At 44.9% G+C, this 135302-nt stretch overlaps 1 protein-coding gene across 1 annotated transcript; it reads right to left on the bottom strand.

Moving 5' to 3' along the window:
* Positions 1-28578: 28578 nt before the first annotated feature.
* Mfhas1 (multifunctional ROCO family signaling regulator 1) lies at positions 28579-123633 on the bottom strand. Its single transcript, XM_051170063.1, is given in 4 exon segments — positions 28579-29224; positions 41363-41489; positions 120518-122105; positions 122107-123633. Coding segments are annotated over 4 exon segments (3147 nt in total). The 5' UTR covers positions 123505-123633; the 3' UTR covers positions 28579-29190.
* Between the last annotated feature and the right edge of the window lie 11669 nt (positions 123634-135302).

Here is a 135302-nt window from a genome sequence, read left to right as displayed (position 1 = left end):
GTCATTTTCCTTTTTATATTTTATTGCATTTATTTTGTTTTTATTAGAATAATATAGATTAATTGTATAAATTATTAGAGTGCTTGATAAAATCTAAGGGATAACAAATAAATGACTTCACCATTTGGAAAGAGCTATGGTTATTAATTTATATTTATTGTCTTCATTCCTATGCATTTGGAAGTTTTCTCACTGTGAATCATGGAGTCTTTGTTTTTAATTTAACACAACTACAGCTATAAAAACAGCGAGCTCTGTCATTAAGAATTCTTGGCAAGCATGGTGTTTTATTTATTCTTTCAGGTATAAGCAAAGGATATTGGTTCCTGGTTCATTTTCTACCGTACAATGCTGCAGTGCACATACTGTATACAAATGTCATGCTTACCTGGGATTGCCCCCTCAAGCAGGTCCAGGAGTACTGGATCAATGAGAACATTTGAGCCTTTTGTGATGTTTTCATGAACCACCTTTGGGTAATAGCCTTTGTTAGCGTCACAGCCTTTTGGCTGAGGTCAAGCGTAGAAATGCTCTCTGTGTCATTTTTAATCGTCTAGCCTCCCAATGACATTCATCAATTCTCTTTCCACAGATCTTGTTTCCCTATTCCTGCAGACCTCATTCAAGGAAGGTCAGTTCTCACATGGGCTGTCCCTAGACCCTACTCACCCCACAGATTCTATTCTGTCCTCGTCAAAGCTACCATCCCCCTTCCTTCCCCTATACTTCCTCCTTCCCCCCCCTCCTCCTCCCCCTCCTTTCCCTCCCCCTCCTTCCCCTCCTCCTCCTCCCCTTTTTTCTCATCCTCCTCATTTACCCGTTGCTCTTCCCTATTAGGTTGTGGGGCTGACCTTTTCTTCTAATGATTTTATTTCCTTATCTTGGGTTATATTTTTCTCCTTTTAATGAATGGCAGGCATCGATTTCATGACACAGAGCAACGCAGAGCTGACTTGTGCAATGGCATCTCTTGTTTAAAATGCCTGGGAACTCAACACTATTATGTTGGAAACCCAATATTTTGGCATCCATAAGAGAAAGCTGCCCAAGTTTGGCACAGATGCCTCACAAAGCTGGATGGACAACTTCACCCAGACCTGGTCCTCTGCCTCTGCATAAAGGACTGTTCTTTTTATTTCTAAATAGATGGAGTTGTACTTCCTGACATGGTAATGGCACCTAAGATCTGCCCCTATGCTGGTTTCTGGTGTCATTTCTCTTTACAGCTGCTTCAGGACAGTATACACACACACGCATGCACGCACGCACGCACGCTCCAGGTTCTGCAGCTCCTCTGTGATGTCATTCCTTTTCTCAGCTTAGGTCAGCTAATGCCCTTCATGAAGCCTCGCCAGTTCTTCTGCTTAGAACCAGTTGCTCTTATCATCAGCACCCACAAAATCCTGCTTCATCCGATGCTTCCAAATGTGTTCACTTCTGAGCAAGGATAGCTCACTTAATAAAGCATCAAAACGGGTCCCTACCCTCTGCAGGAACCACACCAAGCCTTTCGAGTCTTCACTCTGATTTCTGCCTGCGTCTTCTGTCTACACCACCTAGGCAGGAAACCTGCCGGCCACCGAGTTCAGCAGATGTCCGTGGTATGAATGGGTACTAAAGCAGCTGACCAAAACTGAAGAAGATAGACTGGTTGGGAGCCGCCCTCTAATACCGTTTCACTCTTAAAACCCATAAAAGAAGGGGGTCGGTGATATGGGCTAACACAAGCAACAGTGATGTCCTAGTCATAGTGTAAGCTGTCTTCTCATTGTCTTTAAAGTGCAGGATTGCCGGGTTGAAGCTGGGATTGTGGCTTCGCTCAGCCAGAGGAGCCAGGGGATCCGGAGATGGAATGTTCAAACAGGAGCAAGATGAGCTTTGCTAGAGCACGGAGACCGTGCTTGAACACTCCCAGAGCCAAGCCTGGAGATGGCTGTTTTTCCACGCCAGGAAGCTGAGGTGGGGGAAAAAAACCTGCTCGTGTGTCACTCAAGTGCCCTCTGCCCCACGTGTGGGTATTTCTTTTAAAGATCTTAGTATATAGGATGATACAATGAAAGAGTCCAATTATCCCCTGCAAGCCTAACTATAGATGCAAGGAAGCGACCTATGGTTCAACAAAGGCCCCAAGCTTGAGTAGGAGAGAGCAACATGGAGCGGGATCAGTTGCCAATGACAACCACCAGGTGGCAGAGCAGAGTGCAAACCTCTCTGTAAGTGGAGTTCAGACTTCCCTCCCCCTTAGCATTTTTGCCACCCTAGAAATTTGCTTATGGGAAGACTCAGGGTTAGATGCCATCAAGACTGTAATTTAAGGCACCCGTGACTCAATTTTACATTAAAAAAGAAAAAAAAACAACACCTTCCAGAAGAATGAGTTACCTGATAAGATGGGTTCTTGAGATTCAATTGTTGAGGTTCCAGAAATTTAACATTTTAATTAGAATTAAATGATAATGATCACATTTACATAACATGTAATTAATCAAGTTATATTTAAATTAAAAGGACTTGTCATTTCTTATCTCATACTTTGTTATTTCCCATGCTCTTGAGGCTGTGTTGTTTATTGGGCTTGTGTGGGTGCTAGCTCAGGTTTCTCAAGCTGGGAACTTGAATTTGGCCATGGGGAGAAATTTTACATTCTGCCACAAATCCACCCCTTTGTGGGTGGTTGATGAGTTTACTGACCATGTGTGCATGAGATAGGAGGGAGATCGCCCAATAAGTTACAGTTGGGTGGGCCTCAGATGAGTTGCTCTTAAGACTTATGTCCATAACAGCTCAGACAGAGCAAAAACATCACTGGAGAGCCGGACTGTGTGGTCAGCATTCAGGATTTGAATCTGCGTCCTGCCGTTCATCAGCACACACTTCAGGCCACCAGTTTTTCACACTCATCCCTTCATCTGCCAGAAAGCATGCACTAAAACCTCGCGTGTGTGCTTTCTTCGAGGAGACAGTGAATGAACGCATTGAAGTCACCTTAACTGGCTATATCTGCTAGCTACTTTTTTTGTTTGGTTTGCTTTGGGTTTTTTGTTTGTTTTGTTTCGTTTAAAAAAAAAAAAAAAGGATGGGGGGGTTCTCTGTGTGGTCCTGGCTATCTTGGACTCACTTTGTGGACTAGGTTGACCTTGACCTCAGAGAGCACCTTGCCTCTGCCTCCCAAATGCTGGGATTAGAGGCATGTGCCACCATGCACCAAAAGCCAGCTGTTCTTATTACTAAAAGACAGTGGATAACGCTGACGTCATAATGCTACATATGGCAGAGATGCATTTGAGTCCATCTGAAGACTATAAATCCATTTGCGATCTTGTTTGATTTTTACATTTAATTTTACACCATGGTGTACACTCATTTTGGGGGATAAAGACTAAACACAGTATCAATTTCATTATTTTGGGTTGAGAGAATAATGAATTTTTACTGTCACACATTACTTTTTCAGTATTTGGAGAGTAGATTTAGAATTCCCAAGGTTTAATTTCAAGGGCTTTTAGCTTACTGCCTAAACTGTTTTACATACATCAGAAAGTCTGTTGGGCTTTTTCCAAATGCATGCTATTTAGCTCATGTCTTAAAAGCACCTCAGTTACTGAGGTTGTTAAAAAAAAATTGAGTCACTGTAAGCTCAGAGTCTGACTTGCCTACTGAGGGATCAAGAATATGTCTCAGCATAGAATGGTGTCAGCCTTTGAGAACAAACACTAGAAACAATTCCTCTTAGTGGCAGGAAGAAAGCAAAAGGATTGGGGACGTTGCTGCCTCGTGGCACTCCGCTCTTCAAAACAACGTGAAACAGAAAACGCCTTTGAGACATAAAAAGCCTGACAAATCAGGTGTAGATGTTGATTGCTTCAAAATCCCAAATGCCTGTTGAAGTTTCAGAAAGAAAACAAAAAGCACCTTCTGGCTTTGGAGAAAGTTAGGCTAGGACTGTGGCTCAGTTGTTGGGGTAAAACACTTGCCTGGCAACATGAACCCTGAGTTTGAGACCCAGAGCCGCATAAAGTGGGCATGCTGGTACGACCTGTAGTCTCCGATCTCAGAAGGAAGAGTCAAGAGAATCAAGAACCCAAGAACATCCTTGGCGACTGGTGAGTTTGATGCCAACCTGGTCTAGGCTACATAAAAACCTGGAGGATGCCACAGCACAGAGGGCAGAGGACACACACATGCCAGCCTGCTGCCATCCCACAAAATGTTGGAGGGCAAAAATGTCCACATACGTTTGTTCCCACGACACCACACTGGCAGGCAGTAGACACCGAGAGGTCTGCTGGCTGCCACAGTACATGCACAGACAGAGGAGGTCACCCAGAGGCCCACCAGTCACTTGTCCTGCCTCCATCAGGAGCCACTACAAGTTACAAGCATGTGGTGGACAGATGGGGGAGAAAGAGGAGCAGGACAGTTTGAGCACTGTGAAGAGAGATGGAACCAGAGATGCAGTGAAGGAGAGGAGTAGCCAGCCCTGTATCCTGAGGCCATGGTGAGGTCCCAGCCCATGTGACCGCTGAGAACCGTGTCTGGGTAGGTGGCCATGCAGCGGCAGGGGTCAGTGTCAAGGCCATGGCTCATTTTACCGCTAGAGACCATGGTCTGGGCAGCCACCCGGGACCACATGGAAGTTCAGGGGCTGCACAGAACTGGTCCCATCCCTCACTGGCTGCAGTGCTCTGGAGAACTGGGACCACCTCTCACTGGTAGCACTACTTGGGAGAACAGGCCCTGTGCCTCCTAGAGGGAGCACGATGGAGCCAGGCCTGAGTGCATAAGTGTGAGGGAGAGTTGCTCCTACCACTCATCTGCTGTGCAGTGGTATAAAGATGCTTTTCCTCATTCCTTTGGCAGTAGGGGAAAGTGAGTGAGCAGGCCCTGAGGCCACGAATGCAGGAGAGCTGTCCCAGCCCCTCACAGGCTTGCAGCACTTGAAAGAGTGAGGCCCCAGGCCTTGACTGGCAGCCCCATGGAGCTGGCTCTGGAGGCCTCCATGTAGGTGAGCTGGCCCTGAGGGCATGAGAACAGGAGCACTGACCCTCCCTTCTGATGATGGTGCCATTGGTAGCCTAGCTGGAGCAGTGCTTGAGAATGAGGATCCAATATTGATGGGGGTCACAGAAGCCAGAGATCTCTAACCAGACCAATGACTCATTGCAATGAGCATTTGCAAGTGAAGATGTGTGGGCAAAGTGGGACATTATGACACATTACAGCTTCTAGTATGAGATATTTTCTATGTTTTGTTTTGGTGTGTGTGTGTGTGTGTGTGTGTGTGTGTGTGTGTGTGTGTGTGTGTGTTTTGGGGGGAGGTTGCAAGGACAGAGGGCCAATAGAAGGGGATGGGAAAATGAGTGGGACCAGGGTGCATGATGTGAAACTCACAAAGAATCAATAAAAAGTTTAAAAGAACCTGGTGTGTGTGAGGAGGTGTGGGTGAGAGAGAGAGGGGAGGGGAGGGAGGGGGGAAGGAGGGACGGAGGGAGGGAGGAGGGAGGGAGGGAGGGAGGGAGGGAGGGAGGGAGGGAGGGAGGGAGGGAGGGAGGGTGGATAGGAGAGATAATCCACCTTCTGGGATCCTGTCATAAGTATTATTCTGTCTGAGACCAAAAGAATATCAGCGACCCTCTTTGACATCATTTGCAAATGGCAGGTGTTAGAAAGCTGTGGACTAACTTTGTCAGAGACTGCCAGACCCATCTCATCACCACACCCTTCATGCTTAGCCTGCAGTAGTCTCACTTCAGCTGCCATGCACAGCCGACTCATTGGTCTCAATCACCCTATCAGAACAGTGCCATAATGGCTGGCTCTCGGGTATCTCTGGCCAACATTGCAGAAGTGCCCTCTGAAATTTTATTTTTAAAACTGAAGCCAAAGCTAGTGTGGTTGCACACACCTGCAAGATCAGTGTTCTGGAAGGCTGAGGCAGGGCCACAAGTTCAAAGCCATCTTTGATCTCATAGTCTGATTCTGTCTCACTCTCAAGAAAAAATAAAACAAGTAAAACACACACACACACACACACACACACACACACAGAGGCAAATTAAACTCAAGGGGAAGAGTGATCCCCACCAAGCACCTCTAACATGAAGAGGGGTGTTCCATCAATCCGTAAAAAATACCAAGTTTTAAAATCCAATGCCACCTTATTGCAGACACACACACACACACACACACACACACATACACAAGTTCACACTCCACCCTTGGAGCTCTCAGGGCTTCTATAGCAGATTGCATACACAGCCATTTTTAGAATTCCTTCTGTCACATGGTCCACTCAGCACCTGGGGACAAGCATGTGACATTCCAAGTCACTTGAGGATACAGCTGTCTTACAGTCACTATCTCACTGGGAACTATTTTGGCTCCCCGGCAGCTGCTGGTATAGTCCAACAGGGTGTGTCTGTTCATGGTAGTATGACAGAAGAGAGGCAGGGGCAGTGAGTGACACAGGCAGAGCAAGGGACCCTGGGAGAGCTTTGGAAATTTAAATAAATGGACATTATGAAGCTAAATCGGGTATGAAACATAAAAGCATGAGGAAGATTAAGTTTTTAAGCCACATGCAACCCGCAGTTCAGACGCACACTTGGACATCTTTGCTAACATGCACCCATGCTTTTTTTGTGACTCTTCCTTTCTTCTCACTATTTCCATTTATTTGGAAATGATCTCAAAGATACAGAAATGCTGCAAAGGTTGTTGTGGAAGTAAATTACAATGCTACTCACCCAGAGTTGCTAAATATCAACATTTACATTTTTATTTATATTGCCCTTGCCTCCCCCACCACCAACATCAGAAACTTAATGCTAATACTATGTAACATTTGACCTAATATAACCAACTGTCACACACATGTATCATACCTATCTCTACATATGCGCGCACGCGCACACACACACACACACACACACACACACACACACACACACACACACATCATTCTGGTCCTGCTTCATTCTGGGCTTGACGTTTTAAAGACTTCTGATCAAACACTTGGTATCAGAGTTGAGCATGTTGAGTTTTCCTCATAACTGGATTGTCCCGCTCCTGTGTGAGGAACATCACAGGAGTGATGTCAGGCTTTTTTTGAGGACCTCCTGCTGAACGACATGCGGTACATCTGGAGGTGTAAATTTAACCCTTTAAGGTAGTGTCTATCAGTCTGGTCTGTAAAAACTGCTCCTTCACCCTCCATAGTTAAACGCCACAGCAGGGACTAGGTCCAATGTCCTTTTGCTCTTCAAATGTTCACTTGCTATTGTTGCCAGCCCCAATCAATCCTGTTTGCCTGCTTTATAATGATGTTTACCCAGATGAGAATTTTAATCCCACCATCCTTTAGTTACTAGCTGGCAAACCACTCTTCTCTCCAACAATGTTTCCTCCTTTGTTTCTCTCAGTATTGTCACTCAAGAATTCTAGTTTCATTCTGTGAGTTACATCTGTGACTCTGTTTCAAAGCTCATGGTCCCAGGGTTGGTCAATGTTAGCATCTATAATCTGTCATCTTCCTTTGTCTCTCTCTCTCTCTCTCTCTCTCTCTCTCTCTGTGTGTGTGTGTGTGTGTGTGTGTGTGTGTTGTGTTGTGTACATGCATGTGTACAGAAGCCAAAGGTCAACTTCCATTACTCTCCATCTCCTCTCTTGAAGAGGAAGAATTCTCTTGCTAATCCTGGCACTTGCCTAGTTGTCTTTGTAGCTGGTTCTCAACAAGTGGGCCACAATGCCTTTGGCAAGTGTCTATCTCCAGGAATATTTACATTACAAGCCATACCAGTAGCAAAACTATAGTTATGAAGTAACCCTTAAAATGAGAAACTATATGAAAGGGTTGAAGCATTAGGAAGGTTGAGAACCACCGGGCTAGACTGTTTGGTCAGAGTTCTGTAGATTATCCTGTCTCCCCTTGCCTAGAACTGAACCTAAGTCCCTATGCTCATCATGCACAAGCACTGTATGAACTGAGCCATCTTCCCAGCTGCAGGCATTGTCTGTGCCTGCATCACTCCTGGGAAAGTGTTCCAACCCTGAAGCCAGCTCTCCCTGAGTTCCAGGAGCCTTCAACCGAGAGTGATGCATGCAAGGTGTACAGGATCTGGGGAGATGGCTCACATGCTCTACCCGAGGACTCATGTCAGATTCCCAGTACCCATGGTGGCCCACAATTCCAGTTCCAGGGGATCTGATGCCCTCTTCTGGCCTCTTTAGGTACCAGGCATACACATGGTGCGTGCACACACACACACACACACACACACACACACACGCAAAATTGTGCTTGCATCCACCGAGCCATCTCTCCAGCATCTTACATCTTTTTAAAAGTTAAATTTGTAAGTTTGTAGATGAGGGTTATTGGTAAAGTGTCCTAGTGACCAAAGATGAATTTCTAGCTCCTCAAATAAATAAATAAACAACAAAATAAATTAAAAATCAAGTTAGCAATATATATTAATATTTTCTTGTGTGATAAAAGTTTTTTGAAAATGTGGTTTTTAAATACTATATTTTTGTGTACAAGAACATAAGAACAGCTTCTACTTTTTGATAAGTAAATGGAACTTTAATAAAATACCCTTGTAGATCTTTCAACAAAAATCACTATTTTCACACATAGGTGCTCAGAAAAACAAATTCGGTAAGTTGAGGCCAATTAATGTGTGAATGGGTGGTACACAAATGAAAGGAAATATTATTCATAAATAAAAATAAGTTACTAAGCTATATACTTGGATAATTCAGTATTTTTGAAAATCATGATTACTATGTTTAAGTAAAATAAAATAAAATAAAAGAGATAATTAAAAAGAAAGAAATCATTTTACCCATATGAAATTAATCCAAGATTAAGTCTCTTTGCTCATTGTTTTTTTTTTATCAACTATATATGATATTTTATTACCATATTAATTAATCACACATTTGTTGAAGAGAAAATTATAAAACCCATGACACACAGACCTTCACCATCAAGGAATTATTAAGTACAATATAAAACTCCTAACAATAAGCACCACAAGCTCGGCAGCCTGTGCTGTAGCCCAGTGGTAGAACACCCAGTTACCACAGTTAAGGTCTTAGGTTTGACTCCCGAGCACCACCAAAACAAAATAAAACTACACTAATTTAAAACTTAAATTACACAGTGAAATGTATGCACTGCCACAAAATTATCTGTTCTGTGTATATTCAGGAATTATCTGTCCCTTTGTCACTGAAAGCAAAAAGAAAGTCCATGGATGCAGACCATGGCACTCATGCACTTTCTGTCTGGCTTCATCCAGCTGGGCTCTCCTCCCCCGCCCCACGGAATTCTGCCATCATTTTAGGGGCTCTCATATAAAAGCATCTCAGGACATAAGTAAACAAATAAACCAAAATGCAAATAAAAAATAAAAAGCTTCTCATGAATGCCTTCCTATTTTGAGAAAGAGGCCACTGTATAACTTATTATCCTTGGCCTTGGAGTGCGCCGCTGATAACGTAATGCACTTTAAAGAGTCACTGATGGGTCGCTGGATCTTGGCAAAGGTCAGCGGGTTTCAGTAGGTATGGGTTCTTTTCTGCCCTCCCTCCCGCCCCCCCCCCCCCCCCCCCACGCATGGAGCATTTGAAGTGTCTCCATAGGAACTAGCCGTGCTGATATTTTTAGTGAAGCCTCCTTTCTTAAAAGCCTTGAATTCCAGAGGTCTGACTCAACAGTAGTGAGATCACATTGTGTGAATCTAATGGTGTTGTAACTGCTTTGAGTTCTGCTAGCCTTTGGACTTGGAATGTCCCCCAAAGGTCCATGTGTTACTTCCCCAGAGTGATGCTGTTGGCGTTGGGGGACTAGAGCTTTTAAATTTTTTTTTTATTATTTATTTATTCACTTTACGTCCTGGTCATAGCTCCATCCCTCCTCACTTCCCAGTCTCACCCTCCCTCCCTCCCTCCCTCCCTCCCTCCCTCCCTCTCCCCGATTCCTACTCTCTTATTCCTCAGAAAAGGGGAGGGCCCCCCTTCCCATCAACCCCAGTTCATCAAGTCATATCAGGACTGAGCTTGTCGTTTTTCCCCTGTGGCCTGGCAAGACAGTCCTGCGAGGCAGAAGTGATCAAAAAGCTGGCAAGAGAGTCCATGTCAGAGAAAAGGGGCTGAAACTTTTAAGAGGTGGTGCCTACTGGGAGATCTAGTGACTGTAGATGGCTCTTGGAAGAGATGACAGGAGCTAGACCTCTTTGTTTTCACTTCTGGCCATGTGTGACATTATTCTACCATATGCTACTGCCATGGGATACACCTCACACCCAAAGCTGCAGAGCCTAACAGTCACAGACTGAAACATCCCAGCTATGATCCCAAACAAACTGATGCTCTTCTTGATACCTAGTGGACCCATTTTTGTTACAGAAAGCAGGGTGTTAGCTAACACAGGATCTCAAAGTGGGACCTAACTGTTTTTGGAAAGTGTAGCCACTCCCTGACTGCTTTGAAGCCTGGAGAATTGGGGAAAGAAAAAGAAGAGAACATAATGGGGAAAATTCTATTGTAGAAAACTTCACTGTTGCTGGATTAGGAAAGAGGTAGTGTGGTGGCCCTGAGCTACTAGAAACTAAAGCTTCAAAGACAGGTTTAAAGTTCTGCCTAAAGGCGCATCCACCTTTCTGACCTTCATCCCCACTTCCGTAGCATTCAACACTGACATGTTTTCTAATGTAACTGCATGGCTTTGTGTTCAAGATGTGCCTGCATACTTCTCTTTTGAACACTTACAGCAGAGCCCAGCAAGCTCTGGCTTAGGAAGCGCTGCAGGCAATTTCTGATGTGTGCTAAGTTTTAAGAATTACTGTAACTGTTGGTGCATTGGTCTATAGTCTCAGCAAGGAAGTTTGCTCAGGACAAAGACAGATGCATTTATCAATACGCTCACAGCTTATTACTCAATGCCTGTGAATTGAATGGCGAAGAGGTGTGAATAAAGGCACGCACACGTCTCAGGATTAAATAGAAGCTCTGTAAGTAATTGCGACAGCAACAGACTTGAAGTGTGAGGGTCCCTGATGAGCCACAGCCAAAGAAGTGCTTGACAACATTCCCCTCCTCTCCCAGAAATAACAGGATAGCCAGCAATGGCACGATGTCATTCTAGAATCTTTGCAGGATTCAAGTGTGCCTACAGACAAACATATGATTTTTCTGGTGGAAATCAGAATCAGTTTTACTGTGAATCAATTAGAAAATGCAAAAGCAATATAAAAAAATAAAAAATAAAATTAAAAAAAAAAGATGGGCTGGAGAGATGGCTCAGAGGTTAAGAGCACCATCTGCTCTTCCAGAGGTCCTGAGTTCAATTCCCAGCAACCACATGGTGGCTCCATCTATACTGAGATCTGGTGCCCTCTTCTGGCATGCAGGTGTACATGCAGGAGGAACACTGTATACATAAGAAACAAATTTTAAAAATCTTTAAAAAGATAATAAAACTCTAAATAGGCATATATCTTATCCAACCACCACCACCAGCGTCTCCTATACATGCAGCTTTGCATATACCGCCATTAATTATGATATGCAAAATAAAATTGATAGTTTCCTATAAAAGCAATGCAAACTCTTTTGAAAGTGTTGGAAAATACAAAAACACATTAGAAGGAAATAATACAACCAATAATTTCATTGTTCAGAAATGTAAATACCCGTGAGGAATCCCTTCTGGACTGTTCCCTCCCACTTTTTTATTTTCCCTTATTTCCACTCTCCTGGACAGTCTAGTTTCTTTGTATGTAATGTCTTTCTACTGTGAAACTTACAGTGTTTCCCTACAAACCAAATTTCCAGAAAATTTCACACACTGGCCACAACTCTAGACTTCAAGACTTGAGACCTGTTCTTCGACTTAACATAAATAAAAGATTTCGGAGGGGGCTATAATATTCTGAGAATTTGGAGGTCTCACAGCATAAAAAGTCTGTTCCAAGAAAAAGTGTGTGGCGTCATCTGGCCTTTCCCGACTTACACACAGTCACAGGCAGTCCATCTGCTTCTTTCAACCTTGAGCAATGCTTACGGCTGCACCAGACTCAAGCATAGCCATACATTTTACTGTGTCCTGCACTCCCTCCTTGGGACTATCCATTAAACCTGTCCACACAGGCTGCAGCACTCACCGTCAGCAGCAGCAGAGGAGAATCCTGGGGCTTTGGCTCCCTCCTTCTCACCAGGTCTGAAGGAGGAGGGATGGTGGAGACGAGCAGCAGACAGGCAACTCAAATAAGGCTGGTGGTGAGAGGGTCATCCAAGGGACAGGCATTGGTGGGGGTTTGCTTTGGTTTTGTTGTTGTTTTGTTGTTGTTCTGTTTTAAGAGAAACCTCTCAGTGAGTGACCTGGGAAGCCGAATGAAGCATAAAGAAATAGAAGAGAAAGTCCATGCTCCAGAATCTTCTTATCTCTGGTAAAAGTCTTCTAGCATCATCTTGTCTGTGGATTGGTTGAACATCTTCACATGTCCAAGAATATCACATAGAAACTCTCAGCCTCGATTCCGCTTACGATCACAAAAGAAAGGTTTGTGTGGTACCAGAAAGCATTCCTGAAAAGCATCTTTTTACTGATGTTTCCCATCACATACTCAATTGTTGGAACATTTCTCCATCACACTTTATGTGTTTGCTGGAACCATGTTTAGACATATGTCTGAGTATCTGCCTACAGTACTGGGATAGCTTCTGTTGGAGTGATTCGATAAGAATCTGAGTGGACAAACTTTGACAGCTCTTCCTTGCTCCCTGCAACCCAGAGTGCTACAACTTGTAGTATCCTGGCCTCAGCCTGAGAACGCAAACTGCAAAGGGACTGAGAGGACATGATTGCTTATGGTGTCCAGAACATGGTGAATTGCTGATTAGTCTCCACCTTCTCATTTTACAGTTCTCATAATAGAATACGACTCTGTTTGGGAATCCATTCGGGTAGGTTGGGTTCAGAACCTCCTCAAACAATAGCCTTGTCATTTTGGTTTTTTCCAACACAATGATTTTCAAGAACAGCACTGCATGGAGTCCCAGAACAGGAGCATTTTAGGGGTGAGATGGGACTTATGGTTTTCCTTTAGCTGTGTAGAAAGTCTTCATTTTCACAAAACACAATGTACACACACACACACACACACACACACACACACACACACACACAACCTATCTCCACTTAAGAACTTGAACATAAAACAAAACAGGCTGGGCAATGGTGGCACATGCCTTTAATCCCAGTACCTTGGGAGGCAGAGGTAGGTCGACCTCTGTGAGTTCGAGGCCAGCCTGGTCTATAAAAGTGAGCCAGGACAGCTAAGGCTACACAGAGAAACCCTGTCTCAAAACAAACAAACAAACAAACAAACAAAAAACCAACCAAACAAAAACAAAACAAAATGTAAAACTCTGATAAAAATCCTTGCAGATCACAGGAACTGGTTCATTAGCTGCTTGGTAGAGTATGGCATGAAGGAAGCTGCCATCTTAGAAGCCATGCCATTAATGGATGAGAGGAAACTGTCACCACCTCAGCCCAGTTCCATTACCCTAGGCCACCATGTGACAGATGCAGGGTGAGTCATGAAGAGAATCAGGCCAGCATATGGATGTGACTCAGCATAATTAGAAAGTGACTCTAATGCTGATGGGTCAGTTCCAGTAATTTCACAGATTTGGGACAACAGTCTAATGAACTGGCATGGATTCAACTCAAAATTATAAAAGGACAATTGCAGGCTATGGACAAGCAACCAAAGGCCGAGGAAGTCCCTAGATGTGCCCAGGAGCCCCGGCTCCTTAGAGGCTATCTGGGTCTTTAGCCAGGTCTTCTGATGACTAAGTTTAGCATTCTTTCTTGCTTCACATTATCTGTCTCCCTAGCCCATTTCCAAGGGGCTTTATACATTCCATGAGTCTTAGCAGGATGGGTTGAAAGAGGCCTTTAGAATGTATAAACCATCCCATCCTTATTCCTTATGCTGCTGCCACCAGCACAGAGTTAGTGGAATTTTCCAGTGCATTCTAAATGCCAAGTCTATTCCTTTTCATATTCACCTCTCAGGTTATAAACTTGCTGAAGATTCATTCAGTTCCTTTCCCTAGCTCCTTATGAATGAAGGGATGACTCCAAAGAAAGATTCTTTTCCAATGGGATTTAAAACAATCCTTAGTAAAATCTGTGGTTATAAAAACTGTCATTTCCTGACCCCAACATCCTCATCCTTGGCAACCTCATCACAATAGCTTGTGTCCACAGAATCATAACAAGAGTTTTGCAGCTGGAGGATTTGAATCCTGTTGAATACTGGCTGACCATGTGTCAAAGCCTCAAAATAACTAGTTTGCCCACGTGCTGGTGGTAATTTTGATAGTAAGGGGAAGCTGAGCTAGTCTGAATTACAAATTATCATCTCACTGAACTTTAGGCTATTTGGTATGTTAGTGTTCCATTTAGCCATGACAAAATACCTGATAAAAATCAACTTAAAAGAAGAAAGATCTATTTTAGTTCTTCATTCACTTGGCTTCATTGTTTCTGAGCCTGTGGTGAGGCAAGAGATCAAAGAGAGAGCGTGGCTGCTCTAGGCATGGCAGCCAGGGGGAGAGGAACAGGGAGAAGAGAAAGAGGGGGGCATTAAATATACATTAAAGACAAGTACCCCTCCCCCAGCTGCCTATTTCTTCCAAGTAGGCCCCATCTATTAGCATCCTACTCAGTCATGGCCTCATTAATGGCTTAGCCCATTAATGAACTTACTGCTGGAGTTACATAATCGCCTCTTAAGTACACACCTTCAAGAGTTACAGTATGGGAAATGAAGCTTTTAATACATGGTGTGCATGTGTGTGTGCTTGTGTGTGTGTGTGTGTGTGAGAGAGAGAGAGAGAGAGAGAGAGAGAGAGAGAGAGAGAGAGAGAGAGAGAGATATTTCATATCCAATTATAGCAAAGTTACAGAAAAAGACTCACAATAATACTCTTGAGTAAGACTAGTGGATGAAGATCAGTGTTCTCATTTTATTCCTTATAAGATTTGCATAGGATAAATTTAATGTTGGACAATATCTGTTCAGAGAATCCTAGGTAGAAGGTTTCATAATCGGCTCTTAAAGTGTCACGAAGGCTACAAGTGTGCTGAGCTGATCAGGAAATGTTGCCTCAGAGAGTCAAAGTCTATAAAGAAGTATCATTTGAGTGGGGCCTGTCAGAGGGCTAGTATGTCATCTACTGAAGAGAACTTACTATTAGGAGGGTAAGTCAAAAGCTCGTAACCAGAGTTTGCAATGTGCAGGGGCATGCGTGGGGCTCAGGTTGTGGCATCTGGAGTATGTCACATCGTTATCTCGGACCATAAGAAAGTCAGCTCTGCTCAGAGCTCTTGCATATTGCTAGATCTCCATGTCTTCTAGACAGCATCCAGCAAGCAATGGCTGCTTGTCATAGTTTATTTGGGCTGCTGCAACAAAATGCCTTAGGACAGGCCAATTAGAAGCCATAGGAATGCCGTTCTTATAGTTCTAAGGCTGGGAAGTCTAAGATCAAAGCACACCTGGTTTGATACGTGACGTGGTAGAAGAGGCAAACAAACTCCCTTGGGTGATAACAGTAGCAACACTCACTGATTTCAATGGAGAAATTATGGGGAAGAAATACCATCTTACTTGGCATGTCTAGTGTAAACAGAGAAATCAACACAATGTCTTCCAGCAAAGGGTAGGACTCTGGGGAGGTGGAGCTTTGGGAAGGCGGAGCTTTGGGCAGGCAGATTGTGTTAAGACTAGTGTGTCTTGGTTTTATTTCTGTCTTTGTGATAACCACTCTAATCATCCTGGTCACAGTCCATCATTAAGAGAAGCCAAGGCAGAAACTCAGGCAAGATCCTGGAGGCAGGAACTGAAGCCGAGGCCACGAAGGATTGCTGTTCACTGGCTGGCTCTCCAGGCTTATGTTCACCTATCATCCTTACACCTGCTACGACTATCTGCTCAGGGATGCACCACCACAGTGATTAGGGCCCTGCCACGTCAATCACTAATCAAGAAAATGCTTGCACAGACTTGCCTTCAGGCCATTCTGAAGGAGGCATTCTTCTCAGTTGAGGGTCTCTCTTCCCAGATGATGCTACTTTGTGTCAATTTGACAAAAATAAACAAAAAATCCCCAAACCCTAACAAGCATAGATAGGAATGGCTGAAACACCTCTAGGGACCCATGACTGTCACCAGTGCAGTTGCAGGTGGTGCAGGTCTGGCATGCTTTTCTGCCCTGCTTCATTCTGTCTTTCAGCGGGCAGTTCCTTCTTCTTCTAGCCTCTGCCTCACTGTGGTTTTAGGCAGGAAGTGGCCAGGGCATTGGCTCTGACCCTTCTATCTGTACTAAACCTTCTCCTCCTACCATTGGGTTGATCACTCCCATTTTTACTCCCACATACAGGATGCGCTTGCCTGGTCCATTTTTGCACACCAGACCTAATGCAGTCAACAATGCAGACAGCAGGTAGCAGGGGTCATGGAGACAGTTGTCTCCCTCAGAAGCAGATATGGTATGTTCGAATCACTTATAAAGAAAATTAGGGTTGATTTATGCCAATTGACCAAGGATTTCAGCTCTATGCAGTAGGCACGGTGTTGTGGAAGCCTTTTATGAGTATGTGTGATACTGGTTCCACTGTGGGTCATGCCACTGGCCAGCCTCCTTATAATTTGCTATCCTAGATGGGAAAGATGCATCACTCCATCCTAATTTGGCTCCACCACCTGTATTCTCTGGGGAACTCTCATGGAAACATAGGCCTCACCTTTTCTACAGGTATGGCCCCAGACACAGAAACTAGTTACTTTTCTCACTGTACAGAACTTAAAGAAGAAAACCTCACGGGTTCACTCCTTTCTTAAGGGGGACGGCGTGGCGGCGATCACGGTGGGCGAGTATGTGGCAGAGCCCCACACATTTTGTGAGATTAGGTAGAAGCAGAGCTGTCCCATAAGACCCTTAAAGGTCTTCTCTCAGTGGCCAGTGTCTACCAGCTAAGCACCATGGCCTCCGAAGCCCCACCACTTTCCCAAACAGAGCAACTAGACGGGAACCAAACACTCAAACCATGAGCCTGTGTGGAGCACAGTTCTGTGCTTCAGTCACTGCCTGTGTTCACTGAGGAGACTATCTGCACTAGCTGTTAATACTGTGCCCCCAACCTCCATAAAGACTGTGGCGAGGTCGCCCTCCCCAGACCTCCAGAATGTGGCTTTATGTGGAGATATCATCTTTTAAGGGGTTGTTACAGTTAAATAAGGTCATTGAGGTGGTCCTTTATCCAACTGTCAGTTTTACAGGAGAGAGAGAGAAGAAGGAGGAGGAGGAGGAGGGAGAGAAGGAGGAGGAAGGAAGGGAGGGAGAGAAGAAAAGAAGGAAGGAAGAAAAAAATAAGGAAGAAGGAAAAAGAAAAAAGGAAAGAAAAGAAAGGACAAACTTAGATGCACACACATCCTGGGGGCTGGAAATAGGAGAGGAAATCCCAAGGAGATCATTTGTTCCCCGCCCTCAGAAGAGACCTACCCCACCCACACTTCAAGGGCAAGCCCAGAGCCCCTAGCCCCAGAGGAAATGGATTTCTGTTGTTGAAGTCAAGCCATCTGCATCACTTGTCATAGCAACCTGAACAGAGTAATGCACCACACCTGTAGTCACTGGGAGGCGAAGGACCAGAGCAGAACACAGACATTAGCGTGTAAGCTATCCAGCACTCAGTCCTCTGCCCCACTCCTCTGCTCTGCGCTTCCAGTGTTCATGCCCTGGCACGTGTGGTCACCTGTGCTTCCAGTGTTCATACACTGGCATGTGTGGTCATTTGTACTTCCAGTGTTCATACATTGGCATGTGTGGTCATGTGTGCTTCCAATGTTCATACACTGGCATGTATGGTCACCTGTATACACCCATGGCCCATGCATCCACACATGTGATTACTTGCTTCAGCAGTTCCAAACTGTATTCCAACCTCCTCATTGCTCATAAGAAAGAAATGAAGAGCCATGTTTACCTATTTCCTTCCAGTAATGTGCACATGGGAAACAATTTCAGAACTAAGTTAAAAAAAAGGACGCTCTACAAAAATTAGAAACATGCTCTTAGAGTCAAGGCAATACTAATTAATTATCCAAAGCAGAATGCACTATGTCTTCCCATGACCATGCAGAACAGAAACTCTTAAGACAGTGTTTATAGCATAGTATGCTGCCACTAATGGATTAAAAGCTAAACAGTGTGCCTTTTTATACAGTGGTGCTTTACACTTTCGCACCGCTGTTAGAACATCTTTATGGCCTTTGCCACATATTTCATCAACTTAAAGTGCACAGAATCACCCAACCATTGCTACAATCAAGGTTGGAACTCTTGTTTTCTCTAAAGGAACCGTGAGCAGCTATTTTCAATCCTGCCTCACTTCATCCCCAGGCAACCAATATTTAAATATCTCTATTAGCCTGCTCTGGGTATTTGACATAAACAGTCCTGTAGCAGGTGATCTGTGATGCCTTTCCACTTGGCATGGTCTTTTGGCGGGTCATCTAGGTGACAGTATGCATCGATGCTGAGTGATACCTAATTACTTAGATCTGTCACACTGTATCCATTCATCTGTATATCTATACTTAGCTTGTTCTGACTTTGAGGATGGTATGAATGATGGTGCTATGAATGTTTGCGGGTGGGTGATGATGATGATGATGATGATGATGATGATGATGATGATGATGATGATGATGATGATGATTGGTTTTTCAAGACAGGGTTTCTTTGTATAGCTCTGGCTGTCCTGCATGTGCTTCGTAGACCAGGCTGGCCTCAAGCTCACTGAGATCCACCTGCCTCTGCCTTCCTGCTGGAATTAAAGGCATGCACACCACCATCTGTGGGTGGGTTTTAAGTGGGTAGATATATGTTTTCATTGGAGTAGAAGAATAGAGTTGCCTAGTCATGCGATGAACATTTGTTAGATTGTGACCCTTTCCCTAGTACTTGTGACAGTTCTGTGACACTAAGTATTACAATCTGTCTACTACTACAACAACAACAACAACAACAACAAATGTGAACATAAACACACACACACACACACAAATAATAAAATATTAAATAAAAATATTTTTAAAAGAAAAACAAGTTGGGTGTGTTTTTCTAAACATGGGAGGCATCAATAAATTAATTGATCTCAGGGTAATAGTGAGACTGGGTATAATGGATTCTCATCCCAATGAGTGTAAAGCCAAAATAAGTATGGCTAAAACATAAAAGGCGGAAAAAGCCCTTTCACGAAAGTCACTTCTAAAGAAACACCCTTCCATGAACTAAGGAAGCCTGAGACTATTAATCTGGTAACCTATACATATCCATACATAGGAGTATTTTACAAGTAGGTATCCCTCTGAGCATGCTCAGTTTAAAGCCTTGTGTAAGAAGGAAAAATAGACATACTTATGGGCAAACTTAGCTCACAGTCATAGAGTACATGTTTCTATTACCGTATGTGCCTCCAAAGAATATATACATATATAAAAGAAATTTCAACGGAGTTATCATGTAACAGGAGAGACAGTGTCTAGCTAGACATCACATGCTATCAAACAGAAACCACCAGAACCAGAAATGGGTTACACCTCTTGAATCATAGGCTAATGGGATGCCATGGAAATCCACAAACATCACAGGCTATTGCCAATGCTACTGGTTACCCTTCACAACCTGATGGCAAGTTCCCATTGCTGATGACTTACATCACCATGGAGGAATTGAGCTGATGCTCAACTAGAACCTTCACCCTTAAAGATTAGCATTCACAGTGCTGGAAAGTTCTATACATGCTACCAAAAGAATGAAGTAATTGTCCATTTTACCCAGCTACATACCACTCAAAATACAGAAGTGACCTACCTGCAAGATATACCCACTGGGGAAACAGTGGCACAAACATCTTGAGTAACCAATTATTTTTGATTGGATTTAAAGCTGGCTCCATGAGATGGAACCTCTATCTGACACTGCTAATGAGGCCAAGAACCGGAGACTAGATAGGTCATGAGCCTTGGGGGGAAAACCCATTATTCTGCTAAATGAACATAGCAATAAAAAGATCCTTAATGACATATTGCTATACCCATAGATCAGTGCATTGCAACTCTCATCAGAGAGGCTGCTTCTTGCAGTAGATGGTAATTACCACAGAGGCCGACAGCTGACAACTTTGAAGTACTCAGCTCTAAATAAGATGTCTATCACAACCCTCCTCAAAGCTCAAAGGATTAGGCAGAAGATGGGGTGGAAAGATTGTAAAGGTCAGAGGTGTTAGAAGACTCCAAAGAGACAGCACCTTCCAGTCACAACAGGAATGATGCACATATGAGCTCACAGAAGTTCTGAGAGCAGGTTTAAGACCTATACAAGTTCAAGCCAGACAAATATCCAGCCCAGGGAAGGGGAGGTGGTTACAGAGTCCCACCCCTTAATGACTGCCACTGAGAATGTGGACATCAGTTTTCTGCAGGCTCAATTTTCTTAACAGCTATATTTTATTACGAAGTTATTAACCGAGAGTACCTTAGTTATAACTCTGGAGCCCGGAGCCCTGAAGCCTTTCTTCGAGTGGTTCTCTCTAGGAGTGTCTCAAAGTGGAGCGATGAACAGCCAAAACTATCCCAAGTCTCCAAAGGCACTGCCTCTTGTTTTTGGCTCACATTTATACCTCCTCTCAGAATTTGTTCAAGGATGTTTTCAGCTGGTTAAAAACCAATCTCCCCTACACGGTGGTTCGACTTCTAAGGGGATAAATATCACCTGCTCTCTCACAAGTGTTTTTCTCATCCCCCACTTGTGATCTAAACGAAAGACATGTTTGTCTCTCCTTCATTTTTCTTCAGTGGAGTGATACTGGGTGTAACAACCACACTCTCAGGAAGAACTCGTGCTCAGGAGGAGTTAGTCAACACAAAGCAGACTCAGTGGTGTGTGTGTGTGTGTGTGTGTGTGAGATTTTGTTTTTTTCAGAGAAAGAGCATGGAGTAGAATGGATAGGGAATAGAGAAATGATCTGGGAGAAGAGAAAGAATATTATTAAAATATATTGTACAAAATATTTAAAGGTTAAAATAGTGGATAAGATCCACTGGGCATGCTCAGTTCATGTCATAAAATTTTAGCTGAAGACAAAGGAAACAACAATTTGACCATCCATTAACATAGCAGTTTGCCCTTGAAGGTGCGCATCTTGCTTAGCCGGTAACACTGGGAACCCTAACGTATTGCTTTTAGGCAGAAGCACGAGGAAAACTACCTGGGGCTTGCAATGGCACATGAGGTGGTATCAGTCTTGGAAACTGAGTCCTAATCTGTGGAGGTCTGATGCTGCCCAGGTAGAAAGTGGTGGAAGTGAGTTGAATGGGGCAGTGCCCAGTAGATACGCTGAATAAGTGGCTGCCTGCTTCTTAATGGAAAGAATAATTTTTATCCTTTGATGCCATGGAAATCTGTGTTGATCTTTGTGGAATGAGAACAAAGGGGAAATATGGTCTGGTTGTTGTTGTTGTTGTTGTTGTTGCTGTTGTTGTTTGTGTGTTTGTTTGCTTGTTTGTTTTTTCCAACATGGCAGTTTGAAAGAAATTGAGAGCTGTAATAGTTTGCTGAGATGAAACACCATGACTAAAGCAAATTGGGGAGGAAATGGTTTATTCCATTTATACTTCACACACAGCACTGTTCCTCATAGAAGGAACTCAAGGGCAGGAACCTGTAGGCAGGAGATGATGCAGAGGCCATGGAAGAGTGCTGCTTAGTGGCTTGCTCCTCATGGCTTGCTCAACCTGTTTTCTTATAGACTCCAGGACCATCAGCCCAGGGATGGCACCACCCACAGTGGGCTGGACCCTCCCCATTAATCACCAATTAAGAAAATGCCTTGCAACAAATCTAATGGAGGCATTTTCTCAACTGATTCTTCCTTCCTTCCAGATAACTCTAGCTGTGTCACGTTGGCATAAAGTAGCCATCATGTAGTTCTCTTAATGTTTTGTAGATATCATTACTGAAGTCACTTGTCCAGGTCTCTGTAAAACAACTAAAAATTATTAAATTAATCTATCTGTTACCAGTTCTCATCCCCAAACTGGATTCTCTTTTCCTCTTAGAGTGATGGAACTAATAAAATCAACACAAATGGAACACTTTAGAAGACTTTTATTCTTGATCCAAAGTAGGAGAAATGAGAGACAAAGTCATGAGTCAATTTCTCAACCTTCCAGAATCCAGTTATAAACAGGGTGTGTGTGTGTGTGTGTGTGTGTGTGTGTGTGTGTGTGTGTGTGTATGCTTAGGGAGCTTGGAGCTGGGGGACAAGTGAGGTAAAGGAGGGCACAGCGTTGTCACATGCCTGGGCATTCTTATCAACATTTATTACAACAACTCTTCAATATTCCGGAGGGGAGTTCCAGGGTTCTTCCTGCCTATGAAATCCATAAATGCTTAAGCATGCTAACTTGTGTGAGCCTTACATAAAACAGCTTCATACGTGCATACAACCTGCCTGCATCCTCCCACAGGCTTGAAGTCACCTCTGGATTTCTCACGCCTGATGCTATGCACCTGCCATATAAACAGCCGTTACACTGCATTGTGTAGAGAGTCATGATGGAAAGGAAGTTGATGCATGCTCACTCTACTTGATTTTTCTTACAGGCTTTGCTGTTGAATCCATGGATGCAAGCATGTGGCTAGGGAGGACCTAACCTTCATTTTCCTGAGCAAATGTTTTCCTCCATATGCCATATGTCCTTAGGGAAATTTCTGAAGATTCTAAGTGGTTGGTTTTGCTTTTTCTTTTAAAACAGGTTTTGCTTGTCACCCTCATACGATGGTGATACTTCCCTCTGCCGTCCGTGAAGTCCAGCACTGCTGATTCCCAGGGCATCACTCAGTCCCTAGATGTCCACAGGCGTGGGTACCTGCACTCGCGGATGCACAGAAGCCTGTGTGCAATTTAATTCCATCCTGCGATTCCTCAACCACTGAGCATAAAGCGAATCCAAGAATCTGTTCTTTTCCATCGCACCAAATCAACTGGTAAGATTTTGCTTTCATGTCTAATGAGTCTATTATGTGAGTTCACTTTTTCAGTTTCACTTCAGCAAAAACATCCAGAGGAATGGTATATGCTTGGCATGTCTTCCTTAAAAAGTGCTAGTTTTCACAAATCAAATGAATGCCTCCCATTTTCAGAATTACATTAAGTATCTTTGACTACGCTAAAACAGAACTTAGAGATGCTTAACACAACTTAAAATGTAAACTTAGGGAGTAATTCTACAATTTACGTCTAGAAAATTCTTTTAAGGACTTTTTTCTGGTAGAAAATTTAAGTGGGGAGAAATGTATCTAAAAGCTTCCAGAGTGGGCTCAGACATAAGGAGATAAAGTAGTTGGACTTTTTGTGAGCTAGTGAACACAGGACAAATTTCTTAGGCTGGTGGCCCCCTTACTCTGTTTTTATATAACCCACACAAGCACAAAGCAGTTTCACAACTTTGGGAAACATTCACATTTTCCCTATACCTGTGTATTACCTGCACTCACTCACATAAGCTGTTCTTTCTAATTTATACCGCAGTGTTTCTGGGGTCTGGCCTACTGGGAGAATACTTGATTAGCAGTTATGAGGCCCTAGGCTCCGTCCTTAGCACCAGCATAGATAGAGTATATTTTTTAATGCACTCCTTTTAAACAAAAACCATTTTATCATCAGTGCAAACAGCTAGTTAACCAATATAGTGGAAACAAAATTTTGCCAAAAATCCTTTATAGGTATTGTGACAAGTTCTAGCGAACTATTTCCTTTGCAGTAGCAGAGAGCTACGCACAGGTTCGAGTAAGTTACGTCCTTGATTTGCATTTGCTGTCGTAAGTGCTTTACATATGGCATCTCACTTAATCATCTTAATAACTATATGGCATAGACAGTTCCTTTCCTTTTTTATACAAGAAACCCGAGGCACATCATGATAGGTAGTAGAGGTAGGACTGAGAGGCAGCCTGGAGGCTGACCTCTTAACTGTCCTATTCCTTTCATATACACATACTCAAACCCACTTGAGTAGTTGCTGAGTCTGCCATACTTTGGAAGCATGGGTCTACTCTGGTTGGGTCTGTGAGGTCATTTTCAGGAGGGATTAACTCAGATGGGAAGCCAGCCCCTGCCACCCCCACCCCGGCAATAGACACCTTCCATCAGCAGCCCTGATATTAAGAGGGTCAGATAAAAACATACTTGCCTGCCTTGTTCTTCCCAGCGAGTGTGTTTATCCTTCACTGACCAAAGCACCTGGGTTCTTCCACCTTCTGATGTGAACTGGAGACCAGCAGTTCTCCAGGAGTTCCCCGCTCCCTCCAGGCCTTCAGCACCACAGTAGGACTGCGAACACATCCAACAATGTGGGCTAGCCAACTACCAGGTTTTCAGTCTGTCCAGTGTGCAGACAGACATTTGGACTACCTATTCCCTACAGTGTAAGCCAATCTAATAACCCCCACCTCTAACCCACACTCATTCTATTGGTTTCATTCCCCTAGAGATGGCTGACTGATATAGGCCATGTCTACGTACCACTTTAGAAGGCTTCCTTCCATACTCAAAAAAAGAAAAAAAATTATATATGCTATAAAGTTAGTGTCTAGAAGGTTCCCAGAGGCCTGCAGCAACCTCATTTCCTTTATTTAACACAACATTTCTTAAAAGCGTATGTTTCAAAAAAAAAAAAAAAAAGTGTCTGTTTCTTGGAGCCCATTGTGGGGTATGTGTTGGCAATGAGGAAGTCAGTCATTCCAAGGACCCACTTGGGAAACACCCATTTAGGTTCAGTATTTAGAATGATCTTCACAGCACTAAAAAATTATTACTTGCATATAAATATAAAAAGCACTTCTTTCCTGAGAGGAGTTACCAATATTTAAATGGGGTTCTATTACCAGGGGCACTTTCTCATGCTGTCTAACCTAAATAAGTTCATTTGCTTTCCAAACTACACCAGCTTCATCACACACACACACACACACACACACACACACACACACACACACACACACACACACACACACAGAGCCCCTTTCTACAATCCCTCATTGCCAACCACACTGGGTGACATCACAGGGTAACATAAGCAGTCACGGGCACTGGGAGGCAGCAGACCTTGCCTCTTTGCATGCGGTAGGTAGGATGGCTTCAAAGGTCTGTAAACTTGGGACCTACTTCAGAAAGCTCTCACTGAGGTTGTGGGAAACATTCCCTGGTAGGGTCTGATAACTCTAAGATTAATCCATCTCTGGTTGTCCCCACTGACACCTACTTTGCTGTATGACCTGCTGAGTAAGTTTAAAGAACTCAGAGTGTCTTGATAAAACCCAGGCGCCAATAGTTGACATGCATTCAAAGTCAGCTCTCCGAGCGGCAGCAGGCAGCAGCAGGGATGGATGTCAGAACTTGCCTAGACGCTGCTGGGAGGGCAAGTCCCTCACCAGAAACTTACCTCTTGTTTCACCTCAGATGGTTTCAGATACCAGGGTACCCACCCAATAGCCTTGCTTTCCTTTTCGGAACCTTTTAGAAGACAGTATTCATGTCTGATCTGTTCCTGTCCCTATGTCCCAGGTCCTCTGTGCAGGCCTTGGGTTTGTCTGGCTTGCACGCATTTTTCTTTCTGTGTCTTCTTATCTTCCTTTAAAACAGACAAGCAACAGAGCTTCTGAGCAGGCCCCCAGGGACCTGTAATTTCAGCCTACCAGAGTGTTCTTAGACAGTATTTACAGGCTGTAGCAGGACTCCTGTGATGAGCTGGCGTTAAAAAGGAAGAGACCGGGTAGTGGGAACCTCTAAGCGCACCAGACACCGGTAAGCTCCAATTTAGAAGCATATTGGTTCACAGCAAAAAGAATCTGACTTCAAGGACAGATGGCATTGGCCAGCCTGGGGTGAGGTTGAGTGGCAGAGCACTTGCCTGGTGTATGCAAGGTTCTGGGTTCAGCCCCTAGTTGCCAAAGACAGAGCCAATGTTTCCAAAGAGGTGTTTTAAGAGAGACTTGTGCAGGGAGATGGTTCAGTGGGTGAAGGCACCCAGCACCAAGCTTGCCTGCCTGAGTCTGATCCCTGGGACCCAGAGGGTAGATGGAGTCAACCATCTCTCCAAAGTTGCCCTTTGACTTCTACATGTGTGCGGTGGCATGCACATTCCCACACACATTCCCAAATAAAGTAAATGCAGTGAGAAATAATTAAAACAGTGGCTCTTTCATGCCCCGCACCCCCAACTTTGGGGATTCAATCCCCAAACAGATGAAAGCAAGCTGGCCTCTCTTTCCCTAGCTAACATATGAGCTAAAAATATAAAATCGTTACTCCTTTTTAACTGATAAAGTTGAAACAAAAACCAAACCGACCCATAAATAATTAAACTCTGGCACTACCATGGCTTAACCATTTATTTCATTGTGTTTTTATTGGTTTTTGTTGTTGTTGTTGTTTCTTTGTTTGTTTGTTTTTGTTTCAATTTCTGCCCCGTTAGGAAAACAAACTCAGCAACCACAATTACAATTCACAGACTGCAGCATGAAAAAACACACACTCCATTGAAATCGCATCCAGCTCTTCCTCTTTATTCATTCCAAAGAGTTCAGTGCACGTGTCAAATATGAGCACTGTCATTTTTCTTGTTTCCTCAGAAGGGGGAAAACATTTATTCTGGCAGCATTTTTACAGTCCCAGGAAGTGGGTTTGATACCACTGGCTGTAGGAATAGAAACCTTAACAAACTTGGAGAGCTTTTGAGAGGCCAGGGGCTCCGTGGGTAGAAGGAAACTCCTCTTGTGCTTAGTGGATGGCCTCTCAGCTGCTGGCCACTGAGGTGTCCCAGGTGTGAAACTAGGAAATAGACTTCCCCATACAGCCACTGACATTCCTCTTGAGCAGAGAAGCTTCTGGATCCCAACCCTCCCCCAACACGGACGCAAGTTCTCACGCTTTGCTGGAGCTTTTTTTAGGCATGTGACCCTCTGACCATGCTGGCCCTCGCCACAACACATATGGCAACCAAGGTTCCCTCATCTACACTGCTTCTCTAGGGTTCAGATGACAACGTAAGACATCACTTGTCAAAAATGTAGCAGATATTCAGAACACGGGTCTCTGTGTTTATGAAAATAGCAACCACTTGCAAGGCATGCTCACTGAAAGAGCCTTATTTTCATTTAAATTAGGCCCTCTGGGGAGTAAGCCCAAAGTCATATAGGACATAAGACTGGTCAAAGTTTGTTGACTTGACAGTTTAAGAACTGTCTGGTGCCAATTAAAAAACAAAAAACAAAAAACCAACCTACCCAATAGCTCAGTGGTCTGTAAAGCAACAACAACAACAAAAATGTTAACCCTTCAGTTTACACTTGCACACACAGACACATGAGAACTGTGACAAAAGAGATCAACATGATCCTGGTCCATCCCGTGACTGTGTTCTAAAAGGAAAAAGAAATCTCAAACTGGACTTGTTATAGTCAAGTATTCAAAACACAACATGAGACGGTCCCTGCTAGATTTCTGATTTCCAAGAAATCTCCTTCATGGAATGGGCTGTAGGGGCAGTCAAGTCAAACCGAACAGATTCAACACAAACTGATTGAGCCTTTCTCACAGGGCAGCCGCCTGCTTGGCGTTTCTCTTAAAGATTTGTGGTGACTGCGTGTGCTGTGGCATTTCAAGAGTCAATACTTTATAAACAAGTGGAAGAGTGAGAACAGCTGACACGCTTTTCTTGTGGGGAACAGTCAGTTGTACATGGTTTCCTGTCAACACACAGAGGAGGCCGATGTAAACAGAGGCCTTTACATTCTTCAGAGTGTGTTACCACTGCAGCCTATGCTATTTGGCCCCAGCTAGGAGGACACAGGAGAACAATTTGTAGGGTTTGTTTTTTAAGCGTTTACCTCCTGGAGATGTCAAAACAAGGGTTCCACTAGATCTTGGCAGCAGATATCCTCCAAGTGGCTCTAGATGAATAAACAGCCCATGAGGGATGGAGTTCCGTGAAAGGCTGCCCCTACCTGAAGGTCCACAGTCGGATGTGGAGGTGCACACGGGCCTCTGCTAAATCATGCACACTGTTCTGGGGCGGGGTGGGGACAGGGAGGGTGCAAAGCAGGAGACTCACTGCAAGATTTAGAACTGAACTCAGATTATCTCAAGCGGTTCCCAGATTTGGGTTTTCATGGACTCTTCACCCCATTTGGCCCCTAGGGATGCTTCTGTCTGCCCCAGCAGAGGTGATGTGTGGGTGAGGATATGAGTCATTCTGCCACCATGTCCAGTCACTAACGAGCAGGGTAGTGTGATGAAAAGTTGGGAGGGGACTGTCTCAACGGACTGAATGTTCCTGGTGATTATTAGAGTCCCAGAAACCAACACTGAATCTATCCATGGACTCGCAGGGAGAGGCTATCTTTCCCTTTCCTCTTTAGTTGAGAAGGTGGGCTAAAGGACAATGAAAAGGACAAAAAGTCTAACCCTAAAAGAAGACACCAGCCCCATCTTGGCACAGTTCTCATGCAGAATATTGCACCCAGTGTTAACTAATGCTAGAAGTGTCAAGACTGTATAAATTTAAATGTATTTGCATATTATAAAAATAAAGATTAACATATACATATTTTACACTAGTTACGGAACAGCAATGAACGTCAGTTGATCCCTCCTTCACATTGGACAGAACTGAAATCTGAGTGCTCTAAATACTGCCACCTGGACCCGAGCTATGGCTCATGTGTACACAGAAAACACAATCCCTGAGAAGCCGGTTAACGTTTGTTTTGTTTGTTTGTTTCTTTTTCTTCAAGTAGCTCTCTTCTTGGAGGATCACAGTTCTGAGGTTCAGGTTGTGAAACATTTGCTCCATATTTGTTGCCATCTTCACAGCCCCTTGTAACCCCTCCAAGCGTCCTCTACAAGCACCCGGTGCACTGTTTCCACTCTGGGCCCCGGAAGGTGCTTGGGAGCACGGCAAGCTCACTGGGTGCAGAAGATGTCCCAGTTGGTCCCCATGTTCTGCTTACTCCATGGAAATCCCACAGCCACAAATGTCACTGGTTTCTGTGCTTTTCACCAACGTTCTTCCTAGGTGGGACAAGAAGACAAAGTGACAAAAGAGGACAATCGTCTCCATGATAAGGAAAAAAAAGACTAAGGAAATGAATGAGTCATCAGCACAGGGTTCCATGCCTACTTCTAGAATTCTCTATGGACTCAGATGTGCCACGTTCCTGGTGATCCACCAAGCAAGCAGTTAGATTCCTCGAATGTTTGTTGTAATGCTAAGCCCCAGGCCAGCTATAAAGTGTGACCGACACTAATTGCTATGACCGCTTACCAAGCTGGAACTTTATAGATGAACTAGCTTCGTAATGAACAAGCACAGACTCTAACCACAGGCTTGCTTCGTTGGTGAACACACACACTGCCACATAAGTAAGTACTCCAGCCCCCGCCAGGCTCAGAAATACATGCCTCAGCTTGAGTTTATCTGTCTTCCACCACTAAGCATGCTTTTATTTGAGGTGTTACAAGCAAGGATGTCAGCCCAAATCCAGAGGTTTGAGCCAGGAATGAGTACTCTGGTGCCCTCATGGCGGCGTACTAAACAATGGCGTTTGATTGAAGCAAAGCACAGAGGGGAAGGTCAGACATCTCTGGCTTGCATTTTGGCTTTCTATGGTGCTATGCGATGGGCTTTTCTAAGTGTCTTAACAACATATAGAGACAAGGAAAGGAAAGAGGCCACGGTCTGTTCTCCGACACACACGCCATCCATCTCAATGCTGCTGTTTTGCACAGAGGCCTGTCACTCTCTATCCACCTGATATGCTTTTCCAGCTAATACAAGAATAAGCTTAACCAATCATCATATCAGTATCGCCAACACCAGGAGCTTTCCGTTCACTACTCACATACCAGGGATGGCACTTTTCCTTGGAGAACAGCATTGCTAATTATCTCGGTATTTTACCAGTCCCACCAGGTCCTGGGGGAAGATGGCCAAGGATGATGGCATAGCTGGGCCTTCTTACAGGGCATGCAAGACTCCAGAGTATTCTCTATGGGGCTCTAAGAGTTTCACGTTTCTTTAGCACTCGGCCATAAGAAAATGCACGAAAACCTAGTAATATAATAAACTCCTGGCAACAAAGGTTCTGAAACTGTCTCAAATTCCAGTAATAATACCATACCTTTAACTGTAAGAGGATGGCCACGCAAAAGTCCGTGCCTCACTTAGGCACTTAACAGTTAACTGTGTGGCCTGGCTGCCAGCTCAAGACTCATGGTAGTCCCTATTTTTCCTCGGTGAATACAACAAACTCCCAGAAATGCAGACAGTTGTGTCTGCTATCTGCTCCCCTGAGCCACATGGGAGACTGAGAAACACAAGATCACCTAACTAAGGTTGCTACAGGGTACATTCCAACTGTTAGCACTTGCAGCATTTTCGACATTGGGACAGGCTCTTGTTGACTAGAGTCTAGAAACACCAGCGAGAAGGGCTTGGAGGAGATCATCTTGATTACATTAACCATGGAGGGGAAGACCTGCCCACTGTGGGTGGGACCATTCCCTAGCTCAGATTCTGGTCAGTGTAAAGGTAGAGAACTGAGCGGAATGGAGCGGCAGACACTCTCTGCTTTCCATTTCTTGACTGTGGGTCCGATGGACCAGCAGCTTTAAGATCTTACTGCCTTCCCTTCCCCTTCTCAGCGAACTATATCCTGAGCTGTGAGCCACAATAAAGCCTTTCTCCTTTAAGCTGCTTTGGTCAGGATATTGTACCCCGGCAACAGGAAACGAAACTAGGACGCAGCAATCTGGCTTTCCACCTATCAAAGCTCCAACCTTCTTTACCTTACTGCTTTTCTATGGTAATGAGCCACCCTGACCGGTCAAGGTTCACCCCGAATGTCACCTCCTGGACTTTTACCTGATTTTTCCTACTACTGTTCTCGGTGCTAGTCATAATCTGTCATCAAGTTTCTATCCCAACCTGACATGCCTCTGGCTGGCTGCTTCTTTGTTTCCCACTCTGTAATTCTTACGATCAGGTTATTTCTGCATCCTCAGTGCCTACCACAATGTCCGCCACTGTGCAAACACTCAACGAAGCTACACAAGCAAGGGATAAGATGGGAAGAAAAGCCACAGATAGAAGGAGTTAAGCTGGAGAGATGGCTCAGCGGTTAAGAGCATTGAATTGCTCTTCTAGAGGACCAGGGTTCAATTCCCAGCACCCACGTGGCAGCTCACAACTGTTTGTAACTCCAAGAACTGACAACATCACATAGACATAAAGGCAGTCGAAACACCAGTGCTTATAAAATAAAAATAAAAAACAATTGAGGCTGGAGAGATGGCTCAGCAGTTAAGAACACTGTCTATTCTTCCAGAGGTCCTGAGTTCAATTCCTGGCAAACACATGGTGGCTCACAACCGTCTATGTGATCTGATGCCACCTTCTGGTATGCAGATGCACATGCAGATACAGCATTCATATACACGAAGATAAATACATCTTAAAAACAAAACACCAGTAGTTAAGCTGCTGTGAGCTCCTTCCTATAACAGTATAACATTAAACAGTAGAAAACCATCAAGGAAGTGTACAGGAGAAAATAATTGACTCAGGTTAGAAATGCTGGAGAAGACCTCCCTGAAAACAGGTTGCGCACCCTTGGCTTCAGGGGCAGTAGACTTTCAGCTGAGGACTGAGAGTTAGGCAGGGGCCACTGTGGTCAGCTGCCTCTCACGTGAGGGGCTAGCGCTTAGGTTAGCGGAGAGGCCTTCTGAGTCATATCTAGGAGTTTGAACTTGAGCCCACAATCACCAGAAAGTTAATCAAGGCTTTAAAAAAAAAAAGGGAGACTCACGACAGGCACTGATATTAAAAGATAAGTATTGGAGATAGGGCTGAAAAGAGATGCTTCCGTGGTTAAGAGCACTAGCTGCTCCTACAGAAGACCCTGGTCCAATTCCTATCCCCCATATGGCGGCTCGCAGCTGTCCATAGTAGCTTGAGTTCTAGGAAATCCAATACCCTCTTCTGGCCTCCATGGGTACCAGGCACCCATGTGGTACACCAGCAAACATGCAGGCAAAACACATGTATGCATAAAGGAAAAGAAATAAATCTTTCAAAATTATGTCACTTTGAATGGGTCTCAGTTTCAGGAATCTCAGTGGCTAGGGAGGCAGGAAAATCACGGAGCTAAAGAAAAGGCTCATTGGTGTCAAGGCACACTGATAAGATGGGCAGATGCTCTGGTGACAGACTGTAAAGGTGGACGCCACTGACGCTGACAAGATTCCTAGCTTGGACAGACATCCCCTGGGGCAGAAATGGAGCAATGGAGCATTCTGGGAAAAGAAGGGAGTGAGTTCAGTTCTCTGCTATGAAGCCCACAGGACATTCAAGGGCTGCCAGATGGGATGGACGCTGATACATGAGGCAAGGAGCTGGGAAGGCTCTATCCGAGGCTTAGACCTGGAATCCTCCCAGGCTAGAGCGCTTGCCCCAACTCTGCATGTGAAAAAGAACTGATGGCTCAAACTATTTGGTGGCCTGAGCTGAGAGGGAAGCCACAGTATGTGTATGAATTCTCTTCTTTTATTTTCTGGGTTTTGGGATGTGTGTAGAGTGTGGTGATCCTGGAGGGACTGGTCCCCCTGGAGGAAAGCAGTTCCTAGAGACCACAGCAAACCTGCCTGCCAGGGCTCTTCTCTCCCACACCAAACTACCCAGGTCACAACCTAGACCCTGCACCCGTCCTTTACTGGCTTCTACACAGGAGCTCACTGTTGTATCCTAATCCCTCCAGGGCCTGAAAATAGACAACTAGCAATGGCCTCTGCATCCACACGAGCCAGTCCTAAACTTGCATGCCTGCCTTGCCTATAAAGCACAATCAAGCTGTTGCCATCGTTCCTCCTGCCTTGTTCCAGGAGCAAGTCCATGTATGGCCTTGCTATACACACATACATGTATCCTCTTGCCTGGCTGGCCACCTTCCCTGTGGACAGTGTCAGTTGTCTGCGGGTCTTTTGGCCTTACTTTCTTTTAAAGTGGGAACATGCTGCGTTTTAAAATAGGCACAGAAACGAGAAGACCCGGGATGGAAGCCTTGGGCTGTGAGGCAAACAGCATACCCACAGACTTAGTAGCCGGGGTTGGAGGAAAACACGGCTATGTGGGATGCAGTGCTCTCTGCTTTACATGACGTGCAGGAGTGCTAAATGGATCAGTGTGTCAGAGGTTCTTACTCGGAATGGTTTTTGTCTAGGTGTTTTAGATGTCCGTGATTACAATATGAAAGATAGCAAAACACACTAACACGGCCTTTCTTTGAGAACAGGGGTAGGCACTGAGGACACCCTATAAACACATTTCTGTTTATTCTCCCTTGACGATTGGAGAAGGGAGATGGGACTTACTTATTCAGTATACACATTTACCTCAATTAATAAGTGCCTAGATAAGCAAGCAGGTAGGTTTTTGCCATAGCACCCACATAGCAGAGACAACTTGTCTTTTAGTTTTCACCCTCTAGGCTATCCAGTGTACATCACATGTATTTCTATTAGAAACAAAAATAGCTACGTTTAATGAACATTTATTTGCTCTATGTGAGTATATTAAATGCTGTGTTTGAAACTGCCTGCCAGCCTCATGAAATAGGTACCTCCACAAATCTACCTGTTAGAGAGGTCTAATGTCACAGCACTAACAATAGAAGACTCAGCAGCCAGGCAGGGTGGTCTGTGCTGGTGATCCAAGCACTCAGGAGGCAAAGGAAAGAAGATGGCACAGTAGAGGCTAGTCTGGACTACAAAACAGCAAGACCATCATCTAAAAATAACAGAGGGGAGGGGGCAGGGGAGAGAGAGAGAGAGAGAGAGAGAGAGAGAGAGAGAGAGAGAGAGAGAGAGAGAGAGAGAGAGAGAGAGAGATTTTGAAAGAGATTGAAATTCAAGATAGTACAGTGGAACCCCAGAGCTCAAACAACCTTAAGAAACCTAAACACTGTTTTCACAAAGTTACATGAGGTGTTAACCAATTTGCCCTCTTCCTGGTGTTATAGTCAGTACAATAAGGTGAATTAATAACACACACATGCACATGCATGCACGCGCACACACAGGCACACACACATGCATGTGTACACACACACACACACACACACACACACACACACACACACACGAGTTTTTCCCAATGTGGATTTAAGAATACTTGACTCATCATGCTATCCTAAGTGACGAATGGAGCACTTTGCTGTTTTTCTGACTCCAGACGAAAGAAACAGAGCACCTGGGACTTTCTGCCCTACAGACTCTCTTCACACACAACCCACCCCATTTCCTCCCTGAGGTCTCTAGGGCCTTAGAGGCATACCTATTCAAAAGACTCTGTGATTCCCAGAGACTTACCATTAACATTTGGTGCTCCTAAAGTCACAGATTGGGCACAAAAAAAAAAAAAAAAAAAAAAAAAAAAAAAAAAAAATGGTGGCAGAGGGAAAGAAGCGCTATCTTTTCCACTTAATTTTCCAAGAAAGTATGGAGATACCTAAGCAGAGAGGGCAAAATTCCAGTATCAATGTGGCTGATGGGAGACTGCACGATTCAAGAAACCCAACTCCTCCCAGCTGGGAAAGGCAGCCAAGCAGAATAGTCTCCCTTGCCAAGGACAAAATAAAATAGAAGGGAGCCACCAGGCAGGGAACCTCCACACTCAGCTGTAAATACCAGCCCCCACCCCACCCCAACACACTTCTGTTTTAAAATCTTGTGGCCAATGAATATGGTCCATTGTGATGAAGCCAAATTCCATTTCTCCTTTAAGTATATTTTCAAACCCATACCAGATAATTCAGGGGACTTTGAAAGTTTTGCCTAATTATTTGGTGAGGTAAAGGCCACAATCTTCACTCTACTTATATATATAAAAGGATATTTCAGTGGGTCTAAGGATCCTTATGTCAGGACAACATCCTGTGTGAAGCCATCACTGTGTTTTTTAGATTACTTACAATAGCAAGAAACTACTATCTAGTGCGGTTCTTGCTTGAATGTGAACTCTACTATACATAGGCAATCATCAAGGCTTAAAAAAAAAATGAGTTTTGAAACATGTATCCCAGCTTTGCCCCCTACTGTTGATACATTCTGGAAAGTTCAAATGCTTAGCTCAACATTTGCAAGGCAGAAAGAACACTTCTTGATTCTATTAACATACCACATGCCAAAATTAGAATTAACTTCTTTACTCTCTATGAACTCCCACCTCTTCCGAGGTGATGCGAGACCACAACAAGAGAAAGGTCAACCATTAGGAAATAAAAATCAGACAGTCATCTGTTCTGCAAATTCCAGGGTCAGCCCACTAAAGGAAGCACACAAAAGATTATGGGTGGCATGCTAGTTTCCTTGGAGGTAAAGTGATGGTGACTGTTGTTGTTGTTGTTGTTGTTGTTGTTGTTGTTGTTGTTGTTGTTGTTGTTTTGACTAACCTGTCGAATTCTTTCCGGCCTTTACAGGAGAATCAGTAGTCCATTGGGGATTAGCGGTCAGTTTATAACAGAGTACACACACAGTTTAGTTAGTGAAAGAGGATGTTGGTTAATTTCTTTGGAAAGAAAAAAAGAAATGATTTTCAGGTGCAGGCCACCTGAGAGTGAGGAGCAGTTGGCCATCTGCCATTTACCCAGAAGCTCACATACCCATGGGCCAGGACACTAAGCATCTCTACACAGAGCCAGGGATTCGCAAACAAACATGCAAGTGATTCTGGAATGTTGACCAGCTTGATATTGTGCAGGTAACAACAGCAGTTGTGAGTTTGTGTGTGGAGCAACCCTCTTGTCTGGAAGGTATTGGTTTGTTCTGTTTCTCCACAGTTCTTTGCTCCTATATTTATGGTTGTGAGCCTAGCCTTTAACAGCTGAGCCATCTCTCCAGCCCTCTTTGCTTTTATAATCACTCTGACCCTTTTCCACAATGGCTCCTAAGCATCGTGGGCAGGCGTGCCATATAGAAATCCCATTTGTAACAGAGCGCTCAACAGACATTGTTCTTTGCACTTTGGCCAGATGTGTGTTTCTGCATTAACTGTCATCTTCTGCATTGGCATACTTCTCTGATGGAGCCTGAGAGCTATACCAATCTACAGGTGTAGAAATACGAATTTAGAGTGCAGCTTGCTACTATGTCCATTTACAAAACAATAGTAGTAGCCTCAGCTGTAGGGTCTGTGAACTCCCCAGAAACGGGTTCTAGGCCAGATTTATAGTACCAGGCATGTGTTTCCTCCTGTGGAGTGGTCCTTAAATCTAATCAGAAAGGAGTTGGTTTCACCCATAACAGTTGTGCCACTATTGCATTCATGGACCTATTCTCCCATGCTAGTTACTCATTGCAGCTCACAGAGTTCATCAGTGGGTGAGACTGTTGGTGACTTTTCTTCTCCAGCAGCCTACATCGCACCTTCTGGTACTATAGAAAGTTGACCAGCAGCAAAAAGTTTCCTGCTTAATACCACCTTGATTTTTCTATATTCTGTGATCAAAGTATATGGGGTTTTCAGCAATGGGATCATAACATCAAGTTCAGGTAAATAAGCAAGAGCAAATGGCAATAGCCTGTATTGTTTTTGAGGGTATCATCAAGACACTTCAACCAACAACTCAAGGGGAGATATCTTTCATCTGACACTGTCCCCCCCCCCACCCACCTATGGCTTCTGGAAAGAACATTATCCCTCATGTAGGACAATTCCCACTAAATTCACAATCCCCTACCTCTATCTGAAGAGCATCTGACAGTTGATGGCTTTCAGGGGACAGTCAGTTTTTCTTAAGGGTGTAGTCCTAGCAGAGGGCCTCTACACTTATGGGAAGTCCAAACTGGACCTAGTGAATTATTTAAAACAAACACACCAACAAGAGTATCAGGATAGGCAAGCAACACAGGCCCATCTCATGCCATTTTATACAAGGACTTGATTGAGTATCTTTTGATTCTGTTGTCTGAGAGGGAGGGGCTCTGTTACGGTTCCTAAGTGGTTACCAATTCCTCACATCCATGGAGTAGTACGCTTGGATGCTGGGCTGTCCAAAGGCTACATCTAGGAAGTTCTGAAGGAAACTCCTCACCTCCCTCTGGGGTACTCTACTTTTCCTCCATCACCCCGGAAACAAGGGGTGGGGGCTGCAGCGACACATGGTGTAAGTCATTTCTTCACTTGTGGACTGAGCCATGTCAGTAACAGAGGATTTATGAGAACTTATTTCAAACTCAAGAATCTACTTAATACCAACATACCAGCCACCAAAGCCGTTCTGGAAAAAGACATTAAAAACACTGGGTATACAAACTAGGTGCCACATTAGATCAATAACAAATAATGGCAGTTAGTACCATTTTTTCTCTTAGAGTGCTGAGATGCTTTAAAATAAAACAGTGGCCAGGGGTGGAGAAGTCACGCCACTCAAAATACACCGAGAATCATCAAGTGCTGTGTAAATTAGACATCAACAGAGCTTTAGGACTGTGTGTGCAACATAGTCCATGTCAAGAAAGTTTATTTTGTTTTGTTTTGTTTTGTTTTGTTTTGTTTTGTTTTGTTTTGTTTTGTTGAGCACCTCTGCCATCAGATACATAGTCATCCCACAACACATGAACAGTCATCCCATGTCTAAAGCTGAGATCTTTCACAGTCATACTTCCAAAGTGCAGAAAACAACAACAACAACAAACCCCTCCCACATATTTGAATAGATTAGCAAAGTGTACAAGATGCCTCTAGGGACCTGGTCCTCCCCTGGTATGAGGAAGACAGGAGCAGAAACAGCATTCCATCCATTTCTGAACCCTCTTCTCAATGGAATTCCTGGAGAGAGCTCTCCCAGCTCTGGGTCACTTTGAGAAGGAGCCCTCAGCAAAGACCTACCACTTACTCCTTACTTTATAGGGAAGACTTGCCTGGGAAAGATGCTTGTTTAATTTTCAGTCACGTGCGTGTGTCTCTGCCTGTGTCTGGGGGTGTGGATGGACTTGCAGGAGCAAAGACTAGAGGAGTCCTTAGGGCTGGAGTTGCAGACTATTGTGAGGTGGGACAAAACCAGGATCCTCTCCAAGAGCACTCGGCACTCTTAACTGCAGACTCATCTCTGCCCACCCACCCCCTCCCCATCTTTGTTGTTGTATTTTTAAATATTATTCCTGGGAATTCTTTTCAAATGAGAAATAGAAAATCTTGGGATTATAGGGAAATACTGAATAACCACCATTGATTCTTCTTCTTTTGTTTATAAGCTCTATTCTATCACTCACATATGGCTAAATGTCAAGTCTTTGATACCCAAGGAGAGAGGAAACCAGGCAAATAATGGCTTGGAGAGACTTTTCTCAAAGCATTAAACTATAGAGGTTGACGACGTAGAGCAGGGTGTTTATTCTGGTAGCTAGGACTGTTCTGGTTAGCGCGCTGTTGTCCCAACATAGTGATGAACAGGATTTCTGGGACTCTTCATCCTTTCCTGATAGGAACAATGAACAGAATATCAGCCTAGCCCAAGAGTGGAGGGGACAGGAGTAGCTGACATCACTGCTGCATGCACCAGGTTCTGCATGGAGGTTGGCTTTATAAAGGCCCAAGAGAGAAAGGGAAAGAGTCCTGGCTGAAAGGCCATCCAGTCAGAGGCAGAGGAATTGAGGAGATAAAGCCTAGTGCACATACTTTATACCCAGCCCAGTGACTTCTGTGTCTCTTCAAAGATGCACACCTGGCTACCTGCTCCGGACATTCTGACATATGCGCCCAGTGAGGAAAGTCCAGTCTTGCCCATCTGTCTACATTTTATGAGCTGCTATAGAGGTAGAGATCAGTCTGTAGTGAGCTACTTAAGTTAGCTACCTGGCACTAAATTAAGGCAGTTTTTGATCTTGGATTAATGGCCCTGTCTGGACACCAAACCTCAGCCTTGGACCAAAACCATGTGACCCAACGGCTACCCCTTTGACAACTGCTGTCTGTGGCTTTGGACACACTGTCAGTGTCACGCTTTAGATATCCCAGTGGGCCTGGCTTAGCCTGTGTGTTTGCTTTTGTTTAGTGTTCATGGCTATGAGTTGTAGATGCGTCAGGGCACGGGCTTCTTTCTAATTGGATTACAGACACCGGCTTTTATCCAGATAGTCAGGAGAGAGATCATTTCTCCTTGTCTTCATACTAAAAAATAAGCCTTGCCGAAGATTCAGAACTTTCATATTTAGGAGACAGTCCTTCATCTAGAGCTGAGAATCATACTGTCAAGATGTTGCCGTTTGCTTCGTCAACAGGGGTTCAGTCCCCAGGGGTGTTTCCCTCTAACAACAAGAGAGGTCTAAGCTAATTCGGATTATGCCCAAATTTAGAGCTGATTGTTCATTTAGATTCAATAAGCTGTCAGGGAGAGGCTGATAGCATGGTTTATTTTTTCCAGGCTGGTAAACAGGGTCTTTCTGTGGTACAAGAAGCCGCCCTTGGGAATGGTTGATACTCTGGCTCTGGGCCACCAGGGCATCTGGCACAAGCAGATATTTAACTCCTGTCTTGTCTATTAAATGGTATGGATCCATGTGAAAACAATAGATTAGTGTTTCTAGTAGCTCAGGGACATTTACATCAACACAAAGTATACACTGTGTCCTGTACCCTGCTTCCAAAACAGCTCTTTATCCCTTTTCTGGTATATCTAAAAGGCAAGGAACAGAGGGCACAGACTCAAAGAAAGTGCAAGGCTGGACAATGCCTGGGTTTTGATACGTCCAGAGCAAGGGAGATGCTGGTTAACAAGAGCTTGTGTGATTCCATTGTGATACCTGAGAAGAACTCCATGACCTCAGTTCCTTAGGGGTCACCTCAGTGATGGATCATGCTGGGTGCATGCTAGATAAAAGAGTGTCTGGAATCTAGTGTTAGAGATACACTTCCCTCAGGGGGTTGGGGCTAGTTGGGGCTACTTCCAGCACAGGTATACTGAATAGCTTTTGCTTAATGAGCCGCCCAGTTTGGGGGGAAATGCCTTGGAGACCCAGCTGTACAGGAAGCACACCACAGGAGGAGAGATGCCCTTGCCTGGATGACACTCCTACCACAGAGCTCTGGCATGTGACCAAACAGCAAGTTCCTGGTGAAGAAATCCTGGTTTTGGTTCTCCTGCCTGGATAGATGACAGAGAGGTCACAGTTCCCAAATGTAGACTTTCTAAAGCCATATTAAAACTTGTCGTGTGTGTGTGTGTGTGTGTGTGTGTGTGTGTGTGTGTGTGTGTGTGTGTAGGGTAAAGACACTATATGACCAATAAACCAAGAAGAAAAACTAAAGCCTGCTGCTTAACTATGACCCCCCCCCACCCCACCCTGCTACCCTCCTCACTGCCGCAGATAATGGATTGGAGCTACCACCAAGACAATGAGATTCAATTACCTGTGGCTGCTGCTATGCCAGCTTATAGTCATTTCACCCCAATTTGAAAGCAGCCCCTTTGGCTTCTAGTATGACAAAACTTTATCAATAGAACCCTCAAGCCAACAGGATGCACTTTCTCTAGAGTTTGCAGCACACATTCTGTGTGGATATTTACTTGCACGCGTGCATTCCCAGTCAGTCCACTTGGGGGAAAAGGTTGTAACAATCTCACGGTCTTTGCTTTTCTGGAGCTGGGTAGAGAATCAGAGCCCCCTGCAAAATCAGATTGCTATGGATTTTCTGCAGGCTTTTCTGACGTAATGGCCTCTCATTGTCCTTTGAAGTAAAACCCACTTAATTCTGCGATGACAGTTAAGAACTCACTTGGGACAAGGATGGGGTTCAGTTGGACCCTAACAGTATTTCAACAAAGCTCAGCATTAATGCTTGGTAAGGGGAGGATCATATTTTTGGTTGTACATACCTGAAAATATACTACAAACCAAGGATCCATGTGTACATTTTAAATAAGTAAACTATGTGGTTTTTGAATTATACTTCTGAAAAGCTTTAACTTTTTAAACTTTATCAGCAAAATAAAACATCACACACAAAACAGAAAAAATAAGTTTCTACTCTGCTGCTTGAGATAACTGACTCTTCAAAGCATATGTGCACATGGTTGAACCTAGCTCTGGGTTAGCACACCAGAGAGCCAGACTCTGCAGCAAGAAGCAAGGGCCAGTGGGACTTGGGGAACTCACTTGGAACAAGGGCTGATCACAGTCGGTGTAGGTGGGTAAACCAAGGCCACGTTCACTCGCTCACTGCCATTCTTGGGGCAGATGATCTCTGCCACCCCTTCTGGCCTAGGCTGGCTCAGCAACTCCCCTGCAAAGAAGAAAGGAAACCCCATTAGGCCTCAAAGAGTGGAACTAATTCACACACAGAGAAATACAGCCCTGTCAAAGAGGGAAGGGAGGCAGCAAGGAAGGAAATGATCTACAGGTACAGAGACAGAGAACCAAATGTAGCCAGCATGGCTAGACTGCAGGGCTCTAGCTCCAGTTGCCTGGATGCTCAGTGCATTACCACAGAGAGGGTTCTTACGTGATGCCGGTGGTACTGGAAAGGCGGGCCCTTCAGGCAAAGGAAGCACCTGTCCCAATCCTGTTCACCTTTCCAGACTGACTTCAGTGATCTTCCTGCCATCCAGGCAGGGCTGCCAATGAGGGGCTCGTAAGTAAGATTTGGGCATGTGGGGTTCCAGCAGCACTAAAAGCCATGTGACAAAGCTCTGTGCAAATGATCTGGACATGTGGCAGGCTCAAGGTGTTACCATGGCAAATAACAGGACCACAGTCCAGCCTCCTGGAGCAAGAGAATCTCCCAAGTGCTGAGTTATCACATGAATCATGATGGGCCTAGTAGAAACAGGTGGTTAACTTAATGAAATAACTCAATACCTAAAAGAAGCCGGACACTGGGGCACCTGCACATCATCTCTCTGCAGTGAGATCATTAGCTTCTCAGGAGGAGCAGCAATGCCCACGCCTTAGCTTCTTCTTGATAGGTCTCTCATCTGGACACCTTCTCCTTCCTCATTCTGTACTAAGGCCCAGCCACACAGGCTTCTCTTCTTTGAGTACTCAGTGGTCAGGGTCTGAGTCCTGATAGTCCTCTTATTGGTCCAAAGGCCCTGCCTAGACCTAGAAGTAAATAACTCAAACCAAGGATACAAAAGACATGCCAACTAGGGGAAAGCCCCTACTGAAATTCATCAATGTTGATGATCATTTGACGTCCTAGAGACTCCAAAGTACACGCTGACACATAATGACAGAAAGTCCTTTTGCTTAAAATCCTGTAGTTTGGACCAGCAAGGTGGCTCTGTGTGTAATGTACTTTCAGCAAAAGCCTAATGACCTGAATCCAATCCCCAGAACCCACATAAAGGTGGAAGAAAGAATTAACTCCAGCTGGCACGATGGCACACGCCTGAATTTCCAGCACTTGGGAGGCAGAAGCAGGCAGATCTCTGGTGAATTCAAGGCCAGCCTGGTCTTCAAAGTGAGTCCAAGACAGCCAAGGCTACACAGAGAAACCTTGTATTAAAAAACAAAACAACAAACAAACAAACACCCCCTCTCAAAAAGAATTAACTCCACAAGCTTGTCCTCTGACTTCATATACTGACCACGGCACGTGTAGCCATACATATGTGTAACACACACACACACACACACACACACACACACACACACACACACACACACACAAACTTAAAATTCTGTATTTCTGAACACCTGCCCTTCAGCTGAGCCCCCAACGATGGGGGCATATGCTCACACTGAATCAGAACCCTGGAGTGCAAGTCACATCAGTGCTTCCCGTATCCCTCTGAACATGCATCCTCATTCTATAAATGAAGAGCCTGCTGCCTCACCTAGCGTTTCTATTGCTGTGATAAACACCAGGACCATAAACAAGTCCTGGGAGAAAAGGGCTTATTGCAGCTTACACCTCTCAGGTCCCATTGCTAAGGGACATCCGGCAGGAACTTAACCAGGGAAGAAACCTGGAGGCAGGAGCTGATGCAGAGACCATGGAGGAGTGCTGCTTACTGGCTTGCTCAGCCTGCTTTTTACAGCCCTTAGGACCATGAGGCCAGAGGTGGCACTGCCCATGGTGAGCTGGGTCCCCAACACCAACCATCCATCAAGAAAATGCACCATAGGCTTGCCTGGAGGCCCATCTGGTGGGGACATTTTTCTCAGTTGGGGTTCTTATGGCTTATGTCAAACTGACATAAAGCTAGCTGGCTCAGGGAAGTTTTGAGATCTACCCATAGAGGACAAGGGCTTGAAAACCTTTTGCTACCAGTCTCCAGTACTCCCCAAGTCAGGGACTGCTGCTCTAACTAGGATGTATCTTTCCTGGAGGGGCTGACTAACATCCACAACTTTAAAATAAATTGAGGCACTGATGTATTTATACCTTTAGAGAGGCACATTATTTTCCCTGAATGGACCATTTTTCTCCTGTGGCTTTGCATGATAAGGACAGGATCTAATTTTAGTCCGTTCGCTGAATTACTGCAAATATCAAACTATTGCAAACATTAATTTAGCACCATTAGCTGGCCTTGTGGACACCTACGTGTCAGAACTGTGTGTCCCACAACAGCAGCTAGGAAACAATCAGGAACAGAAAAACGCTAGCCAGAAATGGAAACATTAAATGGTGTCATGTCAAAACGACATAATAGACCCAAGTAAGAGCAAGTCGAAGCTGGCTGGCACCTGGAAGCCATCCAGTTTAGCATCACTTGGTTAAGCCAGATGTCTGTGTTTTAATAGAGTTGCTAAGAGCTGCAAGTCTGGGAAACCCAAGCAGCCTACCACAGTATCACCAGGGCCAGAGTGCTTTCATCTGGCCCAGGCCAGCCCTCTCCTGGCTCCTCTTTGGTGTTTTGCATTTAGAATCCTAAGATCACCTCCCTAAGCCTGAATACAGCTTCCCTGTTTTCCCCTGGAAAGTTCCTCCTGATTGATCGCCACGCCACACGAGGCCCAGCCCCATCTGCTCCGAGCTGCCTGAGGACCCAGATAACGACTGCAGGTGCCAAACCCTATCCCTAGCACGGGTTCCTGGCACCAGCCACACACAGCTGTTTTATTGTTGGTGATAGTAGCCTTCGGTGAGCACAAAGCCAGGCAGAACTGGAAATAATTTACAGATTTTTTTTTTTTTAAGCCTTGGTTACCAATTTCTATTAAACCAGCAGCTTTACTGCCTCGTTGACAGAGCCAGGTAAACGGTTTTGTTTAGGACTGGGTGTACTTCAGAGGTCAGAAGGTGGTCCCAAGGGTTCCCCCAAGGTGGCAGGTCTGGGAGGTAGCTGCTGCTGATCCTCAAAGCCAAGGCCTTGAGGCATGTCAGTGGGATTGTGGGTGCTGAGTCTTCTCTCTCCCTATTTCCTGGCGTGAGATGAGAGTGCTTGCTCTGCCGTGTGATCCTGCCATGATGCACTGTCCTTGTGCAAGGCATAAACTAACTGATTTAGTTTAAACTAAATTGCCTGGTCTTGGATTTGGCTCCACAATTATGATCCTAAATAAATCTCTCTTTACCCTCAAAGGTAGCCCATGGCTCTTTTCCATGATACGCGCCAGGCCAATGGTTCTCAACCTTCCTAATGCTGCCACCCTTTAATGCAGTTCATGCGGGCATAAGGCTGCTGTGTAATTCAAAGGCTCACTTTTGTACCCCACCCCATATCTGGTTGCAACCCTTGTTCTGAGAATCTCCTGTCTCAGTGTTGTTCCCCATTGGCCCCTGATATGCCAACAAAGCAGCTTAAAGCCAATCACTGAGCAGGGGAGAGAATAGGGGCTGGACTTCCTGCCAGCCAGGGGAGGAGGAGTTAGAGGAGGAACAAGGGGATTCAGCCACAGGAGGAATCCAAGAGATATCAGGAGAGGAGTTAGCAAGAAAAGCTAGAAAGGCAAGTATCTCTGAGATCTATTCTGGGAGTTAAGAGTAGAGTGAAAACTGCTCAGTTACTATGTTGTGAATTTTATTATTAAACAAATATAAAAGAGTCTCAATTATTTGTGTGGTAGCCTGGCTAAGAGAGAAACTGAGAAACAAATATAGTTTTATAAAAATAACGTTAACAAATCCCCCATGTTGTGAGGACCCCATGCGTAAGATTATTTTTGTTGCTATTTCACAGCCATCATTTTTGCAACTGTAATGAATTGTACTGTAATATCTGAGTTTTCAGATGGTCTCAGGCAACCCTTGTGAAAGGGTTGTTCAATTCCAAGGTGGTCCCGACCCACAGGTTGCGATCCACTGCCTTAGGCAGTCAGCTGCTTCAAGATGAAGCTGAACACCTCCTTCCTGGCAGATGGCTGTTAGAAACTCATTGAAACAGACTGTGAACACAAACTTCATACATTCTATAAGACGCTCATGGCTATAGACATAGCTGGTTATGTCTGGGTGAAGAGTGGAAGCATGGGAATCTGGTGGGAATGACAAGCAAGGTTTTCCTATAAAGTAGGGTGTCTACACCCATGACAAGGTGTGCCTGCTGCTGAGTGAGGGCATTCTTGTCATAGGCCAAGGAGAACTGGAGAGAGGAAGTGCAAGCCTGTTTGGGATGCACTGTGGACACCAACAGTGGTCTCACCTTGGTTATTGTAAAAGGAGAGAAGGATATTTTCCTGGACTGATAGGTACTCTTGCCCCTTGGTGGTTGGGGCCCAAAAGAGCTACCAGAATCCAAAAGCTTTTCAATCTCTCTAAAGAAGGTAATATTGGCCAATATTGTCAGAAAGACCTTAAACACACCCAGCACCTTGCCACTCCATATGTCCTACAACACAAACACCAACACATTGCTCTGAAGAAACAACGCACAAAGAAAAATGAGCACGCTGCAGAACATGCTGAACTTTTCTCCAAGAAAATGAGGAAGGGCAAAGAAAAAGCCTGGAATATACTGCCCAAGAGATGCAGTGCCTCCCCACTAACAGCTTCTACTTCTGTGTCTCAGGCAGTCAAAAGATATAAATTTTTACTAGTAACAAAGTGTCAGACCTCGAAAAAGGTAACCTGTGGTATATTTCATGGTGCTAAAGCAACATACCCAGTAATATTTATTATCGAACAGAGAACAGTGTGTGTGTGTGGTGTCTTACCACTGTGCTATAGTAAACACCGAGCTGAAAACAAACCTGAATTAACCCCGGGCGGGGGGGGGGGGGAATGGCCACTGGCTCAATGGACATTAAAGGAGTGTGTGCTATGTAGGAGATGGTGTATATATGCATTCTCTCAGTCCTTACAAACATATAAGATAGAGACAATTATTCTCAATATATAGAAGAGGAAACTAGTCTGGCCCAGTGGCTCAGAGTGTACTGATGCTTGCCAAGCCTGATGACCTGAGTTCAAAGCCCAGAATCCAGAGAAAAATGACTACCATATCTTTCTCTTACTTCTACACACATAGAGATACAGACTAAGGCATGAACATACACATACACATAGTGGGGTGGTACAGTCAGACAGACACAAAATGAAAATACAATACAAGGGGAGGCTTATAGGGTATATAAAGTTTGCCAGTGGTCACAAGAGGGATTAGTGGTGTCGGGATTTGAACCAAGAACCACCCAATTCAACTCTTAAACATCATATCAGAATGTCCTGCGATAGGGACACTGTGGTAATTAAATTAGATAACATGTGAAAAATACCTAACACACTATCTGGTGTCTGATAGGTTTGCAGCAATATTATTACAGGAATAAGAAGATTCTATGGATGCTCAACTTTCCAAACATATAAAGAATTGATACAGGCATGCGATGAGCACTAGCTCCCCTGCAGTAGGACCATTCAGGATTAGACTGCCAGCTACCACATGCAAAAGTCTGCCTCGCCAGAAACATTAAAAATTCAAATGACAAAGGTTGATTCTATCACACATCTGTCATCCATAGCATAGTAAGATAAAGTGATAGTTCCTGGAGTGGGTGGGCACCAGAAAGAGGTAAGTTTACGGAGGGCATTATAGCAACAGATAAAGGGGGAAAATTGCACTTAGCCTGGTATAGTTCCACTTTCTAAAGCTTGCTTATGGGGCTGGAGAGATGACTCAGCTGTTTGTTTTGAGTGCTTCCTGCTCTGTCGAATCCCAGAACCTGGGTCCCAGCATTCACACCAGGCAGCTCCACACACCTGTTACTCCAGTTCCAGGGGATCTGATACACCCCTTTTTATCTCGGTGGATCAACTCTCTCTCTCTCTCTCTCTCTCTCTCTCTCTCTCTCTCTCACACACACACACACACACACACACACACACACATACACACATACACACATACCACATACAGTAGACAAATCTGCTTAAAGGAAGTAGGCTTTTATTTCTGACAAAAATTATAGGATTGTTCTATTTATAATACAGAGATGTGTGGTAATATTCTCAAATGTCAAGCAATGGGGAAATGCTATGCCACTATCACACACTATAACAAGGTTACTTTATAGAGTGCGAAGGTTATGAGGCTGGCATTTCCATGTAAATCTTGAAGTTCTGGCCTCCTGAATGAAGGATGGTGTCTACTGAGGCTAGCATGCAGCCTCCTCTGTGCCTCAACTCTGTGAAGAATTGCCTCATTACTAGGCTCAAGATTTGTGCCAGGAGAGTGACAAGCAACTCTTAACAACTGCTTTTTCCTCAGCCAAAGAACAGAACACCAAGTCCTGTTACAACACTTAAAAAAAAAAAAAAATCATCAGCCAAGCATTGACATGAGCCTCTTTCTTTTTCTCCCTTTCTCAGCAGAGCTTTCCACTGTTGTGCATATTATGCAAAACACTAAAAGTGTATTATAACAACAATGCACGCCATTATGTTGAAAGTCAAAATATTTGTTCAGGACAAACAACAGGATCTAGGTTAAAGATCCCAGGTAATATCATACAAAACAAAAAAAGCTGTGAGACCTTAAATAAAATTTGCATAGATGATGTCTGGGGAGAAAACAGGTATCCAGACCATAAGAAAAGAGACTGAGTGAGTGAGTGAATGACTTGGTGTAGTCAGCAGACAGACTGCAGAGCCCCAATTAGTAGAAATTAACATTATTGACATACAGGATTTAACAGCCAAGGGGAATTACAAGAGAATATTAAAGGCTGAAGAGAAATATTCAGGGGGAGAAATATGGCAATGAGGGTGGTGCTGCATGAGGCTTGGGATCCTGGCCTCATTGGACAGTGTATGTTAAAGGGCCCTGGACTGTGAACTTTGGCTCCTGTGTTTACCGGTTCGGAATGGTCCATGGTCAGCCAACCAACTAGTAGGCTGGAACTGTCCTCTGGTGCCAATAAAATCTCAGGTTAGTTGACAAGTTTACCTTTTAGAGGTAAAATACTCCCCCACAGGCTGGTATGTTTGAACATGTGGTCTCTAACAGGTGGCACTGTTTTCGCAGGCTGTGTGAGCCATTATGGGCAAGGCTCTGGGGCTTTCAGTCTAGCCCTGCTCTCTCTTTCTACTTCCTGTCTACTGCAGCGGTCTAGCCATCATGCCATCTCTGCCTTGATGGGCTGTAACTTACCTAAACCGTAAGACAAGACCTTCCTCCTTTAAGTTGCTTCCAGCAAGTCTTAAATCACAGGGGTTAAAAAGTAAGTAATACAAAGAGTGGCCATGCTACAGGGAATCTCGGTAGGGCACTAAATAGAGTCCTTGGAAGGCTACTCCTCCATTAAGACTCTGCAGAGAGCTGTGGCTAGGCTCACTGGGAAACTGACCAGGACACATATAGGAATCAGCAGAGATCTGCTGACCCTAAGTCATCTAGGCCATTTGTTCTTTTAAGGAGTTCTGGGACTCGGAGAGCAGTCCCTAAACCTGCAAGGGTGCGCTGTTCCTGGTCACAGGGTTTTTGGCTCAGGGGGCTGCTTTTGAAATTACTCAAATAAGTCGGGGCCACTCAATGGCTGGACACACAACTGCAATGTGGATTTGAAAGGCAACTGTGAAAATTCACAGCATTAAAAGTGGCTAGTTTCTAGCTGGGCACAGGAGCACTTCTCTGTGGTCTTAGCATTCAGAAGAAGGGGGCAGAGGAATTCTGAGTTTGAGGCTAGCCTGGTCTATATAGGGAGAGGCTATCAGTCAAACAATCAATACAAACAACAGCAGCAACAACAAAACAAAATCTTTACCCTCTTCTAGACTAATAACTTTATTTTATCAGGAATCCCTGGGCTCTAGTCTTATAAGGGTGACAGAATTGTTATCTCCTTCTATTTAATCAATTCTCATGTCTATTTGGACATGTCTGAATGGTCCAACATTCATTGTTTATGACCTGGCCATCAGGAAGCACTGAACTAATTTTTCAACTGCTTCAAAGCATGCTCCTAAGTGCTGTCAGGTGACAGTTACAGGTAGAAGGAGAAACAAAGAGGCTAATTATGACATCTTGGGTGACTCATACAGCAGCCCTACCCTGTCAGTCCCATTGAGCAATGTCTTGGGTATAAGTGACTGCCACCTTTCACTGGCTCTTCTGTGGCAGGTGTCCCATCTGGGTAAACAAGCTTAGCTTTCTCTAATATTTGCTCACTTATTACACAAGGTTCTCTTCCTCATTTGAGAGACAAGAAAGGAGAAAGGGACACTATATATCTCAGGTACATTAATCAAAGGAGAGCTCCATTTGGTCCATGGGGTCTCTGGAGGTAATTACTCAGGACTTTTCTATTTTAAACAAGGGGTGACTTCAGAAAGGGTCTGTGTTGGGCTCAAACCAACTTTAAAGCTTTCCCTTTACAGACTTTTATTGTGGTGTGAAGGAACCCATGACAAATAGGAAAATGCCACTTGGAGATCACAGAAAAGAGCTGATGGAAGACAGGCTCAAGACCTGCAGGAAGGGCTAGTCTGGGCTAAAGGAATGCTCCATTTGGGTGGGAGAGGATGCATTTTACCCTCATGCACAGGGCACATGTCCCAAAATCCATGTTCTTGAACAAAAGTAGAACAGTGATGCTTTTTGTGGTCAAATGGGTTTGCCATTCGCTGTGTCATTGTCTATATGACATTTTCTGAATCACCATCCAGTGACAGCACACCATAAGCCAAGCTCCCTCCCTAGCCTGGTAGCAGGCAGATTGGCTATTGACTGTTTTGTACTCCGTGTTCTCCAAAAGAGACCTAGACTACAGGAAAAGTATTAAAAAGAAAGAAATGAAGGAAGGAAGGAAGGAAAGAAAGAAAGAAAGAAAAGAAAGAAAGAAAGAAAGCCTTTGTCTCATAAATAAAATAGAAAACATCACAGACTGAAGAAAAATCACTATGTACTCCACCTAGCTTAGACTCACAGTGGTTCTCCTACTTCAGCCTCTCAAGTGCTAGCATTATAGCCATCATGCCTACCTACAAAATCTGTTTTCTTTTTCTTTTTTTTTTTTTTTTTGATGATAACAAAAAATACAAGTTGAAAAGATAAAATAAAACCACTCTAACTCTGCTAGTATTAACATAGTAACCATTTATAGAGGTATTTATAATAGCATACATGTAATTATGAGTATTTTGGGTAAATATTATTTTAATATAAATATTCTACATACGTTTTTTAAAAGATCAGAAGAAGGGGAGCTGTAGCCTTGGATCACAGAGCCATTCCTAAAACACATGGGAAAAACTTCATCCAGGAAAACTAAGGGGCAAAGACACTGACAGTTTCTCTCCAAACCTCCGCCTGAGGTCAGTCCGGTCTCTCACATCACAAACTCACCCTCCTCAGGATGCCCCTTTTCCTATTTTTGCTCTTTCACTTCCGGTCCTCAGCGCTCCCCTGGGCTTAGCGATAAGAGTTTCCCTTTCCTCCACACTTAGGTCTATAGTGACGCTCCATGTCTGAGCCTCCCCAGAGGGCCTAGGGATGAGATCCAGGTGGAGGCTTCAGGAAGATCCTGCTTTGAAGCGTGAACTCTAACACATACAAAATAATATTGCCAGGGCCAGAATAAACATCTCAGGGCAGCAGACGGACATAGTCCATTCTGAGCTTATGAATGAGCCTGAGGAAGGAAGGACTCAAGGGAGGCTGCGGGAAGCTGAGTCACCTATGAGGAAGGGCTTTGCTTTTGGTCCAACAAGAGAAAACAGCAGGAAAGTAGGAAATCATTCTCTGTCCAAATACTTTCAACTGGCCATCGAAAGCATCCTCTGCAGTCCCAGCTTAGCCCAGACTCTGTACAAATGATAATGCCTGGTAAGGAATGAAGGCCCTCTTCTTTAGATTCCACAGGAGATCCTCTGGAGTCTAGAAGTCAGTCTCTTTATATCTTGGAAAGAGCAGAGTCAGGGGAGATAGGAAGCTCAGGCGAGAAGTCTTTAACAATCAATAGCAAGTATAAGTGACAAACTCACTCTAGCCAAGAAAGAAGGGCTGGCCTAAATAAAATAATAATAATAATAATAATAATAATAATAATAATAATAATAATAATAATGATAATGATAATAACAACAACAACAATGTTCATGTAAGTACACCAAGAGAGGGCCTGGGATGTGAGGGCACCAAAGGCTTTTACTCTGTTCTCTACAGTGTGCAGGCAGCTGCTCATTCTATGCACTTCGCTGTCCAGAGCAGCAAGTGTGCACACAGGAGCAATGGCCCAGAGTCAGAGTTGAACACACTGCTAATTCAGCCCCTGATGATCTGCTTGTCTCTGCCCCTATTGTGTCCTTAGCACAGGCAGAGGACACACCACACTGCCCTCCTCTTGAAAACCCCAGACACAGTGTGACCACAGTTCATCCATCTGGAGGTAGAAGAATGGAGGGCCCCCGGGCCTCTTTCCACAGTCTACCCAGGCCCATGCACCTTCTCTCTGAGCGCGCGCCTGCCACTTGGCTCACTTTCAGGGCTAAGGGTTTATATAAATATAAACCCACCCAAGAAAGGAAAACTATTTCTCCTTTTCCTGCTCTGGCTAAAGTTCCAGCACACTTGGCTGAGGATTAGACAAGCAGTCCAGATCAAAGTGTACTGAGGGGCTGGTAGGAGGAGGGAGGAGCAGAGTCCCTTCCCGTCCTGTCCCCCCCACCATCACCTCCCCCCCAAATCTCAGCCCTCCCCTCTCACACTCAAGCAAGATCATAAAACGCCTGCTCTGCTGGGCTGAAGTGTTTTCAAAGGTGACTTCATTTGCATAGCCTGTCACCTACTTCTGGGAAAAGGTTCCAGGGGGAGAGAGACAGAGAGAGAGAGAGAGAGAGAGAGAGAGAGAGAGAGAGAGAGAGAGAGAGAGAGAGAGAGCGCCTTTGGCACAGCCAGCACAAAGACTTCAGACTCAAAGGTTTTCTCTCCAGCATCAGTTTTCAGTGGAAAGTAAAAGGAAGTTTTATGGCTTGCAATCCGAACAGCTGGCCGGCCTGTAGGTCTTATCAGCATCACTCTGGTTTGACCACAGGAAAGGGGGCTGGGAACTCTTGGGATGGTCAGAAACTTGCATTCACATCTTGTCTCCTGAGAGGGAAACGACAGAGGATCTTTTAGGACTGCATCCCCTCCTCCCCCAAAAGAGAGGAAGGAAGAGAAAGGAAAATAGGAGCTGGGGTGGGGGGTTCTTAAGGGGTTGGAAGACATAGAAAAACCACAGGCTTGGAGTGAGACACAGAGCAGTAAGGCCAGAAGGAACCTTGACCCAGACCTATCGTGCTACCTTGCATAGGAAGGGCCCCCCACACCCACGCATGTGAACAGGCTGGGAAGGGGCACAGCCCAACTCTCAGTTTCCTTAGCCTTGACAGCTGCAAGGCTGCAACTGTAAACCAGACTGAGTCCTCTTTCTGTTTCTATGTGATCCTCCCGCTTTAGCGTCCCGAGTGCTGGCGTTGTAGGTGTGCGTCACCATCCACGGCTCTTTATTTCTCAGGTATAGATCAAGCAACAAGTGGGCTGCAGGCATCCAAACCAAGGCCCACACATGCCTGTAATCCCAGCACTCGGGAGGCGGAGGCAGGCAGATAGCTGTGAGTTTGAGGCCAGCCTGTTCTACAAAGAGAGCCCAGGACATCCAACTTGTTGTATATAAAAATTAAAGGCAGATGATAGACTACAAGGTACCAGGCAGGTATTATGTGAGTATGAGCATGGGGGGAGAGGGAAGGGGAAGAGGGGTACCCCAGAGAGAGAGAGAGAGTAAAGATAGAGTGAGAGTAGAAAGAGAGAGGGGGGTAGAGGGAATGAGTGGAGAGGGAGGGGGAGAGAGAGAGAGAGAGAGAGAGAGAGAGAGAGAGAGAGAGAGAGAGAGAGCCACATGGAGGGTCTGTCTTTTATATGGCCCTGAGATTCTTCTGCTAACATCTCTTTATGGCTAGTTCATTCAGGACTCACTGTTGATGGTTATAAAAGGATGCCTTGCTGGACCAAACCCAAGCCGGAGCTGTGCAGCAGTCACAAAAGTGGATCTAACAGTAACAACCTAGCATCTAATAACTGAGAGAAATCACCATTTACCCAATGGCTATTAAACGTTGTAGGTCCAAAGAGTTAAGGATAATTGGTGGTTATAAGTTCTAGAGGGAAAGCAGTAATACGCACATGTATCTAATGACTACTGCTAAGGACAAATGTGGAAGAGCTGGTGTTTACAGTAAACAACTGAGCTACCTTGAATCAACCGCACAGGGAAGCCTGACTTCTCCTTCTGCTATTCTCTCGTTGACACCCTGCGTTTTGCAAGGTTGTGGGTTTTGTTTTGTTTTGTTTTGTTTTGAAGACAGGGTTTCTCTGTGTAGCCTTGGCTGTCCTCAATTCACTTTGTAGACCAGGCTGGCCTTGAACTCACAGAGATCCACCTGTCTCTGCTTCCCAGAGTGCTGGGATTACAGGTGTGTGTCACCTCGCCCAGCTAAGAGTACTGTAAATTGTACATGAACCATATTCTAACAAACTTCCAGGAGACCAGGCAAGTGGTTTGAGGTGAGGATGCTGACTCAGTTCATATCAAAGCACATGAAGTGTTAATGTTAGACTCACAAAGTTAGTTCAGATGGGCACTATTATCTCTCCATCCACTCTAAAAATTATAGCATTTTTGAGAAATTGAACTGAAAAATGAATAACTACCATAATAGTCCCTATCATCTATAGGGGAAATTTCCCTGGCTTTAATGGAAGCAATAATACTAATAAAATAAAGAACACTTTGGTTCTTGAGCTGAGAAATTGTAGCAAATTACATCTAAGCTCTTCAATGACAGCCTGCCTGTATCAGAGATGGTTAATCTAACGGAGCTGTCTGAAATGAAAATGTACAAGCTGTCACCAATACATGCTCAATTTTCAAAAATAATGAGTGGCCCTGTTCTCCTCAGCATCTCTCTCTCTCTCCCTCTCTCTCTCTCCCTCTCTCTCTCTCTCTCTCTCTCCCTCTCTCTCTCTCTCGCTCCCTCCCTCCCTCCCTCCCTCCTCCTGCCCCCCAGCCTCTAACAATTCTGGCTAAGTGGGGCATCTATTGCCCTGGTACCTTGGATCCCAGCATAATCCCTTAGCAGCCTCAATGCCCACAAGCTCCGCTCCTATGCACACACGGGAGAATGTGCCTGACCTGTTTCTCCTTGCTGCAGCTCTAGCTTGCATCTCTCCACTTTCAGCATTGTATTCTGCTGGGGACTGAGGGTTTGAAGGAATTACGACCATCACCAATATCTTTCAGAATACTGTGGGCTTTGTGGACCAGCCTGGAGCCCCGACCAGAGCCAAGCCTGTCTCAGGGCTGTATCTTCTGCTTTATAGTCAGTGGGTTTTTTAAGAACACAGCTTCTTTATGGTTAAAGGTATTTTTCATAACAGCAAGTCTTTTCTGCATACTGCACAAACCTATTAAAAGGGACTTGTAAGACACTAAGTCACTGAGTCATGTGACACCTTTAGGTGAAATTGATCTTATGCCTACTTCATTGCTCAATGAATCCTCAGATGTTTTCATAGTGCAAAATGTGAAGACATTTCTAATTGGTGTGGGGGGGGTCTGTCCTTCCATCCGTGCATCTGTCTGTCTGTCTGTTGGGAAGGTGCTTATATTCTTACCCACTGTGGGACTCAGGGAAGTAACTGGGTACTCTGAACCTCGGTTTTGCCAACTGCAAACTGTGAGTATAAAGTGTCTAATGTACATCTCATAGGAACACTAAAGGAATTTAAATGATGACATTTGCTCTAATCCTAGACCCCCACAGAACAGCCGCTTTATAAATGTTTCTTTCCTTTGTGTCCAACTAAAATGTAAAAACCCAAGCTTTAGCAAAAGTAACTTCTGGAAAGACAGTGGTCACTGATAGTGAGTGCTTCAACATTCCTACTTCCGCCTCTAGAATCTCTGTGCCTGCCAAGCTGATCCCACTCGGCCTTCAAGCGAGCACCTGCTCTAAGAAGATCCCACCCTCCTGCAGGTTTCATATAGAAAGGACTTTGACAATTTGACTTCTGAATCTGTTTAGGGAGTATATCCACAGATGTTGCAGGTGCAGTCCAGAACATTGACTACAGTATTTAGTTCTGTGCAAACAACTGAGGACAGATGACACGGTCCCAAGCAGAAAGGACTGGCAAGCCCTCGATGATACAAAGCAGTGTTTATAATATGCTACCATTTGATTCTCTGCCTCTCTCTCTGTCTCTCTCTCTGTCTCTCTCTGTCTCTCTCTCTCTCTGTCTCTCTCTCTGTCTCTCTCTCTGTCTCTCTCTCTCCTCTCTCCTCTCTCTCTCTCCTCTCTCTCTCACACACACCCATGCACCTATAGCCAGTGACAACCAAGAGCAGCTGATCCAGGAGAGGGGATTCATGGAGAGGAGCAATGACAATGTTCTCTTCCTCATCAGGCTTTTTGGACCTTTTACAGTCTGTACTACTAAAGTACAACTTAAAATAACTGTGTTGGGTGTGGTGGCACACGCCTTTAATCCCAGCACTCACCAGGCGGAGCCAGGCTGCATCTCTGTGAGTTCCATGCCACCCTGATCTACAAAGTGATCAACAACTGGAGAAATTTAATTGTTTTCTGTGTCTCCCCTAGAACAGCACTTTGTTCGGAAAATGGCTCATGTTTTCATTGTTTCTTCCCTAGCAAGTGGCCGGGAGGGAGACTGTGTGGCCTTTAGCAGGTGAGCCTGCCTGCAGAAATAGGTCATCAAGGGCTGGGCCTCTGAATCGTATCCCTGGTCCTGGTTCCTGCCTTGTTCTCTGCTTCCTGGTTGACTGTGATACAAATAGTTCTCCCTCGTGTTCCACCATCATAAACTGCAGGGCTACACTATGCCCTCCCTGAGATAATGGCTGGAACCTCTCTAAGACAGGAGCCACAGCTCATCTTTTCTCCTTTAGCCTGTTTCTGTCAGGTATTCTGTTCACTAAGATACCAAAGTAGTGAATGTAAACACTGTGGCCTACATTTTATGTATTATTTTCTATTTATTACTATTTATTTTTCATTTCATGTGTGTGTGTGTGTGTGTGTGTGTGTGTGTATGTGTGTGTGTGTGTGTGTGGTATAGGTGTTTTGCCTACATGAATATCTATCTGCTCACCACATTTCTGCCCAGTGTCTTCACTTTATTCACACAGTGCTACGTCACTAATTTCCCCTCTTTCTCATATACGCTGACCATGAGTATAAATGCAACCGGGTGTGATGGCACATGCCTTTAATCCCTGGACTCGGTAGGCAGAGGCAGGCCGATCGCTGTCTACGAAGCAAGTCCAAGACAGTAAGACCCTGTTTCAAAAAACCAAAATATAAATAAATAAACAAACAAACAAATAAATAATAATTAACCTTTGTTTCTTTACCTGACACCCAGCTGTAAAAGAACTATACTTATAATTGAAAGCCTTCATCACCTAATGTCAATGTCTTCCCCCAGCCATTCACACAACACAACTGTACATATCTGAGGTCATCCTGCCCTCCTCGCCACCCATGTCACCCACCTCCCGTCAACTTCCCAAGCAACAGACTCACATCTCTATGGAGCTGAATCCTCCTGTTCTCAGGACAACTTATGGGTCTCCACTGGCTCTCTTTCTTGGGTCCTGCCCCGTCTCTTTGGATGGACCTGCATCAGTGGTTCCCTTGGCTAACCTCTAGCCTCTGCTCAGACCTTTAAACAATGGTTCTGGCCAAGCATGGAATGTGATTCCAGGCAAGAGTTGCAGTGCTGTTTGCATCATGGAAGTAAACGACCCAAACCACACATTTGTTTAAGGCAAAACAGCACTGGTGGTAGAGGAAAAACTCCCAAGCATGTAGAAGCTTCTAGTTTCACTGTCCTTCCCTTCCCTCCTGCCTCTCAGCAGTGGCCGACACCAGAGAGACAGGGAAGAACAGGGACAGTAGCTGGTCACAGTTACAGGGACGCACTCTCCACCTGCTGGAGTCTGCAGGCCCAGCAGTCACTCCCTGCCCATCCCTTGGGTGTGCAGGGGCAGATGCCAGATGGAGACAGACTGATGGCAGGGTCGGGGGGTGGGCGGTATTAGTGGTTTCTGTGCAAGCTTACAGATGTCTCTGAGGCCCGAGAATCTTAATAAGGAGGGGTGGGGGAAATGGAAGGGCGCTTCCACTAAGCCTATTTCCACCCTGCATTTCTTGGTTCTTAGATTTCAACGGGGCAGATTTGGAGAACGCAAGTACTATCTAGGCAAGAAGGCTGGTGCTAAAGCCTTCCCTGCCCAGACGGACTGGTGGTCTTTGGGGCAATGTGAAGTCTCTCTGGCTGTCAGGGGTTGTGAGAAAACAAACTAGTCACTACTGATCAATTTGGCCAGAGCTCCACTTTTACTTTTTTGGGGTTTTTTGTTTGTTGTTTTGTTTTGTTTTTGTGGTTTGTGTGTGTGTGTGGTTTGTTTGTTTGTTTGTTTGTTTTTTGAGACAGGGTTTCTCTGTGTAGCCTTAGCTGTCCTGGACTCACTTTGTAGACCAGGCTGGCCTCGAACTCACAGAGATCTGCCTGCCTCTGCCTCCCGAGTGCTGGGATTAAAGGTGTGCGCCATCACACCCCACCCGGCTCATTTTTTTTTTTTTTAAATAAGTGTGTAGCTTTTAAAAATCTCACTAGACAATAGCAATGGTTTAAAACTTCCTTAAGTGTGTCTATAGGGCCTTGAACTATAGCAGGGAGGCCCTCCTCTACATATAAACTGGTGAAATCCATTAGTGGCTAGGAGGCAGGTTCCCAATTCAGGTTTCTTAGAAGTCACCTAGGTGCCAAAGGCAGTCAGTTCTCACAGCACTGCCGCACCTGGCTGCCAGCAGTTCCAGTTCATCTTCTTTTATTTGCAGTCAGAAAACATCAAACAGGAAAGTCTCCAAACAAACCGTTGCCAGGTTTTATACTGTGCGCTGGGTTGAGCATCATAAGAAACTCTGCCGCTGTCTGGCTCTGTCCTTGCAGGGAGAGGAGTTACCTCTTTCATCTGGGAGCCCCCACTGGATGTGCTCCCTGACCATTAGTCAGTTAGCAGCAATCCCTGTCATCACACTGACTGCTGAAGAAACCTGTGTTGACTCTCCAGGGGTCCTAAGGCACAAGAATATTGATGCAAAGTAGGCACCTGAGCATAAGCCGGACAGATGAGCTCTAGCTCCCTACAGCCACACAGCAAGGCATGACAGGAAGGAAAAAAGATCAGAGGAGTACTAGGGGTACTGGAGGCCTTGGGGGGAGTAGTTCAAATGGAACAAGTACCCTACAGATACAGGTAGCTGCTGGAACAGGATCTAATAAACTTCAGATAGCCCTTGCATCAACAGGGCAGTGCAGTTCCATCAATAGAGGGGGTGTGGCTGCCCGATCTACTACATTCTATGCCTGCGTCCCTGGCAATGGGTTGGATGGCTCTGGATTGAGTCTCTGCATCTCTACTGAAAATCTCAGGGGGTTGCTGCAAGGATTGGATGGGATTAGCACAGACAAGTGTTAGCGGGAGTTCACAGTAACCCTGGCTACAGAGCTACTACAGGCCATGGTGGCAGCAAGGAGCAGGCTAGGGGGTGGGGGTACAAGCTGAAGCAAGACAGTCACACTGCTCCCCAGGGAGTAAGAAATTGGAGTGAGAGACAGAATTAATCTGGAAAGTCGGAGGGGGAGGAGGACAGAAGCCAAGAGACAGGAGGAGGTGTTCAGATCCTGTGTGGCTGCAGAGAACTGCTTGGGGAAAAGAAAAGAGAGCACGTCCTCAGGGAGTGACGGAGATGACACTGGAATGTGGCTATGCTTGAGGCAAGAGACAGGGACAGGGATGGGGATGGGGAGGGGGCAGGGGAGGGGGCTGGGGGGGGAAGGGTGCGCATGATGGAGTTGGGGCAAGTGGATATGGCAAGTCTAGCAATTTAGACAGAGACTGGGTACTCAGCTGTGGGTAAGGGACAAGAGACTGAAATGGAGATGGGCCACTAAAATGAGGACAGGAATGAGATGAGTCAGGGACTAAGAGGAACCAAGAACCGAATGAACCAAAATGAGTCAGGGAACCAAGATGTGGACAGAGGACCAAGGTAAGTCAAGGGACTAAGGTGTGACTAGGGCGCTCAGATGGAGTCGGAGGCCTGAGATAAGGACACATTGGGTCAGATGCTAACAGTGGACCAAAACGGGGTGGGGGGATGGAACCGAGATGGCGGGATAGAAATGAAGGCAGAGAAGTGAGATGGGGATGGGGGTCTCTCAGTTGGAGTCAGGGGCGAGACAGGAGAAGGGGGACTGACAGGATGCACCCATACCTGAGGGCAGTGGAGACAGACACTGGGTCTGGGACGAAGCACATGGGGAGAGGAGACCTGGGCCAGCCCCAAGAGAGAGCTGCGTTTTGTTTCCTTCGACTCTAGGAATTGTTCTGCCCTCATCAGAAGCCTGGTTTCCCGCCACAGACTAGCCCACACGCTCTGAGTACACACCACACTACTTAAATGGGGCTTTTACAGAGGTGTACCTTGCTTGATAGCTGTTATTACTCGCAAGTTGTTGTGTGGCTCTAATGAACTATTACAAGAAAAAGAAATCTTGAAACCTTGTTTTAGGCTTACCATGATTTTGTTTGTTTCTTTCTTTCTTTTTAATTTTTTTCTTTGGTTTTTTTATTTTTTATTTTTTATTTTTAAATTATTTTTATTATTAATTTATTCTTGTTACATCTCAATGGTTATCCCATCCCTTGTATCCTCCCATTCTTTCCTCCCTCCCATTTTCCCCTTATTCCCCTCCCCTATGACTGTTCCTAGGGTATCATAGGGTATCAAGTCTCTTCTTGGTAACCTGCTGTCCTTCCTCAAAACAACTCTGAGATTCCATCTTACACCCATCAGAATGGCTAAGATCAAAAATTCAAGCGACACCACATGCTGGCGAGGATGTGGGGAGAGAGGAACACTCCTTTACTGCTGGTGGGAATGCAAACTAGTACAGCCACTTTGGAAATCTATCTGGTGCTATCTCAGAAAACTGGAAATAGGGCTTCCTCAAGACCCAGCTATTCCACTCCTTGGAATACACCCAGAAGATGCTCCAGCACACAACAAGAAAATTTGCTCAACCATGTTCATAGCAGCCTTATTCATAATAGCCAGAACATGGAAACAGCCTAAGTGTCCCTCAGTAGAAGAGTGGATAAAGAAACTGTGGTACATATACACTATGGAATATTACTCAGCTATTAAAGACCTCCAAAATTGAGTACACTGATATATCCTTGGCCCCCCTAAGCCACTGACCCGCTACTTCTAAGGCTCTCTCAGCATCCTTTGCCATTCAACATCCCTAGAGGGCCATCCTGTGACATTTCAGCAGACTCACAGTGGCTATGGCCAGGTGAGAAAGAGAAAAGAAACAGCCGACCAGGGACGTCTACCACCTTCCCACAAGAACACAACCACACGGTGCCTACTGTCCGAGCTGACTACTCACACAGAAGGCACGTCACTGTTCTCCATCACAGCAAAGGTCCCCCCAGAGGGAAGCAACAACCACAAGTCATATCCATCCCCGCCAGGAAAAGGCAACATTTTCACATGAAGAAAAGTACCGTGTTTGCTTGTTTGTAGCCCGAGCTCAGCAGTGTTGTTGCCTCAACCTACTGAGGGCTGGCATTATAGGTATGAGTTCTTCTGTGTAAGTATTTCTCATTCCCCACTTAGCAGGAAAGAATCCTCTCAGAGCTTGCACTCCACACTGCTGAGCCAGACCTAAATATTTACATGAATGCTGGTCTGGTTTGACTCTTGACCAGCCAGGATGCCCCCTCCGTGACCCAGCCTCACTTCTGGGGAAAGTAACCAGCAGGCAGGCTGTATCCAGGAGGAAACTAACCGTTCAAATTCCACACTCTGTTCATCTTTAGTTATCCTTGCTGGCCATGCCATCCTGGCTGACTCCTCTCAGTGCACAGGATGCCCCTGCAAGGCCTTCATTAGCCTATGATACTTTGTAAAACACACACACACACACATACACACACACACACACACACACACATACACACACACACACACAAACCACATGCATACATAAGCGCCTTTCTTTTCCATCATAATATACATCAGAATCCCAGCTAGTCAGGAGGCTAAGGTGGGAAGACTGCAAAGTTTGGGACCAGCCTGGGCTACACAGTGAGTCCAAGGCTATACTGTGCAGCTCTGCCATATAACAAAGATAGAAAAGGCCTGGGGAGACAGCTCAGTGGAAGGGCACTTGCATAGCATGTGTAAAACCTTTGGGTTCGAGGGAAGGAAAAGTAGTAGGGCAGAGAAGATGCTTCCTGACACCATGTGTTATGAGGTGACTCTGGGTGAGCAGGACTATGGCTCAGTGGCTGAGGACTTGCCTAACACACACAAGGTCCTGGTTCAGCCCCAGAGTAACTTACCTGCTCTCATATCTCACTCACTGCAAAGATATGGACCATCTCTAAAAGATGAGGCATCTCTGATCAGGATGGATGTAGCAATCAGAGGCCAGGCAAGCACTTCGGAGCTCAGGAGGGTACCCATGCATTCGGAAGCTAGGCCAAGCTGATGGATCAGAGTGCAGGTGGGCAGGAGAGTGGAAGCAGGGAACCGGCCAGTCAGCATCCAGGACCCGAAGAAAGGCCATGCTGGCCCCACTAACAGATCTTGCTTTCCTGCTCCTGGCTCACAGTCAGTGTTATGTAGCCTAGACTTCTCATGAACACCAGAGAAGGGGGACAGAGGTGGCAGCCATAGCTAGGGCACTCCAATGCTGTCCGGGAGAGCCAGGAAAACATAGACCTACCCTCCTGGGTTAAAGATGCTCAGTGGTACAGCACTTGTACATCCCATGCTAGACCATGTCCTATCCTCAAGCCCGTTCCCATTTTTCCAAACACTACAACAGAAAGCAGAAACGATCATAAAGAACCTCCCTCCCTAACGTAGTTAGGGCTAACAGCCTGAGCTCCGGTGCCAGCCTGTTGTGAAAGTTCGCAGGCTGCAGGGCTTAACGGATGTCTAGTGTCTCGCTGGGATGAATGCTTGGCAGGGCTGGATTCCCCAAGCCTCCCTTGCTAGTTGGAAAACAGCACCTTCTCTGTCTTTCTCTGTGTCTGGGAGGCAGGGGAGGTTTCCTCTGTGCATAGTGTATCCCATCTCTGGTTTTATGAGGAAAGGAGCTTCACCGGATGAGTGGGTCATCCTAGCCTTCATTAGTTACCTCCTCAGAGATCACCCCCTACCAACACAACCAGTCTTCAGAAATGGGGCCACATCTTCAGCATTCGGAGGAGCCACAGGGGAACCCAGCTCAGGGACTGAGGAGCCATTTGGACTGCTGAAGCTCTCCTCCGGCAGAAGAAACGCAGTCTTCCGTCTTTTTGGCCTCTGGGATTGTGCACTTAGCTGGAGGCGGCTCTAAGGTAGAGGGACCCGCAGAGACACTTAAGGGAAGCTCTCTTTGGACAAGTAAAGCTAAAGACACACTGTCCATGACTGGGCTTGGAACAACTGGGAGAGCAGCTGCACTCCACGGGTTCTAGTCGCGGACCAATGTCAACTTCCAACCAATTTCCTTCCTTTAAAGTAACACATATTCATAGCTGGATTGTTTTTGTTTGTTTGTTTGTTTGTTTTTTCTTTTTTCTTTTTCTTTCTTTAGTATTAATCTCAGTGGGAAAGAACAATATAAAGTGAAAAAATAATTGTTTGCCTTCCTTTTGACTGGCAGCCGTTCTGAGGCGGTAACTGCTGATGCATTTCTCAGGTGCCTTCCACAGACAGTGTGAACAGACACAGATGTGAGGGCTGTTTGGATCCCACGCCTTACTGCCTACCCAGCATTCCCTCTCCTCTCTCCTCCGTTTTCGCTGAACCCTAGGCTGTGTGTGAAGACAGAACATAAGCCTAATTAAAACTTTTGCTTTCATCGATTCCCTTGCTGGTCGGGGGAGCCCCAGGCTAACTCTAGCCCCTGAAATCTAGGTACAAGGGCAGCTGGGAACTTCTCAATATTTTTCTGTGATTCAAGACATACCCAGCTTACTACTTATACCCTTTTCCTGCTTGGAAGTCCAGATGTGAGGCCTGGCAGAATGTAAACATCTGGTGGCCATGAGGAGTGAGGCCCACAAAATGCACACTGCAGAACAGAAATATAGCGTGCATGGCAGGACGACACAGGAGACTCTGTACCAAAGCTGCCCCGCAGAGATCTGGACTTCTTATCCACAAGGAAAATACACTCCCCTCAGGATTTCTTGCTTTTTCTTTTTCTTTCTTTTCTTTTTTTTTTTTTTTTTTTTTTAATCGTTCTGTTCTATTTTTTTCCCCATTGCACACAGTGCTGGGTTTTCCAAGGACATTTTCATGCAAATATCACTTTGACAGGACTTTCTTGTCTTTATAGCTACTGTCTTCTACACTGACATACTACCTCCTAAACAAACAAACCAACCAAAGCCCTTGTTTTAAAACATGCCTGCTATAAAGCCTGAGTCAGCTTTCTCTCCAACGCTGTAACTCTTTCCTAAGAAGCATGAAGAGAATGAGAGAGAACAGTCGTCACTCCGCAGGACTGTGCTGTGTGCATACAAAGTGGCTCCATTTTTTGCTAAGAGTCTCTAATCTATTTCGTGCTTTTGTTACTGCTATAACAACCATCGGAGCAGATACTCTGTGCGTCCTTGGGCTTGGCAGCAAAAACCTCTGCCCACTGAGTCATCTCATGGGCCCTCGTTCCCTTTTTTAAAAAGTGGGGTTTAATATGTCTCCTCACTCTTCTACAAAGGACCATCAGCCCACTTTGTTCATCACTCATATTTTTTTATTCTTAACATTTATTTTTATTAGCTCTATTAGCAATTAGCTCTTTGACATAGAGATAACAATGCCGCCAAATAGTTATTTTATTTCATTCACAGAATTTTCCTCCAAACAAAACCTTTAAACCCTCATGTTTTTATTATTATTATTGTTGTTGTTGTTTTAATCTTTTCCTACTATAGTGTCTGAGTTTGTTAGCCTGGGGGCGGGAAGGCATCCTCTACCCTTTCTCCATCTTTTCTCCTCTCATAACTTCTACAAAGTCACTAAGTCTAAGTCTTTCAGGCAGATATACGTATTGTTATCTAAAGAGGGAACACTTTCTTTTTTTCCAATAGCTACTCAATTGCCTCAGCCACCATTACTGGAGAGTTTACTTCCCGACCCTCTGAGGGTAGTGTGAGGGGCAGACCGTTGTGAGGGCCTGACTCAGGTCCCATCTCTGTGGACTTTCCAGGTCTTGACTGATGAAAATATACAAAAGGGAGCTTCCGCGTCACTTGTCTGTCTTCTAACCAAGAGAATGAATCAACAGGGTAAAAACAAACACTGAAGACAAAGACCTCAAAAGACCGTAGAAACAGGAAATGACTAGCAAAGCTGCTACCAGGTAGGGGTCAGTGAACCCTCACACACTGAAGCATCTGGATCAAAGGAACTGGGTGTAGTATTGGGAAAAAAAAAATCAGCTCTGGGATTTTTACCAGTAACTTTTGTCTAATACTTTCTTTAAAAAAGGCAGTCTCAGATCTCACCCTAGACTCACTGACTGACTGACTGACTGACTGACGACTGACTGACTGGAGAGGCAGGATCTCCTATCCCACCTGAGTGTTGGCGTTACAGGTATGCAAACACTATGCCCAGCCTTATCTTGAAGTATCTTAAGTGAAAGAAGGCACCAGCCCCAGACCTACTCTACAGCACTAAGGTGGCTGCCTGGACCATATATTCTGTCCTAGATACTGCCACTTAGGAGGCATATTTGAGAGACGTTTCCCCAAGGAAGAAAACAAATAACAAATGCATTGCAATATCCTGATAGAATCCAAGACTCCCAGGGCTCTGCTGAACATTAAACCGGGGGGTGGGGGTGGTCGGGGGGAGCAGGGCTCCTGTCTTCGTTCACACCCCACACAGAGCAGGAGAAATCACTGGCACCTAAGAAACTGGAGTTAGACAAAAGTGAAGAATTTGCGGGGGAGAGGTGTAGAGGAGCACAGTCTCCTCAAGTTTCTGAGGAAGAAAGGCCCATGCAAGTCCAGCATCAAGGCCATAATTCTATCCCACAGAGTGTGAAGAGGCTTCCTTGGCTCCCCCGGGGACATTATCTTCCTCCCTGGAGTGAGCATCCTTGTTCTAACGGGCAGCTCTCTCTGCTCCTAGATTAAGCTTCGCACCTTGAACACTCACTCTTCAGTGGGTTGCTGGCTACCCCTGCCTACTTTGGTAGCCCTGCCACCGAAATGTAAACCACTTCAAACCTCCCAGCCTACCCCAACAAGGACCTGGGGTCCCAAAGCCTGGACAAAGCTCTTCCCTGTGTCTGAATGTCTACCCCTTTTTTGCCATATTACAGAGCACCCCAGCCTGTAGAACCCTAACAAGATAGCACCTACATACAACTGCCCCTCTACCTAGAGGACTCCCTAACACCCTGACCATGATCCCATCAGCTTCCCCTTCCTCACATCTCCTCAGCACAGGACATGACCTGTGGGCACTTCTTGCTGCTGCTGTTGCATTAGACCAGGAGTGTTTGGAAGACAAGGGGGTATCTGATTTACACCCCTGCTTTCCCAATGGCAGGTGCCTTAGCAGCACGAACGAATGGCTGCAAGTTCGATCGGAGACTGCAGGAAAATATAGGGCAGGTCAGTATCAAAAATGAAATATAAACAGAAGAACTCATCCACGAAACAGACGGCCTTTAACAGAGTCACTTGCTGAGGTGTGTGGGAGCCAGATGCTGGGAAAACAAGACAGATAAGGCTGGGCTACAGAATAAGACCCTGCCCAAAATTAATTAATCAACTAATCAAAATCCAGGCAGATGCTATTGTTCTGTTGCTGGCCTTTTCAGCCCTGGGAATCAAAGCTATATACAGCCTTTAGCACACTAGACCAGCACTCTATCACTGAGCCCTGCCCCCAGCCCTTCCAGGCAAATGCTATTAAGAAATGAAAGTAATATTGACAAACCACAACAAGAAAATTTATGATAGTGTGGGCTGACAAGATGGATGGCTGTGAGAGTAAATGCCACCAAGCCTGACATTGCTTAGGTCGATTCCCCAGGACCCGTGCGTGGAAGGAGAGACGTGACACTGGACTTGTTCTCTGACCTCCCCACACACAGTGGCATGAGTGCCCCGCCCCCATGCCTCGAAACATACACAAAGATAAATAAATAAATGCAAAAGTTTAGTCTGATGCCATTTCCTGTAGGAACTGTTTTGGACATCACTGTCATTAGGCCATACCGTCATAACAAGGAGGACCAAAAAGAACCCTTTGCTATGTATGTAGAAAGCAGGTATCCTAGCTTGGGGACAGCTCCACAGATTATGAACTGACTCCCATCAAACAAGTTAAGCACTTCACAGATTCTCATGCCCTATGGTCCATATACCCCAAACATCTCAAAAGCTTGCTCTGGAACCCTGGTCATAATGCAGGGACATATTATGTAAATCAGCATGGTCCTGTCAATCAAAGGCAGTGTTACTAATGTTTACTGAGTTTGGTTTGAATCCCTTTATCCATGGTTGGTTATAAATATCAATGAAACCACCCCCATAGTGTCCTACTACCATAAGCCCAAGGGGTAACAACCACCTCGTGGCATCTAACCAACCCTAAGAAACAAAGAAATCTCACTTACTGTTAATAGGGACCTGGTAGTAAAAAGGCCTACATCTGGCCTTTCCCAGATCAAATATCTCCTGGGTAACTTTGGTGTCAGCTCAAAATAAACATGATAAGGAAAGGAAAAACATTACATAGTCTTGCTAGTGTCTGGATTCATTTTCTCTTGGACACAGTATAGCGATGAAAGATATGCACATGTGTATGCATGACGCAGTTCAATACCTTTAGAGCTCTGCTGCTCATCACACCCTATCTAAGCCCCTTGACCAAGAAGACTTGGCAGGTACAATAAGACTAACAACCACACCATGCTGTTCTGAACTTAAAGACTCTGGCAGCCATGACTGCACCATCCACTTGTGGGCCCTTTGATGACACCATCACCAAACATACCCTAAACGCGACAGCAACGACTCTGTCAATTCTTAAAAATACAGTCCGTTTTAACTATTCCTTTGTAGAAAATGGTATTGGTCGGATGCTACTGGTACTTAGAATCCCTGTAAACCCCTCAGTTTCTGCCCTCGATGTTTCTACTATGCCTATAGCTCCCTGAAAGCCCTACTTTACGCAATCAAAAGCGGATGCGAAGGCTAGCGCTTTTAAAAGTCCTAAAGCTTCTTTCCACTTATAAAGAACATATTAGAAAACGTTTTGTAAAATTCTCTTCATCTTATTCAAGCATATTTTCACATGCTTCCAGCAAAGCATAAGAGGTGTCTTATTTCAGAGTTGGTCCAAGCTTGTCTGGATTCCAAATGCTACTGTTCAAATGTACAAACATCAGCATTTGAAAACCAAACAACCCAACCCAACCTGAAATATTGTATATAAACTGAGATATTAAGAAAATCCGTTGTACGTGACATTTTAAGTGTCATCATTTAAACCCCAGATAACTAGAAAGAAACCGAGTGAAGGGGGATTGCACAGCAAAGCTCCTTAATAAAAGGCCACCAAGCTTCTAATGTATATGTGTTGAAAACACCAAAACACACGAGGGATGCAGCTCTGCAGTGGGGCATACGCTTAGCATGTGTGCCTGGGCTCCAGCCCCAACGCCACACAAACAATAGCTGATGGAAGGCTGCATCTTGATGCTTTTTCTATTGTGTAGGAAGGAACTCTTCTCAGACAAACCAGCCACCTTCTGTCCTGAAGCGAGCACACTGAATGGAAGAGCCCTTGTGAACTGGCGACACCTCGTCAGACAGTCAAACCGAGAACTGTTCATTCAGAAATGCTAACATGAAAGCCCAAAAGGCTTCAGGGAACTCCTCCAGGCTGCAGAGACCCCAGTGGAAGCAGGCCTTACTTCGCAGCCCCCATGGAACCTAGTTGATGCCGCAGCACTCTGGACTCCCCATGTGCTAAACAAGAGAAAAAAACAATCTTAGGGCACTTACTGGGTATAAACCACTCCTTATGCTGGTTCATATTTTCATGAAATATGCCATCCTATTGTGGAAATACCATGTGAGGCTTTATGAATTATTTAAAACAACAACAACAACAACACAGATGTGTGTTCTGCACAGGTACTAGAAATGAACCTCACCCCAGTCTCAGAAAGGCATGAAGCTAAAAATAACTAGGGTCAGCCTCTAGAGCAAAAATGTGTGGCGGAGTGCAAACAGGCTCTTCCCCTTCAGTGACCTGACCTGAGCCACAGGGCTGCCTGGTGCAGGTCTTCAAGGGCAGGCCCGAAAGGGGAAGCACACCCCACCCTCACTTCTGGAGTGGCTACAATCGCAGGATCTAATTTTAGATGCTATCACTTCCTCTGCAAACAGTGAATCATAGCTTCAAAGTGACTAGGAGGCAGATGTAAATCCTACTAAATGTTCGGACCACAGGCTGAGGCACTGTCACCTGGAGCTGCTCAGAAACGCAGTCCTGGGCCAGCAGCCCTGGTCCTTACCCTTCCCATCTCCCACCCCAACCCTGACTCAGAACCCCATTCTGAGGATGCTAGGTGAGCATAGTAAAAGTCTGGGGGCTGCTTTCTGCATGTTTTTTTTTTTCAAATACATGTGTGTACTTTTAGCATATACAGGTAGCATGCACACACATGGCATATAAACATACATGATGTCTGTATATACAGAGGCCAGAGGAGAATGTTAAGTGTCCTGCTCTCTCTCTCCCTGACTCATTGCTCTGTGACAAAGTCTCTCACTGGATGTGGAGCTGGGTGGCGCTTAGCAGGCTCCAGTCTCCACAATCTGGGGGGGGGGGCGGGGGGCGGGGTGTCACAGGTACATGTAACTTAGACCTGTTTTTATGTATTTTCTTGAACATGATATAAACGCAGGTCCTCATTTGCGTGTGTGTGTGTGTGTGTGTGTGTGTGTACACGTGTGTAGCAAGCACTCTTAGCCACTGAACCATCTCCCTACATCCTCCTCCTCTCCTAACACAGTAAGGTTGGAGAAGCACTCACCACGCTTGGTAACCCCTTAAACCATGCATAGAATCCCAGGACACTGCCCAGCAGTCCTTCTCCACCAGCGCTCTGGGGCATGCAGATGCACTGACCGCCTTTCCCATCATTTCTCCATTTCCTCATTGAAAAATTAACAGGGTTGCATAATTGGGGGTGGGGTGGGGTGGGAGACAAGAAAGCAGGTGTCTGATATGCACCAAAGAATGAGAGAAGAAAGCAGAGGAACAAGGCTCCATGCCAAAGAAGGAAATACATACAGTGTAAATGGGCCCAGGCTGGAAGGTGATGGTAGGACACAGGCAGGGAGGAGCTGGGCAGAAGCTCACCTAGCCACTTTCCCCCTATGCCTGATTCCCACAATTGCCAGCTCCCTCATGCATATAACCCAGGCCTTAAATGAGATATGGGTGTATCTACTGTCACACCAAGTTCAATGATAATAAATCAAAATGGAAGGGCAGACAGAACTCAGGAACTATCCGGTTTTTCAGTCTCTAAAGAAGAACTGCCAGGCCTAAAGAGAAAAAAGGCAAAGAGCCGTAGGCTGTTTCCTAAGCAAGTGTAGGGTCTATTTAATAGAAGTGAAAGTCTGCTCTCGCTAGGCTTCTAACTGCATGGCTATCACTCATGATGAATGACAGGGACACAGAGTCTCTACCCCTGCCACACTTGTCCTTTCACAGCCCTTCCTGGGAACACTGACAGGGTCTCTCAGTCTCAGCCTTGGCATCCAAAGAGATGGGAGAACCAGCCGGGAGAACTCTCTAGAATCTTCCCCTACCAGCCCTAAAAACTGGCTGGCCCTAAGTCAAATGGTCACGTTCTATTATTGCTATTTCTCTTAAAACCAAAAGTAAAGTCACAGGAATCCATCCCAGGCAGAAGGATTACAAGTTTGAAATTAAAAAACAAAAACAAAAACAAAAAGCTCACAGATGATGATGGTCCACAGCTTCAAACATTCCGTTTGTTCATTATAGCACAGTCTTCTTTAAAATACAATTCTCTTCACACTTAAGCAGCTTTCTTTACAAAAATGCAGATAAAATATGCCTAGGCACAGCTCCTAACATTGTCTGAAATTAGGCCGACTTTGTATTCACATCTTATCTGAGATCTGGAACTGCACAGCACTCATGTGTGTACCTCTGAGGAGGCAAGGCTGGCTTCTGACCACCAAGCTAGCATGTTTGTACAAACATAGACGTGTGCTTTGGGCGCCTCCTTCTCTGGTCTTTTCCCACTTCTACACTCTGACTATCCCTTGCATATCCTCAAGTTCATCTCTCTCTCTCTCTCTCCTCTCTCTCTCTCTCTCTCTCTCTCTCTCTCTCTCTCTCTCTCTCCTCTCTCTCTTTCTCTCTCTCTGTAGTTCTGCAACTTTATTTGACATTCAGTAGGTTAGCTCTCATTCATATTGGCCGTCTGTAGATTTTTGAATATGATTAACAGGCACATAAGTTACCAATGTGTCGAGCATGTTTGCTGAATCCTCATCTTAATTACATTTTCTGGACAAAGGTACTCAGATGCGGTATGGAACACTCCTTATTCCTTTGGCCCAGACAGCTTTATTGAGCCTGGTATCTATGTGCACGTCTGGAGTCCCCATCTCCTTCATGGCAAATTCCTGTGAGTGTCCAAGGAGCATGCTTCTTGAAGCACACTCCACGGATGCCCTTGTGAATGTTGATGGTGTATTCTTGGGTGACCACCTCGTTGATGGTGAACAGCCCCTCTTTCTCCTCGGTACCCTTCTTGTCAGGAGACAATCTGCCTTGCTCGTGTTGGAAAGCCACACCCTATATCTTACATTGGATCACCAGCCTTCCTTCCTTCCTTGAAACCCTGGATTCTCAACTCCTAAAGGACAGGACCAGTCCTCTATATTTGTCACTGAGGCAGCCTCATTCCCTTCCACTGTGTCTGGCACCAAGGCTGCTCAATAGCCATCAGCTGAGAAGCAGGGTTAAGTACTAATGTCGGCCATTTAGGTTACTGGGTTTTTTTCATTTTGGTTTGATTTGGGGTATGTTTGTTTTGTTTTGTTTTGTTGTTGCTTTGTTTTGTTTTGTTTTGTTTTTGTTTTTGAGATAGGGTTTCTGTGTAGCCTTGGCTGTCCTGAAACTCACTCTGTAGACCAGGCTGGCATCTAACTCAGAGATCCACCTGCCTCTACCTCCCAAGTGTTGGGATTAAAGGTGTGTATCACCACACCAGGACGTTATTGGTATATTTTTAAAGGAGGCCTAAATATTATCTATACAATAGAGCAAATTTGGGATAAAAACATGAATAAGGGCAAGAAAAAAAATCAAGAAGGGAAAATTCATTTTAATTACACCAAGAAGGAAAGTATGAGATCAGATAAAAGGAACTAAGATGTAATTCTCTCCATATTTGGAATATAAAGGGGCTCATTCCCCTCAAAGGTGGAGACAGATGTAACTGGCCTGATGGCAACTGCAAAGAAAACACACACACACACACACACACACACGCGCGCGCGCACACACACACACACACACACACACACACACACACACACACACACGGAGTTCTTAAAAATGGTTTTAACTGACATTCTTTATCAGACTTAATGAGCTGAACCAAGAACAGAATTTTCCAGATTACTATAAAAATAAAAGCAGATAAACAAAACAAGCAGCAACAAAACAGGGGCTGGGGAGATCAATTAGTGGGTAAGAGATCAAAGAGTGGGTAAGCTTGACTCCCCAGCAAGCTCTCCTGGCCATCCACCTCCTGCCACCCAGTACTGTGAGGGTCAAAGGTGAGAGGACTGCTGGGGCTTGCTGGCTGGCAGTGCAATTCCAGGTTCCGTGAAAGATCCTGTCATCTGAGAATAAAACAGGTAGTGACTGAGTAGGACATCCAACACTGTCCTCTGATTTTTCACTTGTATGCACCTACATATACACAACACAGACACCTACACCCACAGAGGCATCTGTCACACACAGGCAGACCGCACTTATATACTCTCACATAAATACATAGTCAGAAATAGTTACACACAAAAACTTAAAGCATAGAAGCTAGCATTACAGGTTAGTCAGACTGTGCACTTACCATGCATGGCAGGCACTCTAGGCTTAATTCCCAATACCATAAAAGAAAAACAAAATTAGAAAGCTTCTTAAGGAGCTTTCAGAGTGGATAATCAATACTGACACAACAATGATTGATCGATCTAAAAAGACAAACAATGGTCCAGATCCCTGTTTACTGACATCAGCACCAGCATGCCATGCTCAGGGTAGCCATCTACACCAGGGTACATGCTCAGTTATTGGTCCAATCAGGAATGAATGGAGGCAAACGGCATCTGTGAGCCTGTGTAGGAACGGGCTCATGCAGACACCATGGCTTTGTGAAGGTGCCTTCCACCAGGCTGGTGTCAGGCTTTGGGAATGCATTCTCACTTTGACTTTCCTAGTCTTGACCCTGAATTTTTCTCTCCTTGACTTAAAATTTCCACTAGTGCCACCCTGGGACTACATGACCGAAGCATGCCTTACCTCCGCGGAAACACGGCAAGATGACTGAGATGATACTAGCTTTTCTTAGCGACTACAACAACCAAATAGGTCTCACACTTAACCCCAGATGTTCTACCCTCGGCCTGCCCCTCCCCAGAACACAGGCTAATTAAAGCAACTTCATCATGCTGGTTGCTCAGGCCCCATCTTTCTTTACACATTTTTCTTTTGTTTATTTTTTTTCTTGCCTGAACCCAAATCAATACAGCAACAGGTTTATTAACTCCATCTTCCAAACCAGTCTCGAATATGGCTTCTCACCTGCTCTGCTGTCACTTAGTGCAAACGTCCCACGGCTTCTTGCTGGGTTCCTCGGGTCTCCTACACAACTTCCCTGCTTTCACCCAGCCTATGCACCACACACGAACCAGGAACCTTTAAAATATTCCACTTAAAATGTTCTCAGGCTTGATGTGGTGGCACACACCTATCATCCCAGCACTCAGAAGGCACAGGCAGCAGGATCGTGAGTTCCAGGCCAGCCCAGGATACAAACCAGAAAAACGATAACAATAAAATGTTCTCAGACCTATGTCCCTCCCCTGCTGGCTTCTAGACCCTCATAGACTGTCGTTGGGCATTAATCCTACTCTTCTGAGTCTGTCACCCGACACATGCTTGTGGCTTTCTTGCTGAAACTTGGAATACTCTAGGTTCAAGGCCTTTGCATGTCCCTCTCCAGACTGCAGCATTGCCCATTCTTTACTTGATTCGTGGATCCACTTCATCACTCGCTGGAGAGATGTTTACTGTTGCTCTGTGGGAAACACAATCCCTGACATTGGTCTGCTTGTCTCTTCCCAGGAGGCATGAAACTCCACAAAAGCTATGGCTTTCTTCAGTGCTCGCAATGGCTTCTGATGCACTGTGGACACACGAGTTCCTGCTGAACACGTGAGTGGACTTACTGTGATCCTACTATGTGCATGTACAAATATCTGCCAAATGAATAGATGGCTCCCAACTGTTTCCGCCAACCACGCTCGGTGAAAGGACAGATGTTTTTGACTTCTCATAGAGACCCTTTGTCAAAAGGGGGCTAATTAACTAATGCCTTTTCTAAGGTGGCAGTAAGAATGGTGTCTTACTTTTCTATTGCTTTGAAGAGACACCATGACCAAGACAACTAACATATAAAAGAGAGAGTTTATTGGGGGCTTGTTTACTGTTACACAACACTAGTCCATGACCGTGACAGAGGGTGGGGAGTGGGTCGGCAGGCAAGTAGGCAGAGTGCTGGAGGTAGTAAGCTGAGAAGTTAAATACTGAGATAATAGCTCTACAGCAGGGGTGGAGAAGTCAACACTAACTGAGAATGCTATGGGCTTTTGAAACCTCTAAGCCCTGCTCTCAGTGACACACCCCCTAACTCTTCTCTAGCAGTTCCACCAACTGCAGAGCAAGAATTCAAATATATGAGCCTATGGAGGCTATTCTCATTCAAAACAAGGAAGAGGCATTTATGTACAGTAAGAGTGGGAGGGTAAAATAATAGTCTTCTGGGAAGACAACTGAGCCACATTATCTGAGAGCCTTCAAAATCTTCTCCTAGGTGGCACCCTCCCTGAGTTGACCACATTTATCACACCTGATGTCCTAGTTTGCTTTCTATTGTTGTGACTAACATTATGACCAAAAGCAACTAGGGGAAGATAGGGTTTATTTTAGTTAACAGGGTATTATACATCATCAAGTGATGCCAAGGTGGGAGCTCAAGGCAGGAACTGATACAGAGACCTTGGGAGGATGCTGCTTACTGGTTTGCTTTTCCTGGCTGAATTGCTTATACATTTCTTATATAGCCCAGGCCCACTTGCCCAGAGATGACATTGCCCATAGTGGGCTCCCCCTATGACCCACATCAACCAGGAATCAAGAAAATGCCCCTCACAGACATGGCCAACGGCCAATACAATAGAAGAGATCCCTCAGTTAAGGTAAAGATTCCTGTTTCCCAGGTGTGTAAAATTGACAAGTGATGCTAACCACAACTCCTAGTAAGACAAGCCACTAACATCTTTTGGTGGTGGGGGTGGGGATTATATTTTAACCAAGGTTTGGATAGTGGGCAACCTTAGACAATGGAGATGATTATCTCCTTCTGGAATGAATGCCAGACGTGATGAATTTTTAGAAAAATATTATCTTCCTCCAGACAATGGTCAGGTAGGGCCTACCACCCATTATTAAATTTCTTTGAATATGGGACCAACTCAAGAGTAGACCCAGCATGCATCTGGACCACTCTGCATCAGCGCTATGACACAAAGGAGCAAAAGGAGGCAGTGCAAACATCAGGTTATCACTGCAGGGGAGCCCTGGTAATCTCGACACGTGTCTGGAAGACCCAGTCTCTGCAGACAACCACAATACTGTGTGGTATGCTAACTTATCAAGATGAAAGTCAGGTTAAGCCCCGAGACTCTTCATGGTGCTGATACACACAGTACCATATGGTAGCTGAATGGAGACCCCTTTTGTTAAACATGTTTAAATCCATCTGCAGTGGACCCTTTACACACACACACACACACACACACACACACACACACACACACACACACACACACCAAGATTAGTTAGCATTTCCATTGCTGTGATGAAATGCCATGACCAAAAGCAAGCTGGGGAGGAAAGGGTTTATTTGGCTTACACTTCCACATCAAAATCCATCACTGAAGGAAGCCAAGGCAGGAACTGAATAGGACCAGGAATCTGGAGGCAGGAGCTGATACAGAAGCCAGGGATGGGTGTTGCTTCCTGGCTTGCTCCTCAGCATGCTTTCTTAAAGCTCTCAGAACCACCATGCCAGAGCTAACCCTAGCCCACAAGGATCACTAATTAAAAATATGCCCTACAAGGCCCTGCCTACTTAAGCCCAAACTTACGGAGGCATTTTCTCAGCTGACGGTCCCAATCTGGGGTGACTCTAGCTTGCATCAAGTTGACATTGGCCTAGTCAGCACAGCAGCTGTTCCCCCATGCCAACGCTCTCAGGTGGTGGTCACTTACAGTTCAGTCACGGGGCTGTGGTGCACTTTGCCAGTTCTTGTCATTCCCAGTGTCACACTTGCAATTCCCACTTAACATCTTTGTTCCAAGAAAACAGTGTTGGGTGTGCAAAAAGATTTCACTATGATGGCTTCCAGCATGCCATTTTTGGTGGCAAATTAAATGAGAAGGGACACAAGTAGCCAACAGTTTAGGGAAGGTTAGATTAAAGCACAGTGTGGCAGAGGCAGCAGGTGGTGATAATAAACATTTAAGAAGAGGCAAATAGAGAAGGGGTTTGTAGAACGCAACACTTAGCCACGAGTGATCTAAGGGTGAAGAGAAGACAAAGGGTTTTTGTTTTTTGTTTTAGTTCCAGTTCTGTGCAATGGAAATAAGCATGCTTTGCTTTGAGAACTGTAGAGATGACTCAGAGGTTAAAAACACTTGCTGCTCTTTCAGTGGACCAAGGTTCAGTTCCCAGCCCCAACATGGTGACTCACAACCATCCATGACTCTGATTCTAACACCCTCTTCTGACCTTTGTAAGCACTGCACGCACATGGTCCATGTGCACACACTCAGGCAAAATATTCATAAATGTAAATAACATACATCTAAAATATATTTAATTTTCATACTTTGTACAATTTAATTTCTGTTGTGAAGACACCCCCAAGAAGCTCTAGGAACCCCAGCAGGAAAACCCCATGAGCTCCCTTACCTCTCAAGCCACCTACCTTGCAACTCACTGTGAAATGAATGAATACACTATGACCCAAACATAAGAATTTTGATGACCAAGTGAGGTGATTTGAACTTGATGTCCCCATAGCCTTGGGCATTTGAATACATACTCCCCAGATGGTGACACTATTTGAGGAAGTGTAGGAGGTGTGACTTCGTTGTAGGATATACTGCCAACAAGTGCTCTTTGAGAGTTTAAACACTTGTGCTATTTCTCGTTCACCTGCTTTGCTTTGCACTTGCTGTTCATGATGTGAGCCCTCAGTTTCCCACTCCCATACCTTTGCTCTCACATTAACGATTCTAATCCTCTGGAAGGGTAATCCTAGACAAGCTCTTTCTGCTATAGTGCCTTGGTCATAGCAACAGAAAAATTACTAATATACAAGGCCTCCCTGGAAGGGGAAGGCACGGGGTAGAAAATGTTTACTCAGACTGTAGAAAAAGAATATGGCTAAAATACCTGAGCCGGCTGATGTGTACATACTGGGAAATATAAGCAACTTGTGCTGACACTTGCCATCTATTAAAATATCCCTGAAGTCTTACATATGCATGCGGTAGTTTGCAGGAAACTCCTTGCACATTCCACACCTTCAGAAAACACTAAAAACTAAAATTCCACATTATTGTCAATGCTGAACAGCAGATTTCTACTTCCCACTGCCTTAACCATTAGTACGCCAGCCAAGCTACTGATCAATGGAGTTTTCTGTGTAGAATAACCAATCCTTGAGAGGGAGCCCAAAGCACTGAGTGACCTCAATTGCCTGCCATTTTTATGCTAAAGAATGCAGACATCACTAAGCACACTGAATCCAATACGAGAGAACACATAAATGTTCAATGTATGCACACACAAATATCGGCTCTCCATTCCAGCCTCCGGTTCACCATGCCATGACAAAATATAAGGACGAGCAGCACATAAGCTAGACTCAGGATAATGAGCCGCCAGCAAAGGCACTGTCCCCCAGACCACTGCCCTAGACTGCACTAGCTGACCCCCTGCTTCTGTCTCTCGGGAGTGCACTCACAGGGTGTCCCACCTGGCACCGAAGGATCTGAAACTGCCATGTGTATCCTTCAGAAATCTCATCTTTAATCATGTCTACAACATTTACCATAATAGCACTCCCACTGGTCTTCAAAGAAAGGAACATGACCTCAATTCACACGCAGTTGAACTGTGTTAGCCATTTGGAAGGCGAGACTCTTTTTCCATTTTACAATGAAGGAGTCAATTGGGCTTCAAAATAAAGAAGATTAAAAAAAAAACCCTCCCCCAATCTACTCCAAGTAAAGGAAGGAAAGTAAAAAAAAACATTAATACAGAGACAACCATCTAAGAGCAAAAGGAACTCACAGGGACGTCAACATCACATCGTCGTTTACCCTAAGTGGGAATATTAAAGGTTAGCAGACTGCCACGTCAAAGAGCGGGTTGTATTTAAACAATAAGGAAGCTATTCAACAGAGAAAGGACAAAACTTTTGGTCTTTACATGAGCACTTTCCTTTTCAAAGCAAACAAAAGCAGAACGGGCCCATTAGGAAGGCACCAGCAGGCAGGGTGCTTAGCACAAAGGGACAACTGTCCACAGCAGGGCTCTCACCTAGCAGGGCCAAGCAGTTTCCTGTAATGCTGGCTTAGAAGAGGGCAGGCTGAACCAGATCATCAAGGTCCCTGGCTCCCCTCCCCACTCCCCCACCCCACTCCCCATCTCCCCCACTGAAGGAGAGAGATTTACTCTGCCCTCCAACCACCATTATATGTGTTTTCTCTTAATTACTAACTGGCTGGATGTCCCCTTCCTCCCAACATCATGTGAAAGGTACAGAGCTAAAGGCACAACACTCTACAGTAATTAACCCCTTGAGTCCACAGTTCACTGACTCTCATTCCTTCAGCAGCCCAGACACGCAGGTGTGCGCGTGTGTGCATGCATTTCATGCCTATAAGACGAATGCAGGTCTTTCTCCTGCTCCATTTATTTCTTTGCAGCTCCCTTGCTATTCAGCCCAAGTCTGGCACTGACACCGCACTCCAGTAATGAGCAGCCTTCGTGGTGGCTTCATTGTGCTCAAAGAGAGCTATGCTTTTGTGTCTAAGGATGCAGACAGGTAAGGGGAGAGCTTTGCTTTCTAGCAAGGGCCATCACAGTCTTGGAAGACCTCATGGCTCAGTGCCCTCATTGCCTGGTGTGACCCTGAGAAAATTCCATTTTGAGATAATGTACATTCCTTGGAATACTCAGATGTCGACTAGATCTTTACAGAGACTACTGCACTTCTTTCAGGATGGCCGAAACCTTTCAGGAAGATGAAGGAAATGAGGCAATTAAGCCTCTGAAATCTTCATGTCCAACTACACTGACAGCCAATCCCACACCTTTCCCAGGGAATGCATTTTTATTTTAACTACTTTGTCTTGATTAAGTTTAAAGCTCCCAAAGCTAAAAGCTGAAAGTCAGACTGTAAATGTTTAACTCTAGTGAGAACTACAGGCTAAGAAACTAGTTAGCTAAACTATTAGCTATAATGGTTGATAAAGGTTAATTAATAGTTACTTAAAGCCAGGCATGGTGGTGCATGCCTTTAATCCCTGGCTCTCTGTACAGGACAGCCGGGGCTACATAGTCAAATCTGTCTCAAGGGGAAAAAAATGTCAAAGACCAGGGAATATTCTCTGAGATTATGTCCTTTAGAAATGAAAGAGACACTAACACCCATGAAACCTCAGAAATATGGCTCCCTAAACAAGGCTTGAACAGTGGCAATACCAATACACACGCTAACTTAGAAGAGGGAAAATCTAATGGGGTCCCATTCGTAGACAAAGACTTTCAGGCAATTAGCAACCTGAGACAAGAGTCAACCTTCCTCAAGAATCAGCTCAGGACCAAGTGGCCAGCCTTGAAAACATATACAATCAATCCAGAACACTAAACAGACCCAGCAGGTACATTTATATATAATATATATACTCAAATTATATATATGGTTATATGCATATACAAGACAATAGTACTCAAGAAGAAGAGAGCATAGTGGTTTGCTCCTATAATCCTCGCACTCAGGAGGATGAAGCAGGAGGCCTGCCAGAAGGTGGCAGCAAGCTTGGGCCCTCAGATAAGTTCTGGGTCTGTCTGGACTATGGATTCAGTCTACTGTCTCCAAAAAACATACTGAACAAACAAACAAAAAGTGAGACTTGGATACAACTGAACAGTACTCCAAACCCAAGACAAAGAGTTTCTACCTAAAGATGAAAACCAAATCGGCTGTTTAACCAAACGTACCAAACCATATCATACTATGAAGCAATATTTTCAGGAGCTGGTAAACAACCGAGGAATGGGAACTTAAAGGTGCCGATGGGCCGTTGCCAAACAACTAAAAGCAAAGCTCCGTTCTCTGTAACGACCTGCCCCATCCTCTTGCCTTATTTTTCTTCTTCCATTCACCAAGACGTCAACCAGAGAAAATGCTTAAGCAAATACCGGAAGCTAATCTCAGCACAACATTTCACTAAGCTAAATGGGAAATTAGGGCGCTTCAAGGCCATCCATAAAACAAGGCTTCCTGGCTTGTAAGAACCATCATGTCCTTCATTCCTACCCTTGATGATAAACTATGTTCTCTGGACAAAGTGCAGCTTTGGTAAGAATTCCACATCCTCAAGCAGATCACTAATAAGGACTGAGTGGCTGCCTGGCACAGCAACACACAGCCCAGTTTGGGATGTACAGGGGATGACAGGTCAGCTTCTACTAGACAAGATGGCTGCCAGCTCTATGACAGCCACATCCCCATCCTCCAGGGAGCTGAGGTTCCAGGAGCACTTGAAAGCCAATGGAAGTACTTACCTCTGTGCAAATGATGCGTTCTCTGGCCACTGTCCCACCCACCAAAGCCAAGATTCCTACTTTTGTGGCCACATGCCACTGATGCTTCTAACGACCAGGAACTGGATTGAGTTCTGCAACCCAGTTTAAAAGCAAACTTTTTTACTTCTATTTTCCTTACGAGGAGGGAATAGCCAACAGGGCACACCCACCATTCAAAGCTCTGGGTGACAACAGAGTGATCTTGGTATGCTTCCTAATTAGCCCCAAAGGGTCAATTTTACACACTAGGAGAATGATTTGAGTCTATAACATGTGAAAGGTCAGAATTGTTTACAGTGCCACAAAAATATTTATAGCCAGCACATTTCAGAACCTTCCTCAGTTGGTGAGAGATGGCCTAATAGGTGTGGGGGAGGGTACTGGAGCAGAATACATAGGAGATAGAGGTCCTGTCTATTTTCAATGGCAGCTACTCCCTTTTTCAGCTCTGTCCCTGACGTCCCCGCCTGCTCCGTTTCCCATTATAAAAAATGAAGTTACTCATGCCAACAAAGTACGCCTGGACACCCACACACATGCGCATGTAAGAGACAGAGAGAACACAAGTCTTAAAGCACCAATGCTCCCACAATGTCCCAAGGCATCCCCAGAGCACCCCTATCTGCTGCACCCCCCTTCAGTAATGAAGGAATAATAGTGGACCTTGTCAGCTGGGCACAGCAGTGCACACCCTTGCTCCCAGCACTCAGGAGGCAGAGGCAGGTGGATCTGAGTTTGAGGCCAGCCTGGTCTGCAGAGCAAGTTCCAGGACAGCCAAGGCTTTTCCTGTCTGGAAAAGCAAAAGCCAAAATAAAAATACAAAAATTAAAAAAAAAAAAAATGGGCATTGTTTTGAGAGGCTCAGGCGAGGGAGAGGGGAACCTGAGTCTAACCATAGTTCCAGATTCCCACACACCTGCTTTGTTGGTTAATGGACGATGCAGTCACTAGAGATGTCTGCTCATTACAAACAACAAACCTTTGTACTGCAAGTGCTTGGAAGGCGAAGGGAAGAAGCACAGACAACCCTATTTTTGGGGGTTTTTTCCTTTGGTTAGTTGGTTTTTTGTTTTTGTTTTGTTTTGTTTTGTTTTGTTTTTGAGACAGGCTTTTTCTGTGTAGCCTTGGCTGTCCTGGACTAACTTCGTAGACTAGGTTGGCCTTGAACTCACAGCTATCTGCCTACCTATGCCTCCTGAGTGCTGAGATTAAAGGCATGCGCCACCACTGTCTGGCCCCAGAGAACCCTGTTAACTCAGGCCCTAACCACACATTCTGTGTCAAGGCCGTGTAGTTGCTGTAGGTCACTCCCATCCCCCGCCAGCGCTTGTGAAGGGTGTTTCAGATGCTGTTTGCAATTCGGCCCTATGGACATATCCAGGAAGACTTTGATATGCCTTAGTTGGGATATATACCTACACTGGATCTAAAAACATAGTTTCTAAGTAACCTACAGTATATAAAGTTGCCCCGGATAGCAAACAAAAATGTAGGATGACCAATTAAATCTGAATATTCCATGAAACATACTAATACGAAAAAATAAATTCATCATTTATTTGAAATTCAAAGTTAACAGTACATGCAAGCAAGTGACATACTTGCAGTTAGAAACTTAATGTGTATTTATCTGTACACTGCATATTTGTCCTGGAAATGATAACATTGTCCTAGGAGCTGGGAAACAGACGGTGGATTAACACTGCACCTGGCCCCCAGGAGCTCAATGCAGGCATAAGAACCAGACCTGAGAAAAACAGGTTATCCTCAAGGAAAGTACAGTGAGTGTGGTACTAGAGAGGATTAGAGGCACTTACCAAACCCTCCTCCCTCCATAGAGGGGGCGGGGTGAAGGGGAGGAGTAATTGAATCCTAAATGAGGTGCCCACCAATATTCTTATCCCTCACAATGAAATAAGCATCACAGAATTTACTTTAACTTGATCCTAATTCATAAACTTTCTGAATGTGCCGAACGGTCTTCCACCGCTGTTCTCCAGCCACCCTTCAATAGGAAACCCACAGCACGAGGCACAAGCTCCAAAGCAAGGTTGAAGTTTCTGAAACTTCCAGGAGAAAACTGCCCCCATGAGCCCACATTAAAAACAAACAAACAAAAACAAACAAACAAACAAAACGAGACAGAGCTGTGATCTACGTGCAGGGGTTGTCTGTAGGGTCATCTTGGGAAGAAATTTAGGTATTCACTAATGCCACGCCCACTTCAGGTGCAAGCCCTCAAAACTAAATAATTGAAAATAACTATACATGGGGCCGTTTCCCAGTATCAGAAGGGAGTTACTGTCAGGGTCACGTGAAAGGGGTTACAGAATACTGGCCACTAAACAGACTGAAAAACTTAAGGATAGCGCTGGCCAGATGGTTCAGTGGTTAATGGTTAAGAGTGCTTCTACCTCTTGCAGAGGGTCAAGTTCAGTTCTCCACAACCTTGTTCGACAACTCACAAATAACTTTGTGTAATGCTAGCTAGAGTGGGTGGGGCACGGGGGTATGATGCCTCTTCTGGCCTGAATGGCAACTGCACTTGTGTTCATAGAACCCACACAGACACATATGCATATGAATAATTAAAAGCAACAAACAAAACAAAAAATGCTTAAAAATCAAACAGACAAAAAAGAATGCAAATTCCGAGGAGACCAGAGACATAAGAGGAGCAACAGATTGCTGGACTTTGAGAACTGTAGGTGAGTGGGGCCCCAAAGGCTGCAGACCAAACAGGGGGCCTACCCCCCTGGGACAAGCAACATCCCGGAGGTACTAAACGCACTCCCCAAACTCTGGACCGGAATCCACATGCAAACTGTAGCCTGTATATAAAGCACAGCCTCGCTGTTTGGGGAGAGGATTTTCCGGAGTCCCCAGCCAGAGGAATCTCAGTGAAGAGGGTGAATCTGCCCTAGGTCCTCCTTCCACACCACCCCAAACTGCGGAGGATACCCACCTAGGCGGAGTGGAAATACTGGCGGCGGGACCCAACAGAGACAGCTAAAGCGGGATTGCAGCTCGCTGGCCTTCCGGGGCCCAACCTAACACCAATCATAGCGGACTGAGCCTGCAAACAGAGGCAGTGAGAAATCAGCTTGAACTGCTTCCACAGACCTATCCGGGTCGTGCCTACAGCGATAGCTGAACATCATAGCCCTGAGGGAAGACCGGGTTCCGCTGGCTTCCCCAGAGCTCCACAACCCTATTGTTCCTACCTAGCCCCAAGGCACTGGCCCTGCACTCCCCGCACAAAGGAGCCTACCCCGGGCTCCTGGCCCTGAGCAAGGCAGGCACTCCCACATTATAGGGAGATGAGACGTGGGTGGGTCATGTTTGCAGTGTCTAATTGCTGACTTAGAGCGTTAGAGGAGTGCCATAGCCCAGTGGGAAGATCTGGTTCCTCGAACGACTACCAGAGCTCTGCAACCCTAGGCTCCCTAACTTCCCAGCTGCAAGGCTCTGGCCCTGCACTCCCAGATCGAGAGAACCTAGCTCGGGCTCCGGGCCCTGAGCAAGGCAGGCACTCTCACATTATCGGGAGACGAGACGTGGGAGACGTGGGTGGGTCGTGTTTGCAGTGTCTAATTGCTGACCTAGAGCATTAGAGGAGTCCCATAGCCCGGCGGGAAGATCTGGTTCCGCGGGTGACCGCCAGAGCTCTGCAACCCTAAGCTCCCTAACCTCCCAGCTACAAGGCTCTGGCCCTGCACTCCCTGAACAAGAGAGCCTAGCTGGGGCTCCTGGCCCTAACAAGGCAGGTACTCTCACATTAACGGGAAACGAACCATGGGTCTTGCTCACAGTGTCTAATTGCTGATCAAGAGCGACCTTGGTCCCTCCAGGCATATAGTTCTGGGAGAGGTTGGACACTGCTGCAGGGTATAGAGACAGAGCTAAAAGACAGCTACACCCCCAGATGATCTGAACTACCTGGGGTGTGGACTACAAAGCCACAGGAAGGACAGGCATCTGGGATCAACTTACACAACCAGAACGTTTGTGTGCAGACCTTATTCTAGGTCCCAAAACTGCTGTTCTGAATTACAGCAGTAAAGTCCAAACAGATATCTACTCTGGCTGACTCAGCCTGGAGCCAAAGGTACAGAGGAAAATCACCAGGAGTGAAACCAGATCACCTACCTGTTCCACGAAAATACTCCCTGATCCCCACAGGCAAGAGCACCTGACCTATAATCAGTCATCAATTAACCACTCTCAACCAGTGAAGGTCACTACAAAATACCTTCCAACATCAGAGCCATCAAAATGACAAGAGGACAGCAAAAGAACACTAACAAAAACCAAAACAAGTTGGCATCTCCGGATCCCAACAATCCCAATGAAAACAACCTAGAGAACCTAACAGCAATGGATAGGCAAGAAAATGACCTCAAGTCCTTAGTAAAGAAGATGATAATGGAAGAAACAAATAAAATCTGTAAACAAATGCAGGAGGAGGCAAACAAGAGGGCTGAAGAGTTAAAAGTCATATAAAGAGGCACTTGAAGAATTTCAGAAAAATATAAATAACCAGATGATGGAAATCATTAAAACAGTACAAGACATGAAGATAAAAATGGAAGCTATGTATCAGGAACACACAGAAGAGAAACGTGATCAGGAGGCATCAAAGAAGAAAGCAAGCATCTCAGAGGTGGCCTTATCTAACAGATTGCAAAAAATGGAAGAACGAATATCGGGACTTGAAGATACAATCACAGAACTGGAAACAACCATTCAGGGAAATGCTGAATCTGAAAAGTTCCTAACACAGACCATTCAAGAACTAAAAGACAACATGAAAAGACGACACTTGAGAATAATAGGGATAGAGGAAAGAGTAGATAGCTGACTCCACAGCCCAGAACACATCTTTAATCAAATAATGGAAAAAAATTTCCCCAATTTGAAGAAAGAGATGCATACGAGCATACAATAGGCCTACAGAACACCAAATAGAATAGACCTGAAAAGAAAATCTTCCCGCCACATAATAATAACAACACAAAATATAGAGAACAAGGAAAAAATATTAAAAGCAGCAAGAAAAAAAGGCCGAGTAACATATGAAGGCAAACCTATCAGAATTACTCCTGACTTCCCAGCAGAGACCATGAAAGCCAAAAGGGCCTGGACAGAGGTGCTGCAAACCCTAAGAGAACACAGATACCAGGCAAGACTACTATATCCAGGAAAATTATCAATAACCATTGATGGAGAAGACAAGTTATTTCATGACAAAAACAAATTCAAACAGTACCTAGCCACAAATCCGGCTTTACAGAAGTTATTAGAAGGAAAACTCCACCCCAACTGGTCAAACTACAACCAAAACTTCATAGGAAATAGGTAACTACACCATTGCAAAATCACAACCTCACAAAATCTCGACTGTTACAAATACAAAAAATGAAGGGACTTACCAACCACTGGTCATTAATATCTCTCAACGTCAATGGTCTCAATTCTCCAATAAAAAGACACAGACTAACGGAGTGGATGCATAAACATGACCCAACATTCCTCTGCATTCAAGAAACACACCTCAACCACAAGGACAGACATTGCCTCAGAGTAAAAGGTTGGGGAAAAATATTCCAAGCAAATGGTCACAAGAAACAAGCTGGGGTAGCCATTCTAATATCTAATAAAATAGACTTTCAACCAAAATTAATCAAACGAGATGAGGATGGACACTTCGTACTCGTCAAAGGTAAAGTCAACCAAGAAGACATCACAATTTTGAACATCTATGCTCCAAATACAAGGGCTCCCACATTTGTAAAAGAGTTATTAACAAAGCTTGCCCCACTCATCGATACCCACACATTAATAGTGGGAGACTTCAACACCCCTCTTTCACTCAAGGATAGGTCTTTGATTCAAAAACTAAGCCGGGAAATAACCTCATTAACCAATGTCATGAATCAAATGGATCTAACAGATATCTACAGAACTTTCCACCCAAATGCAAAGGATTATACCTTTTTCTCAGGACCCATGGAACGTTCTCTAAAATCGATCACATAGTTGGTCATGAAGCAAACCTCAATAGATACAAGAAGATTGAAATAATACCTTGTATCTTATCAGATCACCATGGTCTAAGGCTGGACTTCAACAACAACAGAAATAACAAAAAGCATACTAACACGTGGAAACTAAATAACTTTCTACTTAATGACACATGGGTCATGGAAGAAATAAGGAAAGAAATAAAAGACTTCCTGAAATTCAATGAAAATGATGGAACAACATACCCAAATTTGTGGGACACATTGAAAGCAGTGCTAAGAGGAAAATTCATAGCACTAAGCGCCTTCAAAAAGAAAAAGGAATCATCCCACATAAACAACCTAACAATACATCTGGAAGCTCTAGAAAAAAAAGAAGCAGAAACACCCAAGAGGAGTAGACGCCTAGAAATAATCAAACTAAGGGCTGAAATAAATAAATTAGAAACAAAGAGAACAATCCAAAGAATCAACAAAACCAAGAGCTGGTTCTTTGAGAAAATTAACAAGATAGACAAACAGTTAGCCAATCTAACTAAAAGACAAAGAAACACTATCCAAATTAACAAAATCAGAAACAAAAAGAGAGACATAACAACAGACACCGAAGAAATACAAAGAATCGTAAGAACTACTTTAAAGGCATTTATGCCACTAAATTCGAAAATTTAAGGGAAATGGACAAATTTCTCGACCGATTCCATTGGCCAAAATTGAACCAAGACCAGATAAACAAATTAAATAGCCCTATTTCGCCTATAGAAATAGAAGCAACCATTGATAGTCTCCCAACCAAAAAAAGCCCAGGGCCAGATGGTTTCAGTGCAGAATTCTACCAGTCCTTCAAAGAGGAGCTAATACTGATACTATTCAAGCTATTCCAAAAGATAGAAATGGACGGAATACTACCAAATTCCTTCTATGAGGCCACAGTCACATTGATACCTAAACCTCACAAAGACCCAACAAAAAAAGAGAATTTCAGACCAATGTCTCTTATGAACATTGATGCAAAAATACTCAACAAAATACTCGCAAAGCAAATACAACAGCATATCAAAGATATCATTCACCATGACCAGGTAGGATTCATTCCAGGCATGCAGGGATGGTTTAACATACAGAAATCCATCAATGTAATCCATCATATAAACAAACTGAAAGAGAAAAACCACATGATCATTTCTTTAGATGCAGAAAAAGCATTTGACAAAATCCAACACCCATTTATGTTTAAAGTTCTGGAGAGATCAGGAATACAAGGCACTTATCGAAATATAATAAAGGCTATATACAGCAAACCAACAGTCAACATTAAATTAAATGGAGAGATACTCAAGGAAATCCCTTTAAAATCGGGAACCAGACAAGGCTGTCCTCTGTCCCCATATCTCTTCAATATAGTTCTTGAAGTTCTAGCCAGAGCAATAAGGCACCAAAAGGAGATCAAGGGAATCCAAATGGGAAAGGAAGAAGTAAAATTATTCCTATTTGCAGATGATATGATAGTGACCTGCAAAATTCCACCAGAGAACTCCTACAGCTGATAAACACCTTCAGCAAGTTGGCAGGATACAAAATAAACTCAAAAAAGTCAGTAGCTTTCCTGTATACAAATGACAAACAGGCAGAGAAAGAAATTGGAAAAACTACTCCCTTCACAATAGCCACAAACAATATAAAATATCTAGGAGTAACTCGAACCAAGCAAGTAAAGGACTTATTCGAAAAAAACTTCAAACCTCTGAAGAAAGAGATTGAGGATGACATCAGAAGATGGAGGGATTTACCTTGTTCATGGATCTGGAGAATCAACATAGTAAAAATGGCCATCTTACCAAAAGCAATGTACAGATTCAACGCAATCCCTATCAAAATACCCACAAAATATTTTGAAGATATTGAAAGATCAATTCTCAAATTCATATGCAGAAATAAAAAAACCCAGAATAGCAAAAACAATCCTATACAATAAAAGATCCTCCGGAGGAATCTCCATACCTGATCTCAAGCTGTACTACAGAGCAACAGTAATTAAAACAGCATGGTACTGGCAAAGCAATGGATCAATGGAATCGAATTGAAGACCCAGAGATGAATCCACACACATTTGCTCACTTGATTTTTGACAAAGAAGCCAAATCTATTCAATGGAAAAATGATAGCATCTTCAACAAATGGTGCTGGTCTAACTGGATGTCTACATGTAGAAAAATGCAATTAGACCCTTATTTGTCACCATGCACAAAACTCAAGTCCAAGTGGATTAAAGACCTCAACTTAAAAACAGAGACATTAATTCAGCTAGAGGAAAAAGTGGGGAAGAGCCTGGGACACATAGGCATGGGAAACAACTTCCTGAACAGTACACCAACAGCCCAGGCCTTAATGTCAACAATTAATAAATGGGACCTCATGAGGCTGAGAAGCTTCTGTAAGGCAGGAGACACTGTCAGTAGAACTAAGTGACAGCCTACAGACTGGGAAAAGATATTCACCAACCCTTCATCTGACAAAGGTTTAATATCCAAAATATATAAAGAACTCAAGAAATTAAACACCACAAAACCAAACAACCCAATTCCAAAATGGGGCTTGGAACTTAACAGAGAATTCTCAGCAGAGGAATATCAAATGGCCGAAGAACACTTAAAGAAATGCTCGTCCTTGTTAGTCATCAGAGAAATGCAAATCAAAACGACACTGAGATTCCATTTTACACCTATCAGAATGGCTAAGATCAAAAACTCAAATGACACCACATGTTGGCGAGGATGTGGAGAAAGAGGAACACTCCTTCATTGCTGGTGGGAACGCAAACTAGTACAACCACTTTGGAAAGCTATCTGGCGCTTTCTCAGAAAAATGGGAATAGGTCTTCCTCAAGACCCAGCTATCCCACTCCTTGGAATATACCCAGAAAATGCCCTAACACACAACAGGGACATATGCTCAACCATGTTCATAGCTGCTTTATACATAACAGCCAGAACATGGAAACAGCCTAAGTGTCCCTCAGTAGAAGAATGGACTAAAAAACTGTGGTACATTTACACGATGGAATACTACTCAGCTATTAAAAACAAGGAATTCTCGAAATTTGTGGACAAATGGATTGATCTAGAAATTATTATAATGAGTGAGTTCACCCAGAAGCAAAAAGAGACAAATGGTATATACTCACTTATATCAAAACACTAGTCCAAGGGATACGTACCATGAAAAACTTTACTTACCAAGAAAGTGAGTCAGAGGAGAGGACATCCGATTGAGACTTTAGGCGAGAGTAACATGGAAGAATAAGGAAATAGTAGGACCCACAGGGTCCTGGAAACCTACAAGAAGAACTTTATGACAGGCAGATCTGGGTCCTGGGGTCCTCCTCAAACTAAGGCACCAGCCAAGGAGAATATAGGCATTAAACTTTGAACCCCTACCAAGACCTAGCCGACAATCATGATATTCTCCACCGTAGAGTGGAGGGTGAGATCTGACTCTCACACGAACTCTGGTGCGCCTTTTCTGACCACGTCCCCTGGATGGGGAGGCCTGGCGGCACTCAGAGAAAGGATAGCAAGTTACCAAGAAGAGACTCAATATTCTAAGAGCATATATAAGGGGAGGAGGTCTCCCTCAATCACAGACATAGCGGAGGGGAGAAGGGGGAAAGTGGGAGGGAGGGAAGAATGGGAGGAAACAGGGGAAGGGCTAACAATCAAGATGTAATATGAATAAAATAATAAAATGGAAAAAAAGACACAATAAAAAAGAAGAATGCAAAATAAATCACTAGTGTGCTTTGAGAGCTAGTATGTATGGCCTGAACGGTACGTGATTCAGATGCGTTCTAGAAGGCAGCCTACACCACTTCAGCTAAAGAAAGGGATTCCCCACATACTTATTGAATGCATGAATCTGAAGGAAGATTTGGGCCCCACAGATAGGGAACTGCTCCAGCGATTTTTACACCAGTGGCCATGAGGAACTGGGCAAGGCACCAGAGGGAACAGGTCAGGCGAGGTCAAGCAAGAATAATGCTGCCGTGACCTATCTAAGCTCACATTAGTCCTTGTCACGATGTCAGGCAGGTGTGATGCCCACAGCCTGGCACAGCCTGACCAGAAGGCACCGTGAAGCTCCTGAAGCACCACAATACCACCTTGGTTTGGACATCATCTCTAGAAGGTGGGTTTTCTCATTAAGACCTCAGGAAAGAAAAGAAGCCAGAAGTGAGAGGTAGTATGGACCTCCTTCCTGCTGGAGCTCCCAAGAGCACAGAAAACAGAAAGATGATCGCTCTGAGCATCATCAGGCAATGCTCAAAATATAAAACGCTTCTACAGCTCCAAGTCTAAAGACTTTAAATTGAGTAATTAGCTTGGTACTATTTCACTTACTATGTAAATATTAACTTGGTCTTTTCCCCACCTATGGCACTGCTGTGACACTCACACAAAAGTTTCAAGCTTAGGAGCCAGAGTTCCCGTCAGCACTCGGTAGGTTATCACTGCACACAGGCAACTTTTCAGCCACATGGTTCTGTTTATACCCCAGCCCCCACCCAGTCCAATTCTCTAATGGATAAAGAGACATATACTTCAGTTCTCGTCTTTCAGGAACTCAACACTACAACTCACCCCAAAACCAGATTTTTTGTTTTAAATCACTCTGTGTATGTATGTGAGAGAGAACATTTTTTATACTTTTGTTTAAAAGCATCACAAAGGGAAACATCTTGGATAGCAATAACACATTCTAAGAACCTTAAAAAGCCCCAAACAAATCCAGCCCATTTTTAAACAACGCCGAGTGAAAATTTTTTCACCAATTCAAAGGAGTAAAGTTTAAATAGAAATTTCATAAGAGATGAACAAATAAATTCCAGATGTGGCCCTCTTGTCTTTCTGTAATGTAGTCAAAACAGCATTCACTGGCTTACGAACATAGGTTAAGTTTGAGAGTAATTTTAAATATTTGACTCTAAAATGAGACATCTTCCAGGCAATAATATGTCAGCTTTTTCCACTTTGAAACAGAGCCAACTTCCTGGGCTTTGGACCTTCTTTCTCTTATTCAGCCACAAATTATATAGTCCCTTCAACCACAATAGTATGTATATATGTATGTATGTATGTATATATGTGTGTGTGTGTCCATGTAAGTATATATGTATATATTTACATTAATATATAAGTATATATATAAGTGTATATATAAATAATATAACATTTTGTTAAATGAACACAGACAATTGCTAACTAAAATGAACTTGAACTTTTTAACTAAAAGTTCAAAAGCAGTCTTGTTATTTCTAAATTCACCTGAGATGTGACTACCTTTCAACTATTTGTTCAACTATCAGCTTTTAGGATCAGCTAAAACTTCAAGCAAGCTTACTGTATATGTAGGTTCCACCTGCTGATCTGTCTCCACTCACTGACTCACACACACACACACACACACACACACACACACACACACACACACACACACACACACATTGCTATCCCCATCCACCAGCACCCATTTCCCAAAAGTCATTATAGCAACAAAGGCCTGGGTGGCCCAGCTACCTGAGCTACACAAACAAAACCCTCCAATACAAGACTAGGAGATATGGAGGATATAAAGGCGGGGCAGGCAGTTAAGAAACCAGGAAGGAAAGATAAAGAGATGCCTCAAAAGTTAGGAACACTGGCTGCTCTTCCAGAGGACCTGGGTTCAATTCTCAGCAACCACATGGCAGCTCACATCTGTCCACAACTCCAGATCCAGGGGGATCAGATGCCCTCTTGTCTCTGTGGGCACCAGACATAGAAGTGATAGACAAACATATGTGCAGGCAAAACATCTGTGCACATAAAACAAAAATAATTAAGAAAAAAAGGAAACCGGGAAGGCAGGAAAGGAAATACTTTAAATGTTCACTACATGACATTGTGTTGTGCAATTTTACACAAATGGTTTTATTTAATGCTTATAATAGCACTATGAAATAGATTTTTGGCTTTTTAAAACCAAGAAAATGGACTTGTGTGTCCTTGTATTATTAAAATCTAAATATACAAAATTACTATTTTTATACTTCTTTTATGACCCTTTGATAATTCTATTAAGTAAAAAGAATGTTTAAACTCAATGTTTAAAACTCTATTAAATGTAAGAAAATTTAACTAAATGGTACATCCAATTATAAACACTAAAAGGCACAATAGTAATAGATTTATTTTACTAGAATCTATAGTCACAAACCATGTCTATCAACTGGAAAAGATACAACTACATTGAAAATATTTTTGTTTCAAAATATTAAAAACATTGTACACAAGTTTTTCTATTTTAAAATCTTTGTATGTTTTACCACACTGCCTGGAGCTGAATTTTACCATGGCACTGAAGAGTGCTGGGGTCTTGTGCGTGCTAGGCAAGAACTCTGTCACTGAGCTACACCCCACTCCCAAGGTATGACTCTCACAACTGTGTGTGATCTCATTAGAAACAACTGTGTGGAGAAGGGTGATGTGAACCAGACTTTCTGCAGTTTCAACCGCCCCAAAGAGGTACAGGATTGTGTAAGTTTTCCTGAGCAAAAGATGAGGGGAGAGATGAAGGGTGCATGCTGATAGATAGATAGATAGATAGATGATAGATAGACAGATAAATGGATAAGTAGACAGACAGATAGATGGATAGATGGATAAATGATAGATAGATGATAGATAGACAGATGATAGATAGATAGATACACACACACACACACACACACACACACACACACACTTTTGGGTTTTGTTTAAAATTATTTATATAATTTTCTTAATTTACCAAGAAAGATTTTGGGTGATATGAACTATAAATTAAGACTAGTCTGCACCCAAGAATCTTGCTGAGTTTTAAGTATAAGACAGCAAGAGGTCATAGGATTACAGAAGGACAGCAGATCAGAATCTCTCTGAGATAAAAGATCACTCTGTACTCCAAATGTGGTAATGATTACATGAGTCTAACTAAATGTGAGTTGAAATTCAGAACTGTATACCAAAAAAGGTCAATTTCATGGCATAATAAAATTTAAATAATAGTCTAGTTTTCAAAAAAGGTCAATAGTAAGGCATGATGGTTTTTTAAACAATAGTCTAGTTTTAAGTGACATTTGGTTTGGTTTGGTTTGGTTTGGTTTGGTTTGGTTTGGTTTGGTTTGGTTTGGTTTGGTGTGGGCACTGATAAACCCAGGCCCCACACTGTCTCATCTATACCACTAACCCTTGGTTAATTTTGCTTCATTTTGTGGTGTCAGGGGTGAAACCCACAGTTTTGTACATTCTAATCAATCTTTTCCTATTTTCAAATTAGAAAGCCACAACCCAAAAAGATTAAATAATTTGCCCCAGATTATATGCCTAGGTAGCGGATATAGGATTTGAAGCCACATTTAACTAGTGACAAAGTCTACTCCAGAGTGCTCCCCGCCCCCGAGTAAAACAGCTCTCAGAGTAACTATTTTAGGTATGGCTGCTCCCTCCCAGAGTGCAAACCTCAATGAAGAACAAGGTAGAATCAGAGTGAACACAGGAGTGGTCCGTGAAGCATCCAGAACAAGGCATGGAAGCCAAGCTCACTGACATAACACCATTTCTTGGGTACACTCTTCTGCGGCACATGACCAAAGACAACAGGCTGCTATGTACTAAGTGTGGACAGTGTCACCTGATTACTCAGCTAGGCTGTGACACATACAGATAAAAACCACCTGTGTCCTCAGCCATGTATGTAGTTATTAGAAAAAGAAAAGGCCATAGGCTACAGTTGGGGAGGTAAGAGCAAGCATTGCACCTGTGTGCATTTTGCCAAATGGTTCTCTATCGGAGAGGTATGAAAACACAGCATCGAACTGATCAGTGTGGACACACTGAACTCTCTAGAGCACACTTCCAATCATTTCCGGTTCAATGTGGTCTCTGCCCTCACCGCGGCAAATAAGGTTTTAGGATCAAGTGACAACCAATTTCTCAAGTTCATCTTCCCTCCAAGTAAGATACCATGACGTCATCCCAATGCTTTCTTGAGACTGATGCTCGATGTGTTCAACCAGTAAGTGAAGGGGGAGCTGGGATGAGGTCACCCTTCCTCTAAGTGATGACAAGCCACTCAGACATCGCTGGAAAGCGTATAGTAGAGCAAAGCTTGCTTTGGGCAGACTGTTTTACAACCCAGAACTGCTAATTGCTTTGGTCTGAAACCCAAACAATTCTAAGGATAGCAAACACACAGTGACTGTAAGGTGTATTTCACGATGGCTTAGTAATAATGACAAGATGTATACATGTCTTTTAACTTAATCATCTAAAGTTGGGGGCGGGGCAACATCAGCAAATACATCTTTCTGTCAACCTCCTGGATTCCGAGTAGAATGCCTTAAAAGGTGTGTGTGTGTGTGTGTGTGTGTGTGTGTGTGTGTGTGTGTGTGTGTGTGTGTGTGTGTGTGCGTGTATACATGTGTGTAAAATGTACTGAAATCAATTAAAATATAATGAAGCAAAATAAAATGTATAAACAGGAACAGAAACCTGAGGCCTTAAAAAATGTCTTTTAAACCTCCAAAACTATGCTAAAGAGATGGCTCAGCAGCTAAGCGTTCTTGCTTAGCTGAGTTTGGTCTCCAGGACCTACATATATAACCCTAGCTCCAGGGAATTCAATGCCCTCTTCTCATCTCTGCAGCACCTGTACAAACTTGTGTATATACACACACACACCCCAAAAGGGGGTGGGGATTAAAAACTATAATTTAACAATTACTATAGTCACGAGATGTCATGATTTTGCCAAGACACTACAACAAATTAAAAAGGAAGCAAAAGCTGTTTCATTGGTTAAAGTCCTAAACTTGCTTTTGTGGGTCAAATTGGGTGAATATTGGGCCAGCAAGTTTGGGCCAGCAAGATGGCTCAGCAGTAATGAGGGTGTGCCCAGCAGGGCTGACCATCTGAAAGTACTCATGTGAAGGTGGAAAGAAAGAAGAAACTCCACAAAGCTGTCATCTGACCTCCATGTGCTCTCCAAACTTTGTGTGTCCCCAGCATACAACAGTAATAAATAAAGCAAAACTTTTTTTTTTTTTTAGGAGTAACTGGATATCAGTGGTTCTGTTTGCTTAACCTAAGAGAAACATAGCCACACTACCCCAGATGGGCAGCCTGGCTATGTCTCTAACAACAATGTTCCATTTGGCAAAAAATCTTTACCTAGGAATGGTATAGCCAGAGATATAAACAAAGTGAACCTGTGGGGATAAGGGGCGCATGTCAGAATACCTGAGGATCTTATGCTAACCAGACTGTGAGTTGTAAATGAACTTTAATAAGGCATAATGTACTGTAATAAAATTCAATAGTTTTTAAGTGTAGAATTTGAAGGGTTTTGACAAGCATATCTAGTCTTACGGCTCCTAGTACAACCATGATGTGCAGTGCATCTATGTGCCTCTGGCACTCAATTTCCTCCCTTAATCATCATCCCCTGAAGTACCTTCTGTCACTACAACAGCTTTTCCTCTTCCGGAATCCCACAGAAGTCACAGTACACAAAACAGTGGTTTTTTGTGTGTGCTTCTACCATGGAGGATCATGATTCGGAGGCACATCCGGGCTGTTTTTCAGCACTGTCTGTCTTTTCATGGCTACATAGCCACAAACCACTTCCAGTACATAATTATGAAACAATAGCAGTAAAGCTAAAAACCTTTAGGAATGTTTAGAAAGCCTTCTTTAAGCACAGATTTTTATTCCCCTTGGGAAAATACCTAGGAATGAATTCCTGGGCCAGGTGCTGAGTGTAGTTTTAACTTTGTGGGAAACTAACAAACTTCTTCAAAGTGGCTCTACACAAATTTCCATCCTCCACACCACTGTAGGGAAGTCCCAGGTGTTACACATCTTCCTGAAGTTTCACAAGCATCTCAGCCACAGAAATGGTATGTAGTGGCACCTCGTAAATTTAATTTCTCTAAATGACTCATGATGGCATCTTTTTATATACTCACTTTCCATTACTAAATCAGATTTGGGGATGAGACTCTTCAAATCCTTTTGGCTACTTCTACCAGAGTATTAGGGCTATTATTTTTGTTTGTTTGTTTTTTATTTTTAAGATTTATTTATTTATTATTATGTATATAGTGCTCTGCCTGCATGTACAACTGCAGGCCAAAAGAGGGCATCATATCACATTATAGATGGTCGTAAACCACCTTGTGGTTGCTGGGAATTGAACTCAGAACCTCTGGAGGAGCAGTCAGTGCTCTTAACCTCTAGGCCATCTCTCCAGGCCCAAGTTTGTTTGCTTTTTAAATCAGGTGTTTTCAAACATATTTTCTCTAACTTCACCTTGCCTGTTCATTTCTTTTGAGGGCCAAAAGTTTTAAATTTTGATAACTACATATTTTTTATATTTGATAATTACATAGTTTCTACATTTAAAAAACAATATTTGCTGCTAGGCAGGAGGTAAGGACTGAGTACACAGGATTTCTAGGGTAGGAAAATCACTCTGTAAACATGGTGGATGCAGGTATTGTATGCTTTTCCATTGTATGGAGGGCATATCCTTAGAGGGATGCCTAACATGAATTATGTAATTGAGGTGACAGTGACCTTTTTGTACAGGTCTGTCATAGTAACATGGTCCATCCTGGAGGCTGCATATTCCAGGACATTTGTGCATATTGGAAATTGCTGTTCCTTCCACTCCATTTTGCTGTGACTCTCAAATAATTCTAAACACTAAGGTCTGTTTTTTTTTTTTTTTTAATCAAAACAATAATATTTTGCCTATACAAAGATCACACAAAAAAGTTTCTCCTATGTAATCTTAAGAAGATTTATTATCCTGGATGCTTTACTTAGACCTACAATCCATTTCAAGTTAATCTGAGTGCTCACTGTGGGACAAGGTTTAATTTTATGAGTACAGTTGCCTGTTTTAGCCTCATTGATAGGCCCATTCTCAGAGAATACTTGTAACTTCATCCAAAGCCAATGGACTTACATATTTCAGGCCTATCTGTCTATAATTAATCTAATACCATACCATCTTGGTTACTACAGCTTCAAACTAAGTAGAAAAACAGGCACTGAGGTCTCCAACTTGGAACTCTTGCTTTTGAAGCTCTTACAGACTATGGACAGATTTCCAGAGGCCCACTCACTCTCAGTGGGGGTGTTTTCAATATGGCTTCAACTGATGCTATTGCTCTTTCATCTTTTTCTCTGATTATGTTATACATACCAGTGGGCATTCAAGGGCCTCCATCTATCTCTTGCTTGCATGAGGCAAAAAGAATTTCTATCTAGTTGACATCACCTATATTTTTTTAGCACCAATTCTTTTTTCTTACCCCACTAGCTGTGATCTATATTGGTACCACAATTTCCCCTTCTTGCTCGAGCCACAACCCCCTCAAGATTTGGTCTCTGGTCTTTGCTTTTTTGATATCACTAAAAGGTTTTGCGCATGAGACACATATATTCCTGACCTGCCTCAGCGAATCACTGCCTCCAGCATGCTGGTCCTTAAGAGAGACCATGTTGGCTCAGTTCACTCTAAGTTAGGCCTCACCCAAGCCATTTTGCCCATAGGCAAAGAAAGGAATGAACAAAGTCTTTTTCCAACCCGGACCAAACTAAAATAGCCAGTGGCTAAGGCAGCGTCCCGCTTCCCAGCTCACCGACCGGTAATATTGATTGACTCTGACTCTGACTTCACTGATCACTGTCTTACTCAACTGTCTACTGCAGTGAAAAGAACCACCACAACCAAGGCTACTCTTACAAAAGAAAGTATTTAATTGGGGGCTGGCTTCAGGCAGACATGGTGCTGGGGACGTAGCTGAGAGATCTACACCTTGATCCATAGGCAGAGAGAGGGGGAAAAAACTGGGCCTGACGTAGGTTTTGAAAACTTCAAGCCCCACCCCCCAGTGACACGCTTCTTCCCACAAGGCCACACCTCCTAATCCTTCTAATCCTTTCAAACAGTTCCACTCTCTGGTGACCAAGTACTCAAATATATAAGCTTATGGGAGCCATTCTCATTCGAACTGACAGTCACCTTTTAAATGACTTTGTCCTAAATTACTCAAATGTATTTATGTCCGCTTCTAGATAATTATAGGATGGTTTTGAAGCTCATGATGCAACAGCTGTATCTCAGGGTCACTTGACAGTCACTAATGTAAGCTCACCTACAGGCTGGCTATCGTTGGGATGTAAACAGTCTGGCATAGGCTCCTGTGTTTACATACGTGGTCCTTGCCTGGAGGGCGGGGGAGAGGAAGTTGGTCCCTAGCTAGAGGAAGTGGGTCACTAGAGCTAGACCTTTCTTCTTGTCCTTCTCTGTGGGGTGATGCAAGTTGACTGGTAGATTCGTGCTTCTCCCCTTAGCTTGTTTCCAGTCAGGTATTTTGTCTCAGCAACTATAAAATTAACCAGCACAAAACTCTAAACAAAGATAGAGGCAAGAAGGGGCAGACAGACAGACAGACAGACAGATGGACAGACTGGGGGGAGATGGTATCACATACAGTTATCCAACAGCACTGACATTTTCTCATCTAAAAGATTACTTGAGCTCTCTTGTGATTTTATGTAGGAATCACATACAAGCTATTCAAAGGGATAGCCCGTTTCTGAATAAATCAATTAAGATTGCATGTAAATAAAAAAAAATTAAAAATGATAAAAAAGAGTTTTGATCTCAAAATGAAGAGGTTGAGAAACTACAGATTCACTTAGTTTAAGATAATAAGCTTAAAAGAGAAAGGTGTAGAGATACGACAAAATATAAGTAGGCAGCCACAAGTGCAGGACACAGGGAGAATGAGGGCTGGGGCAGCTCTAACTCTGACAGACCGTAATTTAAAATGCCACCCAGGAAAACCCTTACTAAGTAGAGTCACATCGATGACACATGACTCATGACATTAGTTTATTTCTATGTGGAAACAGTTAGTTTTAAGAGAACGTCTACCAGGAACATTATAATAGCAGGTTCCTGACAAGCCCTCAGCTATGCAGGAAGAGCTGCCCGACATCCCGAAGTTTCTAGTAATTATTAGGAAAACTACCTGCTACTATTAGACCGCCTGGCCACTTAGTCTACGTACTTTGTGTTCCCAAATCTGACATTCAGTATCTTGGGAAATTTTAATTTTCATAGGCCAAAACGTCAGAAGGCTGCTTACATAAAAACAATTGGAGTTCTATTATTTGACTCAGGAAGAGAGGAAAACTAGGGCAGGGATTATTCCTACCCCAGAATAGAGGTCCCCCACCCACCCCCCTTATCCAGTCAACCAGTTGGCTCACCAGACAGAAGAGCCATGGGAAAAACCTCCCAGCCATGGCAGCCTGAAGAAGACAGTGATGACAAAGAAACTTAAACTCTTATATCCCTGGGTCTAGCTAGGCAATTTGGGGGAGACTTATTTGTAGCTAAAGTAATGTTATTATTCTTTTTTCCTCCATGCCATACAAATATAGAAGAGTCCAGAAACCCTAGGAGGTCTGTCACTACTTGGATCGCTCTCTTCTTCTGCTTCTTCTTCTTCTTTCTTTCTTTTTTTTTTAAGATGTGTATATTTATTATGTATATACTGCTCTGCCTGCATGTACACCTGCAGGCCAGAAGAGGGCATCAGATCACTTTATAGATGGTTTTGAGCTACCATGTGGTTGCTGGGAATTGAACTCAGGACCTCTGGAAGAACAGTCTGTGCTCTTAGCCTCTGAGCCATCTCTCCAGCCCCAATCTCTCTCTTCTTAAGCAATTACCTGGGACAGTTTGCAAATGGTTATGATATAGATTCAGGAATCAAGGAACTGCAGTTGTCCTTGTCTTTAGAGAATGAGGATATACATCTACAGATACAAATATACAAGACAGTGTATAAAGCATAATCTCTTCACTTGTAAATAAGATAAATGTACAGAGAGAGAGAGAGAGAGAGAGAGAGAGGTGACCTGGTCTGGTCTGGTCTGTGTATTTACTTCAGCTGTGTTCTCTATCACCAGTGTGACACAGAAAGAGAGACAAAGCATGTTGAAGAAAATGAGATGACAAAGCAAATGGGTTGAGTACTTCAAGTCTGCTCTAAAAGAAAACGCAACCAAACAAAACCTATGGCCATGAAAACCACATTACTAGTGCACGGAGACCCACTAAATTCTCTTCCATCTCACCATTCTGCTACTTTTTTTTTTTTTTTTTTTTTTTTTTTAGCACATGTTAAGAATACAGCCCCGACCCCAACCCCCGGGCTCCATTTTCTGGTCCACAAGGCCACCTGTTTTCCCAGAGGCCACACCAGCACCAGGACCCCAGACAGGAGCATAGCATAACAGTCATCAGAGAGGCTTCACCCAGCAGCTGATGGAAATAGATACAGAGACCCATAGCCAAACATTAGGCAGAGCTTGGAGAATGCTGCAGAAATTGGGAGGAAGGATTGTAGGAGCCAGAGGGGTCAAGGACACTGCAAGAAAACATACAGAATCAACTAACCTGGCCCCATGAGGGCCCACAAAGACTGACTCGCCAACCAGGGAGCATGCATGGGACTGACCAAGGCCCTCTACAGATACGTAATAGCTGTGCAGCTTGGTCTTCATGTGGGACTAACAACAAGAGCAGGGGCTGCCTCTGACTCTGTTGCCTGCCTTTGGGACCCTTTCCCCTTTACTGAGATGCCTCCTCTGGCTTCAATAGGAGAAGATGCTCCTAGTCTTACTGCAACTGGGTATGCCCCATGGCTGGTTGATATCCATGGGAGGACTCCCCTTTTCTGAAGAGACAGGGAGGAATGGATGGTGGGGGGGGAGGTGTTGGAGAGGAGTGGAGTGGAAGGACTGGCAGGAGAGAGGGGAATGGAAACTGTGGCTGGGATGTAAGGCTAACTTAATTAATTTTTTTAAAATAACACAACCCATACTCCTGAAAGTGTGCTTCTTAACAAACACTAGGACGGCAACAATAAGCACTCCTTACTAGGCTTCCCCTAGAAAGATCACTCTCAATAATCAGCATTTCTACTGCTTTATTATGAATTTAACCCAAGGATTTCAGAAGTAATAGGAAAGCTAAGATGAGACCGCGATGATTACTACTCAAAAATAGTAATGACCACACAGTGTTAATGACAGGTTAAAAACCCAGGGACCCGATGATTCCTGGAAGGATTCTGGTCCCTCTGAGCTCTCTTGGCACTTGGTCTACTGGCCTCTTGCACTGTCTTACAGCCTTGCTCGGCCTGAGCTCAGGTCCTTGAGGCTACTGGTCCATGGCTGGAAGGCCATGGTAAACTCTAGTTGAGTGAGCACGGGCCTGAAAGAGTCAATATCCTATCTGCCCGTGTAAACCCTGTGTCTGACCCCACTTCCTGTATCATTTGATCACTAAATTTACTTAATTATTCTTGCTAAGATTTTTTTTTAAAGTTCATTACGAATCAAACATCCAAAATGACCTCTTTTAAGGAGTCTCAGGATATTTTAGATGTTGAATGATTATAGTATCACTCTGATAAATGCTTTCAAGCCAGTCCTTGGTAGGCAGACCCATACTCCTACACAGAGATAGCCCAGAGGTTGTGGGCTCCCTTCAATTTGAAGTCACTTTCGACACCTTGGGTCTTTGATTTAGACCATTTTACAGAAGGTGTGACAACAACACACCCAAGATGGGGTACATGGGTGGGGCTCCTTCCAATTAATTACAGAGGATACCTGCATCAGACAGCTGAGTGGGAGCTTCCACTATAGAAAGAGGTAGTAAGTGCCTAAATAAGCGTCGTCACAAGTGACTTCAACCTACAGTCATCAGCACTTTCATGTGGGAACTGTAAGCACTGCCCTTGGTGACTCACTCAGTGCACTTTGAGGGGCAAAGAAAGAATAAAGGATTGAGATGCAAATTGGTTCTGTATTTCACATTTTCTGAATCCTTTCTAATTTCACCCAGTGCCCAGAGAAAAAAAATCGCTGTAAGAAAAGATCATGGACACATCCCTAATCTTTTTGGCCAATTTGTTTCACTTCCTCAGTGAAAAGACAGAATCCAGCCTGGTCTTACATACAGTGTAAAGAGGTTGCTCAGGGCACAGACATGCATTAGAAGTTGCTAAGGGGCCAGGAGCTAAGGGGCATGCCAGCTCTGGACTCCACCATTAGCCCAGCCCACAGCTGGGAACAGCACGTCCCCCTCCTCTCAGCTGCCTCAAATCTGATGGTGAAAAAACAAAACAAAAACAAAAACAAAAAACCAAAAGCAAACAAAAACAACATAATGGCTTAGGCAGCAAGCTTGATGGTCCTACCCCAAACAGACCCCTCCCATGCACTTGATCTGACCTCTTCTTTTACAAGCACCACAGGCTTAAAATGAACTAGAACAAAAGAGAATTGGCTGTGGGCAGCCATAAAGAAGGCCACGCTTTGCTGCATACATAATTCATGACGCTAAGAGAGCCGCCATCAATGTCATTTATTCTTTCCATATTTTAAATCAGAGAAAATTTACCAGACACTATTTATAAAGTCTCTCGCTTCTATAGGGCCCTGCCAATTTTAAGAAATAGCACCGCTTACAAACCTAAGATCATAAATCTTCCGGCGTTTATATGCCATCCATCAGAGAGGGGAAGCTAATAGCCCTAAATAAACCAATTAGGTCAGCAGTCCTGTGGAGACTAATGCTATCAGATTGCTTCTGCTTTTCTGTTTTTAAAATAAATGCCCCAGTTTTCACCTCACAGTAGTTAAAAAGTCTATCCTGAACTGTACGGTCAAATCAAAGGGTCTGGCATTTGACGTGATGGTTAGGGAAAGGGAAGCCAGGAGCGAGGGGCCTGGCTGTGCCCAGGCTCAGAAGACTCAGAACTCAGGTCAGTCCTCTTAGCATCCTGGACTCTGTATCCATGGTCCCCAAGGATACTCCAGGCCCTTTTTCACTCATTACATCTAAATAAGCTCAAGTGGCTGCTGGACTTCATTCTTACTCCATTTAATACATCTTCCATGCAGCTGCCATGAGAGTGCCTACAAAAAAACGCAAAGCCAGCAGTTCCAGTTGACCACTCAATACCACCCTCTCACTCACAGGGAGAAATCCCCAGGATTTATTTTAACACTATACGGCGCTGCCAACAGTTCCCTTCTAACCAAATAAGTTAAAAAAAAAATACATACATACCATATTTACATTGCATGGGTGTTGGTGACTGAAGTCTTGAGCTCCTAGAATGTCTACAAGCCTTGTCCTCTCTGTAAGGCTCCGTGAAAATCTGCAGGCGTGCATTTTCTGGAGGCCTTTTCCTGCCCCACCCACCTGGCTCCAGATGGATGCTTTCCTCTCACGTCTTGGAAGGCCTTGGAATTGACTGCAGAGCATCATGGCTGTTTACTGCCTGCCCTTCACCCATTCCCACCCCCCCCCCCCCAGCTGCAGCTTTACTCTTCTCCCCTGGTGCCGCATGACCTGCCCCATTCCTAGTCATTGCAGAGCCCTAGCTCATGTCCATAGACCAGTCTCTACATGGAAAAAGCCACACGGATTTCTCACAAGTCATTTCAGTCTTTGATTCAATTAATCCCTACTTTTGACAGGTGGGAGCTATTGTTTGTTGTTGTTGTTGTTGTTGTTGTTGTTGTTGTTGTTGTTTCCCAAGGACCTGCTCAGAAGGAACTGGGATGGTAGGCTCTGGGGACAGACAGACTGTTTTCGGCTGCGTGCCCAAGGGGTTTCGCCCTCTCATGCAAAGGATCATAGTAACCATAGCCTACATTTATCAAGCGTTCACCATGTCCTAGAGACCAAATGCCCGTTCAGTTGTTTAAGCCTCACGACCTCTAAGGAGAGCGGCGACACAGGTATGAATGCTCAGGGACTGAGGCACTGCCCCTCGGTTTTCAGGGGACACTGAAGCTTTCCAATGCCAAATGGCTTCCTGGAGGCCCCAGCGCACGGCTTTGGACTTCGTGTGACCAGAAAGGAAGCAAGGGCTCCTTCTTGGCTGCTTTAGCACAAAGCAGGAAAGCTGGGCAGCAAGTCTCATCTCTGGCTGGTGTAAGAGAGACGTTGGTTCTGTATCCACTTCCATAGGAAACCATGTGGGCAAAGATCAGACCCTTTACAGAAATGAGCCGGGTGGGAGGAGCCGTGCTGGCCAGAGTGGGATGAGCAGAGAGCTACTCACAGCACGGGTAGCACACAGCCAGGCTCCAAGCATAACATGGTCCACGGAACACATGCTTCCGCATCCTCGGAGGCGAAAGAGCATGTTTTTGGGCACGGCTGCTAACAAAGCCACCAACACACCACCAGATTCTTCAAAAGCAAATATTTGTCCACCGCCTAAGAACGGGGTCCTTCCCTGACAAAGAACGATGGACACCATTCTAATTCCTTATTCTTCCCCTGGCTTTCAGTGGGTTGTGATCTCAATGGAGATCCCCCCCCCCCCCATGAAGAAGCGTGTCTCGCATCACAAACGACACTGTAAATCAGAAGGTTTATGGGCTGTAAAAGATGGGCGGGCAGTTGGAATATCTTGACCGGCAGCTTCCTGCCTGCACAGCACCTGAGGCTGGAGATGCAGCAGAATTATCTGGTCCTGGAGACAGTCACCTGCTTGGTTTGAGGTTTTGTTGTTGTTGGGGTTTTGTTTTTGTTTGTTTTGGCTAGGTGAGGGAATTTTATCAGCCACCCCCCCACACACACACACACACATTTGGCTAAGTGTGAATTCTGCAGTGTGCTGCAGAGACCAGGCTCGGCTGCGCCTACCATGTTCAAGAAGGGGCTTCGAGAAGCGAACCGACTGTTGACAGGACTGCTGGCTGGCTGCACTGAAACAGAGCCACAGCCCAAAGCCACGATCCTGAAATGGCCAGTGAGAAACAGTACCCTTGCCTTCCCTTACACCAAGAAGAAAAGACGGGGGACAACACTGTAAGCAGGGAGAAGCACAGAGCTGCCTGCTTGTATTTGAGGAAATACAGAGGCTTTAAGAGAAGAAATAAGTTGAAAACAGCACCTGTTTCACCCAAGAGAGGGTTAGTGAAGGGGACAACCAGGGTGGCTGTGCCACTCAGGAGCCATCTGGGTACCAGCCGAGTCAGGGAAGGGGACAGATGCATGCTGCTGGGGGCTCTGAAGCTTCTTTTTGTTGTTCTCATTCCTGTATCCTGGGGGCACAAAACAGCCCTGCTCCCAGCAGACAGGGGAGCCAGTTCCGGCACCAAAGTATTTTGGAAAATTCACATTTCTTTTTTTAGAATATCCCATGCAACTCAGTGAGCAATACTTGAATCAAAGTCAGCTCAGCCGTGCCACGCATCTAGAGAGTCACAGTGAATATATATTTTCAGTGGCATGCTTAGAGAAATGGTGAGCCACCCTTTTCCTCCAGATTGCCTGCACTGATTTATGTACTCAGAGTGAGGAGAAAGATTTCTAACAGGCATATGGTGAAACCCATTCTTGAAGAAGCCGACTTTGACATTGCTGGCTTCCAGTGAGATGTACCGTCAAGAATCTTTGAAACACAGGGGCAACAAAAAACGGAATTTAAGTCTGTTCTTCCACAGCAAATAGACCTGTGTGCACTAGGTTAGACCCATTCTGAACCAGATATCCAGGATTGGTTCTGTACATACCGCACCAAGCATAGCTCTAGAAATAGGATGGAATGGAGTCCCAGAGGTGACTTAGGGGACAGACTCACCACTCTGCCACCAGTAGAGAGACAGAAGTAGTGTTTTGAGTCGTTGGAACACAGTTCACAACCAGTTAGTTTTCATTGATTTCTTACACGGGCCAAGCATTGTTCGTACTGCCAGAGCCTTGTTTTGATCAGTGATCTTTGTATTTATAAACATGCAAGATTTGTAATTATGGCTATGTCTAAATAGGGCACCACACAACAGTGGGTGAATTAAGCTGTGAAAAGCGTAATTATGCTCGGAGCAACAGCGTTCCAGCATGCACCCCAGAAGCCAGTTAGAGACATCACCTGCTTTTAAATCACAAAGCCGAACCTTCCTAATTCCGCAAGCCCCTCTCCTGTCCCACCATTCTGACCAACTGTATCTCCAAAGTGTTCTGAACACAAAGGGAGCCTGGTGAACTCGAAAGGTTTTTAAAAGAAGTTCATTGTTCAACCTCCAAAAGGGAGAGAACTTTGTTAGCTCAAAATCTAGAAAACAGCTTGGAAGAGATCAAAGGTCTTGTCAGCACAGGATGACCAAACCCGCACAGAGAAGGGGCCAGAATATTGTGAAAGAAGCCACAGGGATATATGCAATATGCATATGTGTGTGCTTATATTCAAACTGCCTCTATGGCAGTATTACCAAAATACATTTCTTTTTTTTTAACAGTACGGGGGGTGTAGGTATGCACCCTTGAGTTCAGGGGTCTATCGAGGCCAGAGGTGTGGAGTTACAGGTGGTTGGAAGCTGCCTGATGTGCGTGCTAGGAATTAAAACTCAGGACCTCTGGCAGAGTAAGAAGTACATGTTTGTTCCTTCTGAGCCATGTCTCCAACCTCCCAAAGGATTTAAGTGATCAAAAGCAAGGTGCAGAAGAAGCATACAAGACTTCTTTCAGGTTAAATGCAAACGCATGCTTTATTATCTCTGAAAGAAACCACAAGAAACATTTTACAAATAAGAAAAAAAAAATTGAGGCCAATGGTGGGGGTGTGGCTTCTGCTACTGAATTTGCATAGACAAGCAGGTATTACCTTCTTATTGTTAAGGTTATGGGAGCAAAGAATCATTGTGTGGTTTCCTCTGTTCTCTTTGTGATGATGTTACGGATTTTTTTAAAAAGTTATCTAGAAAGTCAACTGTAGTGAAAATTTTTCAACTTAAACCAAGAACTTTTAGAAAACCAAAAAGGCAAACAAGTTGGGGAAGAAAAAGCCTTAAATATAATGAAGACGCATAAAGGGTTAATCCAAACTGATAAAACATTGATGCTAAAAAGTTATTATCTGAAAACTCAAAAAGCAGCAATATAATTAGGCAAGATGCTTGTGAGTGAACATCCTTGCTAATAAGAACTCTAAATCACCAACAAAGTGCTGTTTCCCATTAAATATTAGTGCACTGTCTGGGACAGTATGGAGCAAGCCTGCAGAGGTGTGACAGGTAGCTGGAAAGCAACACAAACGTGTTCTGAGACCATGGCACTCTCTGCCTGCCACTCAGTGATCCCCACAATGGATGCCCAGATGCCAAACTCTCCTAATATGCCTTCCGAAAGCATGGCCCATTTGTGCTGGTTCCTTTGGACCTAGCCTCGATTACACCGGAAACAGACCCCAACTGCGCCTGAACCATTGGTAGTTCCTGCACCTGCCCCTGCTGCTGCAGCTGCAAAGGCCAGGTGCCCTCCTGCAGGGATGCTACAGCTCCGGTTGCCTCATGGGTTGCTCCAAGAGTACCCAGGGATATCTGCAGGGGAACATCAGAGGCATGTCTGCTACCCCTGATGTGGGGACAGTGTTGCTTCCATATGTAAATACAGTGACACGCACAACTCTGGATTCAGTTTTCACACAACTCTATTTATTTATTTAGTCTATAAAGTCTGTGAATAATGATAAAAATTCATGACCCCAAAGAGGAAAGAAAAAGTTTCCCAAAACAATACAGCCAAGACAGGTGTGGCACCTCAGACCTGTAATCCTAAGGCGCAGGAGGTTGAAACTGGAAGTTTGCTACAAGTTTGAGGCCCTCCTGGGTAAAAAGTCTCAAAAACACAGAAAAGAAAAACAACAACAACAACAACAACACAGAAAAGTTTATCACAGAATTACAACAATAAAATGCAAGCATCCATAGTTAAATAAGAAGCTAAACTCACCATGCTTATTACATAAGCACACGATTATTGTGCAGTTAGAAAGCCCATGAAATGTAGGATAATAGCATGGTTTTTAAAAGATCAATATTTAAATCATTTATACAGTGAGCTAAGTATATATTTTAAGAACCTAACTAAGCTTAAGGAAGGGCTGAGAGAAACACATGTTCTCTATGAGGGATATTTTCCCCTTTACCCTCCAAATATATGTTATAATATGGGGAAAATTCATTTTTAAAACATTGCACTGTGCCACTCCCCCACTATTAAAGAAAAGAAGAAGAATTTTACACATAAGCTTATCAGATTTCCAAATACACACCAAAAAGGTTGGTATCTTCTGGAGAATTGGCAGTCCCAGCAGTAGTTGAAATCTGCAGAGTGTTGATCCTGTATCAAGTACCCTTCTGAGCAATAGATGCGCATTAGCTCAACCCTTGGGACCACCCCACAGGACACAAACTATTGTGAATCCCAAAGGCACATGGCTGACCGGTGCTGAAACAGAACAGAACGCAGCTGTCCCCCTCCAATTAACCACCATATTAGAATGCTTTGAATTTACTCAAAATAAAACAAAACATAGCCCCTTGCTTTTCCCTTTTAATTTTACTTATTATCATTGCGTGTGTGTGTGTGTGTGTGTGTGTGTGTGTGTGTGTGTCTGTGTGCGCACATGTGTGCATGTGTGTAGTAATAGTAGCTAATAGTAGTAGAAGTTGGTAGTAGTGGTGGGTAGTAATCGTAGTAGTTAGTAGCAGTAGTAGTAGTTAGAAGAAAAGAAGAAGAAGAAGAAGAAGAAGAAGAAGAAGAAGAAGAAGAGAGAAGAAGAAGAAGAAGAAGAAGAAGAAGAAGAAGAAGAGAAGAAGAAGAAGAAGAAGAAGAAGAAGAAGAAGAAGAAGAAGAAGAAGACTGGGTGTACATGCCCCAGCATAAGTGCAGTGATCAGAGGACAACTTATGGAGTTTCTTCTCTCCCTCTATTTTTATTTAGGTTCCAGGGATTGAACTTAGGTCTTCAGGCTTGCATGGTAAGAGCCTCTACCACGAAGGCATCTTACCAGCCCAGAACACTTTAATTTTAGAAAGCAACCTATCTCTCATATTTCAAGTCAAAGCAGAAAAAATACAAGGCATATTTATTTTTAACACCCTGCACTTCTAAGCTTTTCAGACAAAGTGCCACAGAGTGCATGTGGGTAAACTGAGAGGCAAGGAAGGACAGGCAAACCCAAGCAATAACAGGGTCGTCGATGCAAGAAACCCTGGCTTCCTGAAGTCAGTTATATCCAAATGAATGATCTGCATAAACTAGGGTGTTGGGAAAGCAAAGTTAATTAAAGTGGTACTTTCATTTACTCTGGGTTACAAGCAACACACAAAGAGAGCACAGATGTGAAGGGATCACAGCTAAACACTAATTGTGTTGGATCCCAGTTTGCTTTTCTCGGGGGGCTGTTATGGTAAGATTTATAGCGAGGAAAATCGATGTCCTCACATACAATCCAATGGATTAGCAAGGCATGCAGCTATCCGCTGTGGGAATTATCAATGGTCCTTTCTTCCCTGTTCTCTGACCTGGATAGAGTGGCCAGGGTCACACTTACACATGGTATCTCATGATCATCTGAGGCTGCCTTTCTACTGCCCCAGCTGTAAATGCCTCCCAGGCTTCAGAGGGCTAATGCTGGAACCACTGCTTGCTTCAAAGCTCTCACTCAAGAGCCAGCAGGAGTTGCTGCCATGGATGACTGGTCCAGAAACATCAGATAAATAAAGAAGCTCCTCCCTTATCATAACTGCTAAGTGACGAGTGGTTTTCGCACACAATCTACGCCATACCCACTTAGCCCTTCAGTCCCTTCCCCTACTAAGACCCACTTCCTTCTTCCTCTGGCCACCTGGAAACTCTCTTTAACACTCAGCTTGCAGGCCATGGCATACTTTCCTTGGGGCTCACACCCCTAACCACGACCTCTGCTGACCCCCATACTGCAGGCCCAGCTATTACCAATATGAAAGACATTCTCTGCAAGCTGCCTGTCAAGGACCTACCCTCTTTAAGAGGTGAGCAGAAGGCTGGCACAAGCCCAAAGTGCTCTTATAGGGAACTCACTTACTGACTAAAGCTCATCTCCATTGGAAAAATGAGAGCAGTGACCCATACTTCATAGAGTCACCAGGGACCTGAATGACATCACCCACTTGAAGCCTTCGAGAGTGCTGGAAACTCAGCATACACTCGGTCTCATGGTGTCACCCAACTGTATCCCTCACAAAGACAGGCACGATGACACACACAATGAATAACCCATATGGCACGGAAGCTGAGAACCATTAAAACAACAGTGAAGTTGAGAACAAAGAAGTCAAGAGAAGTATCTTTCTGGTTTTACATTGTCTTTCCCATTTACCTTTTTAAAGTCCTTATTTACTTAGGTATTCATTTATTCATTGTGTGTGTGTGTGTGTGTGTGTGTATTATTTAAGTGTGTGTATGTGTAGGTCAGACATTGTGCTTCCCTGTTATCTTTTTAAAGCCTTTATTTATTTGTTTGTTTGTTTGTTTGTTTAGTCTGAGTGTGTGTGTGTGTGTGTGTGTGTGTGTGTGTGTGTGTGTGTGTGTGTGTTGTATATAAGTGTACATATGTATAGGACAGAGGTCAAAGTCAAGTGTTGAGGCAGGGTCTTACTAAATCTACAGTTCACCAATTCAGCAAGACTAGCTGGCCAGTAAATCCCAGCAATCCTCTTACTTCCACCTCCCCAGTGCTGGGATTGCATCCGCATGCTAAGACAAGTAGCTTTTTGCATGAGTACCAGGGATCCTAAACCTGGTCCTCACACTACTCACTGAGCCACCTCTCCCTCACCTCCACAACCATTCTTAAGCTCCCTCTTTTCAAATGAGAGAGGGATAAAGGCTTGTGCTACTTACTGTTCCTACCTTGCTGCTGCTAGCACATAGTTCTAACACCTTGTCAACAGCACGTGACTCATCTTGGGATGAGTAGGGATCTGAGATGATGCATCTTGGGAGCAGGAAGGCTCTGAGATGTTCAACTCTTTGAATCTCTCAACATTTAATAAGCTAATAATAGGGAAACGTCTCAGCAAAGCCTCCCTTAACAAAGAAAGCTGTAAACAGCAGTCACACATGCTCAATCACACCCACTTCAATTGGTGCTGTCTTCTGAATGAGTGTCTCTAATCTTTGGAATTCAGAAATGACTGATGACCTTGATCCTTCCAAATTAGGGGCAAATAAATGACCAAGAGAGTGGTGGTTCCTAGAACAAAAGGGACCCTCTTTCCCTCAAAAGGGATGGCTAGCTTTGAAAGAATGGGTGATGATGCTGGTACCAGCATCCTCTCATACCTGAGATTTATGGCAACAAATGATGCAGACTCCAGGGCAACTGGAGGGAGGGATGTGGGCATCCCTTTCCACTCACTCCTCCTCATCAAGCACATTCATGATGGGACTCAGTTTCTCACTAAATAAACAGTTTTTTCCCCTAGAAAAATCAGAAGCCAGACATCTCACAAAGACGCAATAATTTTCTCTCTGTATAATCAGATTCCGTAACTGAAGGATCAACCATCGAGTAAAGACCCCACCCCAGCTTCCCATGGCCAACACCACGTATTTTATCTTATTCTCCTAAAACTCCCAATTCAGCTCAAATGTCTATGTACGGCAGGAATAAAAGTGACTGACGGCAGAATCGAGCTAATAACTTGTATTGTGTGGTAATATCCTAATATTGAAACATGCCAATCTCACCTGCTTACTATCCACCTGTAGCCTAAGGACCAAGCACTCCAGGCATGTCATTCAAAATGTACAAAAAATAAAAAATAAACTTAAAAGCTTTATGCAGAACCAGCCTCTTTTGCACTTCTTTCCCGTGTGTTCTTTTTCATCCTGTGTGGGTCATGTGCGACTCAGACGGACACACACACACATACACACACACAGAGTAGACTCTACCTGCCACAGACAGACCCAGGGGCCTAGACAGCCTTACCAACCCTAAAAGAAGATCCTAACATGGCCATGTGAGAGCTGTCCACCCAATGGGGAATCCTAAGGAAGCACACAAACCCTTACTCCTAAGACATGCCCTGCAAAAAAAAGTAGTCACCCGGAGCCAGGTGGAAGAATTCCCAGGCAATTCATCCAGGGAGGAGGCCAAGTCCTGCCTCAGTGCTCCTTGCCTACACAAGCACTTGGCTCAGACGTCATGCTTGCGCAGCTCTGTGAGGGCAGACATGCCAAGGAATCATTCACTTTAAAATGGCTGATCTTACATTTGATAAGTTCTACCTTGAGAAGAGGAGGAAGAGGGGAGAAGAGGGGGAAAGAAGGGAAGGGAAGAAGAGGGAAAGAGAAAAAGGGGGTGGGGAAAGAGGGAGAGGGAGGAAGAGGGAGGGGAAGGAGGAGGAAGGAGAAGAGGGAGAGGGAGAAGAGGGAAGGGAGGAGGAGGGACGAGGAGAGAAAGGAGGGGGGAGGAGGGACGGGAGGAGGAAGAAGTGGAGAGCAGCAAGGGCAGCTACCCCACCCCTGACACATGTTCTGCTACCAAGTGTCTCTACATAGACTGTGTGAGAAAAGAAGACAGCTAGGATAGCCTGGGTGGCCAAGGCTAAGGCTTAGAGCAGTAGGAACTTTCCAGAAGCAAGCATGGAAGAGCCTCCAGCTCCTAGCATCCAACAAAGCTGCCTGGTTCCTATGACCACCCTGCCCATCACATCCCACTGCAGTCCCCACTGTCTGTAGTCACTACTTTTTGTTGGTGTCCTTTTAGAGAACAGTTGCTTAGGGCTCCTCCCTCATTTACTCTTAAAAAATAAAAATAAAAATAAAAAAACCAAGCCCCAGTGTTTCCAACTAGGACATTACACCGACACAAGAAAAGTAAGAAAATGTTTTTATGCACTTACTGCCAAAAATAAAAATAACTCCAAAATTTTCCTTCTCATTCTTTACAAATAAGTTAGCCCTGTTCTGTTGGCAAGAGTATCTGGGAATTGTTATTCATGTGGCTGCCAAGTATGCAATATGCATGGGGTTGTCTACACAGAAGCCAGGCACTCCTCCAGGGTCTTCCCTTGATCTCTATTCAACAGGTTGAAGCCAGGGCAGAGCTCTGGGAAGCAGCATCACCTGGAAGGGGGTAAAGCCAAGGTGGGGGTGGGGGGGGGTCTGCCCTCTTGTACCCTTTCCACTTTCCAACAGTCATGGTCTCATGTTCCTTCATCATCGATTCTTTCCCCCTTAAGGAAGTCAAAGTTAAAGGAAAGATATGAGTCAATCAGAGGAGGAAGAGCTCTGAGACCATCTGCTCTGGGAGGAAGGGTGACCAGTGCCTTAAGGAAGTAAACATAAGGTCAGGTGGCAGAAGGCTTAGGCAGCCAGCTTCTACACTCTACTTAACTTAGTGCCTTCCCCGTCTGTCCCTTGTCTGTTCATCCATTTCTGTGAGAGTTAGAGCGTGTACCCAAAGGGCAAGGGCATACTGACAAACTACAAACCCCACGTGGTAAACCTCAACATACACATGGGTAGATAAAGGACACCAGAAACATCCCAAAACCCACTTGCTAGTAATCACCAACATAACAGAATGGCTGTGGAGCCCCCTCCCACCTGCTCGGCCATTCTAGGTACCGAAGTTGCATGAAGCATCAGAAGACAAAAAAGAAAAAGAGTTCCTGGAACACAGTACCGTTACTCAGAGAAGGGGATGGGGTGGATGGGGTATCTCTCGGTTTCAGGAGTTGGTGACATGCATTCTGTGGGTGTCTAGGATGCCTAGCCGTCATTCTGAGCACAAGAAGGGCAGTTTTCATCAACGCCAGAGCAGCAGCAGAGAATACGTGCCAATGTGCTTTCACTTCCTCTGAGGGAGAGACAACCAAGCCCCAGAGAAAGACAAAATGACACACCCAAACTCCCAGTAACTGGTTTTTAACGTCAGAAAGGCTGAGCCTGAGAGACCCAAACAGACCTTCCTGTGTACCTCTGCAGAAACTGGGTGCAAGGTACTGGCACGGGCGCTGCAAGCTATGAGAGAGGGTAAAGACTGGGCCAGCACTTGCCATGGTTTTCAGCTAATGACAGCTGCTGAGTCTTTCATCAAGGTGTTCTAATGGGGGGTGTGTGGGGGGTGCGTCGGGGGTACGGGGGGGGGTGCAGGGATGTTAAGAAGCAAGTTGGGGAAACCACAAGAAACATCTACACTCCACTCCAGAATTGGCCCTTCCTGTACAATGGGCAAAACCTGGCACTTCGTCCCAGCCACGGGAAAAGCGCTATTATTCTAGATCCTCCACTAGTCCTACCCAAACATCCCATAGGGTAACCCCATCAGTGTGTTAGGTATGAGAGGAAGTGAAGGAGAAAGAGCCATAGCAGAGCCAGGTTCACCAGGAAGCAAGGGGAGCAGAAGGCAGCCCATGACATACATAAACTGTGTGTTACGAACAAGCCTTTCCCTGGGAAGTTCTCAAGTACAAGTGCAGGGGCCACCTTGGGAGTCCACCCTCGAACTGAAAGCAGAGACTCCTAAATCCCAAACTAAATTGAGCACAATGCAGACCTCCCCAGTCATTGAGTTCTCTCTGAGCAGCATTCTTTCTCCTACTACATTATTAAGGTTTATCTTTTTATGCGGAGCAAAGTTCTACAGAGTTTAAAGAGGCCTGTTTATAAAAAACAAAAACAAAAACCCAGGAGCATCGATATTAATAAAGTGAAACTAAAAGGCATTGAATAACCTTTGTGAAGAGGCAAAAACAAAAAACAAACAAACAAAAAAACCAAAAAGAAAAAACAACAAGTAATTTAATTCAGTCTAAGCAACTAGGTCATGCTCAGATTCCAGGGACTGTAAAATTTAGATATAATAGGGCAAGAACTTTGCTTCGCTTCAGTAGTCCAAATGAAGGGCCCATTCAAAGGCACATTCTGCCGGTGCTGGCCCAGCAGGACACCTAGGACATTGGGGGGGGGGGGGATGAAGCAGGGCATGCGGCTGGATCACCATCTGGTATCACCTGGGAACTTGACAGCATAACAAAGAGATTGTTCTTAGGAAGCACCAAACAGTCATTCAGGGAATTACCCAAGAGGCTTCCGGAGACCACAAAGCTTCGGGCAGGTCTTTGCTTAGAGGAAGCAAGTGAACATCTAATCAAGGAGAGAGTATGACATGTAAGAGAACCAGAGAAATACGCCAGGCATCCGACGGTCCCACACAGTCAGGCCAGACTAGGGCACACTGTCATACCGGCACACACAGATGGGTACATACAACAGTCAGATAGGCACATGCTGTCAGCCAGGAGCATAGAGCCAGACAAACACACTATCTGATGGGCTCACACTAGCAGACAGGCATACACCATCATACGGGTGGCACACACCTGGCATATGAGTACATGGAAAAGTGACTCTTTCCCCCCTGAGATATGTGTCACCTCGGAGGCTTACAGCCTCCATCTGCTCTCCTAGGCCTAGTCCTGGAAGCTTCTAGCCTCCATACAATCTAACCTAGGCTGAGAATGTTCCAGCCTCTGAGACTTCCTGCTGAATAAGCTCACCCTTTCTTCTTTCTGAGCTCTGGGCTGGCTGCTTCAACTCAGCTGTTCTGGCTCAAGCTCCTCTCCCAGTGGACTTATTCGATCTGTTTTTTCTCTCTGCTTCTGAATGGCTCTGCTTGGCCTCGGTCTGTTCTAATCTTCTGGCTCCTTCTCATTCTGTCTTCCCCTGTCTCTATCTTGTTCTCTTCAGCCTGTCTCTGTAAAACTCCCAGTAAAACTGCCCCGTCCCTCTCTCATTCTCTGTCTGCTCCATTAAGTAGCTTCCCTTTCCTCTTTCTTCTTGTGAGAGTTGGGCGTATCCTATTCTGACAAATCATTCTCCGAGTTACTTTGCCTGTAGCTCAATTAAACATCACTTTCAAACACGGGTGTTTTTTTTCCTATAATCTACCTCTGCCTTCATTGTTTGGGATTAAAGGCATGTACCATCACACCTGGACCTAAGCTTTTCTTCTTTACCTCATTCTGGTTTAAATGACACTGACAGAAAAGAATAAACACAGGAATAAACATCCCATAGGCAGAACCATGTGCTCTGAGAATGAGAACTGGTGGTGGGCAGGCGCAGGAGTCCATACCTAGAGAAAACATTAGATTTACATAGTGATAGTCTGAAAACTAGCGTGTTTGTGTGTGTGCGCACACGCACAACTGAGCACACGTGTGGAGGTCAGTTCTCCCTTCCTCCTTTGGGGGTAGAACTCAGGTCTCCAGAATTGCAAGGCAAGTGCCTTTACCTGCTGAGCCACAGTGACATTCAAGCATCTTACAGTTTCTAGAACACTGGAGGGCTGGAGAGGTGGCCCAGCACTTAAGAGCACTGGCTCCTTTTCCAGGGTACCAATGTTCAATTCCCAGCACCCACATGGCAGCTAACAACTATCTGTAATTCCATTTCCAGCGCATCCAACACCTTCTTTTGTACAGACATACATGACAGACATACATATAAATAACCACACAGGTAAAATAAATAAATAAGTAAATCTTTACTTAAGGAAATCTGTATGTCAACCCAATTGCCTTACATAAAAAATCTGTAGTAAATAAATCTTAAATAAAATCTGTAGGCTCTTTGACAATGTGATTGGATCTCTTTCATGAGAAATTTCATATCCATAGATGCTGGCTAAGGGTCTCCAGAATTGAAGCAAGTCACTCAGCCAGCTAAGTAGTTCTCCCCAGAAAATGGAGGCGGGCAGGGCCAGAATGGATTTTCCCTTCGAGAACGGTTTAAAAGGTACTAATGCAAACATAATGCTTCTGCTGAATGGTACCAAGCAACGTGGGAAATGGTACTTAAAAGAAACAAGCAAACAAAACAAAAATTAAAAAGCAAGTCTTTAAACCCACTGTGTATAAAATTGTGAGTTTACAAGAGAACTTGGTACTTTTTAAGTGTAAGACGAAGTCATCAATCTTCCATCCCTAAAAAGCGAATGATCCCGTAGAAAGACAGAAAGGTACACACAGACGCGGAAGCTTCTGCCAAACTGAAACATGTTTTCACCACCTACGAACATGTCCTCTGATAACTGGACATCAAGTGTCATCATTTCTCCCATGTGACATTCTACATATTACTTTGGGTTCCTGCCAAATCTTTCCGAATTGTGACAATGAGTAATAAACAATAGAAATTACAGAAAAATATGACAGAGAGGGAAAAAAAAGTTCCTTCTTTGTTGTCATAATGTAAAGAAAAACCCAGTTTTGTCAGCTTTCCCATTAGTCTAGTCTCTCTGCTACTTTGGGGGGAAAAAATACAAGCCAAAACAAAATTTTAAACATAGCATTTCTGACATAAATAAGGCAGAAATATTCTGTGCCCGTTATTAAAAAAAAAAAAGCTGATGGCATATTCCTCAACATGAGTTCTTACAATGTTTCTCTTTTCCTTTCTCAACTTGAAAAGTAATATCTTCCCTATAAGCTGGTTTGCCAACCAGGTGTGCCTCCTTTGAAAGACAAATGGAGAAACAAGCCCACCCCCTCCCCTACTTATTGTCACCCCCCTCCACACACACACACACACACTTGCTCCTTTAGGCAATAGATGAAGGTGAAAACTTGAGAGCAAAGAGCTGAGGGTAAAAATCACACTACCTCTCTGTTTTATTAACAACTGGTCTGTGTCCAGTTACCTATGTCCTTCCCTTGGTAGTACATAACATCACTTTAATTTGCACTCTATCTCTGCATTAAGCAAGAACTGTTTTCAGAGAACTCTCAGTTGAGTAGCCTGTGAGAACAGGGCTCCCAACTCCTCTGTACAAAAATACAATGACACTTAGTAGCACCATAAAGTGTTTGTTTTCCATGAATAAAATACAATGGCAAACACTGAGGCATCCACCAAGTCAGGGCCTCTGACAAACTATCAGATAATCACATGGAATGGTTCGCTCCGATGGCTGGTAATCTAATATGGTGGCTTTTTTTTTTTCAAGCTGAAGAATCAAAATGAGATCTCCCTTCGGAAATATTGGTACCCTGTTCCTTCCGATACTATTACAAGCTACATTCTTGTCAGCACTCAGGCCAAGACAAAGATCAGGGTGGCATTCAGTTTTCCATTTCATCAGTCCTCAAGATACCCCAGGTGATGGGGGACCAAGGTGACAATGGCTCAGTGGCACCATTGTTACAGGAGTTGTGTAATACTAGTGAGCAAGTGGACTGCACACAGATCAGCTGTTAAAGAACCACAAGTGATGAGGGGAAGTTCCTAGCTAAAGGCTTGAGGTAATTAACCAGGGAAACAAACAAACAAAAAAACAAAAACAAAAAATGGAGTTCAGTTCCCAGGACTGCTAGAAAGAGATGGATATAGAGAGAACAAATGACTTTTTTAGGGTAGCAAAAATATGCTAGATAACACTACAATGACGGACTTCTGTCATTCATTATACAATTGCCCAAACCCACAGGAGCTGATCACTAAGGTAAGCTAGCAGTTCCAGACAAGGATTCACTCCTGAGGGTGGAGGGATGGAGCAAATGTACTGCTCCTGCGCAGAGAATGATGGGTAATGATGAGGAGTCTATGCATATGTGAAGGGGAGGGGCAGGTGGAAAATCCATACCTTTGCTGAACCTTTAAAACTGCTGTTTAAAAAATGAGGATTATTGGTTTTTTTTATCTCAAACAACTTAGTCATCAAATTCTTTCACTCAACCATAACTGTTTACAAGAAGAAAGGAAGGAGGGAAAGAAAGAAAGAAAGAAAACTATTGGGAAACACACCCTAGGAGACTCCTGGGCTTTCTTTTCTTGGTTTCCTTCTATCACTTAAAAAAAAAAAAACAGCATTGGAAACCCCCACTTACTGAGAAGTGTGTCTTATGATGTCTATAAAGCTCAAAATTGCCAGGAAATATCTGAGGAAACTCCCTTCAAAGAAGTGAGTCCTCTCTCCCGAGATGGTCATGTCTGCACTCTCAAGAGGCAGGCATGCATTACAGCGGACTCAACCATCACTCAGCCGGGTTACAGAACATTCTTCAGATTTCTCAGGAAAAGCCAGCCCTAACTCTGACTTGATGGGTACACAAGGACTTTAAACAAAAGAACATGACCGCCAACCCAGACTCGGGGCTCCTCCCTCTAACATGTGTCTAATGCCTGTGAGAACAGAGGCTCGACAGGGCTCACAGTCATCCCGGGTTCTGTGCAGTCACCTGAGATTTCTTTCTACAAAATGTGGCTGACTCGGAAAGGAGGAGTAAAGAGACTTGGAAATGTTTCAAATTTGGCAGTATGAGTCTCCCTGTTAGAAGAGAGCGACACTCGGGGCTGTGTTTCACGTGGCTTTGGCTTGTGCCCAGGTCACCCTGGGTTTACCTTGAAAAGCTTTCCTGGAAAGCCGGTGAGGCTGCAGAAACACTCCACCACGTGAGAAACCAACATCTCAAAAACAAGCAAACAAACACAAAGACAAGACTATCAACGAAGCCCAAACTCTCTCCACCTACCTGGGAAAGCGTGTGGATTGGGCGACCCTCTCTTAAGGCACTTAGAACAGAGGATGTGCACGGTGTAGTGCAGTCCAGGCCATTCCTGAAGTAGAACATTCAGTTCCTCTACCAAAGGGGTGATGGCTTGCCATGCGGTCCATATGTTTGGTAACGACGCATGGCTGGCAATGGACAGGGTGTCTGGCTGCAGGACCCCCTTGGCAGGCCTGTAACTCACTACCACAGGCACTTTCCCTCTATACGCAAAGATCTGAAACTTCCCGTCCGACCTGTGCACCACGTGGCTGTTGATCTGGACGCTGTAGCGTGCAAACAATCCAGGTGGAAAGGTAAAGGGAAAGCTGTATTCGATCTGCAACTGCTCGGCCACGAAAGACTGCCCGGCGAGGTTGGTCCCGTTAATCCAGGCCTCTGCGTGGGGCACCTCATTCTGCACGTAGCATGGGAACTTGTACCAAGCTGTGGAGCCATTCAAAGGCTTGCCTTTGGGTTTGTTGAGACAGTAACAGAGTCCCATCTTCTCCAAGAGCTCCAGTAAGAGCTGCAAGTCCTGCTGGGCCTGGACGTGAGGTTTGAGTAGCAACCGAATAACGTGGGCTGGCAGGAGCCCATGCAGCAGAAAGCCTTCTACATAATGATGAAGCTGGGTAGCCCGGAGTGGGTCCTGACCTGGGGTGGGCACTGCTCTAGTGAGGAAGCTTTCTCCTTCCCCCTCGCCCTCTCCACTGGTCCCTAGGAGCAGTTTATGCAGCAGCAAAGAAGCATCTCTCTGGAAAAAGACATTGAGGATGTCAATGAGGCGGGTGAGGTTGTGGAAGACATGTTCCTTGAGGGCCGGGCTATCCTCAAAATACAGCAACTTGCCGCTCTCGTGCAGGTAGGAAAGGGCGCTCTGCAGCCGGTCCTCAGTCAGACCTGCCTGCAGGCCCAGGCGGGCAGAGTCCCACCAGCTTAGCCACAGTCGTTGTGCCTGAGGTGGCTGGAAGTGTAGCTCCTCTAGCACTTGCCAGGAACGTGGCAGGACTCTGTGTAAGTTGGGGAAGATTTCTCGGTGCTCTGCTACAGAGAGCAGCTTGTCACGGAGGCGTTGCAACTGGTGCGGGTCCCTGCAGCTAACGGGCAACACGGGGGAAAGGATCTGCAGCCGGTGGTTTAGCAGGTACTGAAAATGGGCCTTGCGCCTCCGAAGGTTCTTGTCTGAGACACCGTAGTAGGCTGCGTGGGGGCTGGCGGACCGCAGCTCGAAGTCCCGAGCCAGGGCCTCGTCCACCACCTTGGCTAGCTGGCTTAGGCCCTCGGCATCGTGCTTCTCCTGCAGGGCAATCTGTCGGTGAATGTCCAGACACTTCTCCTCAAGCTCCCTCTCCCGACACAGGTCTGCATGTGTGCCCACAATGCACACCACAGCGTGAGGCACACGGGCCCCGACTCGATGCAAGAAGGAGCCCACCGTAGTAGGAAAGCGGCGGGGTTCATAGGTGGCCAAGTTGACCACGAGCACATACAGGGCTCCTGGGGAAAGGAAGAAGGGCTGTATCACCTCATAGCTTTCATCTCCAGCTAAGTCATACACAATAAACCGCAGGGCCCCGGGAAGCATCCGCAGTCCAGCTGGTCACCTCGATGCCCTTGCTCCCAAGGGGAGGAAAAGGTAGGTAACTCTTCTCTTTGTCCCCTCCTCCTTGTCCTCCCTCCACTTTGTCCTCAGTGAGGCAATGTCGAAGCAGGGTCTTTCCTGCCGCCTTATGGCCCATCAGGAGCAGCTTGAGGCGGGGCTGCACTGCTGGCTGGGAATGAGCCAGTTCTTTTTGGTAAGCTGCAATGTAGGGGATTCCCTTCATGCAGACTTCGTAAGGGGGCTGAATCAGTGGGTTGTCCTTGATTTTCCACAGTCCTACCCGGGAGAGCTGGCCAAAGTTGTCAGGCAGAACAGCGATCTGGTTGCCTTGAAGCACCAGCTCCTCCAGTCCAGTCAGCTCCACAATGGAGTCCGGCAGGTATCGGATGCGATTGTTATCCAGCCACAGGGTGAGAAGCCGCCCCAGCCCGGCGATAAGAGATGGCACTGAGGTGAGCTGGTTGCGACTAAGGTAGAGCTCCTCCAGACCAGCCAGCGGCAGCAGCGCAGCAGGGAACTCCTCGAAGAGGTTGGAAGAGAGGTTGAGCATTTTGAGCCTTTGCAGGCGGCTGAACTCAGGGGGCAGAGCCTGCAGCCCGTTGTTGTCTAACATGAGGCTCTCCAAACTGGCCAGCTCACAGAAGCCACTGGGCAGGGTGCCAAGCTCGGCCCCGCTAAGCCAGAGAATCTTGAGGGCGCGCAGGGCATTAATATCCTCAGGTAGGCCTCGAAGCCGGTTGCTGGATACGTCCAGCTCCTCCAGGGCAGCCAGTTGCAGCAGCTGCCGGGGAAAGGCGGTGAGTTGGTTGTGGTCCACGTCGAGGGTGCGCAGGTGGTTGAGGCAGGAGAAGGAATCTGGCAGATGCGCTAGCCGGTTGAAGCTGACATCCAGCTCCTCCAGGTGGCCGAGGGCACCCAGCTGGGCAGGCAGAGCTGGCAGCTGGTTGTGGCTCAGGTTGAGCTTGCGCAGCTCCCTTAGGGCGCTCACCACTTCTGCACCCAGGATGGTCAGCCGGTTGTGGCTGACGTCCAGCTCGGTAAGGTGGTGGCCTAGCTCCGCCACCGCAGGGGGCAGTCGGGCAAAGCGGTTCCTGCGCAAGACCAAGACGCGAAGGCTGCCCAGAGCTGACCCCAGACCTTCAGGCACATCCTCCAGGCCGTTGTTCCCCAGGTTCAGCACCTCAATGTCCCCGATGTTGGCCGGCAGCACCAGCTGGGGGGCGTCGGGGGACTCGAGTGAGTCGCCCCCGGCCCTCGGGCAGCTGAGCGTGAGCTGGCGCAGGTTGCTCCGCAGCTTCCTGGTGCGCAGGGCGGCGTCCCGCCACAACCTCACCGTCTTCAGGTTGCCACTGTCCTTGCCAGCCATGGCGGGGCCCCGCGTCGACAACCCTCACTCCGGTACTGGAGCCCACAGCTGCATGCCGCGCCGCACCCCGGCGGGCGCCGGGATCCCGGCCCCTCTCGCTCCCGCTGCTCCCGGGCCACCACCCCTGCGCGGCCGGCAGCCGTGGGTCCTAGCGCAGCCAGCAGCTGGGCGCCCACAGCTGGGGGGCAGCAGCGATGCAGGCAGCTCTGGGGGGCTCCGGGCAAGCGGCTCGGAGCTGGGCTGCGGCCGCCAAACGCGGCTCGCATTCTCCGTGCTCCCGGGCCATGGGCGCGCCGGGCAGCAGGGCCGCCGCCCGCCGCGCCGCGGAGGATGCCTGCTCCTCCTCCAGCTCCGCCCGCCTCGCGGTGCCTCGGTAGCCGACTCCGGCCCCGCTACCCTCGCAGCGGCGGCCAGGAGGCGGGCGGCGTCGCCTCCCCGAGCTGCAGGAGGAGGCCGGCGCTCGGCTCCGCGGCGAGCATACTGCGGGCGCTGGGCCGGGGCGCCGAGGGTGTCGGCGTCTCCTTGTCTCCGTTTCCCCGCGGCTCGGGGCGGGAGCGCGAGCGCCGCGTCCCCGGCGCTTGGGAGGGTACGATCGGCTAGCTACAGCGCCGCCCGGTGGAGCGGCCCCCACGTGACCGGCGGAGGCGCCGCTTATTCCCGGCACCGCCCAAGGGGCGGGAGTTGCAAGCGAGCTCAGGCTGCGAGGTTTGGGGGAGTCAGGAACGGTAGGGTCGGTGCCCTGGACCTCGTCCCGCGGTGAGTTGCATCGGACAGGATCCTCGAGGCTGGAGTCGGACTCCGCGGTCTCCGGGTTAGGTTCCCCTGCATCAAGTTCTTTGTTGGCCCTGGGTCCCTAAGGAATTCTTATTCATCCCTAACGCATAGGATTTAGCTGGTTTCCTGGCTCATCCCTTCCAAGCACAGCAGGCAGATAATTCAGGGACCTGAGTTTCAAAGACGTTTAGAGCAAGAGGGTGGTTGAACAAAAAAGGCAGCGGGGGGGGGGGGGGGAGTAGATAACATTAGTAGATACATTAGATTAGTTATTGGGGCCCAATTGTATACTACGTCAATTGACTCCTAGTTTTAAGCTCCCCTCCCTGCTTTGAGCCAGCACCTCTCTTGGCCTGCTGTAGGTGGTTGGGTGTCTGAGGCAATGCAAGTGGTCTTATCCCGGCTATTTTATTTAATGCTACAACTAAACGAAACATGCTACATCTTGCATCCGACATCCCAGTTGGGGGTCAAGAAAACGACGGTAGTGTCCCGACAAATTTTCCCTGTGCAGTGTTCGGCTTAAGTTTACTTCCATCGACAGGAAGTTGTTTTGAGATCGTATCTATTCTAAGTAACCTCAGAACTTATCAAAGCCTTGAAACCTCTCAAGATAATAGGTATCACCTCCACCTTTGCTTCCCAGTTGGCTAATCACCTTATCTTGGGAACCATTGACCGGTAATGGCTGGTTGAGGACAGTCACTTTAACTGAGGGTGTGGCCACTGATAGGCTGCCAGTGCCCCAGTTGTTGGCCCCACACCATGCAAACAAGGACAGTACAATTGGACTCAATTGATTCTAGAAAGCAAGCAAGCAAAGAAGGGATGAGAGGAGAGGAACAACAGTAAATTAGAAGGAAATTGACAGAGGAACACGGGCCTCAAATGCCTACATGTGTGGAGTAAAGCCAGAATGTGATAAACAATTAACCAGTTTGGTTCAAATCCCTGAAGCTGAAAACTATTTTTTTTAAAAATCCCTTGTCTTTTGTGTGTGTGTGAGAGAGAGAATCTCATGTATGTATCCATGTTCAGTGCAGTTGTCTTCAAAGAGAGAAACTTGTAAAAGTAACTTTTAGTCTCCTGATGTAATTGTCCTCTTGGAGGCTTGCTGCATCCATCTGCTAACGTAGGCCTAGTCCTGGAAGCTTCTAGCCTCCATACAATCTGATCTAGACCTAGAATGTTTTCAGCCTCTGAGGGTGACTGCTGAATAAGATCACCCTTACTTGTTCTTTCTGAGCTGGTTCAACTCAGCAGTTCTGGCTCAGCCTTTCCAAGCTGACTGATTTTAATCTGGCTTCTCAGTGTCTGACTGAATTGCTCTGCCTGGCCTCGTACTAACTCTAACAATTTGTTCTAATCTTCTGACTGCTTCTCATTCTCTGGCTCTTTCTGTTTTCACCTGTGTCTGGCATGTTCTCTCTTCAAACTGTCTCTGTAAAACTCATTAAAACTCCCTCTGAATTCCATGAGCTGAACTGCCGTGAACTCAACCCCACTGCACTGCCTCTCAACCTACTGACCCAGCTGAACTGCCTGAAAAGCACTGACTAGAACTCAGACATCTGCCTGCTGCTGTCTCCTGAGTGCTGAGATTAAGGGCATGGACCACCATGCTTAGACCTAAGCTTTTCTTTACCTGAAACTTGCTCTATAAAAGACTGGACTTGAACTCAGAGATGTGCTTGCCTCTGTCTCCTGGGATAAAAGGATAAAAGGTATGTCTGTATTTTAGCTTGATCTTATAGGCCTAGGTCTTTGGATGTGATCTCTTGCCGGAGCAGCCATGTTCGGAATTAAAATTCCTCTACAGAAACTGATAGAGAATCTGCTTCAGTTATGGTTATCAAGGCCTGACATGCATCCTGTAATAAGAATGCTTCCAGGGTTAGTCTTGGACACCTCAGGTAAAACCCATAATTTAACAGCCGACATTTATCTGAATTCACTCTGAAGGACTTCCTGAGAAATTAAACACACAAGGATTCTAGTATTCTCTTTGAAGTGGTGTGTGCGTGTATATTGGGGGGGGGGGTGCGCACACGTGCATGTGTGTATTCTGAATCGTGGAGACTAACCTTTTTGTTTTTCTCAAAAGTAGGAAGGGACCCAAAGATAATAAGCAAGGTATGATCTGCCAGTAAATATTGGAGGGAGGTTTGCTAACTCCACAGGTAGGATGGCATATTTGAGCACGTATGCCTAACCCCCTCCTCCCCCCAAGGAATTTTAATTCAGAACATAGCTACTCTGGCAAGAGATCACATCCAAAGACCTTCTAGGTCTTTGTGATCCTGATGGGATGCAGACACACTGGGCTGTGGTGGGGAGACAGAGGCAAGCAGATCTCTGAGTTTAAGGCCAGCCTAGTATAGACAAGTTTCAGGCAAAGAAAAGCTTAGGTCCAGGCATGGTGGTACACACCCTTTAATCCCAAACAATTAAGGTAAAGTAAGTTTGTAGAAGGAAGCACCCATGTTTGAAAGTAATGTCTACTTGAGTGGCAGACAAAGTGACAAATCAGAGAAAGAGTTGACAGACTAGGATATGCCCAACTCTCACAAGAACAGAGAAGAAAGGGAAAATACTTAAGGAATAGACAGAGAATGACAGAGAGAGAAGGCAGATTTACCAAAAGAATTTCAGAGAGAGGCTGAAGAGAGAACAAGCTAGACACAGGTGACAATAGAGTGAGCAAGAGAATGAGAAGGAGCCAGAAGATTAGAAAAAAATGCTAGAGTTAGTTTGAAGTCAGAGAGGCTGAGAGAAGCCAGTTTGGATAAGCCAACTGAGAGAGGAGTTTGATCCAGAGCAACTGAGTTGAACCAGCCAGCCCAGAGCTCAGAAAGAACAAGTAAGGATGAGTTTATTCAGCAGTAAGTCTCAAAGGCTAAAAACATTCTAGGCTTAGATTAGATTATACTGAAGCTGGAAGCTTCCAGGACGCAGTAAGTCTCCAAGATGACAATTACAACAGGAGAATAAAGGTTACTTCTACATCCCCCATCCACAGTGTTCATGAGTGTGGGCTCTGAATTGTCCACAATTCTGCTTTTAATAAAGGAAATAATCTGAAGCTGAGCCTGAGGAGGAAGCTCAGGCAAGGCCTCAGTGCCCTGCTGCATCTTAAATAGCTCCATTTAGGTCCTAAAGGGGTTCAGATGTATCCAAATAGCCCTTGATAAACGGTTGCCCTTTGAAGCCAGCTGAAAATTACTATCCTTCCATTATAAATGTCTTCAGAAAACTCTTCTTCCTCTGTCATTTTGTTTATCTGATGAAGAGAGCTGAGTGGGGTCTGGGGCCTCTGAGCCTTTAGGCCCCTTCCTAATCCTGGCATAAATGAGGGGAATGAGTTTGTCTACAAGGAATTATTCTCTATTTGCAAAGTCCTGCAAGATCCCTATGGCTAGAGAGATTCCCCCACCGCCCCCCCAACACACACACACACACACACACACACACACACACACACACACACAGAGAGAGAGAGAGAGAGAGAGAGAGAAAGAGAGAGAGAGAGAGAGAGAGAGAGAGAGAGAGAGAGAGAGAGAGAGAGAGAGTTGGAACGCCGGGTCTCTGGCATGTGAGGCAAGGTGTCTTCGGGGAGCAATGTTCATACTGAAGAAGCTTGGGAGAAGCTGTACAAGAGCCCCCTGAAGCTAGGTATGGTAGTGCATGCCTGTCACTCTAGCACCTGAGAGGCTGAAGCAGGAGGATTTAAACTGTGGCATGATGTTTCAAATAAAGAAGAAAATGGTGCTCTTTGAAAGCCAGTCTACTAAAAACTAAATGTTAATTCAGGAGAAAGAGTATTTTAAGTAACAGAAGGAAGGAACTGTGTTCTGTGTAACTTCTACCATGGACACCCAACTTGGCCTCCTCATTCCTGTTCCAATTCCAAGTGCCAAAGGGACATGGCCCCTCCATCTTCTAGAACATTCTATGTATGAAAGGCCTTAGATTTCAGTTGCCAACAGCCTCCAACCTGGATGGGGAATGCTATAGTTTGGGTCTGAGATTTCCCCAATGGCCCACGCACTAAGGCTTAGTTCCTAGCGTGTCACTATTGGGAGGTAGCCAAAATGTTATGAAATGAGACCTTACTAGAGGAAGTTGGGACACTGGAGCTGTGCCCTCAAGGAAAATAATGGCACAGTATCCCTCCCACTTTCTCTCTTTAACATATCAGCTTTCATGAAACAAGCACCTACACACACACACACACACTCTATCCTTCTTTGACAAAAAGCACAAAATCCAGCTGGGCGTGGTGGCACTTGCCTTTAATCCTAGCACTCGGGAGGCAGAAGCAAGTTGATCACTGTGAATTTGAGGCCATTCTGGTCTACAAAGCAAGTCCAGGACAGCCAAGCCTAACACAGAAAGACCCTATCTCGAAAAACCAAAACCCAAACCAAACCAAACAAACAAACAAAACAACAACAAAAACACCAAAAAACAAAAAAACCCAAAACAAAACAAAACAAAAAAATCCTGCAGCACCAATTGATCCTGATCCTGGAATGAGCCAAAATAAAGGCTTTTCATTTGAAAAGTGATTGTTAACAAGTAAGATGAGGCAGTGCCTTATGCTCTTTTAAAAGGAATCAAACATGAGCTCATCCTAAGGTTGTTCATGGGACACCACTAGCTGTATGCCCACATGGCTTCTCACTGATGGATGGGACCCAGGTAAAGACAAGCAGGAGCCACATCTGTTAGCATGAAGTAGCACATTTGTATATTTAGGCCCGTGGAATATGGTCCACTGTATCTACCTTTCTCCCTTTTCCTAACACGGTCATCTCAGTTTGGCAAACAGGGACTCTGGTTTATCAGAGGTTCTCTTGCCTCAGAGGTTTATCAAGATCATGGATCAAATCTCTGAAGCTTATGAAACCTTCCAAGTATAAAAGTCTTTTTATTTAACCTGCCTGTCTTCCTCTGTTAGCTCTTGAGCAAGCTACTCTGTGAGCACAACAGCCCATGCATGGAGCCTTGGCCTAGAGTTTGGGGCACACAGTCTTTTCAGGGATGGAAAGTGTGTGTGTGTGTGTGTGTGTGTGTGTGTGTGTGTGTGTAAGGCTGTGTCTTGACCTATGCTGTAGAACTGTGCCTAAGGTGACTGGAATATCATAGATATCCCAGGATGTCTTTTTTACATATCTGTATCTCTATTTACATATTTGTCAATGCCAGGCTGAATGGAGGGCCAGCATGCGCCCATCCCTAGCTAAGACCAGCTGCAAACCCCAGTTGAGTTTTCCCATCCCTACCCATCTTTCCATCTTCAGCATATTTCATTCTTCTCCATCTTGACAGCTTTCTCTCTTGGTCGGATGCACACCCAGGGAAGCTTCAGTGCCATCCAGGTACAGCTGGTCCCCTCCATTAGCTCCACCACCATCAACGTCATCAGGCTCACTCTTTCAAAGGTCACTTCGCCTTTTCCTTCCCTGCGAATACTCATTATTGAAAGGGAAAGCTTCCTCTGGACACTGCCTTCTTCCTTGGTCTCTAAGGTATTTGGCGTCATATTACAGTTTGGGTTTTTGGGGTTCCTCCCCCCGCCGAAAAGAACTCTGTAAGGACTAACTATTTCCTCCCAGGCATCAAGTTTGGGGTCAGAGTAAGTGTTACCAAATGACTGAAAGCATGGATTAAACTGATCAGGATTCCCTGAGCTATGGACAGCTTCGTAGGATAGACCTTACGTCACCTGCCTTTCTTACGTACATTATTTGATATGCATCAAAGAGGCATAATTCTAAAAGTCACGAAAATATGCTCTGCCATGGATTTTTAATTTTGTAAGTAGCAATTTAATCATTTTGTTGAAGTGGCCTAAGGTTCGAGTCCACACAAAACTGAGGGGTTTCCCAAAAGGAGAAGCATCTGCACTCAAAACCAAGCAGCCCTGGGAACTGAACACAGCTACCACCGCCCCCACCCCCCCACCATCCCCTGCCCCACTGGGTCTTTTAAAAAGGAGCTTTGTGTGTGTGTGTGTGTGTGTGTGTGTGTGTGTGTGTGTGTGTGTGTGTGTGTGCCTTGCTCTTCTTTTTTTGCTTTAGGAGTTCCAGAAAACACTGTGTCCCAGAAACGCAGTTCCTTCAGCCGCTTTAGACTCTCAAAATAGTTCTGATTTCATTCACTCAGCTGCCTGCCTTGGAGTTCAGAGGACACTCGTGGCTGAAAGTTTTAACTAGGTTTGGAGTAGGTGAAGGACCTGTCTGGGCCTGGAAGGAAATTTGGTAATCAATCAACCCTGCAGAGGTAATGACAACCAAGAAGCAGGGCCAGGTTACTGTGCTTCAGGAGACCATGAACTTGAACTTCCTCCCCTAGACGTCTGGGAAGGCTGACTATGGCGTCTCTTGGAACAAGTTCAGAACCGTTTAGAGCGATGGTCGTTCTTCTCTTTCTTTCCCTCTTTCTGTTCCCCTCCCCCCTCCAGTGGCCTCCATTTCTGTAAAACCAAATATTAAAAAGGAGAGGGGCTATTCAAAAATCTTAGAGGTGAGGCTTATCTATGCCATCTTTAGCCAAACAGGAAGGAGCGGTATTGCAAAATGTTGGCTACATCTAAAATTACAAGAGTCACATGAGGACTTGCCCCGCTGTCCATGATGAAGGCAGCCGTGCTCAAGGCGTGACTACTTGAGCAGAAATTTCCACCATTGTCCTTATTTCATATGTAGAAAATGAAGGCAAAGTGGTAGAATCATGTCATCCAGGCTGTCATGACTGAGCCGGGATGACTGATACATCTGAGAGGTACCACGGGTCACAGCAGCTGAGTATTAAGAATTTCCATGGCACTGTGTGCTTTTCATGCCATATTGCACGTAATTCTCTCAAGCTCCCTGAGTGGTAGCAGCCTCCCTAGTAGGTTCTAATATCCCCAGAATTGAAAACAAAACAATGGGAGTAGTAAGAGCCACGCTGAAAGCACGGCAGAGTGCAAAATGCTCCCGCAGCTGGTCGCTGTTGTCCATGACCTGGGCAAGGTAAATGAGATCAGTGTTGGGTTCCTGGGAGCTGGCTGCATCTTAACTGGAAGAGCAGTACAGAGGAGAGCTGGCATTGGCTTCAGGCGACATTGCTCTGGGCTCTTATTGATAAATTCAAGGAACACTATGCTGGGCAGGCAAAATAAAAAACAAAAAACAAACAAACAAACAAAACTTCTTAAACCAACAGTGTCCCTGAGCCACACACTGGAGTTTGACATCTGGTCCCATTACTTCGAGAAAGGAACACATGCTCTCAGCTAGATGCTATTTGATTTGTTTTACATGGAAGAGATTTTAACATCAGCATCTATACAACTTGTACCCCAATTAAAAAGAAGTTCATATCCTATATTTTGATAAGGATGTTTTTAAAGACTAATTTAGCAAGCTGAGATTAAAGGCACAGATCAGACATCTTTTGTTTGTGTTAATTTTCTATTTAACCTCACCCTTTCTTTCTTTCATAAATCTGCCTTGGATGTGCCATCTGGTTTAAATGCAAGCCAGTTCCTAAGGCACTGGGGAGGAAGCCTGAGACTAGTCACCTGGCTGCACACAGGGAGAATAAACAAGGCATTCGGGATGCCAGCTCCTCCATGGGGCAAAGGCGAATTACGCCAATATGTTTGTTGTTTGTTCTTTTCCTGGGTCTGCAGAAAACAAATTTATCTTGGAATGGGCAGCATTAAATTGAACCTTGCTTTCTTTCTGCTTCTGGGTCATGTGGGAACACATAGGCTCCCCATGGAGGAAAATAAACGGGGATGTACTTTTAGTGTGTCTGGACAATACTTCCAGCTGAAGATACTAGGCAGGGGACATTCGATTTCCCTGAAGGTCTGAGGACACATTGGGTTGTCACTTGAAATTCCAGAACTTTCTCTGGGGCTCTGTGTGTCCCCCTACTCACCACCACTTACCGGTTGCCCACCATGAGCAGTCCCAATCCTGCAGCAGATGTTGTCTTTCTGGGGGGCAGGGGAGGCAAACTGGACCAGAGGAAAAAATGAATAGAAAACACCTGTGAAATAACTATGGCAAGTGAGGCAGGCCATGGTTCACTTGGCACTTTGAAATGAAATACATGGGGAGGCCGGGGAGGGGATGCGGGGGGGGGGGATGGAGAGAAAGGGTGCAAGGGAAGCCCTGTGTCTGCTCTCTGCTGGGTGCTGAAGGTCAGGCAGGGAGCACTCCGTGGCAGGCTTTGTAAAAGGTGCCCCTCTGTAGCAATGGGCACTGCACAGCTGCTCACCACAGACTTCACAGGGCTCCAGCAGCCAGTACAGTCCTTCCACCTTCAGCTTTCACGTACTCCCTCCGAGGGTGGCATGTGTGACATAAGGACCCCACAGTTCTGCTTGGGATGTAGCGGCGAATCTGAAATTGTATGAACTTTGCTGACAGTGAGCCAGATCGGTGCTTGAAGATTTTACTTCTAATAGGTACAGTGTTTAAATTTTACTGCATCCCACTTTAAAAAAAAAAAAAAAAAAAAAAAAATATATATATATATATATATATATATATATATATATATATGTTTTAGTTAGGGCTTTGTTGCTGTAGACAGACACACCATGACCATGGCAACTTTTATAAAGGAAAACATTTAATTGGGAATAATTAATTTAGTTTCTGAGGTTCAGTCCATTATCATCATGGTGGGAGGTATGGTGGCACACAGGCAGACATGGTGCTGGAGAAGGACATGGGCAGCTAAAGGAGACTGTGTCACACTCAGCATAGCCTGAGCATAGCAGAGCTCAAAGCCTGCCCCTACAGTGGCACACTTCCATCAACACGGCCAACCTACTCCAACAAGGCCATACCTCCTAATAGTGCCATTCCCTACGGGTCAAGTACTCAAGCCCATGAGTCTATGGGGGCCATTCCTATTCAAACCATCATACTAACTTATAAATGGGTCACACCTGATAGTAAACCCTCCTTTTTGAACATTATTCTAATTTCAAGACTTATTTTAAGTATGTGTGTGTGTGTGTGTGTGTGTTGGTGAATGTCCACATGAGTGAAGGTGCCTGCAGAGGCCAGAGCAGAGTATCAGATCACCTGCACTGAGTTACAGGTGATTTATGAGACACCTGAAGTGAAGGGAAAAAAATATATATGTATGTGTATGTATATATACATATATCAATGTATATATGTATATACATATACATTACATATACATGTGTTAATATGTATATACGTATATCATATGTATATATGTATATACGTATACAGGCAGTATGTATACAGACATACATATATGTATATATATATTATTTATTAGGGTTGCTTATGGGCTGTGGTCCAGCTAATTCACCAATGGCTGTCTATCAATGGAAAGTCCAAGAGTACAGTAGTTTTTCAGTCCAGGAGGCTGGATGTCTTAGCTGGTCTTCAGGAGATGCTGGAATCCCAAAGAACTAGGCTCTAACATCACTGAAGGAATGGACTTGCTAGCAAGGTGAGAGAGCAAGCAGGCAACAATGAAAAGCTTCATTCTTCCCTGTCCTTAAATAGGCCCCCAGATGAAGGTGCGGCCCAGATTAGAGGTGGATCTTCCTACCTCAAAGGATCCAAATTAAAGGTGGGTCTGTCTACTTCAAATAATTTAATTAAAAAAAAAAACTTCCTTGCAGGTATACCCAGATTCTTAGGTTTTAGTTAATCCCAGATATAATCAAGTTGACAACCAAAAATAGCCATCAAAGCCCTCTTAACTGCTGAGCCATCTCCCCAGCCCTCATTATAAAAATGTTACCAAAATGATATAAAAAACGTTACAATGTCATAGTACCAGCTACTTTGTTCTTCCTGTGATAAAGTACCATAACCAAAAGCAATTTATATCAGGCATTTATTTTGCCTTATGGTTCCAGAGAGATATGCTAGTTACTTTTTTGTCAATTTAACACAAGGAGGGTCATCTTAAAAGAGGGAAACTTAATTGAGAAAATGTCTCCTTCAGACTGGCCTATAGGCAAGGATATGGGGCATTTCCTTGATTGATGACTGATATGGGAGGCCCAGACTACTCTAAGTGGTGCCACCGTGGCAATTAGTCCTGAGTTGTTGTATAAGAAAGCAAATTGAACAAACCATTGGGAACAAGCCAGTAAAGAGCATTTCTCCATGTCCTCTACTTTAATTCTTGACTCCAGGTTTCTGCCCGGCATGAGTTCCTGCATTGGCTTCCTTCATGGAGGACTATAGTCAAAAGCTGCAAGCCAAATAAACCTGTTCCTCCCCAAGTTTTATTTCATTCTGTTATTTGTTTTGTTTTTGCCATGGTGTAAAGCACAGCAATAGAAAGCAAAATATGAAGGAGAGAGAGAGAGAAAGAGGGAGAGAGAGAGAGACAAAGTAGATCAAGGCCATAAACTCTCAAAGCCTGCGCCCAGTGATGGAGTTACTTCAGCAGAGCTCGTACCACATCCTCCCCAAACAGCACCACCAACTGGGGACCACGTTGGGTCCCATTCATTTTTTCATTTTTTCATTCAAACCACCACAGTTATGAAGCATAGTATCAAAAATGACAAATCCTACCGTCATCCGTGTTGCTTTAGCCTTGTGGTAGCATTATCATACTGGTTGCACATGGAAAAATAAGCTACTTAACTTTATACTTGGACAAAGAGAGCAGAAAGTGCAGGGTCCCGACATCCCCTTCAATGACCTGCTAGCCTCTGCCTCTCAAGGTTCTGACACTTCCCCCAAAGCAGCAAGCAGAGAACTGAGCCTTTGACACATGGAACACTGCAGGTCTAAACCATAGCAAAATATATCTAGTACAAGTCAAGGAAATCCAAGCAGCCATTTTGGTAGTCCTGATACTACTCTGGTAGGAATTTACCAAGCCAAATTTCCTATTTACTTTCCACCCCATCCTATGAAACACTGGAACAATGGCATGTAAGGAGAAGAAACTACAGTGTCACAAGATAAGCGCCGTGGCTGGTCACACTTCTATACTTTTATTCTTTTCAT

The sequence above is a fragment of the Acomys russatus genome, chromosome 27 (assembly GCF_903995435.1).
Source record: "Acomys russatus chromosome 27, mAcoRus1.1, whole genome shotgun sequence".
Lineage (NCBI taxonomy): Eukaryota > Metazoa > Chordata > Mammalia > Rodentia > Muridae > Acomys > Acomys russatus.
Note: the sequence above shows the minus strand (reverse complement) of the source record. Positions and strands in the feature narration are given on the sequence as shown.